The 144179-nt window shown below is 39.3% G+C and overlaps 1 protein-coding gene and 2 pseudogenes across 2 annotated transcripts; 2 read left to right on the forward strand and 1 right to left on the reverse strand.

Annotated features, from left to right (window-relative positions):
- Nucleotides 1-11049: 11049 nt before the first annotated feature.
- Nucleotides 11050-119046, reverse strand: EDA2R (ectodysplasin A2 receptor). 2 transcript variants are annotated; one of them, XM_055438004.2, is made up of 7 exons: nucleotides 118907-119046; nucleotides 99195-99291; nucleotides 30663-30841; nucleotides 30011-30096; nucleotides 26691-26855; nucleotides 23218-23623; nucleotides 11050-21940 (listed from the first exon to the last, which is right to left on the reverse strand). In XM_055438004.2, the coding sequence occupies exons 2-6, from the start codon at nucleotides 99279-99281 to the stop codon at nucleotides 23241-23243; spliced, it is 900 nt and encodes a 299-aa protein (XP_055293979.1). In that variant the 5' UTR covers nucleotides 99282-99291; nucleotides 118907-119046; the 3' UTR covers nucleotides 11050-21940; nucleotides 23218-23240. The 2 variants fall into 2 exon arrangements, with proteins under 2 accessions (XP_055293979.1, XP_055293978.1); XM_055438003.2 differs by having other exon boundaries at nucleotides 11050-23623.
- LOC129564241 (serine/arginine-rich splicing factor 10 pseudogene) lies at nucleotides 35290-35964 on the forward strand (annotated as a pseudogene).
- Nucleotides 119047-124831: 5785 nt separating the features above from the next.
- Nucleotides 124832-139079, forward strand: LOC129563909 (protein FAM110C pseudogene; annotated as a pseudogene).
- Nucleotides 139080-144179: the final 5100 nt, after the last annotated feature.

Below are 144179 nucleotides of genomic sequence, written 5' to 3' on the forward strand. Positions count from 1 at the left end.
TTTTCTAAATTCCATATATATGTGTTAGTATATCATATTGGTGTTTTTCTTTCTGGCTTACTTCACTCTGTATAATAGGCTCTAGTTTCATCCACCTCATTAGAACTGGTTCAATGCATTCTTTTTAATGACTGACTAATACTCCATTGTGTATATGTACCAAAGCTTTCTTATCCATTTTCCTGCAGATGGACATCTAGGTTGCTTCCATGTCCTGGCTACTATAAACAGTGCTGCAATGAACATTGGAGTACATGTGTCTCTTTCAATTCTGGTTTCCTCGGTGTGTATGCCCAGGAGTGCGATTGCTGGATCATATGGCAGTTCTATTTCCAGTTTTTTGAGGAATCTCCACACTGTTCTCCATAGTGGCTGTACTAGTTTGCATTCCCACCAACAGTGTCAGAGGGTTCCCTTCTCTCCACACCCTCTCCAGCATTTATTGCATGTAGACTTTTGGATAGCAGCCATTCTGACTGGTGTGAAATGCTATCTCATTGTGGTTTTGATTTACATTTCTCTGATTATGAGGGATGTTGAGCATTTTTTCATGTGTTTGTTAGCCATCTGTATATCTTCTTTGGAGAAATGTCTGTTTAGTTCTTTGGCCCATTTTTTGATTTTTCTGGAATTGAGCTGCAGGAGCTGCTTGTATATTTTGGAGATTAATCCTTTGTCAGTTGCTTCATTTGCTATTATTTTCTCCCATTCTGAAGGCTGTCTTTTCACCTTGATTAGAGTTTCCTTTGCTGTGCAGAAGCTTTTGATTTTAATTAGGTCCCATTTGTTTATTTTTGCTTCTATTTCCAATATTCTGGGAGGTGGGTCTTGGAGGATCCTGCTATGATTTATGTCGGAGAGTGTTTTGCCTATGTTCTCCTCTAGAAGTTTTATAGTTTCTGGCCTTACATTTAGCTCTCTAATCCATTTTGAATTTATTTTGGTGTATGGTATTAGGAAGTTTTCTAGTTTCATTCTTTTACAATCGGCTGACCAGTTTTCCAAGCACCACTTGTTAAAGAGACTGTCTTTTCTCCATTTTATATTCTTGCCTCCTTTCTCAAAGATAAGGTGTCCATAGGTGCGTGGATTTATCTCTGGGCTTTCTATTTTGTTCCATTGATCTATATTTCTGTCTTTATGCCAGTACCATACTGTCTTGATGACTGTGGCTTTGTAGTAGAGCCTGAAGTCCGGCTGGTTAATTCCCCCAGTTCCATTTTTCTTCCTCAAGATTGCTTTGGGTATTCGAGGTTTTTTGTATTTCCATACAAATTGTGAGATTATTTGTTTTAGTTCTGTGAAAAATATCGTTGGTAGCTTGATAGGGATTGCATTGAATGTATAAATTACTTTGGGTAGTATACTCATTTTCACAATATTTATTCTTCCAATCCACGAACACGGTATATTTCTCCATCTATTAGTGTCCTCTTTGATTACTTTCACTAGTGTTTTATAGTTTTCTATGTACAAGTCTTTTGTTTCCTTAGGTAGATATATTCCTAAGTATTTAATTCTTTTCGTTGCGACAGTGAATGAATAGTTTCCTTAATTTCTCTTTCTATTTTCTCATTATTAGTGTATAGGAATGCAAGTGATTTCTGTGTGTTGATGTTATATCCTGCAACTTTACTATATTCATTGATTAGCTCTAGTAGTTTTCTGGTAGCGTCTTTAGGGTTTTCTGTGTAGAGGATCATGTCATCAGCGAACAGTGAAAGTTTTACTTCTTCTTTTCCAATTTGTATTCCTTTTATGTCTTTTTCTGCTTTGATTTCTGTAGCCAAAACTTCAAGAACTATGTTGAATAGTAGTCGTGAGAGTGGGAACCCTTGTCTTGTTCCTGACTTTAGGGGAAATGCTTTCAGTTTTTCACTGTTGAGGATAATGTTTCCTGTGGGTTTGTCATATATAGCTTTTATTATGTTAAGATATGTCCCTTCTATTCCCACTTTCTGGAGGGTTTTTATCATAAATGGATGTTGAATTTTGTCGAAGGCTTTCTCTGCATCTATTGAGATAATCATATGATTTTTATTTTTCAGTTTGTTAATGTGGTGTATTACCATGATTGATTTGCGGATATTGAAGAATCCTTGCATTCCTGGGATAAAGCCCACTTGGTCATAATGTATGATCTTTTTAATGTGTTGTTGGATTCTGATTGCTAGAATTTTGTTAAGGATTTTTGCATCTATGTTCATCAGTGATATTGGCCTGTAGTTTTCTTTTTTTGTGGGGTCTTTACCAGGTTTTGGTATTAGTGTGATGGTGCCCTCATAGAATGAGTTTGGAAGTTTTCCTTCCTTAGCAATTTTCTGAAAGAGTTTGAGTAGAATAGGTGTTAGCTCTTCTCTACATTTTTGGTAGAATTCAGCTGTGAAGCCATCTGGACCTGGGCTTTTGTTTGCTGGAAGATTTCCGATTACAGTCTCTATTTCCGTGCTTGTGATGGGTCTGTTCAGATTTTCTATTTCTTCCTGGTTCAGTTTTGGAAAGTTGTACTTTTCTAGAAATTTGTCCATTTCTTCCAGGTTATTCATTTTATCGCCATATAATTGCTGATAGTATTCTCTAATAATCCTTTGCATTTCTGTGTTGCCAGTTGTGATCTCTCCATTTTCATTTCTAATTTTATTGATTTGGTTCTTCTCCCTTTGTTTCTTGATGAGTCTGGCTAGTCGTTTGTCAATTTTATTTACCTTCTCAAAGAATCAGCTTTTGGCTTTGTTGATTTTTTCTATGGTCTCTTTTGTTTCTTTTGCATTTATCTCTGCCCTAATTTTTACGATTTCTTTCCTTCTACTAACCCTGGGGTTCTGCATTTCTTCCTTTTCTAGTTTATTTAGATGTAACGTTAGGTTATTTAGTTGAATTTTTTCTTGTTTCTTGAGATGTGCCTGTATTGCTATGAACGTCCCCCTTAGCACTGCTTTTACAGTGTCCCAGAGGTTTTGGGTTGTTGTGTTTTCATTTTCATTCATTTCTATGCATACTTTGATTTCTCTTTTGATTTCTTCTATGATTTGTTCATTATCTAGGAGTGTGTTGTTCAGCCTCCATATATTGGAATTTTTTATGGTTTTTCTCCTGTAATTGAGATCTAATCTTACTGCATTGTGGTCAGAAAAGATGCTTGGAATGATTTCAATTTTTTTTGAATTTACCAAGGCTAGATTTATGGCCCAGGATGTGATCTGTCCTGAAAAATATTCCATGTTCGCTTGAGAAAAAGGTGAAATTCATTGTTTTGGGGTGAAATGTCCTATAGAGATCTATTAGGTCTACTGGTCTATTCTATCATTTAAAGTTTGTGTTTCCTTTTTAATTTTCTGTTTAGTTGATCTATCCATAGATGTAAGTGGTGTATTAAAATCTCCCACTATTATTGCATTGTTGTTAATTTCCCCTTACATACTTGTTAGTCATTGTTTTACATATTGCGGTGCTCCTATGTTGGGTGCATAAATATTTATAATTGTTATATCTTCTTCTTGGATTGATCCTTTGATCATTATGTAGTGTCCTTCTTTGTCTCTTTTCACAGCCTTTGTTTTAAAGTCTATTTTATCTGATATGAGTATTGCTACCCCTGCTTTCTTTTGGTCTCCATTTGCATGGAATTTTTTTTCTAGCCCTTCACTTTCAGTCTGTATGTGTCCCTCGTTTTGAGGTGTTTCTTTTGTAGACAACATATATGGGGTTCTTGTTTTTGTATCCATTCAGCCAGCCTTTGTCTTTTGGTTGGGGCATTCAACCCATTTACGTTTAAGGTAATTATTGATAAGTAGGATCCCGTTGCCATTTTCTTTATTGCTTTGGGTTCGAGTTTATACACCCTTTCTGTGTTTCCTGTCTAGAGAAGATCCTTTAGCATTTGTTGAAGAGCTGGTTTTGTGATGCTGAATTCTCTCAGCTTTTGCTTGTCTGTAAAGCCTTTGATTTCTCCTTTATATTTGAATGAGATCCTTGCTGGGTACAGAAATCTAGGCTGTAGGTTATTTTCTTTCATCACTTTAAGTATGTCTTGCCATTCCCTCCTGGCCTGAAGAGTTTCTGTTGAAAGATCAGCTGTTATCCTATGGGAATCCCCTTGTGTGTTACTTGCTTCTTTTCCATTGCTGCTTTTAATATTTGTTCTTTGTGTTTGATCTTTGTTAATTTGATTATTACGTGTCTTGGAGTATTTCCCCTTGGGTTTATCCTGTTGGGGACTCTCTGGGTTTCTTGGACTTAGGTGATTATTTCTTTCCCCATTTTAGGGAAGTTTTCAAATGTTATCTCCTCAAGTATTCTCTCATGGTCTTTCTTTTTGTCTTCTTCTTCTGGGACTCCTATGATTCGAATGTTGGAGCGTTTAACATTGTCCCAGAGGTCTCTAATATTGTCCTCCTTTCTTTTAATTCTTTTTTCCTCGTTGTTTCATTTATTTCTACAGTTCTATCTTCTAGCTCGCTTATCCTGTCTTCTGCCTCTGTTATTCTACTGTGTGTTCCCGCCAGAGTGTTTCTGATCTCATCTATTGCATTATTCATTGTATATTGACTCTTTTTTATTTCCTCTAAGTCCTTATTAAACCTTTCTTCCATCTTCTCAATCCTTCTCTCCAGGTGATTTATCTGTAACTCCATTTTGCTTTCAAGATTTTGAATCATTTTCACCATCTAAATTCTATATTCTTTATCAGGTAGACTCCCTATATCTTCCTCTTTTATTTGTGTTTGTGGGCATTTATCTTTTTCCTTTACTTGCTGGGTATTTCTCTGCCTCTTCATCTTGCTTATATTGCTTTCCTTGGCATGGCCTTTCCCTCTTCTGGCCATTTGTGAATTTCTCTTTATTATGTAGTTTCCTCGCTGTATTGGGGTTGGGCGGGTGACTTTTCAAGGTTCCCTGGTTAGGGAGGCTTGTGTTGGTGTCTGGTGGGTGGAGCTGTATTTCTTCTCTCTGGAGTGCAATGTAGTGTCCAGTAATGAGTTATGAGTTGTCAGTGGGTTTGGAGTGACTTTGGGCAGCCTGTATATTGAAACTCAGGGCTATTTTCCTGTGTTGCTGGAGAATTTGCGTGGTATGTCTTGCTCTGGAACTTGTTGACCCTTGGGTGGTGCTTGGTTTTAGTGTAGGCATGGAGGTGTTTGATGAGCTCCTATCGATTAATGTTCCCTGATGTCAGGAGTTCTCTGGTGTTCTCAGGATTCAGGCTTAAGCCTCTTGCCTCTGGTTTTTGGTCTTATTCTTGGAGTAGTCTCTAGACTTCTCTATCTGTGATTTCCAAGGTGGTTCCCTCTGTTTTAGCTTCTGTTTGCTGGTCTCTTCAGTGTCTAATTTCCGCCCTGATACTAGGGGGTGGGTGGACACTTTTTAAGGCTCAGTTGTCCAGTCTTGTTCTGGGAAGGGAGGAACGCTGCAGACAAATATCTCTGATGTCTGTGGGGAGTCCTCGCAGCGTCTCGGCCACACTGGGTTTGCCCCCGCTCACAGCGCGTGTGTTGTCCCAGTCTACACTGCACAGGCTCTAGGTTGCTCTACCAGGAAATGTCCGAGGCTGGCGCTGGGTTGTATGCACTTCCCAGGTCTGAGAGTCTCAAGTTCAATTTCTCGGGTACTCCACAAATGCGCAGACTTGGCTGGATCTGCGTTTTGTGCCTTCCCTGGTCCGAGCAGCTCAGGTGAGCAGGTTTTTGGCGAGCTCGGTCGCTGAGACTTATCGCCTCCACAGTCTCTGCCACTTGGTTTTCTGGGTGTACAACTGGCGCACCTTCTCAGGTGGATATCGACCAGCCCGAGCCCAAGAAGTCTTGATTAGCAACAAGCCTGCCTGCAGTTTGTATCGGATGTCTTTCTGGGACTGCGGTTGCCCCCTCCGGCTCTGGCTGACCTCCCTGCCTGTCTCGGCGGGGGATGGGGGATGGGCCGACTGCAGCCGGCTCACTCTGCTCAGCCCTTTGTTCTGTGAGTGGGGCTGGTGGAGTCTTAGGTTAGAGCTTTCCGCCTTTTCATGGGGAAGCTATCCCAGTCTGCTTTGCTATCTCCAGTTAATTCTCTCAGATTGTTCTTGCGGCATTCAAGCCCAGTCCTCTCTCTAAGCAGTTCAGCCAGCTCCTCCCTGCCCAGCCCCCGCTTGCTAATGGCCTATGCAGGCGTCTGTGCTGCTTCTCCGCTGGGAGATACCATTTGGCAGGTAATCTGTGGGTTTTAATTATTTCTTTCTTTTCCTCCCGGTTATGTGGCCCTCTGCGGCGAGTTGACTCACAGGAAAAGACTCTGATGCTGGGAAAGGTTGGGGGAGGGAGGAGAAGGGGACGACAGAGAATGAGATGGCTGGATGGCATCACCGACTCTGTGGACATGAGTTTGAGTGAGCTCCGGGAGTTGGTGATGGACAGGGAGGTCTGGCGTGCTGTGATTCATGGGGTCGCGGAGAGTCGGACACGACTGAGCGACTGAACTGAACTGAACTGAGGTTCCAAGGCTCGCCACAGACTAGCCTGTGAGAGTGTTTCCTGGTGTTTGGAAACTTCTCTCTTTTTAAAGGCTCCCTTCCTGGGACGGAGCTCCGTCCTTACCTCTTTTGTCTCTCTTTTTATCTTTTATGGTTTTTCCTACCTCCTTTCGAAGACAATGGGCTGCTTTTCTGGGTGCCTGATGTCCTCTGCCAGCATTCAGTAATTGTTTTGTGGACTTTACTCCTCGTTCAAATGTTCTTTTGATGAATTTGTGGGTGAGAGAGTGGTTTCGCCGTCCTATTCCTCCGCCATCTTGTTCCTTCTATCCTGTTTTGTTTTTTTAATACTGTATTGTTGAGAGTATAACCTCTACTCTAGATTTTTAATCTTTGCTTTTTGGTATTTGTTATCAATTTTGTACCCTTAAGAACCCAATCTTCAGTATCCATTTTTACTTGGGAGTGTGATTACTGGCTTGATTGCTCTCTCCCCCTTTTGACTCTCCTTTTTCTCCACCAGGTCACCTCTATCTCCTCCCTCCCCCTTCTCTTTTCTACCCAACTCTGTGAATCTCTTTGTGTGTTCCAGGCTGTGGAGAACACATAGGGAACTGATTACTGGCTGGATCTGTTGCTCTCCTTTTGATTCCCACTTTTCTCCTCCTGGTCACCTCTTGTCTCCTCCCTCCCTCTTCTCTTCTCTGTGTAACTCCATGAACATCTCTGAGGGGTCCAGACTGTGGAAAGCACATAGGGAACTGATTATTGGCTAGCTTCTCTCTCCCCTTTTGATTTCCCCTCATCTCCTCCGGGTCACATCTATCCCCCTCTTCCCTCTTTTCTTCTCCATGTAACTCTGTGAACCTCTCTGTGTGTCCCTGACTGTGGAGAAACTTTTCATCATTAACCGAATTGTATTATCATTGGTGCTGTACAGATGGAGAAGTCTTGATGCTACTGTAAGAATAAGACTGAAATCCAGAGGCAGGAGGCTTCAGTTCAAAATCTGTGAACACCAGAGAAGTCCAGAATCCAGGGATTATTAATGAACAAGATCTCATCCAAAAGCCTCCATACCTACAATGAATTCAAGCAACACCCAAGGACCAACAAGTTCCAGAGCAAGACATACCATGCAAATTCTCCAGCAACACAGGAGCTTCCTGAGCTTCAATATACAGGCTGCCCAAAGTCACGCCAAGCCCACTGACATCTCAAAACTCACTACTGGGCACTTCACTGCACTACAGAGAGAAGAAATCCAGCTCCACCCACCAGAACACTGACACAAGCTTCCCCAACCGGGAAACCTTGATAAGCCACCCGTCCAACTCCATCCACAGCGGGGAACCTCCACAATAAAGAGGAAGCACAAATTGCCAGAATATGGAAAGGCCACCCAGAACACAGCAATCTAAACAAGATGAAAAGGCAGAGAAATACTCAGCAGGTAGAGGAACAGGATAAATGCCCACTAAACCAAACCAAAGAGGAAGAGATAGAGAATCTACCTGAAAAAAAATCAGAATACTGATAGTGAAAATGATCCAGAATCTTGAAAACAAAATGGAGTTACAGATAAATAGCCTGGAGACAAGGATTGAGAAGATGCAAGCAATGTTTAACAAGGAACTAGAAGAAATAAAAAAGAGTCAATCAATAATGAATAATGAGATAAAAAACACTCTGGAGGGAACCAAGAGTAGAATGATGGAGGCAGAAGATAGGATAAGTGAGGTAGAAGATAGAATGATAGAAATAAGTGAAGCAGAGAAGAAAAAAGAAAAAAAGAATTAAAAGAAATGAGGACAACTTCAGAGACCTCTGGGACAATGTTAAACTCCCAAACGTTCGAATTATAGGAGATCCAGAAGAAGAAGACAAAAAGAAAGACCATGAGAAAATACTTGAGGAGATAATAATTGAAAACTTCCCTAAAATTGGGAAGGAAATAATCACCCAAGTCCAAGAAACCCATAGAGTCCCAAACAGGATAAACCCAAGGTGAAACACCCCAAGACACATATTAATCAAATTAAAAAATATCAAACACAAAGAACAAATATTAAAAGCAGCAAGGGAAAAACAACAAATAACACACAAGGGGATTCCCATAAGGATAACAGCTGATCTTTCTATAACAATAGATCTTTCAATAGAAAGATGGTGTGAGTGATCACACCATCATGATTATCTTGGTCGTGAAGATCTTTTTTGTACAGTTCTTCTGTGTATTCTTGCCCCCTTTTCTTAATATCTTCTGCTTCTGTTAGGTCTATACAATTTCTGTCCTTTATCGAGCTCATCTTTGCATGAAATGTTCCCTTGGTATCTCTAATTTTCTTGAAGAGATCTCTAGTCTTTCCTATTCTGTTGTTTTCCTCTATTTCTTTGCATTGATCGCTGAGGAAGGCTTTCTTATCTCTCTTTGCTATTCTTTGGAACTCTGCATTCAGATGCTTTTATCTTTCCTTTTCTCCGTTGGTTTTTGCTTCTCTTCTTTTCACAGCTATTTGTAAGCCCTCCCAGACAGCCATCTTGCTTTTTTGCATTTCTTTTCCATGGGGATGATCTTGGTCCCTGTCTCCTGTACAATGTCACGAACCTCTGTCCAGAGTTCATCAGACACTCTATCTATCAGATCTAGTCCCTTAAATCTATTTCTCACTTCCACTGTATAATCATAAGGGATTTGATTTAGGTCATATCTGAATGGTCTAGTGGTTTTCCCTACTTTCTTCAATTTAAGTCTGAATTTGCAATAAGGAGTTCATAATCTGAGCCACAGTCAGCTCCTGGTCTTGTTTTTGCTAACTGTATAGAGCTTCTCCATCTTTGACTGCAAACAATATAAACAATCTGATTTCGGTGTTGACCATCTGGTGATGTCCATGTGTAGAGTTTTCTCTTGTGTTGTTGGAAGAGGGTGTTTGCTATGACCAGTGTGTTCTCTTGGCAAAACTCTATTAGCCTTTGCCCTGCTTCATTTCGTGCTCCAAGGCCAAATTTGCCTGTTACTCCAGGTCTGCCTTTCTACTTTTGCATTCCCTATAATGAAAAGGATATCTTTTTTGGGTGTTAGTTCTAAAATGTCTTGTAGGTCTTCATTGAACTGTTCAACTTCTGCTTCTTTAGCATTATTGGTCGGTGCATATGAGCAATATTGCATAGGCACCTGGAATGTTAGGTCCATGAATCAAGGCAAATTGAAAGTGGTCAAACAGGAGATGGAAGAGTGAACGTCAACATTCTAGGGATCAGTGAACTAAAAGGGACTGGATTGGGTGAATTTAACTCAGATGACCATTATATCTTCTAAGGGCAGGAATCCCTTAGAAGAAATGGAGTAGTCATCGTAGTCAACAAAATAGTCCAAATGCAGTACTTGGATCCTCTACATAGAGAACCCTAAAGACATCACCAGAAAATGACTAGAGCTAATCAATATATATAGTAAAGTTGCAGGATATGAAGTTAACACACAGAAATCCATTGCATTCCTATACACTAACAATGAGAAAACAGAAAGAGAAATTAGTGAAACAATTCCATTCACCATCACAACGAAAATAATAAAATACTTAGGAATATATCTACCTAAGGAAACCAAAGACCTCTATATAAGAAAGCATAAAACACTGATGAAAGAAATCAAACAGGACACAAATAGATGGAGAAATATACCATGTTCATGGATTGGAAGAAACAATTTAGTGAAAATGAGTATACTACCCAAAGCAATCTATAGGTTCAATGCAATCTCTATCAAGCTACCAATGGCATTTTTCACAGAACTAGAACAAATAATTTTACAACTTGTATGGAAATACACAAAACCTCCAATAGCATAAGCAATCTAGAGAAAGAAGAATGGAACTGGAGGAATCAACCTGCCTGACTTCAGGCTATACTACAAAGCTACAGTCATCAAGACAGTATGGTATTGACACAAAGACAGAAATATAGATCAATAGAACAAAATAGAAAGCCCAGAGATCAATCCATGCGCCTATGGACACCTTATCTTTGACAAAGGAGGTAAGAATATACAATGGAGAAAAGACAATCTCTTTAACAATTGGTACTAGGAAAACTGGTCAACCACTCATAAAAGAATGAATCTAGAACACTTTCTCGGAGAAGACAATGGCAAGCCACTCCAGTACTCTTGCCTGGAAAATTCCATGGATGGAGGAGCCTGGTGGGATGCAGTCCATGGGGTCGCTAGGGGTCTGACATGACTTCACTTTCACTTTTCACTTTCATACATTGGAGAAGGAAATGGCAACCCACTCCAGTGTTCTTGCCTGGAAAAACCCAGGGATGGAGAGCCTGGTGGGCTGCCGTCTATGGGGTCACATAGAGTCGAATACGACTGAAGTGACTTAGCAGCAGCAGCAGCAGAACACTTTCTAACACTATACACAAAAATAAACTCAAAATGGATTAAGGTTTTAAACATAAGACCAGAAACTATAAAACTCCTAGAGGAAAACATAGGCAAAACACTCTCTGACATAAATCACAGCAGGATCCTCTATGAGTCACCTCCCAGAATATTGGAAATAAAAGCAAAAATAAACAAATAGGACCTAATTAAACTTAAAAGCTTTTGCACAACAAAGGAAGCTATAGGCAAGATGAAAAGACAGCCTTCAGAATGGGAGAAAATAATACCAAACGAAGCAGCTGACAAAGAATTAATCTCAAAAATATACAAGCATCTCCTGAAGCTTAATTCCAGAAAAATAAACGACCCAATAAAAAAATGGGCCAAAGAACTAAACAGACATTTCTCCAAAGAAGACATACAGATGGCTAACAAACATGAAAAGATGCTCAACATCACTCATAATCAGAGAATTGCAAATCAAAACCACAATGAGGTACCATTTCATGCAGTCAGAATGGCTGCTATCTAAAATCTACAAATAATAAATGCTGGAGAGGATGTGGAGAAAAGGGAGCCCTCTTACACTGTTGGTGGGAACCCAAACTAGTATAACCACTATGGAGAACAGTGTGGAGATTCCTCAAAAAGCTGGAAATAGAGCTGCCATACGACACAGCAATCACACTGCTGGGCATACACACCGAGGAAACCAGAACTGAAAGAGACACATGTACTCCAATGTTCATCGCAGCACTGTTTATAATAGCCAGGACATGGAAGCAACCTAGATGTCCATCAGCAGACGAATGCATAAGAAAGCCTTGGTACATGTACACAATGGAATATTACTCAGCCATTAAAAGAATACATTTGAATCAGTTCTAATGAGGTGGATGAAACTGGAGCGTAATATACAGAGTGAAGTAAGCCATAAAGAAAAACATAATATAGTATACAAACGCATATATATGGAATTTAGAAAGATGGTACCAATGATCCTACATGCGAGACAGCAAAAGAGACACAGAGGTATAGAACAGTCTTTTGGACTCTGTGGGAGAGTACAAAGGTGGGATGATTTGGGAGAATGGCATTGAAACATGTATACTATCATATGTGTAATGGATTGCCAGTTCAGGTTTGATGCATGGGTCAGGGTGCTCGGGGCTGGTGCACTGGGATGACCAAGAGGGATGGGATGGGGAGGGAGGTGGGAGGGGGTTTCAGGATGGGGAACACATGTACATCCATGGCTGATTCATGGCAATGTATGGTAAAACCACTACAATATTTCAAAATAATTAGCCTCCAATTAAGATGAATAAATTTATTAAAAAAAGAAGTAAAAGAAAGCAATTAGAGTGTACACTGCTAGCTCAGGGGAAGATCAAAACTCAAAATTTGAAGTATGGTTTCTATTGACTGTTTATCACTTTCACACCACCATAAACTCAAAAGTTGTAAGTTGAACAACTTACTTATCATAAATTGGGGACTGTCCCTTTCCTCATCCCCAGCCTCAGTCAACTTTAATCTAACTTCTGTCTCTATTAGCTTGCCTATATGGACATTTTATACAAATGGAATCATACAATATGCAGTCTCTTTTGTCTGGCTTTTTCACTTAGCTTGCTTTGAGGTTCATTTATGACATATTATGTGTTAGTTCAATCCTCTTTATTACTGAACATTACATTATATATATACTTGACAATTTGTTTATCCATTCATCAGTTGATAGACATTTAAGTTGTTTCTACTATTTGGATACTATAAATAATGTTTCTATGAATATTTGTGTAAAAGTTTTTTGTGCACATATATTTTTAATTATCTTGAGGTACATACATAGTGGAATTATTGGATCATATAGTAATTCTAACTTTAAATTTTAGAGGAATTTTTAGGCTGTTTTCAAAAGTTGGTGCACCATTTTGCAATCCCACTGACAATGTATGGACTTTCCTATTCTCCATATCTTTGCCAACGTGTGTTGTTAGCATATTAAATGTGGGAGAAACTTAGATTACTCTAGGTCTTGAATAAGATTATAGTAAAACACAGATTTGAAAGTTAAATAGTATCTCTTTAGGTGGTTCTTTAAATTCAATGAGATTGTAAACAGACTCTAAAATGGCCAGGTAGTACTTCCAAGAGATAATAATCTAGATAGTCTAAAGATAATATGCTTCTATGCTTTAAAAAATGCTATGATCAAAATGAAAAAACAAATAGACTCAGACATTTTTCAGACCTCACAAGACATGGAACCCTGTTTTAAGAAGTGTTAGTTTAGCACACAAAAAATTTTAGTAGATCTGTAGCCTATGAAAAAGACATGCCATAAGCAATTCAGAAATATTGATGGAAAACTTGGATTATAACCCAGATTTCTTGGGTGTCAACTCAGTGAATCTCACTACCCTTGGTGCTAGAACCACTGATAAGAATTATGTTTTATTGCTATACTCACTGAGCAAAGACACACCAGCCAAAGAAAGCACCTTAGTTATTTGAAAGTAGAGGAATAAACAAAGTTTTCGGATGCATTTTTTCTTTATTGGCTAATATGAAATATCTCTAGAGCATCAGAAATAAAACATTCTGTCAGTAGCTACCACATATATAAGGCTCAAGTTTCAACAAAATGTCTCCAAATAACCAATTTAGGATAATAAAAGTAATTGAAATTTACCTAAATTCAATTTAAAACACCAGAGACCTTGGTAGTGAGGTTTGCAGGGTTTTACATTCATAAGACATTATCTTCCCAGTGCAGTGGGGATTTGTTTCAGAGAGGGTGATACAGTATTGACACTCTTACTGAGCCTGAGTCTGAGAACTGTGAAGGAGAAAGTTGCTCTCCTAGGCTCCTCTCTGTCAAAATTCAAATCTAGGTATACAGAGAAGAAAATACTGAAGCAAAAAAGTAAACTCATCCCCAGCAAATAACTCCCCTCCCTTACAAACAAGAACAATTTTCTTTTGCTAGTTCAAATATAGACAACTCATTTATTATCTAGTCTTAGGGGCATGTTGAAAATGTTTCTGTCACGTGTCTTTTGTGCTTCCACTAAAAAATATTACCCAAATAGAAAAGATACATGAAAGCAAGGCATTCAAAGATAACTGTACTTTAAGAGCAATGAAATTTTAAAAGCACTCCCCAGGAACAAAAACTTGAGTGTGACATTTGCCATGGCGAAGAAGCAATTATGGAGAAGAAAATGACAACCCTCTCCAGTATCCTTGCCTGGAAAACTTCATGGACTGGACGGAGGAGCCTGGTGTGCTGCAGTCCATGGGGGTCTCAAGGAGTCAGACACGACTGAGTGACTTCACTATAAGCAGTAATTATAAAGAAGAAAAGCATCCTTCACCTCACCTCTACCCAAGATGTCTTAAAAAGCAAAGTAAAACATTTCCTTAGTTCAATTGCTAACTACAAATTTTTTAAATTAACTTATTTAATTGGAGGATAATTACTTTACAATATTGTGATGGTTTTTGCCATACATCAACATGAATCAGCCACAGGCATACATGTGTCCTCCTCATCCTGAACTCCTCTCCTAGAACTAAGGTGTTTCTGGGTATGACTTGGGATGATCACACAATGTTCATACCATAAGGACCTTGCTCCTGATTGGCATAACCATGTACTGAGGTAAGCTCGGCAACAAAGGCTGGTGTCTTAATTGCTACAGAAAAGGCCATTGCTAAGAAGTTATTCTGGGTTGTGTATTCTAGCCAGAAAGTTTCTTGTCTTGGATGGAGCTTACAATGAGCTTTGTAGTGATTGTGTTTAAGGATATACCATTGGGCAATTTTGCTACTTGGCTTCTGGTTTTTTTTCTGCAATGTTGCTCTCAATGTCACTATGGTAACTGTACCATGTTAAAGCAATTGTTAAAGTGAAATTGTTAGGAGTAAACAGTGGAGAAAGCCCTGGTCTGGGGATCAAGAGACTTAGGTTAGACTGACCTCTTGTCTGACAAGCGACATATCTAATATAAACTGCTTTTCTCTTCTTCAAAAGGAATATTGTAAAACCCTATTCAGGGGATTGTGAGGATAGAATGAGACCATAAATATAAAAGAGCTTTGTAAATTATAGTCTAGAGCAGGCACAGTGAAGACAGCTGGCTTTAATATTTTATCATTATATTATTGTTAATATAATTATAACACAATCACTACCTTTCCCATAGATGCAGCAATATTAGACTTGAACCATGGCAATGCAAATGGTGACTTTTGAACACCTAAGATCTCCTCAAGCTGAATCATCTTCAATTTGGATACTGGTTCTTGCCCTGCCAGAAGCTCCAGACATGGCTAATTAGAGTCAGTGAGATAAGAATAAACTGTCCCAGAAAGAAAATAACAGAGAACTTAAAAGTCAAGTCCTAAACCCTTGGCTCACACATATTTGCCAATACCTGTGTTAGGTCAGGCTGCTTGATGCAGGCTTGCAATTCAATTGCTTCTAATCCCCAGTGCAGTACAATGGGAACTTTTAATTTTTTCCTAGGTGCTTTTTAGCACCCTGACTAGTCGGTTGCCCTGGGAACCCTTAATCAGTGTTTGCAGATGAACTGTTCCCTATGATACATTTAATAAAACCTTGAAAGCAGAAGTCCTGTTGTAGAGAGCATTCATTTGCTAGTGCTAGGACCTATTGAAGTGCACATGCTGTTTTATATACTTAATTAACCACCAAGTAATTGTGGGACAAGAATTAGCTGTACAGGACTCAAAAAAAAAAAAAAAAAGAAAATAAAACAGATAATACAGAAGAATACAACCTCCAAGTTACTTATTACATCATGGTCATGAGATATATCAGTTCAGTTCAGTTGCTCAGTCATGTCCTACTCTTTGTGACCCCATGGACTTGCAGCACACCAGGCTTCCCTGTCTATTACAAACTCCCAGAGCTTGCTCAAACTCATGTCCATTGAGTTGGTGATGCCATCCAACCATCTTATCCTCTGTCATCCCCTTCTCCTCTCACCTTCAATCTTTCCCAGGATCAGGGTCTTTTTTAATGAGTCAGTTCTTCGCATCAGGTGGCCAAAGTATTGGAGCTTCAGCTTCAGCATCAGTCCTTCCAATGAATATTCAGGATTGATTTCCTTCATAATTGAATGGTTTGATGTCCTTGCTGCCCAAGGTACTTTCAAGAGTCTTCTCCAATACTGCAGTTCAAAAGGATAAATTCTTTGGTGCTCAGCTTACTTTATGGTCCAACTCTCACATCCATAGCTTTGACTATAAGGACCTTTGATGGCAAAGTAGTATCTCTGCTTTTTAATATGCTGTCTAAGTTGGTCATAGTTTTTATTCCAAGGAGCAAGCATCTCTTAATTTCATGGCTGCAGCACCAATCTGCAGTGATTTTTGGAGCCCAAGAAAATAAAGTCTGTCATTGTTTCCATTGTTTCCCCATCTATTTTCCATGAAGTGATGGAACCGGATGCCATGACCTTCATTTTTTGAATGTTGAGTTTTAAGTCAGCTTTTTCACTCTTTTCTTTCCCTTTCATCAAGAGGCTCTTCAGTTCCTCTTTGCTTTCTGCCATAAAGGTGGTGTCATCTGCATATCTGAGGTTATTGATATTTCTCCCATGAGATATATAGGGAGCAATTAAAGGAAAAGCATAATTCTGAAGGAATCAAACAGGAAGGAATGATGAGAAATCTGAGGTCCACCTGACACGTCAATAGGAAGAGGCAGTAGGTCTTCTTTCCTCTCCCCACTCAGCTATCCCTAAGTATGCTGGAGGTTAACTTTGGAGGTCTGCTAGGAGGTACTTTGGGGAAATCAGGCCCAAGAGGGAAGGTCACTTTGGCTCCTAAATGTTCTGTAAGGTTCCAAGAAGGCAAATTCCCACCCTGCTCCCTGTTGGAGGCAGGGAGTTATAGGACTTCAAATGAGGGTGAGGTCCAGGAAACTCACAGGGAAAATATTTGCCCCGCCCTATGTTGCAACACAGGACCATCACTGTTCAAACATGCATAAGATGGTCCAGCTCACCCAGGGAGTGTGGTGAGTCTAAAGTGACTTGGAAGAAGGGAGGAGAAAACTTGTAGGCCATAGGAGATAGGAGATATGTGGAGAGTAAAGCAAAAAAGAAAAGAAACCCTCTACATCCTGGATGTGGATAAAGCCATGTGCTGTTTTTCAGTGGAAGGCTATGCTGCTGCCTCCACAGCTTAGTTTATGGAGCCAGCTGCTTTTCCTGGTGGTGGAAATGAAATGCTTTACTCACTATCCAAAGTCTCTTCCCTATGGTCTTTAATGATCTTTTAAAGGTTATTTAGGCAATGTCAAATGGATAGAAATAACCAGTGCCCTCCGACACCTCTATCTGTCCTGCCATGGTGGTAGTGGTTTAGTCACTGAGTCATGTCTGACTCTTTGTGACCCCATGGACTGCAGCCCACCAGGCTCCTCTGTCCATGGGATTTCCCAGGCAAGAATACTGGAGTGCATTGCCATTTCCTTCTCCAGGGATCAACCCTGAGTCTCCTGAATTTTAGGTGAATTCTTTATGGATTGAACCACCAGGGAAGCCCTTCTGCCACAGTCAAGAGAAGTTCCTGCTTTATCTGACCTTCCCTGGGCTCTATTCTCAGCCATGGAATCCATACTTTGGTCTGGGGATGGGAATGTGGAGCAGGCTGCCTTTCTCAAATATGAATTGCTTTGAGTAAGTTACTATTCCTGTCTTGAACTCAGGTTCTTCATCTTTAAAACAGGTATAAAGTATGAAAGAACATTTTTTTTTTTACAATATAAAGCACTAAAGCATTATGATTGATAGATTTTTTCAAATATCTGCAATCTATCTGGGAGAGGCTTTTAAAAATGGGATATTTGCCCTCTCCCACCTCTAAATAAAGTTGAAGACTCAAGTCACTACCAAAACTAAGATAAAAGACTCTTAAATTGAACACAGGAGGGTAGGAAGGACAAGTAGGGTGTATGCTCCTACTGGTTTCAACCATTTCTCTCTTACCCCACCAGGGGAAAATGAGGTAAGATAGACAGATGGAGTCTTGCCTGACCTTACAGCTTTTCTCACTTTTCAATCTCTTGAGAGATAGTGCTGATGGAAAGTCTCTTACCTTTCCACTGGCAGAGACTATACATTCAGGCTGGATATAGGGTGGGAGTAGGGGAGCTGATGGGAAGCCAAGAGAATAGGCCTGGTATTGTGGGCAAGTATATTACCTTAATACATTCAGGCATAACGGCCTTATTTGGCCCCCCACCCATTTTCCTTCCCCAAAGAGTTGTTTTCTGGAACAGATATGCCAGAAAACCTGCTATTCCAAACACTTCTAGAAAATGAAAATTTCAAGATACTGGAGAGGTCTCTAGATTTAATAATTATGCTATACATCACTGAGTAACTTAAGGTCAGTCACCTTTCTCTCTGAGCCTCATTTTCATCATTTGCAAACTGGGGATGGTAATCCTGGCCTTCAGCTCAGTTCAGTTGCTCAGTCGTGTCCGACTCTTTGTGACCCTATGAACCACAGCACGCCAGGCCTCCCGGTCCATCACCATCTCCCAGAGATTACCCAAACTCATGTCCATTGAGTCGGTGATGCCATCCAACCATCTCACCCTCCGTCATCCCCTTCTTCTCCTGTCCTCAATCTTTCCCAGAATCAGGGTCTTTTAAAATGAGTCAACTCTTCGCATGAGGTGGCCAAAGTATTGCAGATTCAGTTTCAGCATCAGTCCTTCCAATGAATATTCAGTATTGATTTCCTATAGTATTGATTGGTTTGATCTCCTTGCTGTCCAGGGGATTCTCAAGAGTCATTTCCAATACCACAGTGCAGAAGCATCAAATCTTTGGAGCTCAGCTTTCTTTATGGTCCAACTCTCACATCCATACATGACTATGGAAAAACCATAGCTTTGACTAGATGGACCTTTGTTGGCAAAGTAATGTCTCTATTTTTTACTATGCTGTCTAATTGGTCATAGCTTTTCTTCCAAGGTGCAAACATCTTTTAATGTCATAGCTACAGTCATCATCTGCAGGGATTTTGGAGCCCTAAAAAATAAAATCTGTCACTGTTTCCATTGTTTCCCCATCTATTTGCATTGAAGTGCAAATGATCTTCATTTTTTGAATGTTGAGTTTTAAGCTAGCTTTTTCACTCTCCTTTTGTTTTCATCAAGAGGCTCTTCAGTTTCTCTTTGCTTTCTGCCATAAGGATGGTGTTAAAGTGCTGCACTCAATATGCCAGTAAATTTGGAAAACCCAGCAGTGGACACAGGACTGGAAAATGTCAGTTTTCAATCCAATCCCAAAAAAGGGCAGTGCCAAAGAATGTTCAAACTACTGCACAATTGCACTCATTTCACATCCTAACAAAGTCATGCTCAAAATTCTTTATGCTGGGCTTCAGCAATACGTGAACCGTGAACTTCCAGATGTTCAAGCTGGTTTTAGAAAAGGCAGAAGAACCAGAGATCACATTGCCAACATTTGTTAGACCACATTGCCAACATTTGTTGGATCACAGAAAAAGCAAGAGATTTCCAGAAAAACATCTACTTATGCTTCATTGACTACTCCAAAGCCTTTGTCTGTGTGAATCACAGGAAACTGTGGGAAATTCTTAAAGAGATGGGAATACCAGACCACATTACCTGCCTCCTAAGAAATTTGCATGCAGGTCAAGAAGCAACAGTTAGAACTGGGCATGGAACAATGGACTGGTTCCAAATTGGGAAAGGAGTACGTCAAAGCTGTATATTGTCACTCTACTTATTTAACTTATATGCAGAGTACATCATGAGAAATGCCAGTCTGGATGAAGCACAAACTGGAATCAAGATTGCTGGGCAAAATATCAATAACCTCAGATATGCAGATGACACCACCCTTATGGGAGTTGTTCCATATAAGTTTCTAACTGTTGCTTCTTAACTAGCATATAGGTTTCTCAGAGACAGGTAAGATCTCTCTAAGAGCTTTCCACAGTTTGTTATAATCCACACAGTCAGAGGCTTTAGTGTAGTAGATGAAACAGAGGCAGATGTTTTTCTGGAATTACCTTGCTTTCTCTATGATCCAGTGAATGTTGGCAATTTGGTCTCTTGTTCCTCTGCCTTTTCTAAACCCAGCTTGGACATCTGGAAATTCTTAGTTAATGTAATACTGAAGCCTAGCACGCAGGATTTTGAGCATAACCTTACTAGCATGGGAGATGAGTGCAACTGTCTGCTGGTTTTAACATTCTTTTGTACTGCCCTTCTTGGGAATTTGGGTGCGGAATGACCTTTTCCAGTCCTGTGGCCACCGCTGGGTTTTCTAAATTTGTTGACATATTGAGTGCAGCACTTTGATAGCATCATCTTTTAGGAATTTAAATAGCTCTGCTGGAATTCCATTACCTCCGCTAGCTTTACTGACAGCAGTGCTTACTAGGGCCCACTTAACTTCATACTCCATACTTCATACTGGCTCTGGGTGAGTGACCACAACATCGTGGTTATCCGGGTCGCTAAGATATATTTTGTATAGCTCTTTTCTGGGTATACTGGACTATATAGGCTGCTATTAACACCAAGCAAATAAAATAGTTGCTCTATTCATCTGGGCAATTTTTATTTCAAAATCTGACCTATGTGAGGGAGTGGATGTCAGCCTAATTAGCCTATTATGGACATAAGAGAGACTTAAAAACAATACATGGTGCCTACACCTGAGCCTCGATGTTCCAATCTACCCTGTGGCATCAGTCATGAAAGGAGAAGTTCTACTTTATTCTAAGAAGCGTGTGAAACTGGACATGAAGGCTTAGCAATTGATTGGTTTTTCTCTAAACTAAGAAAGCACCAATGTTTTCTGAGAGGCCCTAGGGTAGGCTTTAACAAAAACCTAAGATCTTAAGTGTCTTCCCGAGAGCTCAGGGACTTCACAGTCACCCTAAAGACCAATGCTCTGAGCTCTGAGTTTGGCCCTGGGGATGTATAGACTCAGCCTTGGCTTAAGAAGATCAGGCAGCATGAAGGGACAAAAGTGGCAAGAAAAGTAGAGAAATAAGATAAAAGGAACTTTAGGAAGTACCATTTTAAAGGTAAGAAAGAAACTGAGTTGGATCTCCACTAAAGAAGGTAAGAAACCTGTAACTGGAAAGGAAAACTCCAAGGGGCAAAGGGATTAGCTCTGTGATTGTCACAGCGACAGTAGTCTAAGAGATGTGTGTGGAATTGAGGTTTCACGCCTCTCCGAACATGTGTGTAGGGGTGTGTGTGTGTATGTGTGTGTACTGGGGAGGGGAGCAGTGTAGAGTAGCTGAAGAGGAAAAGTTTGATTTTGTCCCTAAAGTACAAGGGAAATGTATCAATAGGATACTGATAAAGGCTCCTCCTTTAGGTTCACCTGACAAAAAGGCAGGCAGTATGACTCTACCCCATTCATTGCCATCTATTCCCCTCCTGTCTATAATCAAGCTGAGCTAGGAACGTGTCTGGTAGTCCCATAACTGGGTAATCTGGCTTTCTAGGCTAGCTAGGAAAGAAAGCAAGAAATGCTGCTGGTCAGTCTTGGGAAAATGATGAAGAATAAATCCTTTGGTAGGATGAGATAGGATGTGCTCTGTCTGTAGAGTACAGGTTGTTGTAGATATCATATCCCATGCCCCTGCTGCTGTTGTGGCTTAAGAACAAGGCAGGAGAGTCCAGAGAGAATGACTGGGCTGCCAGGAGCCCAAGAGACCTAGGGAGGGAGTAGAGCAAGTTAGAAACCAATGGGGTAATCTCATTAGCTGCTTTCTCACTCCATCCCTCAAAAAATGGTTTAGGCCAGTGGTTAGGGTACAATAGCAGAAAAACGTCACCTGTTTGAGGTGATGACTTGACAATTCTGTCTTACTCTACATTGGTAAGACAATTTCACATGAAACTGGATTCAGTTTTAAGTACCCCATACTTTAAATGAAACAAAGTGTTACTTTCCAGACAGGAGAAGCTATCTTTAGACTTCTTCAGGGCTATCTTATGACACAGGAAGCAGATGAGGTCTGTGTGGCCCAAGGAGCAGAGCAGGACCCAGGGTTGGTTACTATAGAGAGAAAGAAAGTTTTTCTTTACATTGAGCTCAAATCCATCAGTCATAGCAACAATACACATTGATGCTTCCTGATATTGTAAGTATGTGAGCAACAATACACATTGAGCTTCCTGATATTGTAAGTATGTGAGCAAGGATGACACCAACACTTTGTGGGGATATTATAAAAGGGACTGAAGCATGGATTGAAGGACTTGGAAGGGAGGTTGGACTATATGACCTTGAAGATATCTAGACTGACCTTAGTAGCAGTCTTGACTTTCACCTACATAATGTTTACATTTTCTTAAATAAGATATAGGGAGGGGTAGTCAATGGGGAACCTGGACACTTTCATAGCTTAGGAGAAATATTGAAATGGGTGGTGAAAGTAGTTGGTTAATTGAAAAACAAGAGTCCACTCTCATGCTTCATACTGTCCCTTGTTACTTCCTTAGGCTTTTGAGAAAGTAACATTGGCCATGGAATAGCCACATTGATTGAATTGGACAAGCTCTGGATTGGAGCTTCAAAACCTGGGCTCTAGCTCAGTTCTGCCACTGAAATGCTCTGTGACTTTGAGTAAATCCTTTCTCCTCTCTGTGTCTCAGGTCTTGCCTCTATAAAATGAGGCTAACAAACCTTCAACTGCTTACCGCAAAGGAATGTTCTGAAGACCAGGTGACTGTAGTGTATATGTAGGGATATATAAATTGTGACTGGGAGCAAGGAAGGGAAAGAAAAACTAACATGGTTTAAATACCTCAAATGAATTAAACACTGTAAAAGGCACTTGCACATGCCATTTCTCACTCACCTCTCACACTATAAGGTGAATAGTTTTTCTTATTTTTTTAAAGATTAAGGACCTGAGACTCAGAGAGGTGAAGGAATTTATACAAGGTTCACAGAGCTATTAGGAAATGGAGGTAGATTTGAAATATAGGACTGCCAGATACTCAGGTTTTTGTGTTTTCCCACTGTACCTTGCTGCTTAAACACATGATGGGAGATAACTGAATATAACAATTAGACAGTGGGGCCCCAAGAAAGCTTGCAAAAGACCAGGATATATAAATTGTTATTATGTCAACCTGGCCATTTCCTTGACAAATATAGGCCCAGATCTGTGATGTATGACTGATTGGCTCAAAATAATTAGCATTACCATTGTTGTCCCTCCATCCACCAGTGTTCCTAGCTTGCTGTTCCTCTACCCCTAGCCCTACTGAACTCCAGGGGATAATTCCTCTAGGGATGGTCCCCAGTTTCTGGCCTTTCTGTCTTACCTTTCCAGTTCACATCAGTAGAGTTAAGGGCTGAGGACTTCAAAGAGCACAGTGAGCTCCGGCCTGTCTCCAGAGCTTTCAGCTTCATTTCCTGCTAAGGTCTCAGCTCCAGTATAGGAAGCAGAACTGGAAAACTTTCGCAGGTCCAGCTCTGTGCATTCAACAGGAGTGTGGACCCAGTGGGAGTGGCTCTCTGAGGCGCAGGAGGCCAAGGTAAAAGATTCTTGTATGGGGAAGCCATGAGTTGAGCTGCCATTGTCATCTAGTATGGAATTAAATGGCTGTGTCTCAAATATGCTTTCACTCAGTGGGGACTCAGGGCTTTCCTTCTGGCCAGGTGGTATGGGGAAGAGAGATTCCTCCTCTGCTGTCTCGCCAGCCTCATACTGAAGCGAACCTCCTGCAACTTGAAACAGAAAGCCACTGGGTCAGAGGAAGCCAAAAGTAGGGGCTCCTTTCAGTGGAGCAACTGGTCCTGAGCACAAAATCAGGAAATATCTGGGAACTAGTGCACTCCTTCCCATCCCTGGGAATCAGAGCACATAGAACCAGGCTGAGATGACACAGTTGAGAAACACATTTACATTGGGGTATAAGATTGGCTACCTGGTGGTAGATCAGGGAAAAAGAATCAATTTCTCCAGAGAAAGAGAATCCTTTGTGGGAAGCAGGAGTTTAACAATCTCCACTCTAGATCTGGGAATGAGCTTTATTTCCTGGTGCTATTCCTGTGTAAATGTTGTGTTATATGACAAAAGGCACTTTGCAGGTGTAATTAAGATTATGGACCTTAAACTAGGTAGATTATCCTGGATTACCCAAGTGGGTCCAATGTAATCACATGTGTCCTTATAAAGGGAATATGGAGTAAGAAGAGTCAGAGACAGTATCAAATATGTGAAATGAAAAGGACTTGACCACCATTGCTAGTTTCGAAAATGGGAAGGGGTCATAAGCCAAAGAGCAGGTGGTATATAGAAACTGGAACTGGCCCTCAGCAAGGAAATGGGACCTCAGCCCTATAATTGCAAGGAACTGAATTCTTCTATCTTTCTTAATGGTTCAGGAAGTAGATTATCTTCTGAAGCCTCCAGAAAGGGATATAACCTTGGCAACACCTTGATTTCAGCCTTGTTAGACTCTAAGTAGAGATCCAGCCAAGCTTACAAAACTTCTGATCTATGGAAATGGTAAGATAATAAATGAGTGTTATTTTAAGCTATTTACTTGCAATACTTTGGCCACCTCATGCAGAGTTGACTCATTGGAAAAGACCCTGATGCTGGGAGGGATTGGGGGCAGGAGGAGAAGGGGACAACAAAGGATGAGATAGCTGGATGGCATCACTGACTCGATGGACATGAGTTTGGGTAAATTCCGGGAGTTGGTGATGGACAGGGTGGCCTGGCATGTTGCAATTCATGGGGTCACAAAGAGTTGGACACGACTGAGTGACTGAACTGAAGTGAATTTATTATAGAAGTGATAGAAAATTAGTATGCCTTTCATGCATAAATCTGATTCAACATCAGGTTACAAACTAAGAGCCTATGTGATGTGTGTTTGTTTGATCCCTGCATTGTGGCTTTGGTTGCTTTTAATTACAACTCATTGCTGGAACTTAACACTATTTCATATAAAAATTTAGATTCTTGGCTTCTCTTGAAAATTCAGAAGGTTTTGAAACATTGAATTTTCCTACATTGTAATAAACAGCTAAAGCTGGGTGGTAGATTCCCTTTAGACCAGGGGAAGAACTATTCAGTTTGTCACAATTCCTGCTCCTCTCTATTGTACCTTATGTTGGATCCAATTCACATATTAATCTCACATATACAAGCCCAGTATGCATATAAGTCAGTGACTTCTGATAAACACCTTCCCCAAATAAGAAAATGTCTTACCCTATTTCCCCTATGGAGACCACGAGGGAGCTACCTGCCCTTGTATCCTCAGAGAAGGGTACTGCATTATTATTTTGAAGACAGAGGAGGCGGCGAGAAAGGTTACTTATTTCTCCTCTCCTAAGGCAGGGGGAGGGAAATAGCCAGTTCTCAAATGTTGCTTCATCTTCTTCCTTCTGGGCCCTGGAGCCAAAATGTTTCATTGCCCATGCCCAGGGATTGGTCAACTGCTCTTATCTGAGAAATTGGCCTCCAAGGTCAGAGACAAGATGGTTCACCCTGAGCCACAATGTTCTGGGAGACATCCGAGAGTAGAGGTGAGAGAAGCAGAGTTTTAGAAGGGTCATAAAGGGGTAAGAAGGAAATGGCAACCCACTCCAGTATTCTTTCTTGGAGAATCCCATGGACAGAGGAACCTGGCGGGCTACAGTCCATGGGGTCGTAAGAGTCAGACACGACTTAGCAACTAAACCACAAAGGGATAATAGTGTTCTCCTTGTGCCCTGCAACCCTTGGAATTCTAGATTTATCTCCACTTAAGTGGTAGAGTCAAATATATAGGCTAGGCTTTTAGAAAATCATATAGCAGGCCCTAGATCTGAACCTGTAAAAGGCAGGTCTATTTAAGTAGGATCGTTACACAGAGAGGTTGAAAAAAGTTGTGTTGCTTTGGAGCCAATATCCAGTAGACTGATGAGGAGTCCTAAGCATCTGTGTATCTATTAGAATGTATCGTCCCTTACTAAGTCAACTCCATTTACTAGCCTGGGTTCCTATTTTGGTGTTCTTGTTTAGCTCTCAGCTCCCTTGAGGGCACTGAAGGTACACCAAGCCTCATTACTCTTGATTAAAATTTTAACCCCTTGTTTGGTTTTGGCCAGCCACCATCCCACCTCACTGAAAACAGATCATGATGTTATTCCTGACTTTAAATCTCCTATGGGCTGGGCCAGACCTCTTTGGGTATCTTTACTGTCTGAGAAAAAATGTCTAATTTTGTCAATTCCTCTGGACGCTGGACTCAGTTACTCACATCTGGTATATCACTATACTGATAACCGTTGCCTGAGACCTCACTCACTTTAATTACAGTCATGTCTCATTCCAGCCAGCCTTCCTCCTTTCCTGACATGCTCCAGAATCTATACCTATTTGTAGAAATGACTAGCTAGAAAAGAACTTAGAAATTAACTCTATCATTTTAAAGGTTAAGGAGAAAGATTTAAATATTAAGGAGAAAGAAGCTGGATGACTTATCTGAAATTACACAGTGATTTAGAGGTAGATTTAGAACCTAGGTCTCCAGATGCCTTTCTCAAGGGTTTTCCCATAATGCTGTTGTCCTTTATGAACTCCCATACCTTAATGAACCAGGTCCCATAAACTCACAGGGTCACCCTCAATTATCTCTTAAGTCTTGTACCCATTGCTACCCCCAGATAGTCTACATTTGAGGCTTTTCATCACTGTAGAGAAAGTCCATTAACTCTCAATCCCAGAAAATTCCTCTATTTAGCTAGTCAGAAACTTGTTCCTGATTCATGTAATATGTGAAGCAGCTACCCTTACCACGCTGGCAATGTCTGTTGAAGAACTGCTTGCAGTAGAGGAAGAAGAGCCCCAGGAAGGCCAGGGTAAACACCACGAGCAGACTGCTCACCAGTGCAACAAGTGTGGCCTCCTGAGGGGTTACTGTAGGTACATCTGCCTTCACTAAGCTCAGCTGGAAGGCACCTGTGAGACAAGAAATTGGGGGAAGTCAGTCACTATAGGAGGTCAATAGCCATCCTGACATTGGGTCTGGACTTCCTCAAGCCAGCACCCTCTCCCTAGGGTTTTCCTCAATTAGGGCTGCTAAACTGGTTCTACTCCTTTGTAGAGCAAGGGAAAGTATACAGAACAAAGTAGAGGAACTTGAATCTATTGCTGATACGGTATAAATTAGTATAGCTACTTGAAGATTCACATATCCTATGGTCTTTCCACGTCACATCTAGTTATATAACCTAAAAAAATAGAAACAAACTAAAATGTTCATCAGGGCACAGGATAAATAAATCATGATATAATTCTATAATGTACTACCATTAGATAGCATATTAAAAAGCAGAGACATTACTTTGCCAACCAAGGTCCGTCTAGTCAAGGCTATGGTTTTTCCCGTGGTCATGTATGGATGTGAGAGTTGGACTGTGAAGAAAGCTGATCGCCAAAAAATTGATGCTTTTGAACTGTGGTGCTGGAGAAGACTCTTGAGAGTCCCTTGGACTGCAGGGAGATCCAACCAGTCCATTCTAGAGGAGATCAATCCTGGGTGTTCATTGGAAGGACTGATGCTAAAACTGAAATTCCAATACTTTGGCCACCTCATGCGACGAGTTGACTCACTGGAAAAGACTCTGATGCTGGGAAGGATTGGGGGCAGGAGGAGAAGGGGACGACAGAGAATGAGATGGCTGGATGGCATCACCAGCTCGATGGACATGAGTTTGTGTGAACTCCGGGAGTTGGTGATGGACAGGGAGGCCTGGCGTGCTGTGATTCATGGGGTCGTAAGAGTTGGACACGACTGAGCGACTGAACTGAACTGAATATTATATAGCATTTAAAATACAAGACCTATATGGTTCAATATAAATAATCCAGTGGGAAAAAGTAAATGGGAGAGTATATAGCTTGATGTCATTTATGAAAAATATTGCAAAATTTAAAAATCAGCATATATTGCCTATGAATATATATATATATTTACATGTATCAAAATATGGTTGGAGAGTATGGCAGAGTCATAATGCTCACCAGTTAGCCACATGCTTCTCTACATTTCCCATATATCTTTGTAGTAAGGCCATCAGAGTAATTCTGGCCAATGAACTGTGAGTGGGAGTAATATATGTTAACTTCAGACTGAAATAGTTAACAGCTAATATGTCTGTCTCCTCTCTCTCTTACCCTGTCCCACCAACCTGGAAGCCACATGATTTGATGCTATAGTCACAAGATGGAAGAAGACCTTTGCATAGCAAAAAGCAAACTTTTATTATATTAAACCACTGAGATTTGGGAGTTTGTTACTGTAGTATATCCTGCCAACAAGATATACACAATTTCATGTTACTGGTTGCCTTTGGGGAGGTAAAGAGAGAATGAAACTCAGAAATGACAGAAAAATGAGCTCCATTTAACCTGTGGAATCTTCGTTTTAAAAAATATCTGAAGCAAATATGTACGATTTTAAGATTTATCACAATAAACTGTGGAAAATTCTGAAAGAGATGGGAATACCAGACCACCTGACCTGCCTCTTGAGAAACCCGTATGCAGGTCAGGAAGCAACAGTTAGAACTGGACATGGAACAACAGACTGGTTCCAAATAGGAAAAGGAATATGTCAAGGCTGTATATTGTCACCCTGCCTATTTAACTTATATGCAGAGTACATTATGAGAAACGCTGGGCTGGATGAAGCACAAGTTGGAATCAAGATTGCCAGGAGAAATATCAATAACCTCAGGTATGAAGATGACACCACCCTTATGGCAGAAAGTGAAGCAGAACTACAGAGCCTCTTGATGAAAGTGAAAGAGGAGAGTGAAAAAGTTGGCTTAAAACTCAACATTCAGAAAACGAAGATCATGGCATCTGGTCCCATCACTTCATGGGAAATAGATGGGGAAACAGTGGAAACAGTGTCCGACTTTATTTTTCTGGGCTCCAAAATCACTGCAGATGGTGATTGCAGCCATGAAATTAAAAGACACTTACTCCTCGGAAGGAAAGTTATGACCAACCTAGAAAGCATATTAAAAAGCAGAGACATTACTTTGCCAACCAAGGTCTGTCTAGTCAAGTCTATGGTTTTTCCAGTGGTCATGTATGGGTGTGAGAGTTGGACTGTGAAGAAAGCTGATCACTGAAGAATTGATGGTTTTGAACTGTGGTGATGGAGAAGACTCTTGATAGTGCCTTGTACTGTGAGGAGATCCAACCAGTCCATCCTAAAGGAGATCAGTCCTCAGTATTCATTGGAAGGACTGATGTTGAAGCTGAAATTCCAATACTTTGGCCACATGATGCGAAGAGCTGACTCATTTGAAAAGACCCTGATGCTGGGAAAGATTGAGGGAAGGAGGAGTAGGGGTGGACAGAGGATGAGATGGTTGGATGGCATCACCGACTCGATGGACATGGGTTTGGGTGGACCCTGGGTGTTGGTGATGGACAAGGAGGCCTGGCACGCTGCGGTTCATGGGGTCACAAAGAGTCGGACATGACTGAGCGACTGAACTGAACTGAACTGATACTATATAACTGAATATTTTTATTTTTATATTTTTCTGGATTTAAAATATGTTTACATGTTTGAAATACTTCATGTTTTAAAAAGATATCACTCAAAAAATGTCAGTTGACATAGACAGTAGATAGACAAAAATGATAGACATATAAATGGATAGTGATATGGGTACAGACTAGATCCTAATACTTTAGCCTGTTACCAGTCCTAACCATTGTGGACTCCTATAAACTTCAAATAAATAATACACAAGTGTATAAATGTTATAATTTATAAAGTGCTTCTAACCTATTATTTCATTAGAAATAGACAAGGTATGAAGAACCTTCTTCCCACAAGGTATGAAGAACAACAATTTTCATGACTTAACATTTTTTTTTTTCAGATAAGGGAAATGAAGTTCGAGTTCCAACGATTTTTAGAAGGTTACACAGAAACTATATTGTGAAACTATTATTCAAACGTAACAGATTCCCTTGCCAATCTACCCTATAGGAAGGCGGAGGAGAGGGCAGGGGAAGACCTTACTACCCCATTTTGCTGTCATCCAGTGGATTGGGGAAGAAAGGGGAGAAGAGAACTGGATACACACACTGAACTTCAGAGGTGGGTGTCTGTTTTGTGCACGGGATACATTCTTGATCTTGTAGGCCCCCAATACGTGTCTTTTGGTAGAATCTGTGGTCAGAACAATAAGAAATAGCAAGGTGATTAAACAAGCAATGTACTTGGATTGGTCTGTCTTGAACCATAGGCAGCTACTAAGAGTCTCACCCTCTAGGAAGCCATCTCTCATTCTTACTCCTCTTGAGTTCTCTGCCTCTATGTCTTTTTCTGACTTAGAATTCCATACTCCTCATCTCTTCCCCCATTCACCAAACCCTATAGCCAAAAGAGGAACTTGTCTCACAAGAGAAGGAAACACTGCTTTGATACCAACTGCTTCCTAATTTCTTTTAGATCTACAGTGAGATTTACCTTGAAACTGGGTCTGAGCAAAGTATGCCAGCATGACAAAAAAAAAAAAAAAAGGCTGTTTACAACCCATCTATAACTGACTGTGTGCTAGGCACTTTATAGGAGGATCTTGAGAAGAAGATACTGTTTTGCCCTCATGGGAGCTTAACCTCATCATTATATGGACAGTTAGAATACTTCAACTAAGCTCTGAGAGGTAAGGGTCAGTGAGACCTCCAAGGGCTAGAGAAGGACAAGAAGAGCTTGACCTCATACAGAAGGCTCACCTGGGCAGACAGTTCCCACAGATGGCATTAGAGGTAGCTGTACAATTGGCCTTCTGGATACGATTGATGACAGCACAGGTGATGCAAGTCTGACATCTATGGTGTCCCCAGCTGCTTTTGTATCTGCGGGGAGGGCAGGCTGTGCAGTATGCATCTCCACCCTCTCCATAACCACAATCCTGTAGAGACATGTGAGTTAATAACATTACAGAAATTTTGAGAGAGGATTAGCTATGGGGCTAGTGGACACTGCATAGAGCAACATTTTACAAACTGCAAGTTGCAACGCATTACTGAATCATGACATCAATTTAAAAGGTTTCAAACAGTACTGAAAGTTGAAATAAGAGAAAATAATAACACCAAATAACAGAGTGAAGGGCATGTACTAAAGCTAGGTATTTATATCAATCATCAGAGGCAAGGTCAGTTCAGTACAGTTCACTTGCTCAATCATGTCCGACTCTTTGCGACCCCATGGACCGCAGCATGCCAGGTCTCCCTGTCCATCACTAACTCCCTGAGTTTACTCAAACTCATGTCCGTTGAGTCGGTGGTGCCATCCAATCATCTCATCCTCTGTCGTCCCCTTCTCCTTCTGCCTTCAATCTTTCCCAGCATCAGGGTCTTTTCAAATGAGTCAGCTCGTCGCATCCGGTGACCAGAGTATTGGAGTTTCAGCTTCAGCATCAGTCCTTCCAATGACTATTCAGGACTGATTTCATTTAGGATGGACTGGTTGGATCTCCTTGCAGTCCAACGGACTCTCAAGAGTCTTCTCTAACACCACAGTTCAAAAGCATCAATTCTTCTGCGCTCAGCTTTCTTTATAGTCCAACTCTCATATCCATACATGGCTATTGGAAAAACCATAGCTTTGACTAGATGGACCTTTGGTGGCAAAGAAATGTCTCTGCTTTTTAATATGCTGTCTAGGTTGGTCATAACTTTCCTTCCAAGGAGTAAGCGTCTTTTAATTTCATGGCTGTAATCAGCATCTGCAGTGACTTTGGGGCCCCAAAAGATAAAGTCTGTCACTGTTGTCACTGTTTCCACTGTTTCCCCATCTATTTCCCATGAAGTGATGGGACCAGATACCATGATCTTTGTTTTCTGAATGTTGAGCTTCAAGCCAACTTTTTCACTCTCCTCTTTCACTTTCATCAAGAGGCTCTTTAGTTCTTTGCTTTCTGCCATAAGGGTGGTGTCATCTTCATACCTGAGGTTATTGATATTTCTCCTGGCAATCTTGATTCCAGCTTGTGCTTCATCCAGCCCAGCGTTTCTCATGATGTACTCTGTATATCAGCTAAATAAGCAGGGTGATAATATACAGTCTTGACGTACTCCTTTCCTTATATGGAACCAGGCTGTTGCTCCAGGTCCCTTTCTAACTGTTGCCTCCTGATCTACATACAGGTTTCTCAAGAGGCAGGTCAGGTGGTCTGATATTTTTGTTGTGATCCACACAGTCAAAGGCTTTGGCATAGTCAATAAAGCAGAAATAGATGTTTTTCTGGAACTCTCTTGCTTTTTTGATGATCCAGTGGATGTTGGCAATTTGATCTCTCGTTCCTCTGCCTTTTCTAAAACCAGCTTGAACCTCTCAAGTTCACGGTTCACATATGGCTGAAGTCTGGCTTGGAGAATTTTGACCATCACTTTACTAGCGTGTGAGATGAGTGCAATTATGTGGTAGTTTGAACATTCTTTGGCATTGCCTTTCTTTGGGATTGGAATGAAACCCGACATTTTCCAGTCCTGTGGCCACTGCTGAGTTTTCCAGATTTGCTGGCACATTAAGTGCAGCACTTTCACAGCATCATCTTTTAGGATTTTAAATAGCTCAACTGAATTCCATCACTTCCACTAGTTTTGTTTGTAGTGATGCTTCCTAAGACCCACTTGTCTTTGCAGTCCAGGATGTCTGGCTCCAGGTGAGTGATCATGCTACTGTGATTATCTGGGTTGTGAAGATCTTTTTTTGTGTAGTTCTTCAATGTATCCTTGCCACCTCTTCTTAATAACTTCTGCTTCTGTTAGGTCTATACCATTTCTGTCCTTTATTGTGCCCATTTTTGCATAAAATGTTACCTTGGAATCTCTAATTTTCTTGAAGAGAATTCTAGTCTTTCCCATTCTATTGTTTTCCTCTATTTCTTTGCATTGATCACTGAGGAAGGCTTTCTTATCTCTCCTTGCTATTCTTTGAATCTCTGAATTCAAATGGTTGTATCTTTCATTTTCTCTCTTGCCTTTCACTTCTCTTTTCACAGATATTGGTAATGCCTCCTCAGATAACCATTTTACCTTTTTACATTTCTTATTTGGGGGATGGTCTTGATCCCTGACTCCTGTACAATGTCATGAACCTCTGTCCATAGTTCTTCAGTCACTGTGTCTATCAGATCTAATCCCTTCAATCTATTTCTCACTTCCACGGTATAATTGTAAGGGCTTTGATTTAGGTCATACCTGAATTGTCTAGTGGTTTTCCCTAATTTCTTCAATTTAAGTCTGAATTTGGCAATAAGGAGTTCATGATCTGAGCCACGGTCAGCTCCCAGTCTTGCTTTTGCTGACTGTATAGAGCTTCTCCATCTTTGGCTGCAAAGAATATAATCAATCTGATTTCGGTATTGACCATCTAGTGATGTCCATTTGTAGAGTCTTCCCTTGTGGGTAGGTAATGCTATGGTAAAAAGGCAAACTCCAAACTTCTGTGTCTCAAAAGAACAAAAATTTATTTATTTCTCATACTATTTGGCTAGCAGAGATTTCCTAGGGGCTCTGCCTTGACTACACAAGATGACAGAGGCTTCATCTTTATGGTGCTATGATTGAAGCATCAGAGAAAAGAAAATATTTTGAGCTTATCATTAGTAACTACAAAGTAAAATAAAATACAATTCTATGATGTGCCAGAGGTGGGGAGCTGGAAATATTTGACAATGAAGGTTAATTACTACCTATTCTCAGTATTATTTTATAGAACTTTTACAGATAAAATATGTAATCATATGTTAGGTTGTGGTAAAAATTTATTCCTTACATTTTATTGAAGTATATATAGTTGACACAACATTATATTAATTTCAGGGGTACAATAGTGATTCAATAATTTTTATAGCTTACACATCATACAAAGTTATTATATTAGTGACTATAATCTCTGTAAGCTAAGCCATGCCATGTGGGGCCACCCAAGATGGATGGGTCATGGTGGAGAGGTCTGACAGAATGTGGTCCACTGGAGAAGGGAATGGCAAACCACTTCAGTATACTTGCCTTGAGAACCCCATGAACAGTATCAAAAGGCAAAATGATAGGATACTGAATGAGGAATTCCCTAGGTCGGTAGGTGCCCAGTATGCTGCCGGAGATCAGTGGAGAAATAACTCTAGAAGGAATAAAGGGGTGGAGCCAAAGCAAAACAAATACCCAGTTGTGGATGTGACTGATGCTAGAAGCAAGGTCAGATGCTGTAAAGAGCAATATTGCATAGGAACCTGGAATGTTAGGTCCATGAATCAAGGCAAATTGGAAGTGGTCAAACAGGAGATGGCAAGAGTGAACGTTGACATTCTAGGAATCAGTGAACTAAAATGGACTGGAATCAGTGAATTTAACTCAGATGACTATTATATCTACTACTGTGGGCAGGAATCCCTTAGAAGAAATGGAGTAGCCATCATGGTCAACAAAAGAGTCTGAAATGCAGTACTTGGATGCAATCTTAAAAATGACAGAATGATTTCTGTTCATTTCCAAGGCAAACCATTCAATATTACAGTAATCCAAGTCTATGCCCCAACCAGTAATGCTGAAGAAGCCAAAGTTGAACAGTTCTATGAAGATCTACAAGACCTTTTAGAACTAACACCCAAGAAAGATGTCCTTTTCATTATAGGGGACTGGAATGCAAAAGTAGGAAGTCAAGAAACAGCTGGAGTAACAGGCAAATTTGGCCTTGGAGCACGGAATGAAGCAGGGCAAAGGCTAATAGAGTTTTGCCAAGAGAACGCACTGGTCATAGCAAACACCCTCTTCCAACAACACAAGAGAAGACTCTACACATGGACATCACCAGATGGTCAACACCGAAATCAGATTGATTATATTCTTTGCAGCCAAAGATGGAGAAGCTCTATACAGTTAGCAAAAACAAGACCAGGAGCTGACTGTGGCTCAGCTCATGAACTCCTTATTGCCAAATTCAGACTGAAATTGAAGAAAGGAGGGAAAACCACTAGACCATTCAGATATGACCTAAATCAAACCCCTTATGATTATACAGTGGAAGTTAGAAATAGATTTAAGGGTCTAGATCTGATCGATAGAGTGCCTGATGAACTCTGGACAGAGGTTCGTGACATTGTACAGGAGACAGGGACCAAGACTATCCCATGGAAAAGAAATGCAAAAAAGCAAAATGGCTGTCTGAGGAGGCCTTACAAATAGCTGTGAAAAGAAGAGAAGTGAAAAGTAAAGGAGGAAAGGAAAGATATAAGCATCTGAATGCAGAGTTCTAAAGAATAGCAAGAGCGTCTGAGGAGGATCCAGCGCTGAAGCTGCGGACAGTTTGCTGAGCCCGTTAGTGTTCCTGCGGAGACTTAACGCTAGCGTCATGTCCCGGTACCTGCGCCCCCTCAACACGTCTCTCTTCGTGAGGAACGTAGCAGACGACACCAGGTTTGAAGATTTACGTCGGGAATTTGGTCGTTATGGTCCTATAGTTGATGTGTATGTTCCACTTGATTTTTACACTCGCCGTCCAAGAGGATTTGCATATGTTCAATTTGAGGATGTTCGTGATGCTGAAGATGCTTTACATAATTTGGACAGAAAGTGGATTTGTGGACGCCAAATTGAAATACAGTCTGCACAGGGGATCGAAAGACTCCAAAACAGATGAAAGCCAAGGAGAGGAGGAATGTGTACAGTTCTTCACGCTATGATGATTATGACAGATACAGACGTTGTAGAAGCCGAAGTTATGACAGAAGAAGATCAAGAAGTCAGCCCTTCGATTACAACTATAGAAGATCTTATAGTCCTAGAAATAGACTGACTGGAAGACCACGGCATAGCAGAAGCCATTCCGACAATGATAGATTCAAACACTGAAATCGATCTTTTTCAAGATCTAAATCCAAATCAAGATCAAGGTCCAAGTCCCAGCCCAAGAAAGAAATGAAGGCTAAATCACGTTCTAGGTCTGCATCTCACACCAAAACTAGAGGCACCTCTAAAACAGATTCCAAAACACATTATAAGTCTGGCCCAAGATATGAAAAGGAATCAAGGAAAAAAGAACCACCTAGATCCAAATCTCAGTCAAGATCACAGTCTAGGTCTAGGTCAAAATCTAGGTCAAGGTCTTGGACTAGTCCTAAGTCCAGTGGCCACTTATAGTATAAACCATGATATTTTTAGGCATGTGTCATTCATTTACTCATAGTTCGGTTTACTTAAATTATCAGGAATACAATGTTGCAATGATGCTTAAAAACACTTGTCAGTTTTCCCTGTACCAGGCAATGGTTATAATTAAAATGATATGCTGTTGAGAAGCCACTCTTAAGAGTCCAGTTTGTTTAATGTTATGGGCAGCTACCAATTCGTGGTGTCTCTGTATATTTTTGTAAAGATTCTCATTTTTTATGCTTGAAGTATTGGTGAAAAGATGTTGGTTGACCATAATTTGCAACATTGTCTTATTAAAAATAAACTTTCATATTCATATTTGGTAGAACTGTTAACCTAGAAATGTAGCTTGCTAATACGATAGAATGATAAAAAAGTGGAGTTGCAGCCTCAGTACAACACTGACCTATTAGACACATTTAGGTTCAGGGTGGACCTTTTTGTCTTGTCAAGATGTCTAGGCCCGTGATGGTAATTTATGGCACAGTGTGGAATAGTCTTTTTGTTAACCCCCACTGTCTTGGGAAATGTCAACTGGGTTAAGTAGCATTTTCAGGCAGATTGTTTGATTGAAACAAGGAGCCTTCACTTTCCTGGTTTCTATGAAGATTTGGAACCATAAAAGCATCGGAAAAACACACCTTAAAATTTGGGCAGGTTGATGATGGCAGAAATAATTTTAAGGGGAAAAGAATGCTCTTATGTAGTTACTCTAAACTTTAAGGAGTGTTGTTAACCATAATATTGCATGGTTTTCTTAATGCTGTTAAAAGCAAGTAAAGTGTTTCAAAGGAGGTTTTGTTTGTGAGTGTGCGTAGTGTAAAAGGACTGAATTTTGATGCTTATAGCACTTGGTGTGTGCATTTGTATCAAAATATGCCCATCTCTTTATGAAGGAAGCTTGTTCTTCACACCTCAGTTTATTTAACGTGAGGCAAGTTAAAAAAAAAAAAAACACTCCCACTCTAAGTGATTCTCTGGTGCCATGAGATTTAAAATAACTTTGGAAAAAATTAATTTCAAGAAAGTCACATCTCTTGAGTTTTTGATTGATTATCAATGTAGTACCTGATAAAAATAAGAAAATAATACCCTACTCTTCATAAAAGTTTCTAAGATCTCTCTGTGAGATCATGTGGGGGCAATAAAAAGTGACTTGATACATCCAGTCTCATTTCAGAGTAAAAGCTAGCATCTTTAAAATTTTAGATTGCTTGCTTACAGGCATAAGTAAGAAATGTTGTGGGGAAACTATCCCTTTCAGAGGATTACTTTTTTCAGTTTTGGTTTTAGAGATCTAGGCCTTCTTGCCTGTAAAGAACAAAAGGTGGTTTTTAAATACGGTTTGTGGAATGTGTTTAAAGGATTGATTCTAAAACCTTTGTATATTTGATAGTATTTCTAACTCATTTCTTTACTGTTTGCAGTTAATGTTCATGTTCTGCTATGCAATCATTTATATGCACGTTTCTTTAATTTTTTTAGATTTTCCTGGATGTATAGTTTAAACAAAAAGTCTATTTAAAACTGTAGCAGTAGTTTGCAGTTCTAGCAAAGAGGAAAGTTGTGGGGTTAAACGTTGTATTTTCTTTCTTATAGAAGCTTCTAAAAAGGTATTTTTATATGTTCTTTTTAACAAATATTGTGTACAACCTTTAAAACATCAATGTTTGGATCAAAACAAGACCCAGCTAATTTTCTGCTTGCTGTAAATTAAGCAAACATGCTATAATAAAAACAAAATGAAGGAAAAAAACAACAACAACAAAGAATAGCAAGGAGAGATAAGAAAGCCTTCCTCAGTGATCAATGCAAAGAAATAGAGGAAAACAACAGAATAGGAAAGACAAGAGATCTTTTCAAGAAAATTAGAGATATCAAGGGAATATTTCATGCAAAGATGGGCTCGATAAAGGACAGAAATGGGATGGACCTAATAGAAGCAGAAGATATTAAGAAGAGGTGGCAAGAATACACAGAAGAACTGTACAAAAAAGATCTTCACGACAAAGATAATCACGATGGCGTGATCACTCACCTGGAACCAGACATCTTGGAATGTGAAGTCAAGTGGGCCTTAGAAAGCATCACGACGAACAAAGCTAGTGGAGGTGATGGAATTGCAGTTGAGCTATTTCAAATCCTGAAAGATGATGCTGTGAAAGTGCTGCACTCAATATGCCAGCAAATTTGGAAAACTCAGCAATGGCCACAGGACCGGAAAAGGTCAGTCTTCATTCCAATCCCAAAGAAAGGGAATGCCAAAGAATGCTCAAACTACCACACAATTGCACTCATCTCACACGCTAGTAAAGTCATGCTCAAAATTCTCCAAGCCAGGCTTCAGCAATATGTGAACCGTGAACTCCCAGATGTTCAAGCAGGTTTTGGAAAAGGCAGAGGCACCAGAGATCAAATTGCCAACATCTACTGGGTCATGGAGAAAGCAAGAGAGTTCCAGAAAAACATCTATTTCTGCTTCATTGATTATGCCAAAGCCTTTGACTGTGTGGATCACAATAGACTGTGGAACATTCTGAAAGAGATGGGAATACCAGACCACCTGACCTGCCTCTTGAGAAACCTGTATGCAGGTCAGGAAGCAACAGTCAGAACTGTACATGGAACAACAGACTGGTTCCAAATAGGAAAAGGAGTACGTCAAGGCTGTATATTGTCACCTAGCTTATTTAACTTATATGCAGAGTACATCATGAGGAATGCTGGGCTGCAAGAAGCACAAGCTGGAATCAAGATTGCCGGGAGAAATAACAATCACCTCAGATATGCAGATGACACTACCCTTATGACAGAAAATGAAGAGGAACTCAAAAGCCTCTTAAAAGTGAAAGAGGAGAGTGAAAAGGTTGGCTTGAAGCTCAACATTCAGAAAACGAAGATCATGGCATCTGGTCCCATCACTTCATGGGAAATAGATGGGGAAACAGTGGAAGCCGTGTCAGACTTTATTTTTTTGGGCTCCAAAATCACTGCGGATGCTGACTGCAGCCATGAAATTAAAAGATGCTTACTCCTTGGAAGGAAAGTTATGACCAGCCTAGATAGCATATTAAAAAACAGAGACATTACTTTGCCAACAAAGGTCCGTCTAGTCAAGGCTATGGTTTTTCCCGTGGTCATGTATGGATGTGAGAGTTGGACTGTGAAGACAGCTGATCGCTGAAGAATTGATGCTTTTGAACTGTGGTGCTGGAGAAGACTCTTGAGAGTCCCTTGGACTGCAAGGAGATCCAACCAGTCCATTCTAGAGGAGATCAATCCTGGGTGTTCATTGGAAGGACCGATGCTAAAGCTGAAACTGCAGTACTTTGGCCACCTCATGTGACGAGTTGACTCACTGGAAAAGACTCTGATGCTGGGAGCCATTTGGGGTAGGAGGAGACGGGGAAGACAGAGAATGAGGTGGCTGGATGGCATCACCGACTCGATGGACATGAGTTTGAGTGAACTCCGGGTGTTGGTGATGGACAGGGAGGCCTGGCGTGCTGTGGTTCATGGGGTCACTAAGAGTCGGACACGACTGAGTGACTGAACTGAACTGAATGTACATTATATCTCCGTGAGGCATTCATTTTTTAATAGGTAGTTTATATCTCTTAATTCCCTTCACCTATTTTTCCCCTACCCCTATCCTTGTCACCTCTGGTAAACAATAGTTTATTTTCTGTATCTGCGAGTCTATTTTTGTTTGGTTATACTTTTTTTATTTGTTTTTAGATCTTTTTGGATGTCACATGTAAGTGAAAACATACAGTATTTTTCTTCTCTGTGTGATTTCACCTATTACTCTACCTCTCTCCTCCCTTGAAACCACTAGCTTGTTCTCTACGTGTGTGATTCTGTCTCAGTTTTATTACAGCTATTTTTTGTTGTTTTGTTTTGTATTTTTAGATTCCACATATAAGTGAAAACATACAGCATCTGTCTTTCTCTCTGACTTATTTCACTTCACATTATACCATCTAGATGCATCCATGTTGTTGTAAATGACAAGGTTTCATTTTTATGGCTGAGTAACATTTCCTTGTATATATCTAGACTATATCTTCTTTATCCATTCATCTGTTGAAGGATACTTAGGTTGCTTCCTCATCTTGGCTATTATAAATAATGCTGCAATAAATGCTGGGGTGCATATATCTTTTGTTTTCATACCAGAAATGAATTAATGCTTTCATTTTCTGGATCAAATGGTAGTTTTCCATTGATGTATCAAGTGGTAGTTCTACTTTTAATTTTTTTGAGGAAACTTTATAGTGTTTTCTATAATGGTTGCACGAATTTACATTCCAACCAACAGTGCATGAGGGTTCTCTTTCTTTTCTACATCCTCTCCTACATTTGTTTTTTTTTTTTTGGTTTTAATTTTATTTATTTATTTATTTTTTTGCATTACAATAGTTTAATATGAACAATCAGAACTAATTAACAGTATAACAATATTTTACAACTGAAATAATTAAAATAAACTATAAAATTACTACATAAAACAGGTCTGATCTAGCTTATTTACTTTCTATAATCTCTTCAGTGCTGCAAAACCATTTATTTCTTTTTTTTTTTCATGTTTTAATAAACACTTCGTCTTTTTGTATTGCTTTTTTTTTATCACAATAATAGAAATATAACATCATATATCACTGTAAAACACATTTCCACATAAATGCTGATAAGCACAAAATATTTTTCATCATTTACATTTTAACTGTAATAATATATGGCAGAATTAAAGCTGCATCCATCATGTGTCTAACTCACCTTGCTGTAATGAATTTTTAAATGTAATGGTTTCTGTTGCAAAGTAAAATCGTACATAATGTCTAGTGACACAGTACGCTGGTGGATGGGTGGATTTGGAAAATGGAAATGCAACTTCATTTTTAATTAGATTTATAAACTTCACCACCTCTACCTCCAGCCAGCTTCCCAACCCTCCCTCCCACCACCATTATTTATTTATTTATTTATTTTTTTAAGATGAGGCTTTTAATTAATGTTTGACAGAGCTGATTCAGGTACTTCTTGTCTTTTTTATAATAGCCATTCTAACAGATATAAGATGGTATCTCATTGTGATTTTGATTTCCATTTTCCCTGATGATTAGTGATGTTGGACATCTTTTCACATGTCTATTGGCCATCTATATGTCTTCTTTAGAAAAATGTCTGTTCTGGTCCTCTGCCCATTTTTAATTGGATTATTTGTGTGACTTTTCTCTTTTTGTGGTTAATGTTATCAGTTCTTTGTATATTTTGGATATTAACCTCTTAATGTATATTTCTCTTGCAAATATATTCTCCTATCTAGTAGGTTGTCGTTTTGTTTTGTTGATGTCCTTTGCTATGCATATTACAAACAATATCACAGAAATACAAATAATCATGAATAACCATATGCCAACAAGTTGGACAACCTAGAAAAAGTAGATAAATTTCTAGGAGCATGCACTCTTCTAAGCCTGAATCTTACTCTTGTAAAAGCTAAAAAATTTTTGAATGAAGATGGTATAGAGGAGAGATGAGTGATCCAGCTGAATCTTGTCTCATGTCTGGTATTGATTCACTGTAACAATGTGACAGGCCAGCCCCTCTCCATTTCCAGGCATTAGAGTTCCCAACATCTGGAAATACTGAAATAGATGGTCTTTAAATATTCTTCAAGCTCTGACATTATAACCTAGGAACAAGGCTCCTGGGTCTTATGTCACAGCTCTTTGTCAAAGACACAACTCTATTTAACAAGGGATATTATGACTGAGTGACTGAACTGAACTGAACTGATTAGTTATTAGCTGTGAAAGAAGCTGGCTGGTTGTTTACTAAGGTCATTCTCTTTTTCTCCTCAGAATACCACTAGACAACATTTCCTAACTCCACTGCATTTCTGTAGGTCCATGTGCTTAATTTCTAACCAATGGAATACGGATGAAATGATGCATGTATCTCTCACGCCTGGCCAAACAAAAAACTCTTTTTTTTTCTTTATGCTTATTTTATAATCAGAATCTTTCTAATGTTCTTTATATTTTGATTTTCTGGTGCACAGGGACTTCCAGAGAGATGTTGGAATCAGTATATTAAAAATGACAAGGACATCAGGGAAATGGAGGAAACAGCAGCTCTAAGCTTTCATTCATTCACAGAAGTGTAGAAAGACAAACAGAAGCTGTCAGAATCAATGTTATTAGAACCCTGGAAAAGAGTCAAATGTTTACAGCAATGAAGTAAATGCTGAAATAAGAAAAAGACATTTTGAAAATGATAGGAAAACTTTATGCCATTTTTAGTTGCCTTTACTGCACCTTTCTCCCTAGCAACAGTCCTCAAGTGAAAGAAGTCTTAAAGTAGCAGCAGCCTATTTTCCTAGTGTGAAACCCTCACTGTTAGTTCCAGAGTGAATTAAACAAAAATTCTTAAAAAATTATTATGTATGTCTGTTTTAAACTATTATCTGAAGGACAGATACAAGGTTCTCTTCCCTGTTTCACTCAATTCAGAATTTAGCCTAGAAAATGGGTGGGTATTGGTTTAAAATATTTTCAAACAAAGTAATAAGCCAGAGATGCCTGGGGAAAGAAATTATGAGTGGGGACATATAATAGACTGCCTAAGAAAAAGCTGGAGAAGATTATTTGGGAAATTAGGACATTCAAAATCATCACTATATTTGGAGGGTTAGTTTAAAAAGGTACCAGCATGTCTATGGAAAGATACATGATTAGAAAAAAGTGGAAAAGACCCAAAGCTTACATGCAATACTGACCTACAGGCCAAGTGCTAGTTTGTTTAAGCATTGAAGGAGTGCTTCAGCACAGAGCCAATCTGCAAAGCCTGGCGAGATATGTGGGGGTTTTGGTTGTTATTGTTGTTGCTTGCTTTTAACTGCTGGCATTCAAGGAAATCCCTGTTAAAATATTAGCTGAATATGATCTAAATGAATACAAATTTCAGTGATCACATATAACAAGAAATACAGGTTTTGTGCAAATAGTTTTGTTACTGGGTAGGGAGAGGGTCCAAGAGGAAACTCCCTCATGGGCCTCCATTCTTGTTGAGGACACAAAGAAGAATAAGAGCTCTTACCTGTGGCGAAATCAAGTTTATTAAGGAAAGATCAGAAAGAACACCTCAAGGGAGAGGTAGGCCAAGCCAAGAGAGGTACTGGACCAGGAATGATGAAGTATTGGGGATTTTAATGGTAGGACATTTACACATTTATTTAGGTGGGCATGAACTGACAATTTTGATTGATAGTTGCAAGTTACATAAAACAGGTTCTATTGTGCATATCTCTCCCATAATTCAGTCTGTTGTAATAAGACGTATGTATGCCTTCAATGCAGGAGACCTGGGTTTGATCCCTGGGTTGGGAAGATCCCCTGGAGGATGGCATGGCAACCCACTCCAGTATTCTTGCCTGGCGAATCCCCGTGGACAGAGGTGTCTGGCGGGCTACAGTCCATAGGGTCACAAAGAGTCAAACGTGACTAAGCAACTAAACAGATGGCACATGTATGTATAGAGTATTTATGAACCCTTAATAGATTGCCAGGAGAAATATCAATAACCTCAGATATGCAGACGACACCACCCTTATTGCAGAAAGTGAAGAGGAACTAAAAAACCACTTGACTAAAGTGAAAGAGGAGAGTGAAAAAAGTTGGCTTAAAGCTCACCATTCAGAATACTAAGATCATGGCATCTGGTCCCACCACTTTATGGAAAATAGATGGGGAAACAGTGGCTGACTTTATTTTTCTGGGCTCCAAAATCACTGCAGATGCTGATTGCAGCCATGAAATTAAAAGATGCTTACTCCTTGGAAGGAAAGTTATGACCAACCTAGACAGCATATTAAAAAGCAGAGACATTACTTTGCCAACAAAGGTCCGTCTAGTCAAGGCTATGGTTTTTCCAGTGGTCATGTATGGATGTAAGAGTTGGACTATAAAGAAAGCTGAGCACAGAAGAATAGATGTTTTTGAACTGTGGTGTTGGAGAAGACTCTTGAGAGTCCCTTGGACTGCAAGGAGATCCAACCAGTCCATCTTAAAGGAGATCAGTCCTGGGTATTCATTGGAAGGACTGATGTTGAAGCTGAAAATCCAATACTTTGGCCACCTGATGCAAAGAGCTGACTCATTTGAAAAGACCTTGATGCTGGGAAAGATTGAGGGCAGGAGGAGAAGGGGACGACGGAGGAGATAGTTGGATGGCATCACTGACTCAATGGACATGGGTTTGGGTGGACTTCGGGAGTTGGTGATGGACAGGGAGGCCTGGTATAATAGTTGGACACAACTGAGCAACTGAATTGAACTTAACTGAATGGGTTCCCAGCTGCCTAAGGTCACAGCTGTGTATCAAGTGGGCATGTACCAGACCTGGAGAAGCCCTATGGTTAGTTTGTATCCACTGTGTGCCTAGGGAGCATACACTGGAGTTGGAAAGGTCTCCGTGGTTATTTTGTACCATATCTGTGAGTTCTCCTTGGCTGCATTGGGGCGTGTCTGGGGTAGGATTTAGAGATCAGTTTGCATCCTTTTCAGCTAGACCACCCCTCATTGCTCATGCCTATCTTCCTACCTAACAGTTTGGTTAAAACTCCTACACAAATGGACTACTATAGCCATCATCAAATAAAGTAACAACTGGAAACAGTTAACAATGGGGAAGGGGGAGAATCTGATTCCCAGATTTACCACATTATAATTAAAAACAGTGGCCAGTTTTTAAAAGTGACAACAAAAAACACAAGGCATAAAAAAAAAAAAAACAGGAATGTATGAACCATTTAAAGTAACAAATAAAGTTGACAGAAACTGTTCCTGAGGAAGTCCAGACATCAGACTTACTAGACAAAGACGGAAGATTACTTTCTTAAATGTGTTCAAAGAAAAACATGGAAAAACAGAGACAAAGAATTAAAGAATATAAGGAAATAAATGTATGAACAAAATGGGACTATCAATAAAGAAAAATTGCAAAAAGGAACAAAACAGAAATACTAGAATTGAAAAATAAAATAACTGAAATAAAAAATTCACTAGAAGATTTCAACAGCTGATCTGAGCAGGTTTAAGAAAAAATGAGCAAACCTGAAACCTGACAGTTGAAAGTATAAAGTCGGAGGAGCAGAAATTTAAAAATAATGAAAAAAGCAAAGAAAACCTGAGAGACACCATCAAGTGGGCCAATATACACATTATTGGAGACCCAGAAGTAAGAGAGAGAGAGAGAGAGAGAGAAGCAGAAAAAAAAATTGAATAAATAATGACTAAAATTTCTCAAGATTGAGAAAAGACATGAATAACACATTCGCCATGCTCAACAAACATCAAGCTGGAAAAACTCAAAAAGATTCATATTGAGACATAAACAGATGTAAATAGTCAAAGACAAAATGAAAATCTTGAAGCAGAAGGAGAGAAACAATTTGTCTAGTACAAGGGATCCTCAATAAATTCAAAGTTGATATCTTTTCAGAATCTGTGGAAACTTGAAGAAAATAAGATGACACACTTAAGTGTCCAAACTGTTAGTGTGTAGGAATGCATTCCTATACACTAAAAATGAGAAAACAGAAAGAGAAATTAAGGAAAGAATTCCATTCACCACTGCAAAAGAAAGAATAAAATACTTAGGAATAAATCAACCTAAAGAAACAAAAGACCGATGTATAGAAAACTATAAAACACTGATGAAAGAAATAAAAGATGACACAAATAGATGGAGAAATATACCATGTTCATGGATCAGAAGAATCAATATAGTGAAAATGAATATATTACCCAAAATAATCTATAGATTCAGTGCAATCCCTATCTAGCTACCAACGGTATTTTTCAGAGAACTAGAACAAATAATTTCACAATTTGTATGGGAATACAAAAACCTCGAATAGCCAAAGCAATCTTGAGAAAGAAGAATGGAACTGGAGGAATCGATCTGACTGACTTTAGACTATTCTACAAAGCTACAGTCATCAAGACAGTATGTTACTGACACAAAGCCAGGAATATACATCAATGGAACAAAATAGAAAGCCCAGAGATCAATCCATGTACCTATGGACACCTTAACTTTGACAAAAGAGGCAAAAATATACAATGGAGAAAAGACAATCTCTTTAACAAGTGGTGCTGGGAAAACCGGTCAGCCACTTGCAAAAGAATGAAACTAGAACACTTTCTAATACCATACACAAAAATAAACTCAAAATGGACTAAAGATCTAAATTTAAGACCAGAAACTATAACACTCCTAGAAGAAAACATAGGCAAAACACTCTCCGACATAAATCACAGCAGGATCCTCTATGACCCACCTCCCAGAATATTGGAAATAAAAGCAAAAATAAACAAATGGGACCTAATTAAACATAAAAGCTTTTGCACAATGAAGGAAACTATAAGCAATGTGAAAAGACAGCCTTCAGAATGGGAGAAAATAATAGCAAATGAAGCAAATGCCAAATAATTAGTCTTAAAAATATACAAGCAGCTTATGCAGCTCTATACCAGAAAAAAAAAAAACCCAATCAAAAAATGGGCTCAAGAACTAAACAGACATTTCTCCAAAAAGACATACAGATGGCTAAGAAACTCATGAAAAGATGCTCAACATCACTCATTATCAGAGAAATGCAAATCAAAACCACAATGAGGTACCATCTCACACGGGTCAGAATGGTTGTGATCAAAAAGTCTACAAACAATAAATACTGGAGAGGGTGTGGAGAAAAGGGAACCCTTTTACACTATTGGTGGGAATGCAAACTAGTACAGCCACTATGGAGAACAGTGTGGAGATTCCTTAAACCACTGGAAATAGAACTGCCATATGACCCAGAAATCCCACTGCTGGGCATACACACGAAGGAAACCAGAACTGAAAGTGGCACGTGTAACCCAATGTTCATCACAGCACTGTTTATGATAGCTAGGACATGGAAGCAACCTAGATGTCTATTGACAGATAAATGGATAAGAAAGCTGTGGTACATATACACAATGGAATATTACTGAGCTATTAAAAAGAATGCATTTGAATCAGTACTTATGAGGTGGCTGAAACTGGAACCTATTATGCAGAGTGAAGTAAGCCAGAAAGAAAAACACCAATACAGTATACTAACGCATATATATGGAATTTAGAAAGATGATAACAATGGCCCTTTATGTGAGACAGTGAAAGAGACACAGAGATAAAGAATAGACTTTTGGTCTCTATGGGAGAAGGCGAGGGTGGGATGATTTGAGAGAATAGCATTGAAGCATGTATATTACCATATGTGAAATAGATAGCCAGTCCAGGTTCAATGCATGATACTAGGCACTCAAGGCCGGTGCACTGGGATGACCCTGAGGGATGGGATGGGGAGGGAGGTGGGAGGGGGGTTCAGGATGGGGGACACATATACACCCATGGCTGAGGGGTTCAGGATGGGGGACACATATACACCCATGGCTGATTCATGTCAGTGTGTGGCAAAAACCACTAGAATATTGTAAAGTAATTAGCCTCCAGTTAAAATAAATAAATTAAAAAATAAATAAAAGAAATAAACTTTATACCAAGAAGTTTATACCCTGAAAAAAATCCTTCAAAAGTGAGGGAAAGGGGCTTCCCTGCCAGTCCAGTGGTTAAGACTTCGCCTTCCAATGCAGGGGGCGTGGGCTTGATCCCTGGTCAGGGAGCTAAGATCCCACATGCCACATAGCCAAAAAATCAAAACATAAAACGGAAGCAATATTGTAACAAATTGAATAAAGACTTTTTAAAAATGATCCACATTAAAAAAAAAAAGACTTTAAAAATATGAGTGAGAAATTAAAACATCCCTAGATAAAGAAAAGAGGCTAACAGTGTTTGATAATATTAGAGTAGGATTTTAATAAATGCTAAAGGTAATTCTTCACATTAAAATGAAAGGACAATTTTTCGTAACAGATAAAAGCAAAAGTAACAAAAATAGCACAAAAGAAGGTGATATCAAACTGTACAAGAGCAGTTTTTGCATGCTATTGAAGTTATCAATAAGTTGGTATCAATTCAAACTACATTGTTAAAATTTATTATGTAACATATGAAATAACTAATAAGGACCAACTGTATAGCACGGGTAACTCTATTCAATATTCTGTAATGGCCTATATAGGGAAATAATCTAACAAAAGGGGATATGCTGCTGCTGCTGCTAAGTCGCGCCAGTCGTGTCTGACTCTGTGAGACCCCATAGATGGCAGCCCAATAGGCTCCTCTGTCCATGGGGTTTTCCAGGCAAGAGTACTGGAGTGGGGTGCCATTGCCTTCTCTGCAACAAATCCTTAGAGAAGATAATAAAAAGGAAGCAGGGGAAACCTAAAAAACAAATCTAAAACAATTAACAAAATAGCATTAAGACATAAATATCAGTGATTACCTTAAGTGTAAATGGATTAAATGCTCCAACCAAAAGATACAGACTGGCTGAATAGATACAAAAACAAGATATATATATATATATCTTGCTGATATATATATATATATATATATATATATATATATATATATATGCTGTCTATAAGAGACACACTTCAAATCTAAGGACACACACAGACTGAATGTGAGGGGTTGAAAAAAGGTATTCTATGCAAATGGAAATCAAAAGAAAGCTGCAGTAGCAGCACTTATATGAGAAAAAAAAGGACTTTATTTTTTAATTTTTATAATGTCTTGGTTTCTGCCATACAACAATGCAAATCACGTGTAATTGTACATACATCCACTCCCTCTCTCCCTTCCCTCCTTTTCCCCATCCCAACCCTTGAAGTCGTCACAGAGCACCAGATTGGGTTCACCAGCTATCCATTTTAAACCTGATAGAGTATATATATTGATGCTACTTTCTCCATTCCTCCCACTTTCACCTTGCCCCACTGTATCCACAAGTTCATTTTCTACATCTGCCTTTCCATGCCTTCCCTGCAAATACGTTCATCAATACCATTTTCTCAGATTTCATATATTTGTGTTAATATACTATAGTTGTGTTTCTCTTTCTGATTCACTTCATTCTGTACAACATGTTCTGGATTCATCCACCTCACTAAAACTGACTCAAATTCATTCCTTTTGATGACTGAGTAATATTTCATTGCATATATGTACCACACTTTCCTTATCCATTCATCTGTCATTGGACATCTAGGTTGCTTCTATGCCCTGGCTACTGTAAATAATGTTGCTATGAACATTGGGGTGAAAAGTGAAAATGAAGTTACTCAGTCGTGTTCGAGTCCTGAGGTGTCTTTTTCAATTATGGCATTCTCAGAGTATATGCCCAGTATTGGGGTTGCTGGGTCATATGGTAGATTTATTCTTAGTTATTTATGGAATCTCCATATAGTTCTTCATAATGGCTGTATCAATTTACATTCCCACCAGCAGTGTAGGAGAGTCCCCTTTTCTCCACATCCTCCCCAGCATTTATTATTTGTAGATTTTTTTATGAGAGCCATTCTGACTGCTGTGAGGTACGGTGATAACTCATTGTAGTTTTGATTTGTATTTCTCTAATAATTAGAGTGCTGAGTACATTTTCATGTGTTTACTGCCCATCTGTATGTCTTCTTTTCAAAAATGTCTGTTTAGGTCTTTTACCAAATTTTTGATTGCCCTGTTTGTTTTCCTAACAAAGCTATATGAGCTGCTTATATGTTCTGGAGATTAATCCTTTCGTGGATCACAGCCTTATCATGGCAAAGGGGGTTGTGTAACACAATGAAGCTATACGCCATGCATTGAAGGGTCACCCAAGACAAATGGGTCATAGTGAGGAGTTCTGACAAAATGTGGCCCACTGAAAGAGGGAATGATAAACCATTACAATATTCTTGCCAGGAGAACCCCTTGAACAGTGTAAAAAGGCAAAAAGATATGACATCAGGAGGTGAGACTCCCAGGTGTCCAGTATGCTATAGGGTAAGAGCAGAGGGCTATTACTAATAGCTCCAGAAAAGAATGAAGTGGCTGGGGCAGAACATAAATGATGCTTAGTTGTGGATGTCTGGTGGTGAAAGTAAAATCTGATGCTGCAAATAGCAATATTTCATAGGAACCTGGAATGATAGGTTCATGAATTAAGGTAAATTGGATGTAGTCAAGCAGGTGATAGCAAGAGTGAACATTGACATCTTAGGAATAAGTGCATTAAAATGGACAGGAATGGGAAAATTTAATTCAGATGACCATAACATCTACTACTGTGGGCTAAAATTCCTTAGAAGAAATGGAGTGGCCCTCATAGTCAGCAAGAGCCCAAAATGTAGCAATTGGGTGCAGTCTCAAAAATGACAGAATGAACTTGGTTCATTTCCAAGGAGAACCATCCAGCATTACAGTTATTCAAGTCTATGCCACAAACAGTAATACCAAAGAAGCTAAAGTTGGCCAGTTCTATGAAGACCTACAACACTTTCAAGAACTAATGCCCAAAAAGATGTTTCTTTCATCATAGGGAATTACAAAGCAAACGTAGGCAGTCAAGAGATACCTGAAGTAACAGGCAAGTTGGCCTTAGATTTCAAAATGAAGCAGGGCAAAAGCTAACAGTTTTCTCAAGAGAACACACTGGTCATGGCAAACATCCTATTCCAACAACACAAGAGGTGATTCTACACATGGACATCACCAGATGGTCAATAAAATCAGATTAATTCTATTTGTTGCAGCTGAAGATGGAGAGCTATACAGTCAGGAAAAACATTACCTGGAGCTGACTGTTGCTAAGATCATGATTTTTTTATTGCAAAATTCAGGTTTAAATTGAAAAAAGTAGTGAAAAATCACGGGGCCATTCAGCTATGACCTAAATCAAATCCCTTATGATTATACAGTAGAGGTGAGGAATAGATTCAAGGGAATACCTGAAGAACTATGGATGGAGATTCATGACATTGAATAGGAGACAGTGAAAAAAAGAATCTCAAAGAAAAAGAAATGTAAAAAGGCAAAATTGTTGTCTGAAGAAGCTTTACAAACAGCTGAGGAGAGAAGAGAAACAAAAGTCAAGGGAAAAAGGGAAAGATACACCCAACTGAATGCAGAGTTTCACAGAATAGCACAGAAAGATAAGAAGACCTTCCTAAATGAACAATAGAAAGAAGAAAGGAAAACAATAGAAAGGGAAAGGCTAGAGATCTCTTCAAGTAAACTGGAGATGCCAAGGGAACATTTCATGCAAGGATTGGCATGATAAAGGACAGTAATGGTAAGGACCTAAGTGAAGCAGAAGAGATTAAGAAAAGGTGGCAAGAATATATAGAACTATACCAAAAAGGTAATAATGACACACATAATCACAATGATGTGATCACTCACTAAGAGCCAGACATCCTGGAGTGTGAAGTCAAGGGACAGTAGGAAGCATTACTACAAACAAAGCTAGTGGAGGTGATGGAATTCCAACAGAGCTATTTAAAATGCTAAAAAGTGACGCTGTTAAAGTGCTGCACTCAATAAGTTATAAAATGTGGAAAACTTGACACTGGCCACAGGACTGGAAAAGGTCAATTTTCATTCCAATCCCAAAGTAGGGAAATGCCAAAGAATGTTCAAACTATTGTACAATTGTATTCATTTCACATGCTAGGAAATTTATGTTCAAAATACTTCAAGTTAGGCTTCAGCAGTATGTGAACTGAGGACTTTCAGATGTACAAGCTGGCTTTAGAAAAGACATTGGAACCAGAAACCAAATTTCCAACATTCACTGGATCATAGAGAAAGCAAGAGAATTCCAGAAAAAACCGCCTAATTCTGATTCATTGACTATGTTAAATATTTGACTGTGTGGATCACAACAAGCTGTGGAAAATTCTTAAAGAGATGGGAATACCAGAGCACCTTATCTTCTACTGAGAAACCTGTATGCGGGTCAAGAAGTAACAAAACGAGACATGGAACAACTGATTGGTTCAAAATTGGGAAGGGAGAATGGCAATAGCTTATTTATTTTATATTCAGGGTACATCATATGAAATGCTTGGCTGGATGAATCACAAACAGGAATTAGGATTGCTGGGAGAAACATCAACAATCTCGGATATGCAGATAATACCACTCTAATGGTTGAAAGTGAAGATGAACAAAAGAACCTCTTGATGAGGGTGAAAGATGAGAGTGAAAAATCTGGCTTAAAATTCAACATTCCAAAAACTAAGATCATGGCATCTAGATCTATCACATCATGGCAAATAGAAGGGGAAAAAGTGGAAGCAGTGACAGATTTCATTTTCTTGGGCTCCAAAATGACTGAGGATGGTGACTCCAGCCATGAAATTAAAAGATGTCTGCTCCTCAGAAGGAAAGCTATGACAAACCTAGACAGTGAATTAAAAAGTAGACATCACCTTGCACAAAAAGGTCCATGTGGTCAAAGCTATTGTTTTCCCAGTAGTCATGTAGTAATGTGAAATTTGGACCATAAAGAAGGCTGAGCATGGAAGAATTGATGCTTTGGATTGTGGTGCTGGAAAAGACTCTAGAGAGATTGTTGGACTATGAGGAGATCAAACCAGTCAATTAGAAAGGAAATCAACCCTGAATATTCATTGGAAGGACTGATCCTGAAGCTGAAGCTGCAAAACTTTGACCAAATGATGCGAATAGCCAACTCATTGGAAAAGTCCTTGAGGCTGGGAAAGATTGGGGGCAAAACGAGAAGGTGGTAGTACAGGATGAGATGGTTAGATTGTATCACCATTTCAATGAACATGAATTTGAGCAAACCCTGGGAGATAGTAAAGGACAGGGGAGTATGGTGTGCTGAAGTACATGGGGTCACAAAGAGTCAGACATGACTCAGAGACTGAAAAACAACAAAAACAAATCGTTCGTTTCATTTGCAATAATGTTCTCCTATTCTGAGGATTGTCTTTTAATATTGTTTATTGTTTCCCTTTCTGTACAAAAGCGTTTCAAAAAATCAATATTGTGAAACTGACTATAATACCCAAAGCAATCTACTGATTCAATGCAATCTCTAGCAAATTACCAGTAGTATTTTTCACAGAACTAGAACAAAAAAAATCACAATTTGTTTGGAAACACAAAAGACCTTGAATATGCTAAGCAGTCCTTAGGAAGAGAAATGGAGCTGGAGGAATCAACTTTATTGTCTTCAGACTATACTACAAAACTATAGTCTTTAAGACAGTACTGTACTGGGACAAAAACAGAAATAAAGATCAATGGAACAAGATTGAATGCCCAGAGATAAACTCATGCACCTATGGGAACATTATCTTTGAGAAAGGAGGTAAGAATATACAATGTAGAAAATATAGCCTCTTCAATAAGTGGGGCTGGAAAAACTGGATAGCTACATGGAAAAGAGTGAACGTAGAACACTTCCTATCCCAATACATAAAAATAAACTCAAAATGGATAACTCATGTCCATTGAGTTGGTGATGCCATCCAACCATCTCATCCTCTGTTGTCCCCCTTCTACTCCTGCCTTTTATCTTTCCCAGCATCAGGGTCTTTTCCAATGAACTGGCTCTGCACATCAGGTGGCCAAAGTATTGGAGCTTCAGCCTCAGCATCAGTCCCTTCAATGAATATTCAGGACTGGTTTCCTTTAGGATTGATTGTTTTGATTTTTCTGCAGTCCAAGGGACTCTCCAGAGTCTTCTCCAACATCGCATGTCAAAAACATTGATTCTTCAGCACTCAGCCTTTATGGTCCAACTCTCACGTCTATACATGACTACCGGAAAAACCATAGCTTTGACTATATGGAGCTTTGTCGGCAAAGTAGTGTCTTTACTTTTTAATATACTGTCTAGGTTTGCTATAGCTTTTCTTCAAGGAGCAAGCATCCTTCAATTTCATGGCTGTAGTCATCATCTGCAGCGATTTTGGAGCGCAAGGAAATAAAAAAAAATTACCTCCTAGACTAACTGAACTAAAAGCAAAAATAAACAATTGGGTGTAATTAAACTTAAAATCTTTTGCAAAAATATATTTAAAATAAAGAGACAAACAAGGATACTATATAATAATCAAGTTATCAATCCAAAAAAAGATAACATTTGCAAATATATATGCATCCAACATAAGAGTACCCCAATATATAAGGTATACACTAACAGTTACAAAAGAAGAGCTAGGTAATATAATAACAGTGGGGACAGTAACACCCCAGTTACATCAATAAATATTCAGACAGAAAATTAATAAGGAAACACAGGCCTTAAATGACACATTAGACCAGATGGATTTACTATTTATACATCATTCCAACCAAAAGCATAAGAATACACATTCTGTTCAAGCACAGTTAGAATAATCTCAAGGGTATATTACATTCTGGGCCATAAAGAAAACCTTGATAAATTTCAGAAAATTGAAATCATATCAAGCATCTTTTCCAACAACAGTGCTATTAGATTGGAAATCAACTTTAAGAAAAAAAAATCGTAGAAAACACCCACAAACACATGGAGGCTAAATAACATGCAACTAAACAAACAAGATCACTGAAGAAATCAATGAGCAAATTAAAGTAAAAACCTAGAGACAAAAGAAAATGGAAACACAATAATCCAAAAATGATGGGACACAGCAAATGCAGTTCTAAGAGGCAAGTTTATTATAGCAATACATTATTACCTCAAGAAACAAGAAAAATCACAAATGCATAACCTAATCTTGTACATCGGAGAAGGCAATGGCACCCCACTCCAGTACTCTTGCCTGGAAAATCCCATGGACGGAGGAGCCTGGTAGGCTGCAGTCCATGGCATCGCTAAGAATCGGATACAACTGAGCGACTTCACTTTCACTTTTCACTTTCATGCACTGGAGAAGGAAATGGCAACCCACTCCAGTGTTCTTGCCTGGAGAATCCCAGGGATGGCGGAGCCTGGTGGCTGCCATCTACGGGGTCGCACAGAGTCGGACACGACTGAAGCGACTTAGCAGCAGCAGCAGCAGCAGCAGCAGCAACCTTATACAGAAAGCAACTAGAGAAAGAAGAACAAACAAAACACAAAGTTTCAGGAGGAAAGATGTCATAAAATTTAGAATAGTGGTAAATGAAAGGGACTTAAAAAAATAGAAACGGTCAATGAAGATTAAACCTGGTTATTTGAAGAGATAAGCAAAATTGATAAATCCTTACCTAGATTCATCAAAATAAAACGAGAGTGGGTCAAATCAATAAAATTAGAAATTAAAAAAGAGAAATCACAACTAACACCACAGAACTACAAAAGATAATGAGAAAACTACAATCAAATATATTCCCCCAAAGTGTACAACCTAGAATGGACAAATTCTTAGAAAGTTACAATCTCCCAAGACTAGGAAAATGCAGAAAACATGAAGAGACAGATCACAAGTACTGCAATTGAAACTGTGATTAAAAATACCAACAAACAAAAGTCAAGGACCAAGTAGCTTCATAGGTGAGTCAACATCATTCTTAGTACCTTCCCTCCTAAAACTCTTCTAAAAAAGTGCAGAGGTGGGAACAGTTAGGAGTTTATTTTGTGAGTTAATCATCACCCTGATACCATCAAATCAAAAGAATAAAATACCTAAGAATAAGGCTATCTAAGGAGACAAAAGACCACTACTCTGAAAACTAGGATGATAACAAAAGAAATGAAAGATGACTCAAACAAATGGAAAGACATACCAAGATTTTGGATTGGAAAAATTGTGCCAAAATGACTATACCCCACAAGGTAATCTACAGATTCAGTGCAACCCCTATCGATTTACTAATGGCATTTTTAAAAGATCTAGAACTAAAATTGTTAAAATCTGTATGGAAACACAAAGAGTGTATAGTCAAAAAATCTTGAGAAAGAAAACATGGCTGGAGGAATTAGGTTCCTTGAATTCAAACTATACTAAGAAGCTATAGTACTCAAAAACATATGGTATGGCACAAAGACAGATTTATAGAGCAATGGAACAGGGTATAAAGCTTAGAAATAAACCACCACATGTATGGTAAATTAATCTATGACAAAGGAGTAAAGAATATACAATGGAGAAAAGACAGTCTCTTCAATAAATGGTTCTAGGAAAACTGAACAGCTACATATAAAATAATGAAATTAGAACATTCTCAAACGAGAAAGAAAAATGGAACTGGAGGAATCGATCTGACTTTAGACTATTCTACAAAGTTACAGTCATCAAGACAGTATGTTACTGACACAAAGACAGGAATATACATCAATGGAACAAAGTAGAAAGCCCAGAGATCAATCCATGCACCTATGGACACCTTAACTTTGACAAAAGAGGCAAAAATATACAATGGAGAAAAGACAATCTCTTTAACAAGTGGTGCTTGGAAAACTGGTCAGCCACTTGCAAAAGAATGAAACTAGAACACTTTCTAATACCATACACAAAAATAAACTCAAAATGGATTAAAGATCTAAATTTAAGACCAGAAACTATAACACTCCTAGAAGAAAACATAGGCAAAACACTCTCCGATGTAAATCACAGCAGGATCCTCTATGACCCACCTCCCAGAATATTGGAAATAAAAGCAAAAATAAACAAATGGGACCTAATTAAACATAAAAGCTTGTGCACAGCAAAGGAAACTATAAGCAATGTGAAAAGACAGCCTTCAGAATGGGAGAAAATAATAGCAAATGAAACAACTGACAAAGAATTAATCTCCAAAATATACAAGCAGTTCATGCAGCTCTATACCAGAAAAAAAAGAACAACCCAATCAAAAAATGGGCACAAGAACTAAAAATACATTTCTCCAAAGAAGACATACGGATGGCTAACAAACACATGGAAAAATGCTCAACATCACTCATAATCAGAGAAATGCAAATCAAAACCACAATGAGGTACCATTTCACGCCAGTCAGAATGGCTGCTATCCAAAAGTCTACAAGCAATAAATGCTGGAGAAGATGTGGAGAAAACCCTCTTACACTGTTGGTGGGAATGCAAACTAGTACAGCCACTATGGAGAACAGTGTGGAGATTCCTTAAACAACTGGAAATAGAACTGCCATATGACCCAGTATGACCCTACTGCTGGACATAGACACCAAGGAGGTCAGAATTGAAAGAGACACGTGTACTCCAATGTTCATCTCAGCACTGTTTATAATAGCCTGGACATGGAAGCAACCTATATGTCCATTGGCAGATGAATGAATAAGAAAGCTGTGGTACATATACACAATGGAATATTACTCAGCCATTAAAAAGAATACATTTGAATCAGTTCTAATGAGGTGGATGAAACTGGGAGCCTATTATACAGAGTGAAGTAAGCCAGAAAGAAAAACACCATACAGTATACTAAGGCATATATATGGAATTTAGAAAGATGATAACGATGGCCCTATATGTGAGACAGAAAAAGAGACACAGATGTATAGAACAATCTTTTGGGCACTGTGGGAGAGGGCGAGGGTGGGATGATTTGGGAGAATGGCATTGAAACATGTATATTATCATATGTGAAAAGAATTGCCAGTCCAGGTTCGATGCATGATACAGGATGCTCAGGGCTGGTGTCCTGGGATGAATCAGAGGGATGGGATGGGGAGGGAGGTGGGAGGTGCGTTCAAGATGGGGAACACATGTACACCTGGGGCAGATTCGTGTCAATGTAAGGCAAAACCAATACAATAATGTAAAGTAATTAGCCTCCAAATAAAAAAAATAATTAAATAAATAAAAATCAACTTTCAAAAAAAAAAAGAAGATAGAATGGCAGAAATAAATGAAACAGGGAGGAAAAAAGAAAAACAAATTAAAAGAAATGAGGTCAATCTCAGAGACCTCTGGGACAATGTTAACTGACCCAACATCCAAATCATAGGAGTCCCAGAAGAAGAAGACAAGAAGAAAATAAATGAATATTAAAAAAATTAAAAAAATAAAGAAAGAAAAAATTTCAAATTTCCTATTAAAAAAAAGAAAATACTTGAGATAATAGTTGAAAATTTCCTTAAAATGGGGAAGGAAATAATCACCCAATCCAAGAATCCCAGAAAGTCCCAAACTGGATAAACCCAAGGGGAAATACCCCAAGACACATATTAATCAAATTAACAAAGATCAAACGCAAAGAAGTAATATTAAAAGCAGCAAGGGAAAAGGAACAAATAACACACAAGGGGATTCCTATATAGATAAAAGCTGATCTTTCAATGGAAACTCTTCAGGCCAGGAGGGAATGGCAGGACATAATTAAAGTGATGAAAGAAAATAACGTACAGCCCAGATTACTGTACCCAGCAAGGATCTCATTCAAATATGAAGGAGAAATCAAAAGCTTTACAGACAAGCAAAAGCTGAGAGAATTCAGCATCACCAAACCAGCTCTCCAAAAAATGCTAAAGGACCTTCTCTAGACAGGAAACACAGAAAGAGTGTATAAACTCAAACCCAAAACAATAAAAGGCAACGGTATCATACTTATCAATAATTACCTTAAATGTAAATGGGTTGAGTGCCCCAACCAAAAGACAAAGACTGGCTGAATGGATACAAAAACAAGACAGTTATGTATGTTGTCTACAAGAGACCCACCTCAAAACGAGGGACACAGACAGATTGAAAGTGAAAGGCTGGAAAAAGATATTCCACCCAAAAAGAGACCAAAAGAAAGCAGGAGTTCAGTTCAGTTCAGTTCAGTCGCTCAGTCGTGTCCAACTCTTTGCGACCCCATGAATCACAGCACGCCAGGCCTCCCTGTGCAACACCAACTCCCGGAGTTCACTCAAACTCATGTCCACCGAGTTGGTGATGCCATCCAGCCATCTCATTCTCTGTCGCCCCTTCTCCTCCGGCCCCAATCCATCCCAGCATCAGAGTCTTTTGCAGTGAGTCAACTCTTTGCATGAGGTGGCCAAAGTATTGGAGCTTCAGATTTAGCATCTGTCCTTCCAATGAACCCCCAGGATTGATCTCCTTTAGAATGAACTGGTTGGATCTCCTTGCAGTCCAAGGGACTCTCAAGAGTCTTCTTCAACACCACAGTTCAAAAGCATCAATTCTTCGGCGATCAGCTTTCTTCACAGTCCAACTCTCACATCCATTCATGACCACGGGAAAAACCACTGCCTTGACTAGACGGACCTTGGTTCGCAAAGTAATGTCTCTGCTTTTTAATATGCTATCTAGGTTGGTCATAATTTTCCTTCCAAGGAATAAGCGTCTTTTAATTTCATGGCTGCAATCAGCATCCACATGGTTTTGGAGCCCCCCAAAATAAAGCCTGACACTGTTTCCACTGTTTCCCCATCTATTTCCCATGAAGTGATGGGACCAGATGCAATGATCTTTGTTTTCTGAATGTTGAGCTTCAAGCCAACTTTTTCACTCTCCTCTTTCACTTTCATCAAGAGGCTTTTGAGTTCCTCTTCACTTTCTGCCATAAGGGTGGTGTCATCTGCATATCTGAGGTTATTGATATTTCTCCTGGCAATCTTGATTCCAGCTTGTGCTTCTTCCAGCCCAGAGTTCCTCATGATGTTCTCTGCATATATGTTATATAAGCAGGGTGACAATATACAACCTTGACGAACTCCTTTTCCTATTTGGAACCAGTCTGTTGTTCCATGTCCAGTTCTAACTATTGCTTCCTGACCTGCATATAGGTTTCTCAAGAGGCAGGTCAGGTGGTCTGGTATTCCCATCTCTTTCATAATTTTCCACAGTTTATTGTGATCCACACAGTCAAAGGCTTTGGCATAGTCAATGAAGCAGAAATAGATATTTTTCTGGAACTCTCTTGCTTTCTCCATGATCCAGCGGATGTGGGCAATTTGATCTCTGGTTCCTCTGCCTTTTCTAAAACCAACTTGCACATCTGGAAGTTCACGGTTCACGTATTGCTGAAGCCTGGCTTGGAGAAGTTTGAGCATGACTTTACTAGCATGTGAGATGAGTTCAATTGTGCAGTAGTTTGAGCATTCTTTGGCATTGCCTTTCTTTGGTATTGGAATGAAGACTGACCTTTTCCAGTCCTGTGGCCACTGCTGAGTTTCCCAAATTTGCTGGCATATTGAGTGCAGCGCTTTCACAGCATCATCTTCCAGGATTTGAAATAGCTTAACTGGAATTCTATCACCTCCACTAGCTTTGTTCTTTGTGATGTTTTCTAAGGCCCACTTGACTTCACATTCCAAGATGACTGGCTCTAGGTGAGTGATCACACCATCGTGATTATCTGGGTCGTGAAGATTTTTTTTTTGTACAGTTCTTCTGTGTATTCTTGCCAACTCTTCTTAATATCTTCTGCTTCTGTTAGGTCCACACAATTTCTGTCTTTTATCAAGCCCATCTTTGCATGAAATATTCCCTTGATATCTCTAATTTTCTTGAAGAGATCTCTTGTCTTTCCTATTCTGTTGTTTTCCTCTATTTCTTTGCATTGATCGCTGAGGAAGGCTTTCTTATCTCTCCTTGCTATTCGTTGGAACTCTGCATTCAGATGCTTATGTCTTTCCTTTACTCCTTCTCTTTTTGCTTCTCTTCTTTTCAGAGCTATTTGTAAGGCCTCCTCAGACAGCCATTTTGCTTTTTTGCATTTCTTTTCCATGAGGATGGTCTTGGCCCCTGTCTCCTGTACAATGTCATGAACCTCCGTCCATAGTTCCTCAGGCACTCTATCTATCAGATCTAGTCCCTTAAATCTATTTCTCACTTCCACTGTATAAACATAAGTGATTTGATTTAGGTCATATCTGAATGGTCTAGTAGTTTTCCCTACTTTCTTCAATTTAAGTCTGAATTTGGCAATAAGGAGTTCACAATCTGAGCCACAGTCTGCTCCTGGTCTTGTTTTTGCTAACTGTATAGAGCTTCTGAATCTTTGGCTGCAAAGAATCTAATCAATCTGATTTCGGTGTTGACCATCTGGTGATGTCCATGTGTAGAGTCTTGTCTTGTGTTGTTGAAAGAGGGTGTTTGCTATGATCTAGATCAAATAGACTTTAAAACAAAGGTTGTGAAAAGAGACAAAGAAGGACACTACATAATTATCAAAGGATCAATCCAAAAAGAAGATATAACAATTATAAATGTATGTGCATCCAACATAGGAGCACCGCAATATGTAAGACAAATGCTAACAAGTATGAAAGGGGAAATTAACAATAACACAATAATAGTGGGAGACTTTAATACCCCACTCACACCTATGGATAGATCAATTAAACAGAAAATTAACAAGGAAACACAAACACTAAATGATACAATAGACCAATTAGACCTAATAGATATGTATAGGACATTTCACTCCCAAACAATGAATTTTACCTTCTTCTCAAGTGCACAGGGAACCTTTTCCAGGATAGATCACATCCTGGGCCATAAATCTAGCCTTGGTAAATTCAGAAAAATTGAAATAATTCCAAGCATCTTTTCTGACCACAATGCAGTAAGATTAGATCTCAATTACAGGAGAAAAACTATTAAAAATTCCAAGATGCTGCTATTAACCACACCCAACATCCTGTTGGCTCCAGAGCTGGGATGTCTTTGGCCAAAGTACCAACAAAAGGGGAAGACAGCCGCATCTATCAGCAAAAGCTGCTTAAAGGTCTTCGGAGCATGGCCCTGCCCACTAGAGGGACAAGATCTAGCTTCACCTATCAGTTCAGTCCTTCCATCATGAAGCATGCACAAGCCTCTTAGATATCCTCATTCACCAGAGAGCAGATAGCAAAAGCAAGAAGAACTACAATCTTGCAGCTGGCAGAACAGAAACTGCAATCACAGAAAGTTAGACAAAATGATATGGCCGAGCAATACGTTCTAGATGAAGTAACTAGATAAACCCCAGAAGACCAGTGAAGTGAAAATAGATAACCTGCCAGAAAAAGAATTTATAAAAATGTTAGTAAAGATGATCCAAGACCTTGGAAAAAGGATGTAGGCAAGGATTGAGAAGATGCAAGAAATGTTTAAGAAAGATCTAGAAGAAGTAAAGAACAAACAGAGAAGAACAATAAAATAACTGAAATAGAAAATATACTAGAGGGAATCAATAGCAGAATAACTGAAGCAGAAGGTGGAAATCACTGCCATGGAAGAGAATAAAGAAAAAAGAATGAAAAAAATGTGGTCAGTTTAAGAGATCTCTGGGACAACATTAAACACACCAACATCCACATTATAAGGGTTTCAGAAGGAGAAGAGAAAAAGAGAATGGACCTAAGACAGTATTTTAAGAGATAATGTTAATAGCAGAAAGCTTCCCTAACATGGGAAAGGAAATAGTCACCCAAGTCCAGGAAGGGCAGAGAGTCCTAGGAAGGATAAACCCAACAAGGAACATACTGAGATACATAGTTATCAAATTATCAAATTGACAAAAATTAAAGATAAGAAAAAATATTAATAGCAACAATGTTAAAAAGGACAAATAACATAATTGGGAACTCTCACAAGGTTATCAGCTGATTTCTCAGCAAAAACTCTGCAGGCCAGAAGGGAGTGGCATGATACATTAAAGTGATGAAAGGAAGAACCTACAACCAAGAATACTCAGCACGGCTCTCATTCAGAATCAACGGAGAAATCAAAAGGTTTGTTGTTCAGTCACTCAGTTGTGTCCAACTCTTGCAACCCAATGGACTGTAGCACACCAGGCTTCCCTGTTCTTCACCATCTCCTGGAGCTTGCTCAAACTCATGTCCATTTAGTTGGTGATGCCATTCAACCATTTGTCCTCTCGTCCCCTTCTCCTCCTGCCTTCAGTCTTTTACAACATGAGGGTATTTTCCAATGAGTCAACTTTTTTCATCAGGTGGCCAAAGTATTAGAGCTTCAGCCTTAGCATCAGTCCCTCTAATCAATATTCAGGATTGATTTCCTTTAGGATTGACTGATTTGATCTCCTTGCAGTCTAAGGGACTCTCAAGAGTCTTGAGACTCAAGAGACTCAAAAGATTTACAGACAAGCAAAAACTAAGAGAATTCAGCATTGCCAGTTTAGCTTTGCAACCAATGCTAAAGGAACTTCTATGGGTGGAGAAAGGAAATGACATGTTAAAAACAAGAAAATTACAAATAGAAAAATGCACCAATTAAGAAAAAACATCCAATAAATGTAGCAACTCATCTGCACACAAATATGATATTAAAACCAGCAATTGTGAAGAGAGCACAAATGCAGGATATTGGAAATGCATTTGAAATCAAAAGACCAGCAACTTAAAACAATCTTCCATATACAGTCTGCTATATCAAAATTGCATGGTAATTGCAAACCAAAAAACTGCAATAGACATATACACAATAAAAGAGGGAAATAGACAGTAACACAGTAAGAGTAGGGTGTATTAACACCCAACAGACACATGTAGACTTATCGTCCAGAGAGAAAATCAATAGGATACACTGGCCCTAAATGACACATTGCACCAAATGAATATAATAGATACATATAGAACATTCCATCCAAAAGCAGCAGAATATGCATTCATTTCAAGTGCACATGGAACATTCTCCAGGGTTGATCACATGCTAGGCCAGTAAACAAGCCTTGGAAATTTAAGAAAATTAAAATCATATCAAGCATCATTTTCAACTATGAGAGTAGAAATCAACTGCAAGGAAAAAATTCCGCAAAAACCATAAACACATGGAGGCTAAACAAAATGCTACTATAAAACCAATGGGTCACTGAAGAAATCAGAGGAAATAAAAAATACTTGGAGACAAATATAAAAAACACGATCCAAAATCTAAAATTTATAGTGATAAAAGCTTGTTTCAGCAAGCAAGAAAAATCTCAAGTAAAGAATCTAATCTTATACTTAAAGGAAATAGAAAAAGAATAAACAAAACCCAATGTTAGTAGAAAAAAATCATAAAGATCAGAGCATAAATAGAACATGTAGAGACTAAAAAATAGACAAGATCAATTAAACTAAGATATAGTTATTTGAAAAGATAAATAAAATTGATAAGCCTTTAGCCAGACTCATCAAGAATAAAAGAGAATGGACCCAAATAAAAAAAAAATCAGAAGTGAAAAAGGAGAAGTTCCAACAGACACTATAGAAATATAAAGACTCATAAAAGACTACTATGAAGAACTATATTTCAGTAAAATGGGTGGCTTAGAATGGAAAAATTCTTGGAAATTTACAATTTCCCAAGAATGCATCAGAAAGAAATAGAAAATATGAGCAGATCACTTACCAGTAATGAAATTTAATCAAAAGTAAAAGGGAGTCCCTATAGATCCTTGGATCCCCAGTTTTGGAGAAATGGGAGGGAATTGGAAAGTCTGATTAGAGGGTTGAAGGCACCTAAATTGCTTAAGTTTGTGTAGGTTTTTTTGTTTTTTTGGTTGGTTGGTTTTTTTGCCAGTGTCTTGGCTCTTTGCAATAACAGCTGAAACTAAGAGGTTGTTTTGTTTAGGGACCTCCAGTTTTCAGAGTTGAAAATTAAGAATTTTAGCATTTTTCTCTCTGGTGACTAATCTAGGGTGCAGGCAAGCTGATTTGCCAAATTAACTAAATCCAGGGTGGACATAGTTTATCATTCCATCTGGGTCCTTTCAACTAAAAGAGAAATATCCTGTTTCAGGATCTTTAAACACAGAGTTAAAGGCTACCCAGTTGTATTTAACATCTGAAGGAAACCCAGAATTCCCTTTGAAAATAGTTTTAAGTAAACCTTGGTGACACAGATGGTAAAGAATCTGCCTGCAATGCGGGAGCCCCAGGTTTGATCCCTGGATTGGGAAAATCCCCTGGAGAAGGGAATCTTCTCCACTCCAGTATTCTTGCCTGGAGAATTTCATGAGCGGAGGAGCCTGGAGGGATACAGTCCATGAGGTCACAAAGAGTCAGGCATAAATGAGCAACTAACACACACTCAATTTATAATAGTCATTAATAGGTTCACTAGATTTTGTGTGTAAGCCTGAATTTGTTTCAATCAATAGGCTTAGGGAAAGCTATTGTAATTGCTCACTGGAGTTCTTCAGCAAATGTTTTAGCCTCTTGCCAAAATTTCAGTTCAGTTCAGTCACTCAGTCGTGTCCGACTCTTTGCGACCCCATGAATCACAGCATGCTAGGTCTCCCTGTCCATCACCAACTCCCAGAGTTCACTCAAACTCACGTCCATCGAGTCGTGACCACATTATTTGGGGAGATGGGGATGACATAGCTTTTGGAACCTTAAAGAAAAGCTTTATGATACTACCTGCACTTGGATACCCTGTCAGCTTCCCCTTTACTTCTTTGCAAGAAAGAATGGAATGCCCTTGGAATATTCATCCAAAAACAGGGACTGTCATTGGCTCCTACTGTATCATGGAAAACAGTTGGCCCCTGTGACATTGGATATCCCCCTTGCTTCACAACCATTCCTGCCATTGCCCTTCTAGTTAAATCTGCTGAAAAAATAATCGTGGTACTCCATGCATAGACACCCTCCTGAATTCTCACCACATTCAATACTTTTCAGTCAGTCACCTCACCTCTTATGAAATTAACTGCAAAAGGATTTGCAAAATCCTGCAAGTGAACTCTTCACTCAACTCTTTCACATTGTCATAACTCCAACCCTGCAATTTTTCTCTGCTTCTTCACTGACAAAACCCTTTAGGACTGCTTATCACTGACAGATCACTTTTTGACTCCTTGTATGACCAATCCTGGAGAAGGAAATGGTAACCCACTCCACTGTTCTTGCCTGGAGAATCCCAGGGATGGGGGAGCCTGGTGGGCTTCCGTCTGTGGGGTCACGTGGAGTCGGACACGACTGAAGCGACTTAGCAGTAGCAGCAGCATGACCAATCTAGATAGTACATTAAAAAGCAGAGACATTACTTTGCCAACCAAGGTCCATCTAGTCAAGGCTATGGTTTTTCCCGTGGTCATGTATGGATGTGAGAGTTGGACTATGAAGAACGCTGATCGCCGAAGAATTGATGCTTTTGAACTGTGGTGTTGGAGAAGACTTTTGAGAGTCCCTTGTACTGCAAGGAGATCCAACCAGTCCATTCTAGAGGAGATCAATCCTGGGTGTTCATTGGAGGGACTGATGCTAAAGCTGAAACTGCAATACTTTGGCCACCTCATGCGACGAGTTGACTCGCTGGAAAAGACTCTGATGCTGGGAAAGGTTTGGGGCAGGAGGAGATGGGGACGACAGAGAATGAGATGGCTGGATGGCATCACCGACTCTGTGGACATGATTTTGTGTGAACTCCGGGAGTTGGTGATGGACAAGGAGGCCTGGCGAGCTGTGATGCATGGGGTTGCAGAGAGTCGGACACGACTGAGCTACTGAACTGAACTGAACTGAATGATTTATAGGAGACTCCTCTATCCAGTGTACATTTTTCATGGTTTACTGATGGTTCCAATTTAAAAGACGAAAAAAGTCAACATCATGTTGAGCATGGTATTACAACTCCTCGTGAAGTTGTTGAGGCAGTAATTTTGCCTTTGGTGGCTACTTTAGCCCATTAGGCTGAATTTTACACTCTCCTTGGGCTTGTACTCAAGTCAAGGGCAAAACTGCAAATATTTATACTGCTAGCTGTTATGCCTTTGGGGTGGTGTGGAAACACTTGCTTGGAAGTATTTGTTTGGAAGGAAATATGCCTTGGCTATTATTACAATCCCTGGGCACCCTGAACTTGACTCCCTAGAGGCTTAAAGAAACCATCTAAGCAATATTTCCACCAAAACACTACTATCAAAGGAACTAATGACCTAACCTCTGTCATGGTCCAAAGGCATGTTCTCCGGGATGACAGTCTAGGAAAAAAATAACTAGAATTTCCCAACCACTGGCCTTCAAAAAGGAAAAAAAAATAAGGGCATCTAGTAACTGTTTGTTCAATAAAGACAGAACTCTGGTTTCAGCCAAATAATGTACTGGGATGAACCAGAGGGATGGGATGGGGCAGGAGGTGGGAGGGGGGTTCAAGATGGGGAACACATGTACACCCAGGGCAGATTCATGTCAATGTATGGCAAAAACAATACAATAATGTAAAGTAATTAGCCTCCAATTAAAATAAATAAATTAAAAAAAAATCAGCCCTAGCAGAAATTCTAAGATTCCCACTTCTTACCATTGTACATGCATTAAATCATCGGTCCACTGACAAAATAATAGCATTCCTGAAGCAATACTGTTGGGGAAATAATAATGCCACAAAAATTACCTGCCTTGCTTGACCCACCTGTTCAAAATATGCAATCCAGGAAAATCTGTTCACACTGTTCATGGACATTTTGAGTTGCTTAATGGGCCATTTGAGATTTGGTAAATGGACTTAACACAACCACCCTCATCTCATGTATATAAATGTTTTAGTCATGGTCTATTTGTTTTCTCACTGACTGAATCTTTCCCTTGTAGACAGGCCACTGCTTCTTCTGTGGATAAAATATTGTTAGTCAAGATTATCCCTACCTGGGGAACCCCTCTCACTTTTTAGTGGTCATAAAGCCCATCTTCCTGGTCAGATGTTTCAACAAATCTGTGTTACTTGGCCAGTTTTACACTTTCATGGTGCTTACCATGTTAAGTTCTCAGGGTTAGTCAAATGCTATTAAAACAAACTTATGGTTACAAAAGGAGAAAGGAAGGGATAAATTAGTGGGAATCTGGGATTAAAATATACACACTACTATATAAGAGTCAACACAGACCTACTGTATAGCACAGGGAAATATCTTGTATTTTTCAATACATATCAATAAATAAATCAATAAATATCAATATCTTGTAGTGACCTATAATGGAAGAGAATGGTGAAAAATAATATATGTGTATATTTAAAATTGAATCACTTTGATTGGCATCTGAGACTAATACAACATTGAAAATCAACTATATTTCAACACAATATTTTTTTTTAAAGATTCAATCGGCAAAATTGGTAGAGGTTCTCCAAGCATGAAGAATTGCCATTGATCTTTCTAAATCTCAGATCTACCCAACTTGGAACTCATAAACTCATCCTTTGAAATAGTCACAGGACACTCAAAACACTTGGTCCCCATCTCTTTTGATCTTGATAAAAGGAGACATACTTCAATATTATAAAGGCCTAATTGCTCCTATTAAAAATAATACAGCAATCTTTTTACAATGTTATTCTTAAGAATTACCTTGCAACCTGGAGATGTCATCTATTGGAAGAAAACACCTTCAAAAGAACCTTTTCAATCCCGCTGGAAGTCCCCTGTCAGGTACTGCTAACAAACCCCTGTGCTGCCAAAATCCAGGGAATTCACATGCCACAACAAAAGAAAGCATCAAACCCTGTTTGGACCTGCACATCATCTGGTAAACTGAAGGTAAGAATTTCCCAGAATTGAAGCAGACGACACCTGATGAGACAGCTACCCCAAGATGCCTGGACTAAGCCTATTAGAAGATTTAGAATTCACATAAGTCTCCTTCTTTCATCTGGAATACTAACCGATTCTGGATTGTTATCCAAATCCATGACCTCAAAATTTGCAACCTAAAGGCTGTATTACTGATAAAACGTTGGTTACAAATAGTCATTTTGAGATAACAATATTGTTTAAAGTTGCCAAATGTTCATCAGCTATTGCTTCATATTTATTCCTGGACTGTGTCTTCCCAAAGTGCTTGTTTAATTCAGCGTTGAATGTGCTCTTGCAGTATTCACTATTCTAAGATACAGACTTTAGATTGAAAACATCTGCAAATCTCCCTCCTACTCCTCCTTGTTAATTGAACGTGACCTCAATAGGTTTCCAATCTGTGTACTTTTCCTCTAATATGGGACATGACATCCAGAAAAGGTCCTTCCTGATATCAAGGGACAAAATGTCACTGAATCCAGCAAAACAAACAAACAAACAAAAAAACTGACTCCTGATTAGTGATGCTTTCAGAGAAATTTCTCTTTTTAAAATAACTTTTGGAGTATAGTTGATTTACAGTGTTGGGTTAGTTTCAGATGTATAAAAAGGTGATTTAGTTATACATATATTAATTTTCAGATTCTTTACCCATATAGGTTACTAAAAGTTACTGAGTAGAGTTCTCTGTATTATATAGTGGGTCTTTGTTACTTACCTATTTTATATGTAGCAGTGTGTGTATGTTAAATCCCAAGCTCCTAATTTATCCCTTCTCCACATGTTTCCCCTTTGGCAGCCATAAATTTGTTTTTGAAATCTGTGAGTCTGTTTCTCTTTTATACATAAGTTCATTTGTATCATATTAAAATTAGATTCCACATATGAGTGATATAATATGATATTTGTCTTTCTCTGTCTGTCTTACATTTCATTCTTTTTATGGCTAAGTAATATCCCTCTAGTAAAGTCATGCTCAAAATTCTCCAAGCCAGGCTTCAGCAATATGTGAACCGTGAACTCCCAGATGTTCAAGCAGGGTTTAGAAAAGGCAGAGGCACCAGAGATCAAATTGCCAACATCCACTGGATCATGGAGAAAGCAAGAGAGTTCCAGAAACACATCTATTTCTGCTTCATTGACTATGCCAAAGCCTTTGACTGTGTGGATCACAATAAACTGTGGAAAATTCTGAAAGAGATAGGAATACCAGACCACCTGACCTGCCTCTTGAGAAACCTGTATGCTGGTCAGGAAGCAACAGTCAGAACTGGACATGGAACAACAGAGTGGTTCCAAATAGGAAAAGGAGTACGTCAAGGCTGTATATTGTCACCTTGCTTATTTAACTTATATGCAGAGTACATCATGAGGAACGCTGGGCTGGAAGAAGCACAAGCTGGAATCAAGATTGCTGGGAGAAATATCAATAACCTCAGATAGGCAGATGACACCACCCTTATGGCAGAAAGTGAAGAGGAACTCAAAAACCTCTTGATGACAGTGAAAGAGGAGAGAGAAAAAGTTGGCTTGAAGCTCAACATTCAGAAAACAAAGATCATGGCATCTGGTCCCATCACTTCATGGGAAATAGATGGAAAAACAGTGGAAACAGTGTCAGACTATTTTTTTGGGCTCCAAAATCACTGCAGATGCTGATTGCAGCCATGAAATTAAAAGACACTTACTCATTGGAAGGAAAGTTATGACAAACATAGATAGCATATTAAAAAGCAGAGACATTTCTTTGCCAACCAAGGTCTGTCTAGTCAAGGCTATGGTTTTTCCCGTGGTCATGTATGGATGTGAGAGTTGGACTGGGAAGAAAGCTGATCGCCGAAGAATTGATGCTTTTGAACTGTGGTGCTGGAGAAGACTCTTGAGAGTCCCTTATACTGCAAGGAGATCCAACCAGTCCATTCTAGAGGAGATCAATCCTGGGTGTTCATTGGAAGGACTGATGCTGAAGCTGAAACTGCAATACTTTGGCCACCTCATGCGACGAGTTGACTCACTGGAAAAGACTCTGATGCTGGGAAAGGTTGGGGGCGGGAGGAGAAGGGGACGACAGAGAATGAGATGACTGGATGGCATCACCGACTCTGTGGACATGAGTTTGTGTGAACTCCGGGAGTTGATGATGGACAGGGAGGCCTGACATGCTGTGATTCATGGGGTCGCAGAAAGTCGGACACGACTGAGCGACTGAACTGAACTGAACTGAATATCCCACTGTATATATGCACCGCATCTGCTTTATCCATTATTCTATTGATGAACATTTAGGCTGATTTTGTTTCAGCTATTGCAAATAGTGCTGCAGTGAACACTGGGGTACATGTATCTTTTTGAAGTATTGCTTTTTCCAGATTATATACCTAGGAGTGGGATTGCTGGATCATATGGTAGGTCTATCTTTAGTATTTTAAAAAACTTCACACTGTTAGCCATAGTGGCTGTAACAATTTACATACCACCAACAGTGCAGGAGGGTTCCCTTTTCTCCACACAATCTCCAGCATTTATTGTTTGTAGACATTTTGATGATGATCATTCTGACCAGTTTTTGGTGATACCTCATTGTAATTTTAATTTGAATTTCCCTGAAAATTAGTAATGTTAAGCACCTTTTGAAATTTCTTAATCAAAAGGAGAAAGTGAAAATTAGTAAGCAGAAATCTCATTTAAAGTAGAGTTGGGAGGCCAGAAAGGAGAGCTCTTACGCCCTACTGTTCAATGTGAATTGCAGACCCAACGGGAAGAGATATATGTTTGCAATTTAAATAGGAAAATGTTAATACTTTGTTAACTAGAAGGAAGAAGAAATAATTTCACTTTGCCTGACATCAGCCTAGCTAATGGGAGACTGTCACAACTCAGGCAATGAAAAGTGACTACATTTTGAACTTCCAGTTTTCTCCAATGGAAATTTTGTTTATATCAGCCCCTCCCAACTGACCTTTCTCCTCTATGAAAGAATATTACTTTCTTTTATTCTCCAGGCTTGCCTGTGGTTGACCCACCATAGCATGCATATCTGAATTGATTTTTTTTTTTTTTACTATTCCTAAATAAACCAACTTTTCTTGTAAAAATAACAGGCTGTTTGTTTTGTTTCCGGTTAACAGACTTTAGCTAATGCCTTATAGACTAACTTGGAAAATTCCATTTCACCAAATCCAGCTCCCTGCTGGATACCATGAATCTTATAGGCTCCATGGAGGGAACATCTGTTATCAGTGCTCGCCATTTTATTTACAATCTGGAATTAAGGGGAAGGCAAGGGGCTTCTTATTAATAGAAATTCTGTTACCTTATATGAAGCGTTGGAATAGTGATGGATGTCACATCTGTTTGACAGGGTGAACTAAGGGTCAAAGTAATACAAAATACATTCAATGATATAATGCCCTGTTTCCAGGGTCAAGAAGAATGAGCTTTAACTCCCATCTATACCAATGACCAAGTCATGTAACAACAACAAAATCTCTGGGCCTGAATGGTCTTGTCAACTAAATCAGAGGTAATGCTACCTACCTCATAAGTTTATTAAGATTAAATAAGTTGAGCAAATAAAGAATGAAAGCAGCTCAAATCACTGAGTAAAAGTTTGCCTTTTTAGTTTGTCATGTCGAATAACTGGATAGCCACATGATAAAATTTGATCCATATTTCACACTATATACTAGAATAAATTCCAAATGGATCAATGGTGCACTGGGATGAACCAGAGGGATGGGATGGGGAGGGAGGTGGGAGGGGAGTTCAAGATGGGGAAAACATGTACACCCAGGGCAGATTCATGTCAATGTATGGCAAAACCAATACAATAATGTAAAGTAATTAGCCTCCAATTAAATAAATTAAAAATATATATAAGAATGAAAACTTGCAAGTATTGAAACACAGTATGAATTCCTTACTTTTTAAATTTATTTTTTATTGAAGGATAACTGCTTTACAGAACTTTGTTGTTCTGTATCAAACCTCAACATGAATCAGCCATAGGTATAAATATATCCCCATCCTTTTGAACCTCCCTCTCATCTCCCATCCCATCCCACCCCTCTAGGTTGATAAAGAGCCCCTGTTTGATTTTCCTGAGCCATATAGCAAATTCTCATTGACTATGTATTTTACACGACTGAGCGACTGAACTGAACTGAACTGAACTGGAAGGTAAGTTTCTACGTTACTTTTTCCATACATCTCACCCACTCCTTCCCTCTTTAATCTAGGAACAGAGTAATATTTCTTAACTATAGTTCAAAGTCCAGAAGCAATAATGGAAAGAGAGAAAAATTCAATTTACCTACATAAAATTTTAAAATGCTTTTCAGGACAAAAGATTCATAACCAAATTTTAAAAAGTGAAAAACTAGGAAAATATTACATAATTATTCTTATATTTAAATTACATTAAATATATTTAATTAATATAAATATATTACATAACATAAAGCTTACATAACAGACTAAATATTAATATCCTTCATATGTGTGCTTAGTTGCTCAGTCTTGTCCAACTCTTTGTGACCCCATGGACTATAGCAAGCCAATATTTCCTGTCCATCACCAAATCCTGGAGCTTGCTCAAACTCATGTCCAATGAGTCGGTGATGCCATCCAACCATCTAATCCTTTGTTGTACATTTTTGCTCTTGCCTTCAATCTTTTCCAGCCTCAGGGTCTTTTCCAGTGAGTTTGTTCTTTGAATCAGGTGGCCAAAGTACTGGAGCTTCGGTTTCAGCATCATTCCTTCCAATGAATATTCAGGACTGATTTACTTTAGGATGAACTGGTTGGATCTTCTTGCAGTCCAAGGGACTCTCAAGAGTATTATCCAACACCAAAGTTCAAAAGCATCAATTCCTTGGCGCTCAGCTTTGTTTATGGTCCAACTCTCACATCCATACATGACTACTAGAAAAACCATAGCTTTGACTAGATGGATCTTTGTTGGCAAAGGAATGTCTCTACTTTTTAATATGCTGTCTAGGTTGGTCATAGCTTTTCTTCAAAGGAGCAAGCATCTTTTAATTTCATTGCTGCAATCATCATCTGCAGTGATTTTGGACCCCAAGATAATAAAGTCTCTCACAGTTTCCACTTTTTTCTCATCTATTTGCCATGCAGTGATGGAACCAGATGCCACGATCTTCGTTTTTTGAATGCTGAGTTTTAAGCCAGCTTTTTCACTCTCCTCTTTCACTTTCATCAAGAGGCTCTTCAGTTCCTCTTCGCTTTCTCCCATAAAGGTGGTGTCATCTGCATATCTGAGGTTATTGATATTTCTCCTAGAAATCTTGATTCCAGTTTGTGCTTCATCAAGCCCAGCATTTGGCATGATGTAATGTGCATAGAAGTTAAATACACAGGGTGACAATATACAGCCTTGAGGTACTCCTTTCCCAATTTGGAAATAGTTTGTTGCTCCATGTCCAGTTCTAACTGTTGCTTCTTGACATGCATACAGAATTCTCAGGAAGCAGGTAAGGTGGTATAGTATTCCCATCTCTTGAAGAATTTTCCACAGTTTGTTGTGATCCAAAGTCAAATCTTTAGTTCAGTCAATAAAGCAGAAGTAGATGTTTTTCTGGAATTCTCCTGTTTTTTCAATGATCTAATCGATGTTGGCAATGTGATCTCTGGTTCCTCTGCCTTTTCTAAATCCAGCTTGAACATCTGGCAGTTCTCGGTTTACATACTGTTGAAGCCTCACTTGGGGAATTTTGAGCATTACTTTACTAGCATGTGAGATTAATGCAATTGTGTGGTAGTTTGAACATTCCTTAGCATTGTCTTTCTTTGGGATTGGAATGAAAAACAACATTTTCCCAGTCCTGTGGCCACTGCTGAATTTTCAAATTTGCTGGCAAATTGACTGCAACACTTTAACAGCATCTTCTTTTAGGATTTGAAATAGCTCCACTGGAATTCCATCACCTTCACTAGCTTTGTTCATAATAATGCTTCCTAAGGTTCACTTGACTTCACACTCCAGGATATCTGGCTCTAGATGAGTGATCACACCATCGTGGTTATCTGGGTCATTAAGATCTTTTCTGGATAGTTCTTCTGCGTATTATTACCACTTCTTCTTAATATCTTCTACTTCTGTCAGGTCCATACCATTTCTGTCCTTTATTGTGGTCATCTTTGCATGAATGGTCCCTTTGTATCTGTGATTTTCTTAGAGAGACCTCTAGTCTTGCCCATTCTATTCTTTACCTCTATTTCTTTGCATTGATCACTGAGAAACACATTCTTGTCTCTCCTTGCTATTGTTTGGTACTCTGCTTTCAGATGGGTATATCTTTCCTTTTCTCTTCTGCCTTTAGCTTCTCTTCTTTTCTCAGATTTTGTGGGGCCTCCTCAGACAACCATTTTGCCTTTCTGAATTTCTTTTTCTTGGGAATGGTCTTGATCACTGCCTCCTGTACAATGTCATGAATTTCCATCCACAGTTCTTCAGGCAATCTGGCTACCAAATCTACTCCCTTGAATCTATTTGTCACTTCCACTGTATAATCGTAAGGGATTTGATTTAGGTCATACCTGAATATTTTCAAGCTGGATTTAGAAAAAAAAAAGGCAGAGGAACCAGAGATCAAATTGCCAACATTCTCTGGATCATCAAAAAAGCAAGAGTTCCAGAAAAAAATCTACTTCTGCTTTATTGACTATGCCAAAGGCTTTAACTGTGTGGATCTCAACAAACTGTGGAAAATTCTTCAAGAGATGGGGATACCAGAACGCCTTACCTGCCTCCTGAGAAATCTGTATTCAGGTCAAGAAGCAACAGTTAGAACTGGGCATGGAACAACAGTTCCAAATCGGGAAAGGAGCATGTTAAGGCTGTATATTGTCACCCTGCTTATTTAACTTATATGCAGAGTACACCATGTGAAATGCCGGGTTCGATGAAGCATAAGCTGGAATCACGATTTCTGGGAGGAATATCAATAACCTCAGATATGCAGATGACACCACCCTTATGGCGGAAAGTGAAGAAGACCTAAACAGCCTCCTGATGAAAGTGAAAAAAGGAGAGTGAAAAAGTTGGCCTAAAACTCAACATTCAGAAAACTAAGATCATGGCATCTGGTCCCATCACTTCATTGCAAATAGATGGGGAAACCATGGAAACAGTGAGAGACTTTATTTTTTCAGGTTCCAAAATCACTGCAGATGGTGAGCGAAGCCATGAAATTAAAAGATACTTGCTCCTTGGAAGGAAAGTTATGACCAACCTAGACAGCATATTAAAAAGCAGAGACATTACTTTGCCAACAAAGGTCCATCTAAGTCAAAGTTATGTTTTTTCCAGTAGTCATGTATTGATGCGGAGAAGGCAATGGCAAGCCACTCCAGTACTCTTGCCTAGAAAATCCCATGGATGGAGGAGCCTGGTAGGCTGCAGTCCATGGGGTCGCTACGAGTCAGACATGACTGAGCGACTTCACTTTCCCTTTTCACTTTCACACATTGGAGAAGGAAATGGCAACCCACTACATTGTTCTTGCCTGGAGAATCCCAGGGACGGGGGAGCCTGGTGGGCTGCCGTCTATGGGGTCACACAGAGTCGGACACGACTGAAGTGACTTAGCAGCAGCATGTATTGATGTGAGAGTTGGACTATAAAGAAAGGTGAGCACCTAAGAACTGATGCTTTTGGACTGTGTTGTTGGAGAAGATGCTTGACAGTCCATTGGACTGCAAGGAAATCCATAGTGATTTTCCTTACTTTGTTCAATTTAAGTCTGAATTTGGCAATAAGGAGGTCATGATCTAAGCCACATTCACCTCCCCGTCTTGCCTTTGCTGACTGTGTAGAGCTTCTCCATCTTTGGTTGCAAAGAATATAATTATTCTGATTTCAGTATTGACCATCTGGTGATATCCATGTGTAGAGTCATCTCTTGTGTTGTTGGAAGAGGGTGTTTGCTATGACCAGTGCATTCTCTTTGCAAAACTCTGTTAGCCTTTGCGCTGCTTCATTCTGTACTCCAAGGCCAAACTTGCCTGTTACTCCAGGTATCTGTTGACTTCCTACTTTTGCATTCCAGTCCATTATGATGAAAAGGACTGATTTTTGGGTGTTAGTTCTAGAAGGTATTGTAGGTTTCCATAGAACCGTTCAGTTTCAGTTTCTTCAGTATTACTGGTCAGAGCATAGGCCCAGATAACTGTGATATTGAATGGTTTGCCTTGGAAACGAACAGAGTTCATTCTGTCATTTTTGCGGCTGCACACAAGTCCTGCATTTTGAACTCTTTTGTTGACTATGAGGGCTACTCCATTTATTCTAAGGCATTCTTGCCCACAGTAGTAGATATAATGGTCATCGGAATTAAATTCTCCCGTTCCATTCCATTTTAGTTCACTGATTCCTAAAATGTCAGTGTTCACTCTTGCCATCTCCTGTTTGACCACTTCCAATTTACCTTGATTCATGGACCTACCATTCCATGTTCCTATGCAATGCTGTTCTTTACAGCATTGAACTTTACTTCCATCACCAGTCACATCCACAATTGGGCATTGTTTTCACTTTGGCTCTGTCTCTTCATTCTTTCTGGAGCTATTTCTCTACTCTTCTCTGTAGCATATTGGGCACCTAGTGATCTGGGGAATTCATCTTTCAGTGCCATATCTTTTTGCCTTTTCATACTGTTCATGGGGTTCTCAAGGCAGGAATACATAAGTGGTTTGCCAGTCCCTTCACCAGTGGATCATGTTTTATCAGAACTCTCCCGCCATAGCCCATCCATCTTGGGTGGCCCTACACAGCATGGCTCATAGTTTCATTGAGTTAGACAAGGCTGTGGTCCTTGTGATCAGTTTGGTTAGTTTTGTCTGATTGTAGTTTTCATTCTGTCTGCCTGGTGATGCATAAAGAAAAGAGGCTTATGGGACTTTTATGATGGGAGAGACCAACTGTGGGGGAAAACTGGGTCTTGTTCTGATGGTTGGGGCCATGCTCAGGAAATCTTTAATCAAATGTTCTATTGATGGGCGGGGCTGTGTTTCCTCTGTGTTGTTTGGCCTGAGGTCAAACTATGGTAGGGTTATTGAAGGTAATGGAACCTTCTTTTAAAAAGTCTGTTTTCCCAGTCCTGTGGAAGTTCTATAAACAAATCCTATTTGCCTTCAAAGTCACATTCCCTGGGGGTTCTCAGTCCCTCTCCCAGATTCCCAGGTTGGGAAATCTGTTGTGGGTCTTAAAACTTTCTTAAAAGTGCAAGAATTTCTTTGGTATAATTTTAAATATGTATGTATATGTATATAGATACACTGATATATATATTATATATATATAATATTAGCTCAGTTCAGTTCAGTTGCTCAGTCATGTCCGACTCCCTGCGACCCCATGAATCGCAGCCTGCCAGGCCTCCCTGTCCATCAACTCCCGGAGTCCACCCAAACCCACGTCACACATTTAGAAACCTATTTCACAGATACAATGACATTTGTAAAGAAAGGAAAGATGGTTCATGTGTGAGGTTACTCGTTATAATAATATTTGTAACAGAAAAAAAAAATCCATCAGGAGGAGACTTGTTGAATAAATTATGGAAGATAAACAATAGAGTATCTTGCAGGTATAGAAAGGAATGAGGATAATCTATATAGAGTGTAATGGAAGGATCTCCTAGACATATTGTCAAATGAAAAAGAAAATCAAAGTAGAGAAAAGCAAGCTGCCATTTATCTAAATATGAAAGAGTAAGGTTGGTCCAAGAACACACACATACATATCTGCTTATATTACAAAAAGAAAAAATAGAAGCATAAACCATAAAACAAAAATTAAAACAATAATGGGGAGGAGGGGACATACCTAAAAGAAGAAGGAAGGAATAAGTTGGACGGGACAAGGATAGAACTGAGAATTTGGGAATATGCTTTGTTTTATAGATTAGGCTTTGAAAGAATGCAAATAACTTACATAATGATACAACAAGATTAAATTGAAAATAAACCAATTCTTTAAAATGTAAATGAAACAAATCAACCTAAAATGAAAGAGAGAGAGAGAGGAAGAAGAAAAAGAAGAAATTGAAGAAGAAGAAAGGTGAGAGGAGGGGGAGAAGAAAGGGAAAGGGCAGAGAAGAGGAAGGCAGAGGAAGGAGGATGTGTGCGCGCATAATCCTGTCATCATGCCTGGAACATAGTAAGTCTTTAATATACATTAGGTATTGTTCTTATTGGAGGCATTTCTTTATCATGATCACTGGAATAAAAAGACTTGGACCTCACTCCTCCCTTGTTCACTTGCTAGCCAAGGGAATGATGAGTTCTAGCTAGCTAGTATTTATTGGGAATCAACCATGTGTCAGTCATGCCTCTTTATTTTATTCATAAATTCAAAAAATATTTAATGAGCAACTACTCTGTGTAATGATGCTATTCTAGATGTTGTGACTAAATTGAATCAATCAGACAAATTCCTGTATAACAATCCCAAGTTGTACACTCTCATCTATGTTTCACAAATAAGCAGGCTTGAGGTACAGTGGTGTATCACAACAAGTGACCCATCCTGGGAAAACTCTTCCATAATCAGAGATACTAGGCCGCAGTGGGTGCAACATGGTCAGTTGTTCAGTCATGTCCAACTCTTAGTGGCCCCATGGACTGTAGCCTGCCAGGCTCCTCTGTCAATGGGATTTCCCAGGCAAGAATACTGGAGTGGGTTGCCATTTCCTTCTCCAGGGCATCTTCCCAACCCAGGGATAAAACCTGCCTCTCCTGCATTGGCAGGTGAATTCTTTACCACTAGTTCCACCTGGGATGCAAGGGGGATTCCAAAGCAACATGTGTCCAGTCCAAAAAGATTCTCTGTCCTGTGAGTCTGAAACTTCTCCCTGACCTAGAGACAGGTGGCAATAGTGTATTGGTGCAATGTGATGGTATCCTACCACAAAAAGTGCACTGGCCTGGGAAGTGTCCTTTCCTTTCTTCCACAACTCAGAGACTTCTTTCCTCTAATCTAGATGCATCAGAGACCTGGCTCAATCCCTCACATCCCCTAAGCAGGATCAGCTGAGAGTATTGAGAGCCAGAGAAGAACTAGATAAATCACACAGACCAAAATCACAACCACAAAGACCTTGAACTTTAAATTGTTAGAACCAGACTCACAAAAGTTGACTAGGATCTGTGTGATAAACACAAACAGGTGACTGTCTGCTAAAATAAAAGATTTAAATAGAACCCTGAATCTCCTAATATTATTGAAAAAGTGTCCAAAATGTGAAAGAAAAATCTCCTGTCGAAACAAGAACCAGGGAAATGCAACATGAGTAAGAAATGGCAATTAACTGACACCAGTACTTATACCAGTACTTGTAAGAAACAGATGTTGGAATAACCTGACAAGGATTTTAAGGCAGGCATCAACAAGCAATCACAAATTTTATTGAGACAAGAAAAATTAGAAAATCACAGCAAAGAAATAGGAATTATAAAAATATGTAATTTTACACAGAAATTATAAAAATAAAAACAGAAATAAATCTCACTATATGAACTCAATAGTAGTGAGGAGATGACAGGTAATTGAATCACTGAACTTGAGAACAGAAAAACAGAATGTATGCAATCATGGACCTGTGGGACAACAATGAAAGATCAAACAATTATATTATCAGAGTTTCATGAAAATAAAAGTAAAATATGTGTCTGAAAATATTTTCAAAGAAATAAATGTTAATACTTCACAAATTTGGCAAAACAGCTACTGATTCAAGAGGATGAGAAATTCCTAAACAGAGTAAGTTTAGAGAAATGCTAACCAAAACATGTAATGAAATTTTTAAAAACTAAAGACTAAGAAAAAATCTTAGAAGTAGTTAGAAATAAATGACACCAACTAAAGACAATACCAATAGAAATGACAGGGGTTTTCTACTTGAAGTTATGCAGCTGGAAGGAAGAGGTCAATGTTTTTCAAGTGCTAAAAAAAAAAAAAAAAACTGTCGTAAGTGCAAATTCTATATTCAGTGAAAGTATCCTTCAGGAATCAAGAGGAAATAAAGATATTCTGAGGCAAAGGAAAACTAAAAGAATGTGTTGCTAGTAGATCTATTCTTAAAGAATGGATAAATGGAGTTCTTCAAACAAATAAAAATTCAAACAGAAAATAAATGATTAAATTATAGAAGAAGAAATTCTGGAGCATCAAGAAGAAAAAAAGAACATTGAAAGAGCAAAAATATGGGTATATACAATCAACTGTCCTCATGAGTTTTATAAATTGTATTTATTGATTAAAAGAGAAATCTTAAAATTATCTGGTACTCATAGCAATGATATTTGTAAGTAAGAAAGTAAAGGAACCTAAGTAGAATTAATGTTTCCATACTGTACTCAAAAAATGATAAAATATTCATACCAGTGGAGAGTGTTAATTCACATGTGTATAACACAGTAAATCCACTCTAAGTCCACTATATACAAATGAGTTCCATTCTGAGAGCATGTTCATTAAGTCCAATTTGTTTGTAAGTCCAACAAAGTTAGCACAGGTACCCAGTTGGCTATACAGTACTGTACTCTCATAGGTTTATAATACTTTTCACACAAATAATACATAAAAACAAAAAAATAAAGAAAACATTTTAAATCTTACTGTATAGCACCTTGAAAAGTACAGTAGTACAGTACAACAGCTGACACAAAGGGGTTGGCATCTATTGAATGGGCAAGACTTAATCACTGGAGAGGAAGAGGAGGTGGGAGATGGTAGAGATAAAGGATTGTCAGCAATAGGAGATGGAGAGCAAGCTGCAATTTCACTCACATCTGACACTGATGGAACACATACTTGCATCTTTGAAAATTCACAACTTGAAGGTTCATATGTAGGGGACTTAGCACACCCAGAATGATGTCGAGGAAAGCTATACAAAATTATTACAAATAAATCAAGTTGGGATCCTAAAAATTTGTTCAAGTAATCTACAGGGAGGCAAGGAATGACACATGGAAGAACAAGAAACAGAAAAAAAAATGGATAAAATGGCAGACTTAGGGTCTAACATATCAACAGTTACTGTAAATATAAAAAAATTTAGTACACCAATTAAGAGCTGAGATTGGCACAGTGTATAAAATAAACACTATCAAATTGCCCTCAGTAAGAATTCCAGGGATGGCTTCAAGATGGTGGAGGAATAGAATGGGGAGAGCACCTTCTCACCTACCAAAGATCACCTCTCCCACATCAAAAGATCATCTCCATGTCCAAAAATTCCATCAAACTACTTCTGAACACTGGCAGAGGATCCCAGATGTCCAGAATGGTAAAACAATCTCCTCAGAAAGAGGGGTTATGTCTTCTGTGCTGTGTAGCCTGAGAAGTATTAATGCTACTGTAAGAGGTTGGGCCTGAACCCCAGAGGCAGTAGACTCAACTCCAGTTCTTTGAACCATCAGAGAACTCCCAAAGCCATGGAACATTAATAGATGAGAGCCCACCAAAAGGCCTCCATACCTACACTGAGACCAAACTCCACCAAGAGCCAGCAAGCTCCCAGTGCAGCATACCCCATGCCAATCCTCCAGCAAAACAGGAACACAATCCTGAATATTAGCAGACAGGGTGCCCAAAGCCATAGCAAACCCAAAGACACCCCAAAACTCACTAGTGGATACTGCAAAGCCCTCCAGAGAAAAGAGATCCACTTTTATCCAACAGAACACCGGCACAAGTTCCCCCACCCATGAAACTTTCACAAGGCTCTGGTCCAACCCCACCCATGGGCAGCAGACTCCATAATTAAGAGGAACTACCACCGTCCAGCCTGCAGAAAGGAGACCCTAAACACAGCAAACTAAACAAAATGAAAAGACAGAGAAATACACAGCAGATGAAGGAACATGGTAAAAACTCAAAAGATCAAACAAATGAGGAGGAGATAAGGAATTTATCTGAAAAATAATTCAGAATAATGATAGGAAAGATGATCCAAAATCTTGGCAAGAAAATAGAGGCATGGATAAATAGATTGGATGCATGGATTGAGAAGATACAAGAAATGTTTAACAAAGACCTAGAAGAATTAACGAATAAAGAGTCAACAATGCAATAACTAAGTTTAAAAATATGGTGGAGGGAACCAACAGTAGAGTAACTGAGGCAGAAGAATGGATAAGAGAACTGGAAGACAGAATGGTGCAAATAAATGAAGCAGAGAGGAATAAAGAAAAAAGAATAAAAAGAAATGAAGATAGCATAAGAGACCACTGAAACACCATTAAGTACCTCAACTTTTGAATCAAAGGTGTCCCAGAAGAAGAAGATAAAAGGAACGGGCATGAGAAAATATATGAGATTATAGCTGAAAACTTCCCTAAAATAGGGAAGAAAATAACCATCCCAAAAGCCCAGAGAGTCCCAGGCAGGATAAGCTCAAGGAGAAACATGTCAAGGCACATATTAATCAAACTAACAAAAATTAAACACAAATATTAAAAGCAGTGAGGGTGAATGGAATTGTTACCTTAATTCCTCTTTCTATTTTCTCATTATTAGTGTATAGGAATGCAAGGGATTTCTGTGTGTTGATTTTGTATCCTGCAACTTTACTATATTAATTTATTAGCTCTAGTAATTTTCTGGTAGAGTCTTTAGGGTTTTCTGTGTAGAGGATCATGTCATCTGCAAACAGTGAGAGTTTTACTTCTTCTTTTCCAATTTGGATTCCTTTTATGTCTTTTTCTGTTCTGATTGCTGTGGCCAAAACTTCCAAAACTATGTTGAATAGTAGTGGTGAGAGTGGGCACCCTTGTCTTGTTCCTGACTTTAGGGGAAAAACTTTCAACTTTTCATCATTGAGGATAATCTTTCCTGTGGGTTTGTCATATATAGCTTTTATTAGGTTGAGGAATGTTCCTTCTATTCCCGCCTTCTGGAGGGTTTTTATCATAAATGGATGTTGAATTTTGTCAAGGCTTTCTCTGCATCTCTTGAGATAATCATATGGTTTTTATTTTTCATTTTGTTAATGTGGTGTATTACACTGATTTGTGGATATTGAAGAATCCTTGCATCCTTGGGATAAAGCCCACTTGGTCATGATGTATGATCTTTTTAATGTGTTGTTGGATTCTGATTGCTAGAATTTTGTTAAGGATTTTTGCATCTATGTTCATCAGTGATATTGGCCTGTAGTTTTCTTTTATTGTGCCATCTTTGTCAGGTTTTGGTATGAGGGTGATGGTGGCCTCATAGAATGAGTTTGGAAGTTTACCTTCTTCTGCAATTTTCTGGAAGAGTTTGAATAGGATAGGTGTTAGCTCTTCTCTAAATTTTTGGTAGAATTCAGCTGTGAAGCCGTCTGGACCTGGGCTTTTGTTTGCTGGAAGATTTCTGATTACAGCTTTGATTTCCGTGCTTGTGATGGGTCTGTTAAGATTTTCTATTTCTTCCTGGTTCAGTTTTGGAAAGTTGTACTTTTCTAAGAATTTGTCCATTTCTTCCAAGTTGTCCATTTTATTGGCATATAATTGCTGATAGTAGTCTCTTATGATCCTTTGTATTTCTGTGTTGTCTGTTGTGATCTCTCCATTTTCATTTCTAATTTTATTGATTTGGTTTTTCTCCCTTTGTTTCTTGATGAGTCTGGCTAGTGGTTTGTCAATTTTATTTACCCTCTCAAAGAACCAGGTTTTGGTTTTGTTGATTTTTTTCTATGGTCTCTTTTGTTTCTTTTGCATTTATTTCTGCCCTAATTTTTAAAATTTCTTTCCTTAGCCAGAAAGAAAAACACTAATACAGTATACTAACGCATATATATGGAATTTAGAAAAATGAAAATGATAACCCTGTATACGAGACAGCAAAAGAGACACAGATGTATAGAGCAGTCTTTTGGACTCTTTGGGAGAGGGCGAGGGTGGGATGATTTGGGAGAATGGCATTGAAACATGTATATTATCATATGCGAAACGAATCACCAGTCCAGGTTCGATGCATGATACAGGATGCTCGGGGCTGGTGTACTGGGATGAACGAGAGGGATGGGATGGGGAGGGAGGTGGGAGGGGGGTTCAAGATGTGGAACACATGTACACCCAGGGCAGATTCATGTCAATGTATGACAAAACCAATACAATAATGTAAAGTAATTAGCCTCCAATTAAAATAAATAAATTAAAAAAAAATAAAAGCAGTGAGGGAACAGCAACAAATAACACACACGTGGATCCCCATAAGGTGAATTACTGAATTTCAACACAAACTCTGCAAACCAGGAAGGAATGGCAGGAATACTTAAAGTGATGAAAGGGAAAAATCTACAGCCAGGATTACTCTATTCAGCAAGGATCTCATTCAGATGTCAAGGAGAAATAAAAAGCTTTACATACAAGCAAAAGCTAAGAGAATTCAGCACCACCAAACCAGTGCTTCAACAAATGATAAAGGAACTTCTCTAGATAGAAAACACAGAAAAGGCCTATAAAAACAAATCCAAAACAAAAAACAAAAAATAAACACAACATTAAACTCAAAACAATAAAATAAATGGCAATGGGGTCATACTTATCAATAACTACCTTAAATGTAAATGGGCTAAATGCTCCACGAAAGACATAGATTGGCCATATGGATACAAAAACAAGACTCCCATATATGGTGTCTACAAGAGATTCACCTCAAACCTAGGGACACATATAGACTGAAAGTGAGGGGCTGGACAAAGATATTCTATACAAAAAGAGATCAAAAGGAAGCAGATACTCATATCAGATAATACTCATATCAGATAACATAGACTTTAAAATAAAGACCGTTTTAAGAGATAAAGAGGGACACTACATAATGATCAAGATATCAATCCAAGAAGAAGACAATTATATATGCACCCAGTGTAGGGGTACTTCAATCCACAAGGCAAATGATAGCAACTATTAAAGGGGAAATTGACAGCAACACAGTAATAATGGAGGCCTTTAATACATATTCCATCCACACCAATGGACAGATCATCTAGAAAGAAACTTAATAAGGAAATACAAGTTTTAAATGACACATTGGAGCAGTTGGACCTAACATATCTACAGGGCATTTAATCCAAAACTAATAGATTTCACTTTTTTTCTCAAGTGCACATGGAACATTCTTCAGGATAGATCACATCCTGGACCACAAATCAAGCCCTGTTAATTAAAAAAAAAACTGAAATAATTTCAAACGTCTTTCCTTATCATTATGCACTAAGATTAGATATCAACTACAGGAAAAAAAACACTATAAAAAACACAAACACATGGAATATAAACAACACAGTTCTGAATAACCAACAGATCACTGAAGATATGAGAAAGTAAATCAAAATATGCATAGAAACAAGTGAAAATGAAAGCATGACTACTCAAAACCTACAAGATGCAGTAAAAGCAGTGCTAACAAGGAAGTTCTTAGAAATACAAGCTTACGTCAAGAAACAAGAGATACATCAAATAAACAACCTAACATTACACCTAAAGCAACTAGAAAAAGAAAAACAAAAAAACCCCAAAATTACTAGAACGAAAGAAATCAGAAAGATCAGAGCAGAAATAACTGAGAAAGAAATGAAGGTGGCTATAGCAAAGATCAACAAAACTAAAAGCTGGTTCTTTAAGAAGATAAACAAAATGGGCAAACCATTAGCCAAACTCATGAAGAAAAAACAGGGAGAAGACTCAAATCAATAAAATTAAAAATGAAAACAGAGAAGTTACAACAAACAAATCAAAAACACAAAGGATCATAAAAGACTGCTACAAGCAATTATATGCCAATAAAATGGACAACTTGGAAGAAATGGTCAAATTCTTAGAAAAATACAGCCCTCCAAAACTGAACCAGGAAGAAATAGAAAATATGAACAGACCAATCACAAATATGGAACTCAAAACTGTAAACAAAAATCATCCTAACAAAGAAAAGCCCAGGACCAGATGGCTTCACAGTTAATTTCTACAAAAAATTTAGAGAAGAGCTAACACTTATACTACTCAAACTCTTCCAGAAAATTTCAGGGTAAGGAAAACTGCCAAACTCATTCTATGAGGCCATGATCACCCTGATACCAAAACCAGACAAAGATGACACACAAGCAAAAAAATATTACAGGTTAACATCACTGTTGAACGTAGATGAAAAAATCATCAACTAAATTCTAGCATACAGAATTCAACAACATATTATAAAGATCATACATCATGATCAGGTGGGCTTTACTGCAGGGATGTATGGATTCTTCTATGTATGCAAATCAAACACTGTGATATGACATGCTAACAAACTGAAAGATAAAAACCAGATGATCATCTCAGTAGATGCAAAGGAAGTCTTTGACAAAATTCAATGAATTGCCAGTTCAGGGTCGATGCATGTTACAGGATGCTTGGGACTGGTATGTGGGGATGACCCAGAGGGAGGATGAGGGGAGGAGGGAGGTGGGAGGGGGGTTCGGGAGGGGGAACTCATGTACACCCGGGGCGGATTCATGTCAATGTATGGCAAAACCAACCAATATAATATTGTAAAATAATTAGCCTCCAATAAAAATTTAAAAATAAGTTATTCCAAAAAAAAGAAAAAAAAATCAACACCCATTATGATAAAAAATCTCCAGAAAGTAGGCACAGAAGAAACATACTTCAACATAATAGAGACCATATATAACAAACCCATAGCAAACATTATCCTCAAAGGTGAAAAACTGAAAGCATTTCCTCTAAAATCAAGATGAGGGAGCCTCTCTCACCAAGAGTATTCAACATAGTTTTGGAAGCCATAGCCACAGCAGTCAGAGAATTAATGAAATTAAAGGAATTCAGATTGGAAAAGAAGCAAAACTTTCACTGTTTGAAGATTACATGACTCTACATAGAAAACCTTAAAGACACCACCAGACAATTAGTAGAGCTAATCAATGAACACAGTAAAGTCATCAGTTCAGTTCAGTCGCTCAGTCGTGTCCAACTCTTTGCGACCCCATGAATCACAGCACGCCAGGCCTCCCTGTCCATCACCAACTCCCACAGTTCACTCAGACTCATGTCCATCGAGTCGGTGATGCCATCCAGCCATCTCATTCTCTGTCGTCCCCTTCTCCTCCCGCTCCCAATCCCTCCCAGCATCAGAGTCTTTTCCAGTGAGTCAACTCGTCGCATGAGGTGGCCAAAGTATTGCAGTTTCAGCTTTAGCATCAGTCCTTCCAGTGAACACCCAGGACTGATCTCCTTTAGAATGGACTGTTTGGATCTCCTTGCAGTCCAAGGGACTCTCAAGAGTCTTCTCCAGCACCACAGTTCAAAAGCATCAATTCTTCGGTGATCAGCTTTCTTCACAGTCCAAGTCATAGGATATAAAATTAATATACAGAAATCCCTTGCATTCCCATACACTAACAATGAAAAACCAGAAAGAGAAATTAAGGAAACAATCTCATTCACCATTACAACAAAATAAATAAAATACTTAGGAATAAATTTACCTAAAGAGAACACCTATATGCAGAAAATTATAAGACACTGATAAAAGAAATCAAAGATGACACAAACAAATAGAGAGATACATCATGTTCTTGGACTGGAAGAATCAATATAATGAAAATGACTATACTACCCAAAGCAATCTATAGACTCAATGCAACCCCTATCAAACTATGAACACATACACTCACAGAACTAGAACAAATAATTTCACAATTTATATGGAAACACAAAACACCTTGAATAGCCAAAGAAATTTGAGAAAGAAGAATCGAGCTGGATGAATCAACCTTCCTGAACTCAGACTATACTACAAAGCTACAATCATCAAGATAGTATAGTACTGGCAAAAACCCCCAGAAATATGCACCAATGGAACAAGATAGAAAACCTGAAAATAAATCCATACACCTATGGACACCTTATCTTTGACAAACGAGGCAAAAAAAAAAAAAAAAACCCCACTGAAGAAAATAGTGTCTTCAACAAGTGTTGCTGGGAAAACTGGTCAACTATGTGTAAAGGAATGAAATTAGAACATTTCCTAATACCATACACAAAAATAAACTCAAAATGGATTAAAGATCTAAATGTAAGACCAGAAACTATAAAACTCCTAGAGGAAAACAGGCAGAACACTCTCTGACATAAATCAACACACAAACCTATATGACCCACCTCTTAGAGTAATGGAAATAAAAACAAAAATAAACAAATGGGACCTAATTAAAAGCTTTTGCAAAATGAATGAAACTGTAAGTACAGTGAAAAGACAACCCTCAGAATGGGAGAAAATAATAGCAAATGAAACAAGTGACAAAGAGTTAATCTCCAAAATGTACAAACAGCTCATGTACCTCAAAACCAGAAAACAAACAATCCAATGAAAAAGAGGGCGGAGGATCTAAATGGACATGTCTCCAAAGAAGACATACACATGAAAAGATGCTCAACAGCACTCATTATTAGAGAAATGCAAATCAAAACTACAAAGAGTTATCATTTCCCAAATGCCAACAGAGGTTCCTACAGTCAAACTATGTTTTTTTTAGTAGTCATGTATGTATGTGAGAACTGGACCATAAAGAAAGTTGAGCACTGAAAAATTGATGCTTTCAAACTGTGGGGCTTGAAAAGACTCTTGAAAGACACTTGGACAGCAAGGAGATCAAACCAGTCAAACCTAAAGGAAATCAACCCAGAATATTCATTGGAAGGCGTGATGATAAAGCTGAAGCTCCAAAATTTTGGCCACCTGATGTGAAGAGCTGACTCATTGGAAAAGACCCTGATGCTAGAGGGCAGGAGGAAAAGGGGGTGACAGAGAATGAGATGGTTGGATAGCACCACCAACTCAATGGACTTGAGTTTGAGCATAGTTTGGGAGTTGAAGGACAGGGAAGCCCAGCATGCTGCAATTCATGGGATCACAGAGTCAGACATGACTTAACAACAAAACACAACATCATCTCATACTGGGCAGAATGTCACCATCAGAAAGTCTACAAACAATGCTGAGAGCGTGTGGAGAAAAGGGAACCCTCTTACACTGTAGGTGGCAATGAAAATTGATACAACCACTATGGAGTACAGTATGGAGATTCCTTGAAAAACTAGGAATAAAACTAGCATGTGCTCCAGCAATCCCAGTACTGGGCATATACCCTGAGGAAACCATAACTGAAAAAGACACATGTACCCCAATGTTCACTGCTGCACTATTTACAATTGCTAGGATATGGAAGCAACCTAGATGTCCATTGTCAGATGAATGGATAAGGAAGTTATGGTGCATATACACAACGGACTATTACTCAATTATAAAAAAGAACACATTTGAGTCAGTTCCAATGAGGTGGATGAACATAGAGACTATTATACAGAGTGAAGTAAGGCAGAAAGAGAAAGACAAATATATATTAATGCACATATATGAACTCTTGAAAGACGGTACTGACAATGCTATGTGTAGGGCAACAAAGTAGACACAGACATAAAGATGAGACTTTTGGACACAATGGGAGGCGAGGTGGGATGATTTGAGAAAATAGCACTGAAATATACACATTACCAAATGTGAAATAGATAGCCAGGGGGAGTTTCATCTATGATGCAGGGAATCCAAAGCTGGTGCTCTGTAATAACCTGAAGGGGGGCGGGTAGGGAAGCAGTTGGAAGGGGGGTTCAGGAGGGCAACAATACACATATGCCTATGGCCAATCACTCCTTGGAAGGAGAGTTATGACCAGCCTAGATAGCATATTAAAAAGCAGAGACATTACTTTGCCAAACAAGGTCCGTCTAGTCAAGGCTATGGTTTTTCCCGTGGTCATGTATGGATGTGAGAGTTGGACTGTGAAGAAAGCTGATCGCCGAAGAATTGATGCTTTTGAACTGTGGTGCTGGAGAAGACTCTTGAGAGTCCCTTGGACTGCAAGGAGATCCAACCAGTCCATTCTAGAGGAGATCAATCCTGAGTGTTCATTGGAAGAAGTGATGCTAAAGCTGAAACTGCAATACTTTGGCCACCTCATGCGACGAGTTGACTCACTGGAAAAGAGTCTGATGCTAGGAGGGATTGGGGGTGGGAGGAGACGGGGACAACAGAGAATGAGATGGCTGGTTGGCATCACAGACTCGATGGACATGAGTTTGAGTGAACTCCGGGAGTTGGTGATGGACAGGGAGGCCTGACGTGCTGTAGTTCATGGGGCCGCAAAGAGTCGGACACGACTGAGCGACTGAACTGCACTGAACTGATGACCAATTCATGTTGATGTATGACAGAGGCCACTACAACATTGTAAATTAATTATCCTACAATTAAAATTAATTAATTAATTTTAAAAAGAATTTCTTAAATAGAAGTTTCATTTCTTAAGAAATTAAAAAGAAAGTATCATGAAAAATTTATATTGAAAATTTTGTTTCCTAATGGGGAAACAAAGAAAACGTGTTCATATGATCATGTTCCCCCAAATTCTTTTCCTGCTAACTAGTTTTATAACAAGAAAAACATTGATTTTCTTAATTCATTTTACCAAGCTAGCACAGTTCTGATATAAATTTTGATGCTGATAGCACCAAGGGGTTCCCTGGTGCCTCGGACTATAAAGAATCTGCCTGTAATGCAGGAATCCTGGGTTCGATCCCTGGGTTGGGAAGATCCCCTGGAGAAGGGACTAGCTAAGCACTCCAGTATTCTTACCTGGAGAATTCCATGGACAGTGGAGCCTGGCAGGCTACCATCCATGGGGTCGCAAAGAGTCATACATGACTGAGCAACTAACACTTTTACTTCATTTTTAGCATAGTTCTGATATCAGTTTTGATGCTGATAGTGTAGTTTTCATACTTATTTATACATAAGAGTATTTATTTATTATATTTTTAACTTATAAAACATAAGAGGGCATTAACTCAAAATCACAATAAAAAATGCCTTATCCTGGGGATGGAAGATATTTTAATTTTGGAATTTATTAATATAGGTTATCAAATTAATATATCAATGATACATTCATTAAATAGTCAAGAGATAATGACGAAATGAAATAAAATTAAAAACCATTTCTGATTTTTTAAAATATTATATATTATATAAAAGATTTTAAAAATATTCCATATTCTGCTATATGTATTTCTAGTCAGGTGGCCTACATGAGTGAAGAATGAATGATAAACAGTGATTAGAACAGGAAAACAAAAATTCAGAAACAGTTCACAACACTGCAAATAAACAAACACCAAAAGGTGATGTTTTCCCCTATCAAATAAAAACAAAGAAAAAAACAAACTCCTCACATGTTAGTAATTTAATGTGACAAAGGAAGACATAAAATAGATGACAGACACATACATTACTTGGTTAGGTTTCTGGGATATAAGAACTCCATGTACTATTGAAAATAATTGTAATTATAGTGGAAATTAGTAAAATAAAGAAAAAAAAACAAGTGCTCTCTGCTAATATATTACAGGAATCTTAAAACTGAATGCATTATTTAGCTTGATCATTTTACCTCTAAAAATGTCCTGCTGGAAGAGTATTGCTCTTCTCTAAAGATTTATTTACAGTGATGTTTACAGTTTATCCTGGAGAAGAAAATGGCAACCCAATCTAGTATTCTTACTTGGAGACTTCCATGGACAGAGGAGCTTGGTGGGTTACAGTCCATGGGGTCACAGAGTTGTACACGACCGAGTGACTAACACTTTACAGTTCATATGAGTGAACTTAAAAAGTAAATAAAATAAATTATAAAAATAAGATTGTGTCAGATGCTGTTAGCTTCTTATCCAAAATTCATTGCTCATTTTCTTCCTTATTAACATAACATTGATTTCATTCTGGGTGGCAAAGTGACCAGTCTGAAGAACTGATTCTTAATTGGTCTTATTCTGTTATGGCAATCTCATTTTTGTTTGCCAAGAACTCATGTCCTAGCATCTGTTGCAATTTTGAGATACTTATAATGCCCAACTCTGTTTAATCCAATACAAAAGATTCAAAAGGAAATCTGTTGGGGAGCTTCTAGGAAAATGTGTGTGTGTGCTAAGTAGCTTCAGTTGTGTCCAACTTTTGCAATCCGATGGACTATAGCCCACCAGGCTCCTCTCTGTCCATGGAGTTCTCCAGGTAAGAATACTGGAGGGGGTTGCCATGCCCTTCTCCAGGGGATCTTCTCAACCCAGGGATCAAACCCGTGTCTCTTCTGTCTCCTGCATTAGGCAGGCAGGTTCTTTACCACTAGTGCCACCTTCTCCCCTAACAATATTAGGCTGCTTTTTTCCCTGCCCCTTCTTCCTAACTTTGACTATGATGTAAGGAGGTAATGCTTTCAGTTATGGTAACCAAAAGACCAAAAGCATGTGGGAAAAATAGCAAGGTGCCCAGGATGTTGACAACATTCTGCCCAACCAACACCAAGGTTTCTTGCTTTCAGATTTCATTACATAAATAAGCGTGTTTATGGCTCAAGTCTTCTCTTGTGTTGTTGAAAGAGGGTGTTTGCTATGACCAGTGCATTCTCTTGACAAAACTCTATTAGCCTTTGCCCTGCTTCATTCCGTGCTCCAAGGCCAAATTTGCCTGTTACTCCAGGTGTTTCTTGACTTCCTACTTTTGCATTCCAGTCCCCTATAATGAAAAGGACTTCTTTTTTGGGTGTTAGTTCTAAAAGGTCTTGTAGGTCTTCATAGAACCGATTAACTTTGGCTTCTTCAGCATTACTGGTTGGGGCATAGGCCTGGATTACTGTAATATTGAATGGTTTGCCTTGGAAACGAACAGAAATCATTCTGTCATTTTTAAGATTGCATCCAAGTACTGCATTTCGGACCCTTTTGTTGACCATCATGGCTACTCCATTTCTTCTAAGGGATTCCTGCCCACAGTAGTAGATATAATGATTGCTGGGAGAAATATCAGTAACCTCAGATATGCAGATGACACTACCCTTATGGCAGAAAGTGAAGAGGAACTCAAAAGCCTCTTGATGAAAGTGAAAGAGGAGAGTGAAAAGGTTGGCTTGAAGCTCAGCATTCAGAAAACAAAGATCATGGCATCTGGTCCCATCACTTCATGGGAAATAGATGGAAAAACAGTGGAAACAGTGTCAGACTTTATTTTTTTGGGCTCCAAAATCACTGCAGATGCTGATTGCAGCCATGAAATTAAAAGACGTTTACTCCTTGGAAGGAAAGTTATGACCAACCTTGATAGTATGTTAAAAAGCAGAGTCATTACTTTGCCAAACAAGATCCGTCTAGTCAAGGCAATGGTTTTTCCCGTGGTCATGTATGGATGTGAGAGTTGGACTGTGAAGAAAGCTGATCGCCGAAGAATTGATGCTTTTGAACTGTGGTGTTGGAGAAGACTCTTGAGAGTCCCTTATACTGCAAGGAGATCCAACCAGTACATTCTAGAGGAGATCAATCCTGGATGTTCATTGGAGGGACTGATGCTAAAGCTGAAGCTGCAATACTTTGGCCACCTCATGCGACGAGTTGACTCACTGGAAAAGACACTGATGCTGGGAAAAGTTGGGGGTGGGAGGAGAAGGGGATGACGGAGGATGAGATGGCTGGATGGCATCACCGACTCGATGGACATGAGTTTGAGTGAACTCTGGGAGTTGGTGATGGACAGGGAGGCCTGGCGTGCTGTGATTCATGGGGTCGCGGAGAGTCGGACACGACTGAGCAACTGAACTGAACTGAACTGATGGCTCAAGTCAGTGTTAAGTTTTATGTTATTTTTAACTTCAGTTCAGTTCAGTCGCTCAGTCGTGTCCGACTCTTTGTGACCCCATGAATCTCAGCACACCAGGCCTCCCTGTCCATCACCAACTCCTGGAGTTCACTCAACCTCATGTCCATCGAGTCGTCCTCTGTCTTCCCAGTCTCCTCCTGCCCCCAATCCTCCCAGCATCAGAGTCTTTTCCAATGAGTCAACTCTACGCATGAGGTGGCCAAAGTATTGGAGTTTCAGCTTTAGCATCAGTCCTTCCAATGAACACCCAGGACTGATCTCCTTTAGGATGGACTGGTTGGATCTCCTTGCAGTCCAAGGGACTCTCAAGAGTCTTCTCCAGCACCACAGTTCAAAAGCATCAATTCTTCAGCGTTCAGCTTTCTTCACAGTCCAACTCTCACATCCATACATGACCACTGGAATATCCTAACTGAATAAAAGATTAATTTGCCCACAGCAAAACTGGGACTCAAATTCATGTGTATCTGCCTCATGTTTATTTTTGCTGAACCATTGTGACTTTAAGCAAGACACATATCCTCTCTGAGTCTTAGTTTCATCATCTAAAATTGGGTTTATAATACCTTCTTGATGGGAATGACAGCCAAATGAGATAATGCACATGAAAGCTCTTTACAAAGCACAGAGTGCTACACGAGCACAAGCTATTTATATGTAAAGTTGTTGCAAGAACACAGTATTGCAGTTAATTAATTTTTTTCTGAGCTTTATAGTAGTGCTAAAACAAATTACAACCAAAGAGATGCTTAGACAAATATACATTTCATCATGGGCTACTTTTTGAGAGTTTGGTAACAAATAACAGTTTGACAGAAAGACCTGTTTTTTTTTCCTCTTGGAGAAGTTCAGGTTTGTAAATATGGGTGACTTTAAAGGTAATGGCCATGTACATGGCAGGAATACACTTAATACCTTGTTCTTATAAAAGTGCTGAGACTTCTGATCATGAAGATCAATGTGATATTTACAATAGATTTTGTCAAGCCAAGCAGCTGATTCCATTGGGTCCATCCTAATGTCCAGCATGACCAAACTCTTGGTGATCATTCCTTGGTCTTGGGATCCCTTATAAACCATGTGGGTACCCAACTGTGCTATAGAATGTTATGTGTAGAGGATTTAGAATTAGTGCTTGTTTCTTGATATCCCTGGGCCTCAGTCTCTATTTGCAAAATAGGTAGAAAAGAGGCAGGCTAAATAATTACTACATTTTGTTTCAGTCAGGGGATCATGTCATTCTGCAACCTGTGAAGTGAAGTGATAGTTGCTCAGTTGTGTTCTACTCTTTGTGACTCTTGGACTATAGTCTGCCAGGCTCCTTGTCCACGAAATTCTCCAGGCAAGATTACTAGAGTGGGTTTCCATTTCCTTCTCCATGGGATCTTCCTGATCCAAGGATCAAACCTTGGCCTCCTGCATTGCAGGCAGATTATATACCGTCTGAGCTACCAGGGAAGCCCAAACCTAAAATTCTCCGAAGGATTCCTGGTGCACTTAAAAAAAAATTTTTTTTCTCATCATAAACTTGAAGAGTCCCCATGATTTGGCCAATCTCTCTCTCTGAGACCTCATTATGTACTACTCTGTCTCTCACCCAACAATCATCAGCTATACTTACATTCCTCGTCTTCCTTGAACATTCCTAGTTTACTCTCACCTTGGAACTCTGCACTAGTTCGGCATTCCTGTACCACATGATAGGAGCTAACCAGTCACTCTGTATAATATCACTGTAATTTAATTCTTGTCATACTTCCATATCTATATATGTATCGTGTTCACTGTTTCACTAATTGACCTATGACTGATTCATGTTGAGGTGTGACAGAAAACAGCAAAATTATGTAAAGCAATTATCCTTCAATGAAAAATAAATAAATTTAGAACAAAAAGATAAGGTTATTGAAGGCAAAAAAAATTCGTCAGTTTTGTCACATCCACAGTGCCAGTTTGTAGGTGTTTAAACCATCCCCAAGAAAAAGAAATGCGAACAGGCAAAATGGTTGTCTGAGGAGGCCTTACAAACACGGAGAAAAGAAGAGAATCACAAAGCAAAGAAGAAAGAGAAAAATATACCCAACTGAATGCAGAGTTTCAGAGAATGGCAAGGAGAGATAAGAAAGACTTCTTAAGTGAACAATGCAAAGAAATAGAGAAAACAATAGAATGGAAAGACTAGAGATCTCTTCAAGAAAATTAGAGATACCAAGGGAATATTTAATGCAAGTGTTAGTCACTCAGTCATGTCTGACTCTTTGTGACCCCATGGACTATAGCCTACCAGGTTCTTCTGTCCATGAGATTATCCAGTCAAGAATACTGCAGTGGGTTACCATTCCCTTCTCCAAAGATGGGCACAATAAAGGACAGAAATGGTATGGACCTAAGAGCAGCAGAAGAGATTAAAGAGGTGGCAAGAAAACACAGAACTATACAAAAAAGGTCTTAATGACATGGATAACTGCAATGGTGGGACCACTCACCTATAGCCAGAGATCTTAGAGTATGAAGTCAAGTAGGTCTTAGGAAGCATTAGTAGAAACAAATCTAGTGGAGGTAATGGAATTCCAGTGGAGCTATTTCAAATCCTAAGATGATGCTGTTAAAGTGTTGTACTCAATATGCCAGCAACTTGGGAAAATCCAGCACTGGCCACTGGACTGGAAAAGGTCAGTTTTCATTTCAATCTACCATTTCATTCAAACTACCACCCAATTGCACTCCTTTCACATGCTAGCATGGTAATGCTCAAAATAATTCAAGCTAGGCCCCAACAGTACATCAACCGAGATTTTCCAAATGTACAAGATGGATTTAGAAAAGGCAGAGGAACCAGAGACCAAATTGCCAACATCTGTTGGATCATAGAAAAAGCAAGGGAATCTAGAAAAACACCTAATTCTGCTTCATTGACTATACTAAAGCCTTCGACTGTGTGGATCACAACAAACCGTGGAAAATTCTTAGAGATGACAGTACCACACCACCTTACCTGCCTCCTGAGAAACCAAAAAGCAACAGACCAAAAAGCAACAGCTAGAACTGGACGTGGAACAATGAACTGGTTCCAAATAGGGAAAGGACTATGTCAAGGCTGTATATTGTCACCCAGCTTGTTTAAATTATATACAGTCAGTTCAGTTCAGTCAGTCAGTCATGCCCAACTCTTTGCAACCTCATGGACTACAGCATGCCAGGGTTCCCTGTCCATCACCAACTCCCGGAGCTTGCTCAAACTCATGTCCATTGAGTCAGTGATGCCATGAAACCATCTCATCCTCTGTTGTCCCTTCCCCTCCTGCCTTCAATCTTTCTCAGCATCACAGTCTTTGCCAATGAGTCAGTCCTTCCCATTAGGTGGCCAAAGTACATCATGTGTACAGATATACAGAGTACATCATGTGAAATATTGGGTTGGATGAAGCTCAGGTTGGAATCAAGATTACCAAGAGAAATACCAATAACTTCAGATATGCACATGACACAACCCTAATGGCAGAAAGAAGAGAGGAACTAAAGAGCCTCTTGATGAAGGTGAAAGAGGACAGTGAAAACGCTGGCTTAAAACTCGACATTCACAAAACTAAGATCATACCATCCAGTCCCATTACTTCATGTCAAATAGACGTGGAAACAATGAAAACAGTGACATACTTTATTTTCTTTGGTTCTAAAATCACTGTTGACAGTGACTGCAGAAATTAAAAGACGTTTGCTCCTTGGAAGAAAAGCTATGACAAACCTAGCCAGCATATTAAAAAGCAGAGACACCACTTTGCTGACTAGGTTCATATAGTCAAAGCTATGGTTTTTTCCAGTAGTCATGTATGGATGTGAGAGTTGGACCATAAAGAAGCCTGAGCACTGAAGACTTGATGCTTCTTCACTGTGGTGTTGGCAAAGACTCATGGGAGTCCCTTGGACAGCAAGGAGAACAAACCAGTCAACCTTAAAGGAAATCAACTCTGAATATTCACTGGAAGGACTGATGCTGAAGCTCCAATACTTTGGCCACCTGATGTGAAGAGCTGACTCATTGCAAAAGACCTTGATGTTGGGGAAGATTGAGGGTAGGAGGAGAATGGAGTGACAGAGGATGAGATGTTTGGATGGCATCATCGACTCAATGGATATGAGTTTGAGCAAACTCAGGAGATAGTGATGGATAGGGATAGGGAAGCCTGGTGTGCTGTAGTCCAAAGAGTAGGACATGACCTAGCGACTGAATAACAATGAACAAAACCAGTAAGTGATTGCTGAATTAATAGACAACTGCAGAAAATATGTGAGTGTGAAAAAATCTGCTGGCTGTCTGCTCCCAACCTTTGTGCCCCCAACTGCAGTCTCAATTTAATACCACCCTCAGTTTCTGGGACCAACAGGGACCTGAAGCAGAAACAATTAAGCAGCTCTACAAGTCAGGGTTGACTATAAAATTCCTGCTTTGTGGGTTGTTTTGTTACCAATTGGGATTCTAGACCCTTCTTAGTTCCCCATCAATGAATCCTCTCTTGCAGTTTCCTCAGTGACCCAGTTCCTCTATAAAGAGACCACATTTCAGCCTACTCAGTTCTCCTATCTTTTCCATTCCCAAGACTTGATAGCTGGCTCCTGAACCCCAAACGAGTGGATCTTGCTTTAGTTGACATATGTCCCTAATACTTAACAGCCTTCCTAAGCCTCTGCATTATATATCTCCTCTTGAGATACTCCATTATCTCATGGAATCCTCCCCTGCCTCTGATGCTGCCAAGTTGAATTCTTAATGGAACTGTGACTGCTATTGTCATAATATTTAGATTTCATATGTTTTATTTGCTAAACCTATTAGCCACGGATGGGGTCGACTCTCCTAATCTTGGACTTTCTTGGTTGCCAGTCTGTTTTTCTGGGATGTAACAGAAATAAGTATCCTGACCGGGCATACTTACCTTGGAGAGCTCTTGTCCGGGTCCACACAGTTGGCAAGTGACACACCGTCCCCATTGGTCCCAGTACTCATTTTCTTGGCAGTCCATGGTAGGAAGGCTATGGGCACAGAATACAATTATGGAACAAATGGAAAAGGATCTCAAGGCAAATAGTGGCTTCCATCTCAATTGGTTTATGCATCTCTTAGTCTTGTCTCTGGACCTGGGTTAGAAGGTTTGAGGAAGCCAACTCAAAACAGCTAATGCCTATACGGCACTAACCATGTGCCAAGAAGTCTTAAATGGTTTACATGTAATAATTCAAACTTTAAAACAACCATATCATGAATTATTATTAGCCTAATTTTGAATGTGTGAAAAATTAGGCATAAAGGCCAAGGAATTCACCAATGTCCATACAGTTACTGGCTGTAACACTCGCTGAACTGCAAAGAAAATGATAAGACAAGGAACTGCTATCTGCCTAGGAACTAGAGTATAGCCACAATCTCTCACATGTTGAAAGCACTTTCATACTCACTATATTTGATCCACACATCATACATGTTGTAAACAATAGAGATTATTATCCTTTTGTGGATGAGAAAACTGAAACATGGTTCTCTTTTGCCAAAACTGTCTCAAGTACCTTTGAGGACAACTAGCTGTCATTGCTTCTGTCCTTGGAAGCGTGGCAGGGGAGAATGATCCAGCATGAAGAAATGTCCTGGTACATTAAAGTGCAGAGAGAAGGAAACACTACTCAGATAACAGTTCTCAAAATACAGATGGTATAGGGCACTAGCACTAGCATTGGTCAAAGAGTTGGGAGATATGGGTTCTATCCTGAATACAGGTTTGCTTCGGACTCATAAGCTTCCTCAAGACATGCGACTTTCAGTGTTGAAACTAGGACAGTCTCAGGTTAACTGGGATTGTTGGTCAACTTACTTGGCTCTTCTTTCAATCTATGATTCTGTATGAGTCACTTTATTTTTTCTGGCTTCAGTTACTTAATCTGAAGAAAGGGGTCAATATGTTCCTTACCTACCTTATATAGTCCTTGGAATGATTAAATGAACTAAGGTCCATCAAAGCATTCTGAAGGATTTGAGAAGTTATATAAAATAAGACAGAGTTGAGTATAGAGACAGGTAGTTTTATACAAAGATGAATTTTAATGTAAGTAACTAATACATTGTTCAAAGAGAAAGGTGGGGTGAGATTCTTTTGTTCACTCCTTAATGGTGAACTTCAGGTGGTTTCTCAAAGTATATAAAATCCTAAATGTGTACTTCCAGTCAAAAGAGAGGAGAGTGTATATGCATACCCTGTGCTAGATACCATCATTCCTCCCTTCAAAAGTCCCCAGTAGCAATGGAGTAAGTTTTCAATCTTGCTTGAATGTACCTTTTCCCATGATCAACTGGGCCATTCTTTCCCATTTCTTCATTCAGAAGAAAGTAGGCTACAAAACCCATTTTTTACATAAGCTTAAGATGCCCCCGTCTATGTTGTTTTGATTATTGACCCATAGCGTCAGCCTCAGTAGGCACACTCCCCTCCCTAACCCACATCGTGTCATTAAGAAGAAGAACTATCAGTGGTCTTCTTAATGACATGAATGAATTAAGTGTCATTATTCATGAATGAATTAATGAATTAAGTGTCAAGGGCATAGGGCCAGAATACTGGTCTGGGCAACTCCCCTGTATCTTGCCCACAAAAACAGAAAATCATTGGCAGGAGCCAAAGAGCAGTCATGCCCTTAAGATAAGCTCCCAATATAGGCATCTGAAATCTCCATAGCATCTGTTTCTGCCCTTTGGGTATCTGAGACACTCTATTATATTTGGTATCCAGAGCCCCTTCCATCTAATAAATGTCATGTGGCATCAACCTTAACATGTCCCTCTAACCTTGGCTTTGAGACCTATAAGTAGGCAAGTTAGGTGTATGGCCAAATCCCCATATTAGGATCCAGGGAATGAACATAGGACTTTTTTTCCCTTCTATTTTGTCAAACTGTTTATCCTAAGCAAGCAAATTAAACTGTCTTTCACAATAAGTTTAACAAATTACCTTTTGTAAAGAAAAGAAAACCACAATGACTATGATCTGTTATGAAGAAGTCATGGCTATGAGTCAAATTGTCTAATAATGGTTAAATTATTACCAAGGGACAAACTCAGGCCTTATGTCAAGTTCTTCCCTGTGGTCAGCAGTGTCCTGTTGTAGATGTACTGCCTTTTTATTTTAAGAGAAGGTGAGAGAGAATAATTAAGTTTTGAGAAAATCAGAGCTACTCTGAGGTACCCTATAACTGTAGCTAGACACTCTTCCAAAGTATCCCAGAAGATACGTCTGAATCCTCCAAACTGCTGTATAAGTCAGCAACATAGATGGAACTATAAAATTTCGACATATGTATGAATGCATGCTAAGTCACTTCAGTCGTCACTGACTCTTTGCAACCTCATGGACTATAGACCACAGGGCTCCTCTGTCTCTGGCATTCTCCAGACAAAAATACTGGAGTGGGTTGCTGTGCCCTCCTTCAGGGGATCGTCACGAACTAGGAATATAACCTGCATCTCCTGTGTCTCCTGCACTGCAGGCAGATTCTTTACCATTGAGCCACCAGGGAATATCTCATACAAATGCTTCCAGATAAAGATACAAAACTTTCTCATTACCTCAGCAGGGACTCTTTCATCCCCCTTCCCAGTCAATGCCATTTCCTTCTCTGAAGTAAGTTTTATTCTGACTTCTATCACCATTATTAGTTTAACCTGTCCTTGAATGTCATATCAATTTGATTCATATGAGAGCCCTCTTTTGTTTCTGGCTTTCTTTGCTCAATACATCTGTGAGATTTACCCATGACATTGTGTATAGCAACATTTATTCCTTACCATTGCTGTGTAGTATCCCATTGTTTGGATATGCCACAATTTATTTTGTGCGTGTGTTGTTTGTTTGTTTTTTGGTTGATGCGCATTGGGCTGTTTCTAATTTGTGGCCATTTAGAATAAAGTTGCTACACCATGGTCAAATTATTTTCAAAGAGAGTGCCAAGACAATTCAATGGGAAAGGAATAAACTTTTCAAAAAAACGTATTGTGACAATGGCACAGTCACATGAAAAAGAATCAAATTGGACCCTTATCTACACCATATATAAAATTAACTTAAAATGGACCGAACCTCTAAATGAAAGATTTAAACCTATAAAACACTTAAAGGAGTTTTTATAAGAAAAGAAAAATGTTTATAATTAATTTTTTTTCTTATAGGAAAATATATGTATAAATCTTTGTGACCTTTGATTAGGCAATGATTTCTTAGATCATAGCACCAGAAGTAACACAACAAAACAAAAAAAAATACATAAATTTTACTTAACTAAAATTTAAAGCTTTTGTGCTTCAAGGACGCTATCAAGAAAATAAAAAGACAACCCACATAACAGGAAAAAAAAAAACCCTGTAAGTTATAGAGAACTGACAAGCTATATGTAGGGCTTCCCTGGTGACTCAGGCATCAAAATATCTGCCTTCAATGTAGGAGACCCAGGTTCGATCCCTGTGTTGGGAAGATCCCTTGGAGAATGGAATGGCAACCCACTTTAGTATTCTTGCCTGGAGAATTCCATGGACAGAGCTTGCAGGCTACAATCCACGGGGTCGCAAAGAGTCGGACACGACTGAGTGACTAAGCATGAACACACAAACTATATATCAATGTATGTGTGTATATACATATATATAATGAATATGTATAATGTATATATTGTAATATAATATATATATTATATAATGTATATATTATACACATATATACACATATATACAGACACACACATATATATACAGACACACACATATATAATGGGCTTCCCAGGTGGCACTAGTGGTAAAGGAAGGGAAAGGGAAGTCGCTCAGTAGTATCCAACTCTTTGTGACCCCATGGACTGTAGCCTACCAGGCTCCTCCAGCCATGGGATTCTCCAAGCAAGAATACTGGAGTGGGTTGCCATTCCCTTCTCCAGGGGATATTCTTGACCCAGGGATCAAACCCAGGTCTCCTGCACTGCAGGCAGATGCTTTATCCTCTGAGCTACCAGGGAAGCAGTGGTAAAGAACCTGCCTGTCAATGCAGGACACATAGGAGAAGGAGGTTCGATCTCTGGGTCGGGAAGATCCCCTGGAGGAGGGCATGGCAACACACTCCAGTATTATTACCTGGAGAATCCCATGGACAGAGGACCCTGGCAGACCATAGAGTCCATAGAGTTGCACAGAGTCGGACATGACTGAAATGACTTAGCACACACGCATGCATACATATACAATAAGGAAATCTTATGACTCAACAATAAAAGGACAAATAATATAATTAAATATTTGAATATACATTGCTCAAGGAACATATTAAAATGGCCAATAAGGACAAAAAAAAAAGATTCTTTAACATCATTATCAATTAGGGGAAGGCCGATCAAAATCACCATGAATACTATTTCATACCCACTGTGTGGATCACAATAAACTGTTGAAAATTCTGAAAGAGATGGGAATACCAGACCACCTGACCTGCCTCTTGAGAAACCTGTATGCAGGTCAGGAAGCAACAGTCAGAACTGTACATGGAACAACAGACTTGTTCCAAATAGGAAAAGGAGTACGTCAAGGCTGTATATTGTCACCTTGCTTATTTAACTTATATGCAGAGTACATCATGAGGAATGCTGGGCTTGAAGAAGAACATACCCTTATGGCAGAAAGTGAAGAGGAACTAAAATGCCTCTTGATGAAAGTGAAAGAGGAGAGTGAAAAGGTTGGCTTGAAGCTCAACATTCAGAAAACAAAGATCATGGCATCTGGTCCCATCACTTCATGGGAAATAGATGGAAAAACAGTGGAAACAGTGTCAGACTTTATTTTTTGGGGCTCCAAAATCACTGCAGATGCTGATTGCAGCCATGAAATTAAAAGACGCTTACTCCTTGGAAGGAAAGTTATGACCAACCTAGATAGCATATTAAAAAGCAGAGACATTACTTTGCCCACCAAGGTCCGTCTAGTCAAGGCTATGGTTTTTCCCGTGGTCATGTATGGATGTGAGAGTTGGACTGTGAAGAAGGCTGATCGCCGAAGAGTTGATGCTTTTGAACTGTGGTGCTGGAGAAGACTATTGAGAGTCCTTTGTATTGCAAGAAGATCCAACCAGTCCATTCTAAAGGAGATCAATCCTGGGTGTTCATTGGAAGGGCTGATGCTGAAGCTGAAACTCCAGTATTTTTGCCACCTCATGCGACGAGTTGACTCACTGGAAAAGACTCTGATACTGGGAGGGATTGGGGGCAGGAGGAGAAGGGGACGACAGAGAATGAGATGGCTGGATAGCATCACCGACTCTATGGACATGAGTTTGAGTGAACTCCGGGAGTTGGTGATAGACAGGGAGGCCTGGCATGCTGTGATTCATGGGGTCACAAAAAGTCGGACACGACTGAGCGACTGAACTGAACTGAAAGTGGCCAAAATAAAAAAAAATGCGGGGTGATTAACTGTTGTGGAGGATGTGGATAAATTTCAACTTCATATATTGCTGGTAAATGTAAAGTGGTGTACTCTCTTTGAAAAATGGTTTTGCAGTTCCAGAAAACATTAAACATAAAGTTACCATGTGATCCAGCAATTCCTATCTTTGTTATATAACCAAAATAATTGAAAAAATATATTCACACAAAAATCTGGACATAAGTGTTCTTAGCAGCACTATTCATAATAGCCAAAATTGTAGAAACAACTCAAATATAAATCAACTGATAAGTGGATAAACAAAGTGTAGATTATCAATACAATTAAATATTATTTAGCCAGAAAAAGGAGTGAAATACTCAATAAGGACTACAACATGGATGGACCTTGAAAACATAATGCTAAGTGAAAGAAGCCACATAAAAGGAAAAATAAGTGATTCCATTTATATGAAATATCCAGAATAGACAATTCATAGAGGCAGAAAGTAGGCTAGTAGCTGCCAGGGACTGAGGGAAGGAGAGAATGTGAAATAACTACTTATGGGTACTATCTGGAACTAGATAGTAGTGATGGTTGTGTGATTTGGTGAATATGTTAAAAAAAAAACAGTGAACTGTACACTTTAGAAAAGTGAAATTTATGATATGAGAATTATATTTCATAAAAAAACCTAGTTCTTCAGCGTTTCCTTTAATACCTTGAACTACCCTATATCACTCTATTAGACAATGCTTGTTATTCCTCAAATTAAAATTTTAAAAAGGTATTATGAATATTCTTATATATGCCTCCAAATGATTTTTAATGAAAATTTATCTATTAAGTGCTGTTTGGGTTATTGATTGGGTTTAACCAGAGGGGCTGACAAGTGGCAAGATGACTAGATTATCTCCTTATTTTTGTGTCTCTATCATGTGACTGTTCACCCTGCCTGTCTGTCCTCTTGTCCTGATCTTATCCCCTTTGAAAAAAAATAACCTAGAAAAATAAGAATGCAAGTTGACAGGGAAAAGGATAAGCAATGAGGCTGACATTAATAGTAATTCCCACATGAGCGCATGGGGCCCTGAAAAATTGATGTTGCCAAGTTTCTGCTGATATTAGGTATTTAAACTACTGCCAGTGCAGCTGCCTCTGGCGACAGCTTGTGACTGCTGTTCTTCTCAACTTGCACATGCCTGTGGGATGAAACGTGTTTTCTCTATCTAGGATGGGTGGGCAAAACAGGATGACAGGTCTAAATTAAGAACTCAGGACTGCATGGAAGATATTTGCCTTGACTGGGCAGTGCAGGAGATGTGAGATTAAAGAGGATGAGGAAGACAGCAGGTGGTCCATGCCCTGCCCATTCCTCTCCTTGTGAGCCTACCAAGTCACCCACATGCAGGGGACTGGCAAAAATCAAAGTAGTTGCTCAGCGTGGGTTTGAGAACAGTAATTTATTTGAAAATCAAGCTCCTAATCTGTGCAACGCCTTCATCATTTCCAGATGTTTGGCCTGTAATCCAGATGTTGTTTTATCACTTGGCGCTGGTTCTCAGCCTTCTCTTTCTTGGCATGGCTAAGGGCCACTTCTATTCCAGCTTTCTCTTGCCCATAATCTGCTTCCAAACTATCAAACCCCTTATCTTCTTTCTGCCTACATATTTGTGAATTCTGCATTCCTCAGAATGGTGAGTGGTCCCAGGTCTAGCTCTGCTATCAAAAGTGTATTCCTCCCCACTGCTGGACTCAAGGTCCCCAATAATACCATGAGAATTTGGTCAAATCTTTGACTATTGGTTCTCATCTAGTGAATTTTGGGAACTCCAAAACACACGTATATTTGGTTCGCATTCCTGAGATTCTGATGTATTTGGAATTTTTAAAAATTCAGGAGGTGATTCTCATGTACAGCCAACTTTGAAAGTCATTGTTTGTTTTTTTCTGTTTTGGTTCCTCAACTCAGCTTATGGGATATGAGTTCTCAAACCAGGGATCAAACCCAGGCCCCCAGCAGTGGAAGTTCAGAGTCCTAACCACTGGGTAGTCAAGTAATTCCCTGAAAATCATTGTTTTAAGGCTCTTTTTGGCTCTTGTACATTTTGCCTGAATATTAGGTGCAGTCAGAAAAACGACTTTATGTTCCCTCACATTTAGAGGGAACTTCATGAGGGAGTAACTTGGGGCTTACTCATTTATTTATGGAAAGAATGAGTGATAGTGTGACATTGGCTGAGGGTGGAATGATTCTTTTAAAACATGTTAAATCATGTCACATCTAACCTCAAAATGCATTGATGGCTCTCCCTACTCAATAAAACTAAAGTCCTCATAATGGCCAATGAGGCTTTAGGTGATCTTCCTACCTCCCCATCACCTCTTTGATCCCATAATCTACTATTCTTCCTATTATTCTCTTAACTCAAACCATGCCAACCTCCTTGCTTTTCTTGTAACTTACCTGAAAATGCTCCCACCTTAAGGCTTTGCACACTCACTGTTCCCTTAGTCAGGCATGTGTTCCCCTAGATGTCTACATGGCTACTTTCCTCACCTTTTTCAGTTCTTTGATCTTATAATATCTTCTTAGTGAGGCTTTTCTAACCACCCTCTTAAAACTTCAACTTTCCACCATATTCCTTATGTCCTTCTCCTGTTTCATTCTTCTCAATTGCACTTATGACCATCTGACACATTTTATATCTTAATTATTTACTTCTTTATTGCTTGTTTCTAACCCAACTAAAATGTAAGCACCATGAGATCATGGTCGTTATGTTTAGTACTTCATCCCCCATGCCTAGAACATGCCTGGCATAGAGTAGGGACTAAATAAATATTTGTTGGACGAGTGAATGGTAAACATTTACAAAAAATGGTAACAATCTTCTGGCCTATTGAAAGGTTTCACAATTGGAAAGGGTTTCATACCAGTTAGCTCAATAGTTTCTTCCAATAACTTTGAGAATAAGCCACGGATTATTATCACCAACTAATGAATTTTTAAAACAGAGGCTTAAAGAGAAAAAAATACCTCAAATACACTGAAGAACCATACAAAAAAGATCTTCATGACCCAGATAACCACGATGGTGTGATCACTCACCTAGAGCCAGACATCCTGGAATTCGAAGTCAAGTGGGCCTTAGGAAGTATCACTATGAACAAAGCTAGTGTAGGTGATAGAATTCCAGGTGAGCTATTTCAAATCCTAAAAGATGATGCTGTGAAAATTCTGCACTCAGTATGCCAGCAAATTTGGAAAACTCAGCAGTGGCCACAGGACTGGAAAAGGTCAGTTTTCATTCCAAACCCAAAGACGGGCAATGCCAAAGAATGTTCAAACTACCACACAATTGTACTCATCTCACACGCTAGCAAAGTAATGCTCAAAATTCTCCAAGGCAGGCTTGTAGAGTATGTGAACTGTGAATTTCCAGATGTTCAAGCTGGATTTAGAAAAGGCAGAGGAACCAGGGATCAAATTGCCAACAAATCACTGGCAATTTTTGATCCATCAAATTGTTGGATCATCAAAAAAGCAAGAGAGTTCCAGAAAAAAATCTACTTCTGCTTTATTGACTACACCAAAGCCTTTGATTGTGTGGATCATAAGAAACTGGAAAATTCCTAAAGAGATGGGAGTACCAGACCACCTTACCTGCCTCCTGAGAAATCTGTTTGCAGGTCAAGAAGTAACCGTTAGAACTGGACATGGAACAACAGACTGGTTCCAAATCAGGAAAGGAGTATGTCAAGGCTGTATATTGTCACCCTGCTTATTTAAGTTATATGCATTATTTAACTTATAAGGAGAGTATATGATGCAAAATGCTGGGCTGGAAGAAGTACAAGCTGGAATCAAGATTGCTGGGAGAAATATAAATAATCTCAGATATGCAGATGACACCACCCTTATGGCAGAAAGTGAAGAAGAACTAAAGAGCCTCTTGATGAAAGTGAAAGAGGAGAGTGAAAAAGTTGGTTTAGAACTCAGCATTCAGAAAACTAAGATCATGGCATTCAGTCCCATCACTTCATGACAAGTAGATTGGAAACAATGGAAACAGTGAAAGACTTTATTTTGAGGGGATCAAAAATCACTGGAGATGGTGAGTGCAGCCATGAAATTAAAAGACACTTGCTCCTTGGAAGAAAAGTTATGACCAACCTAGACAGCATATTAAAAAGCAGAGACATTACTTTGCCAACAAATTCTGTCTAGTCAAAGCTATGGTTTTTCCAGTAGTCATGTATGGATGTGACTATAAGAAAGCTGAACACTGAAGAACAGATGCTTTTGAATTGTGGTGTTGGAGAAGACTCTTGAGAGTCCCTTGGACTGCAAGGAGGTCAAACGAGTCAATCCTAAAGGAAATCAGTCCTGAATATTCATTGGAAGGACTGATGCTGAATCTGAAACTCCAATACTTTGGCCACCTGATGGGAAGAACTGACTCATTGGAAAAGATGCTGGGAAAGATTGAAGGCGGGAGGAGAAGCGGACGACAGAGGATGAGATGACTGGATGGCGTCACTGACTCAATGGACATGAGTTTGAGCAAGCTCTGGGAGTTGGTGATGGACAGGGAAGCTTGTCCTGCTGCAGTCCTTGGGGTTGCAAAGAGTCGGACATGACTGAGCAACTGAACTGAACTGAACTGAAATTTATTTAACTAGCATTAAACAAAGCTAGGACTCACAGGTAATTTAAGACTTATGATTACGGCATGCTTTCCAAGGTAGTATTGAATTCTAAAATAGGGAATGGAGGTCCTCCCAGGCTGTCACTTAAATTTACTATTTCCTCAGTAATCTTATAGGGACAAAAATATTTTCTGAACATTCATCTGTTCTTTATTTGTTTGTTTGTCATTTTTTCCCTTACTTCACATAGCTTATAAAAGAAAATATCCCTTTTTATCCTATCCCAATGTGAAAGATGATCTGCTTAAAAGTTACCATCATAAAGACTAGCTAGAGAGGTTTTCTGCTCAAGTCCTAGGAGATAAGGGCCAGGATAAGGATGGTAGCAACAGGAGCAGAAGGGAAAAGATGATGGGAGATACAGATCTTACAAGGAAAGTCCATAGGACCCTACAATTACATGGATGTGAGAACTGAGAGAAAGACATAAGTCAGAGAAGATTCTAAAGGTTTCTTCCTGGGAAGCCAGGATAACCTCGGGACCACAAAGAACATGAAAAGGGAGTTCCTTTTTAGTTAAAAAAAAAAAGACAACATACTTAGTTTTAAATTGCTTTAAGTTTGGAAAGTTGGAGTGAACAAAGGAACATGTCAGTGGTGGTGCCCAACAGGCAATTAAAATATCTAGAACATAGGTTAAGGCTAGAAATAAGTCAAATGCATAAAAATACCAGTTCAGTTCATGGATGCACGTCAGAATTATCTGGGGTACTTTAAAACATAGGGCTTCCCTGTTGGCTCAGGCGGTAAAGAGTCTGCCTGCAATGCAGGAGACCTAGGTTTGATCCCTGGGTCAGGAAGATTCCCTGGAGAAGGGAATGGCTATCCACTCTAGTGTTCTTACCTGGAGAATTCCATGGACAGAGGAGCCTGGCAGACAACAGTCCATGGGTCACAGAGTCAGACACAACTGAGCAACTAACACTTTCACTTTTAAAACATACTTAAACCTTAGCTCAATTAAATAAAAAACACAAAGTTTTGGAAGGTTAAGCAACATTGGCCTAAGTAAATCACGACAGAGGCTTGATAAGCTAAGAAAAATGTTAAGAATGAAACACTAATGGACATCCATATTTGAAGCTGGAAGAAGAAGAATAGCCAGCAGCAACCAAGAAGGGGAATCCAGGAAAGAAAGAATAGAACCTGGATGGGATAGTACAGGACAAAGTTTAAGAAGTAAAAGATAAGCAATAGCATCAGCTGTTGGTACAGGTAGGTGAAGGAGCATCAGGACTGGAATTGCATTATCTTGTTGGTATGTGACAAAAGTAAATTGTCTTTTAATATTTAAATATATCACAATATGTGCATGGAATAAAAATAATTCAGAGACCACAGGTGGTTGCTACAGCTTTCATCAAGCCTCTCTTTTCATTTACAAAGTGGTTGAAGTATTTCAACTGTTAGTGATAGCAACGTTTGATCCAGTACTGTTGATTAGTATATCAACAGAGGAGAATAAAGAGAGCTAGCAAAGTTAAGGAGAAGGCAATGGCACCCCACTCCAGTACTCTTGCCTGGAAAATCCCATGGACGGAGGAGCCTGGTAGGCTGCAGTCCATGGGGGTCGCGAAGAGTCGGACACGACTGAGCGACTTCACTTTCACTTTTCACTTTCACGCATTGCAGAAGGAAATGGCAACCCACTCCAGTGTTCTTGCCTGGAGAATCGCAGGGATGGGGGAGCCTGGTGGGCTGCCATCTATGGGGTCACACAGAGTTGGACATGACTGAAGTGACTTAGCAGCAGCAGCAGCAGCAGCAAAGTTAAAGATGTCACATCTATTTACCTTGTTTTTTATTCCAGTGTACAGAGCAACAGATAATGACTCAGCAAGAATAAAGATGGTGGGGTAGAAAAATAAAAGAAAATTTTATTAAAAACAATTGTCACTATACAGATAGAATTAATATCCAGTGGGGTGATTCTAATTCAGCCAAAAGCAAATGTTAACCATGTGAATTAAAATCTTTCTCCTTCAAAACATGTGAAAACACACACATCCACAATAAAAAAGCACAAATCTAAAAAAGACAAATATAACTTAAAAGACTCTAAATTGAGGGAGTTCAGCTCAGTTCAGTTCAGTTCAGTCGCTCAGTCGTGTCTGACAGCGACCCCATGAATCACAGCATGCCAGGCCTCCCTGTCCATCACCAACTCCCGGAGTACACTCAAACTCATGTCCACAGAGTCGGTGATGCCATCCAGCCATCTCATTCTCGGTCGTCCCCTTCTCCTCCCGCCCCCAACCTTTCCCAGCATCAGAGTCTTTTCCAGTGAGTCAACTCGTCACATGAGGTGGCCAAAGTATTGCAGTTTCAGCTTTAGCATCACTCCTTCCAATGAACACTCAGGATTGATCTCCTCTAGAATGGACTGGTTGGATCTCCTTGCAGTCCAAGGGATTTTCAAGAGTCTTCTCCAACACCACAGTTCAAAAGCATCGATTCTTCGGCGATCAGCCTTCTTCACAGTCCAACTCTCACATCCATACTGGACCACGGGTAAAACCATAGCCTTGACTAGACGGACCTTGGTTGGCAAAGTAATGTCTCTGCTTTTTAATATACTATCAAGGTTGGTCATAACTTTCCTTCCAATGAGTAAATGTCTTTTAATTTCATGGCTGCAATCACCATCTGCAGTGATTTTGGAGCCCAAAAATATAAAGTCTGACACTGTTTCCACTGTTTTTCCATCTATTTCCCATGAAGTGATGGGACCAGATGCCATGATCTTTGTTTTCTGAATGTTGAGCTTCAAGCCAACCTTTTCACTCTCCTCTTTCACTTTCATCAAGAGGCATTTTAGTTCCTCTTCACTTTCTGCCATAAGGGTAGTGTCATCTGCATATCTGAGGTTATTGATATTTCTCCCAGCAATCTTGAATTGAGGGAGGGGGAATGCTAAAAAGTATATAAATATATGGTTAGTGTCTGGAAACTGCTGATAAAATTGTTAAAGGGAGTGGGGAAAGAACAGTGTAGCTAAGAATATGGTGATATAATTAAGACCAGCCATCTTTGGGCTGATTATGAAAACATATCCAGTTCAGTTCAGTCATGTCTGACTCTTTGCAACCCCATGAACCACAGCATGCCAGGCCTCCCTGTCCATCACCAAGTCCTGGAGTTTACCCAAACTCATGTCCAATGAGTTGGTGATGCTATCCAACCATCTCACCCTCTGTGGTCCCCTTCTCTTCCTGCCCTCAATCTTTCCCAGCATATTAGCAAAACATTAATGATCACTAACATTTTCCCCAAGTATAAGCAAGGGTACAAAAACTACCCTGGATGATGTTCAAGGGATAAATGAGATAATGTATGTGAAAGTGCTCTGGAAACTCTAAATTGTGCTACACATATGAGGGGTTGCTATGAGTGTTGTTTCTATTCCACCCAGAGTTTGGAAGCAAAGGGCATTGAAGAGAGGCCACAGGCCAGACAAACAACCAAAACCCCAAACTACTGCTTTTGCTCCCCAGTGTCCTTAGCCAAAGTGAGTCACATTCATGTACTGACCAACACAAGATATCAGGAAATTATGGTATCATTAAAAGCTACTTACATCACCAGCAGTAGGCTTCCCAGGTGGTGCTAGTGATAAAACAAACAAACAAAAAACCCACCTGCCAATGCAGGAGACTTAAGAGACATGGGTCAGGAAGATCCCCTGGAGGAGGGCGTGGCAACCCACTCCAGTATTCCTACCTGGAGAATCTCCATGGACAGAGAAGCCTAGCAGGCTACAGTCCATAGGATCGCAAAGAATCTGACACAACTGAATTGACTGAGCATGCGCACACACCACCAGCAGTACTAGGTGACTTCCCAAGGAGGATATACTCTTGTCTGAGTTCTCCCAGCTGAAAACTGGATTTGTGGTATGATTTTTTTACAGGGTTAGGAACTCGATAAAACTCATTCAAGTGCTCTCACTTCTGAGTTTTATTAATGTTCTTTGGTCTTGTCCCATATTCTCTCCACCCTGTCCAATTTACCAGATTATCTGGAATAGCTGTTTCTCTTTGAAGATGTCAATAAGAACAGTGCTTTTTCTCACAAAGCAATCTAAATTCTACCATATGCATTATCTCTTCCTCACAGGCCAGAAATATCCTAAGGAAACAGACATACAAACTGATAAGCATTTGCAAGCACAGCTCAGTGCTACTTATCCTCACAATATGAATGGGAGAATCAGTCCATAGAGTGAAGCCTGTCTGTACAGGATGAGATATTGATGCCAAAATATTGTTTGACTTTTATTTTTTAGGCTGCCTAAGGAAAAGATAGGTAGTGGGATAGTGGGGAAAAGGTGAAACTGATATAACAAGAAGTTCATGATCTCATATGTAAATGGGCATCCTATATCTTAAAGTTAGATGGAAATTCAAAAGTCATCTTATTCCCAAATGTCTGTTGCCCAATAAAGAAATGCCATCCATATCTACTTGAACTCTTTTAGTAATAGGCAGGCACCTCAGTTCATTATCTTTTTTTTTTTCCCATCTTTGGTAACTGGCTAAAACTTCAAACCATCAAATAATTGAAAACATTGTCATGGGATCTCAAAAGGATTCTTTAAGACAACCTAACCTCATTCCCTTAATGATCCAGATGGGGAGACTGAGGCTCCTCTAGAAAGTATAGAATTTCTTCTCATTTACATAGCCAGTCAGTGGCAGAGCCAGGACTAGAATTCAAAGCTTCCAAATTTAGAACCTAGTGTCAAAATTAAAACAAAACAAGACAAAACAAAACTGACCTTGGAGTAAGAAAAATCTGGTTTCCAGTTTTTGCTCAGACACTTATTAACTCGATGATTTCTAGCAAGTTTCATTTTCTTTGGGCCTATTTGGCCACCTGTACAATTAAGACCAGAAGACCTGGGCCTTCCCTAGGGGTAAGTAGTCAGTGGGATTATGGATTTGAAAGTACATGGCACATAGTGGGAATTTAAGAAATAAATTACAAAGGAACTTGTCACATTCATCCATCATGTTCCTTTTAGTGTTTCCCGTCACTTTGAAGGTACCACCACCACTCCAACTTATATAGCTAGAATCTCAGTCTTATTTGACTTGACAGCATGCTATAAGAGAAAAGGTAGAAGAGTTTTTGACCTGGGAATGAAAGATGAATGAGAATCTGGTCTTTGGTTTTCAGATCTTTGAGGAACTATCCTGAAGAGACTGAGCAGACTTCTCTAAGTGGCCCCAGAGAGAATGACTAGAACCTCTGGAAGCCACAGGAAGACTGAGTTTAGCTTAACAAAAGGAAGAACTTTTGCAGAGTCAAGGCTTTCTGTGAAGGGAATGGACTCTCTCAGAGATTAGTAAATATATTCCCTCTGAAAGTATTCAGGCAGATACAAGCAAAGATCTTATAAGGTGTAGTTAATTGGAGTGAAAGAAAATTATGGTTCATAAAAACCTACTATGCATAAGATATCATGCTAGACATTTTACAAGGATTACTTCTTTTAATCCTTTCAACAAACCTATGATATGGATACTATTCTCACTCTAAACAGTTTTGGAGAAATTAATATTTCTCAGTGGGTTTGCTACCTGTATAATAAGTGTGTAGTGGAAAACAGTCTGATGCTGGGAGGGATTGGGGGTGGGAGGAGACTGGGACTACAGAGAATGAGATGGCTGGATGGCATCACCGACTCGATGGACATGAGTTTGAGTGAACTCCAGGAGTTGGTGATGGACAGGGAGGCCTGGCGTGCTATGATTCATGGGGTCGCAAAGAGTCGGACATGACTGAGCGACTGAACTGAACTGAACTGAATAGGAACAATGCTTTGCTGTATCAAACTGGTTGGCATTTAATGCAGTAGTACTTCATTCCTTGTGTACAAAAATCACACTCCCAGGACCTATTTCTAAATGTCCTATGAGTACTCTTTTGATCCTAGTTGGAAATAAGGAATAATTGATATGCTTAGGATCACAAACAGCAGGTAAGTAGTAGACACAGAACTTTAATAAGCTGTGTCTAACTCAGAAAGTGGATACCCTTTCTATTTGTACCATCCACAAAAATGGACGGAATTAGTGGAATATACAACCTTTTAAAGTCTAAACCAAAGCTTGGACAGCTCCCATTGGAAAATCTGAGATAGTGATATTATTAAGTTATAACTATTCTTCCTTGATTCTATTATAAGCATAACCCAAAGTAAGAATCCACAAGTGCATATGGATATAATTATGTAAATACAAAAAATAAATACATAGGGAGAAGGGAAAGTGCTTCCTTATGGTAGGATGTTGACTAATGAAGGGACAATAGGATTAGACAACACTATTTGGAGCTACCATAGTAACAATCCTGTCAGGAAGAATCATTAATGTATGCTACAACGGGAGGTGAAAATTTAATGAGAAACAGGATTTGTAGATGGTCTCAAGTTCTTTCCCCACAGGATACTACAAAAGGGAAAACCATAACTTCACAGTGGAGAAACCTGGCCACCATCTTAACCAAGTGGTCAAAGTTAATGTGACTAGTAACAAGACAAACTGACCACAGGCGGCTCTGATAGGATTGCAACACAAGGACTCAACACGCCCGAAATGCAGAGCCCGAATTTCATTGCGAGGAAATCAGACGGAGAGACGGTTTACAAAACATCTGGCCTGCACCCTCCAAAAGTATCTACAGCATGAACAGCAAAGAAAGACTAAGCAATGGTTCCTTATTCAAGGGGACTAAAGAGGCGAGACAACTGAACGCAATATGAGTTCTGGATTGAATCCCTGACCAAGAAAACACATATTTTCCTCCTTTCCTTATAAAGGACATTAGTCATGCCACAGCACGGATGAGCCTTGAGGACATTATGCTTAATGAAATAATCCAACCAAAAAATGACAAATATTGTGTGATTTCACTTTAATGAAGTATTTACTTAGAAGAGTCAGATTCATAGAGGCAGCATAGACAGTGGTTACCAGGGGTGGCGGGAGAGTGTGTGTGTGTGGGTGGAGCAGGGATGGGGAGTCATGGATCAATCAGCAGAGAGTTTCAATTTAGGATGACAAGCAAGTACTAGAAATGGATTGGTGGTGTTGTTCTTTCGTGTCTGACTCTTTGCAACCCCATGGACTGCAGCACGTCAGGATTCCCTGTCCATCACCAACTCCCAAAGTTTGCTCAGATTCACATCCATCGAGTTGGTGATGCCATCGAACCATCTCATCCTCTGTTGCCCCCTTCTCCTCCTGCCCTCAATCTTTCCCAGCATCAGAGTCTTTTCTACTGAGTCAGCTCTTCAGATCAGGTGACCACAGTATTGGACACCTGAGAAGTATCTAACGTTGCAGCGTCTCAGTATTGGGTACAGTGAGAAGACGGCAGTCTATGAAACAGAAAGGAGGTTCACCAGCTCCTTGGTCAGTGACTTCCAGCTTCTAGATCTGTGAGAAGCAGATTTCTGTTTCTAGCCACCCAGCCAGTCTGTGGTATTTTTATTTTTATTGCAGCATTCCAAACAGACTAAGACAGTGGTGATGGTTGCATAACATAAGAAATGTACTTAATGCCACAAACTGTACACTTAAAAATAGCTAAAATGGTAAATGTAATATATTTTTACCATAATAAAAATAATTTTAAAAAATGAGAAAAAAAATAAATAAAGTCTAAACCAATCCCAAAAGATATTAATCTTCTCATTCTTATTTTTTCAATCTCATGTAATTTGTCAACTTCCAAATTCTGCAGATTCATCTTCTGTGATGCCTTGTTAAATTCATTGCCTCCTTTCCATTCCCATAGTCACCACCTCCAGGGTCTCATTCCCTCTCTGCATCTGGTTTATCTACCTCTCATGTATTCCTATTCCAATTACGGTAACTCATGTTTACCAGATTCTTCTTCCTGAAACACAGATTTGTCTTTTTCCTTTAGCTCAGAAACTTTCAATGATATTCCAAAGTCTGATGAATTAAAGAGAAAATCTAGCATTCAAAAGTCTTCCATGGTTTGTCATCAATCTACCATGGCAACTTTAACTTCCATTTTCCACCTAATTGTACTCTAAAATCCAGTTCAGCTGGCATTCTTTTCGCAAGCCCAGAGCTTCCTTGACTCCAAACAGTTGTTCTTGTTTTTTTCTCTGCTTGGACTGCCGTCTCTCCTGTTTTCACCTGTTGAAATCCTATCTGTGTTTCATGGCTCATCATAAATAATAATAATAGTTAACATTTTAAAGTGCTTATTTTGGTCCAGCCACTGTGCTAAGTGTGTGCAATTATTTCACACGGATTATCTAATTTAATCCTCACAGAAAATAAAGTAAGGTCTATTATTATCTCTGGCTTAGCCTAGATTAAAACAGAATTCAGAGAGGGTATAGTAATTATGCTTGATCAATGTCACACAAGTTAATAAATGGTAGGGATGGGATTTGAGTTCAAGTAGTCTGGCTTTGCAGCTCTAAAAGGTGCTAAGATGTCAAAAAAAAAAAAAATCCCAAAACCCTTTCTGATTTTCTCTGGCACAACTAGATGTGATCCTTATCTGACAATATCAAAACATTTTGACAGGATCTTTAAAGCTTATCTTATTTAGTTGCTCTTATACCCATGACGAGGTGCCAGTGGGCACAGACTATGTCTTAGGCATATGTCTGCCTCATACAGTGTGACACAGAGTAGGTGCTCAGTGAGTCTGTTATGTTGAATTGGAGGTATGCTGGGGTGAAGGAAGGGACAGAAGAATTGTGTAGGGGAAGATACCTCATACTCTCCTGCCTTAGCCACCCTGCATGGTGTGATATTGGTCAAAGCTGCCAACATCTGTCTAAATCTGTCTAAATCAGTCTCTGCTTCCCCAGCCTAGCTTCCTGGCGGGTCTTTTCTTGTTCCCCAGTACTCACAGCTGCCTCAGCCTTGGCCAATGTTTGAGATAAGGCAGGATCAAAATATCACTGCCCTGGGCTCAGTTTCCAGGAATGAAGGATCAAGTGAAACCCAGCCGTGTGGGTGAGGGTGAAAACTGAAAGTCCCCAAATAGAGCCTACAAGCTCTTTACACAAGCCCCGACTTGCCCAGGGGCCATGTGGGTAGGCCAGCAGCTCAACTTCCTTCGGGATTCTTTACAAATATGATCTGACTCCTCCCTCCCTTCCCTAAGCTCCTAGACTCCTTCTCTTCCTAATCTCCCAAGCTCAGATAAGGCGGTTGAATGGTCCAGGCGTGTTTCCAAAGGACATAGGGGTGCAGTAAAAGCCTACCCAGGGCAACTGGCTCACCAACGTCATCAGTGTATTAGTGCAGGTCCCTGGCATCTTACACAGCACTTTCTGGATACAGATGGGTGGGTAGACAGACAGCCACAGGACACCTTCCCAGCCGTTCTGACTTTGTAGCACCTTAGCAGGATCATCCTAACATGATCCTGAACTCCCATATCTATGCTCCACAAATCTCAAGCACCTTGCGACGCCAGAGAGTGTTCCACACTTACCTTGTAAATGAATGGATGGATGGATCTTGCTCCAGCAACAGAATTCTTGGACTAATGTACCTCAGCGCAGGCCAGATATCCCACCAACCCCCCACTTCTCAGCCCCCAGCCTCCACACCACACACTCAGTAGATGAAATCCATTACAGTCAAAGCTCTGCTCTGACTCATTTCACATGTGCAGCAACAACAGCCAGAACCTATTCTCTTTCCTTTCATGCTACTGCCTACTTCCCCGCCCCCATGAAGCAGCTATTGGATCACTGAAGTGTCTAGGCGTGGCTACACAAAGAAGTTTCACCCCTGACAGGGAAAGTATAGGAGGAGTTGGGGAAGGGTGGGTGAGTAGCGAAAAAGCCCAGCCTTTGGCAGGAACTGGAAAGCTCCAGGGACTAAAGCAGGGAGAAAGGGAATAGAAGCAGGAGAGGTTGTGGAGCTGGTTAAGATCTGTGGTTTCTTGGGAGGACTTGAATCTTTGTGGCAGAGTGTCACTTCTGTATATAAGCCTCACTCATTCAAGTCGTCCCTTTGTCCACTGCGTTATGCTTATTTCCTTACTGTCACTGGATTGTAATCTGTACTAATTTAATTGATAAATTTGCTTGGTTGTTTAATGTCTGTCCTTTCCCTTCCACTAATCGGTAAGCATTATGAACTAACACTCAACAGCAACACTTATGCAACACTTGATATCTTCCAGACACTCTTCTTAATATTTTACATATATTAACTAATTTAATCCTAATAACTACCCTAGTTTGATTCACAATTTAGAGATAAGAAAACTGAGGCATAACCTGATTGCCCAAAGTCAAACAGCTAATAAGTGACAGAGCTGGGAAGGAGACTGGTATATAGAAGAAGGAATAAATAAATTAACTAGAGAACCAGGGGTAAAGGACAAAATGGAAGAGGTCAGAAAGACTTTGAATATGTTGAAATTGAGTAGCCACAGAGCCCCACAGGATGAAGAAATGTGAGCTGACAGCAAGAGGACCCTTTAGCCTGGGGGCACTCTCCCATGGACACAGCCTTGCTGTCTTTTATTTTTCAAACACAAGTCCTTTCCAGCTAAGATGGGAACATTCTTCAAGGTCAGAGTTAGGGAACTTTCAACAACCCTAGCCTCAAGAGCTCAAGATCTTCCCTTCCCCTATTCCCTATAAACCATGCCTCATTTTTTGGTACTTTTTTTTTTTAATAAAAATTATTGGAGTATTGTTGATTTACAATGTTGTGTTAGTTTCTGCTGTACAGCAAAGTGAATCAGTTATACATATATATGTATCCATTCTTTTTTAGTCTTTTCCCATGTAGGCCATTACAGAGTACTGAATAGTGTTCCCTGTGGATCTCTAATAAGTAGGTCCTTATTAGTTATCTATTTTATATGTAATAGTGTATATATGTCAATCTCAATCACCCAATTTATCCCTCCCCCCTCTTACACTCTGATAGCCATAAATTTGTTTTCTACATATGTAATTTTATTTCTGTTTTGTAGATAAATTAGTTTGTTCCCATTTTTAGATTCTACATATAAGTAATATCATATGATATTTGTCTTTCTCTCTCTCTGACTTGACTTCACTCAGTAGAACCAAGATTTATTTTAAAACTACTGCCTCACTGGTATCTTTATGATTCACCTTCCCTCTTGTGCCTAACCTTTCTACCCACAAAACATACCCTTCTTCCCCCTGCAAAATAAAATCTTCTACCACGCTGCCTCCTCCTCAAATAACAGCCTCATCTCTCTTTCTTTCTCAAATTTCTGACTAAAGTAGTCTTCACTCACTCTTTCCATGTCTTCACTTTCTATTAGCTTCCCAGTTTATTGTAAGCTGGCTTCTAGCCCAATGTTCTTTCCCTGAGGTCACAAATGACCTTTATACTTCCACATTTTAGAGAACATTTTCATTCATTTTCTTATTTATTTTCAGTTTTTTTTTTCTTCAGTATCAGCCACCCTTTTCTTTGGGAAACATTATTTCTTGTGTTGGGAAACATGGTCATCTCGTGGTTTTCCTCTATTTCTCTAACCCTTCTCAGATTATGTCACTGGATATTCTACAGTGATATAATATTGGTGATGCTGGGACTCTCACAACACGTTAAACATACAATCTCATTTATCCCACAGAACAATTCTTTGAAGTATTATTTTCCTTATTTTATACATGTGGCAACTCAAGATCAGACAAATTAACTGAATAGTCCAAGGGCACACAGCAAGTACAAGCTTAATCCAGAATTATAACAAGAACGTGACTCTAAGCTTGCTACATCATGCTGTCTTGCTCCAACGAGTAAGGACAGGGCACAATAGAATGTCTTTGGAGTCTAAATTGGGATTCCAGAACTGCCACTTAAAATTTGCATGCTGTGTCATCTTAGGCAATTACTTTAATCTTTCAGAGATTCTGTTTCCCTATCTATAAAATATGGAAAGAAACAAGGTCAGAAGATTTGAGAATATTTATAGACTTTCTAATACAGTTCCAGACACAGGAATTCAATAACTGAGACCTGTAAGAATGACAGTGATAACTATTATGTCTATAATTATTAATCTTTTCCCTCTAATTTTTCTACCTTTTATTATTATTTTAACCTTTTTAGTCTACTTTCTTGTTACTAGTTTCTAATTTTATTGGTTTTTTCCTGATTCAATCCTCCTCTGAGAGAATGTAATTTTGACTGAGGCAATTAGTCAAATCCCTGTGTTTTCCCTACATACTACCTTCTCAGGCAAAGACTGGAAGTTCAGCACACAGTGACCAGAAGGCTGTATAACTCTGACTATTTTACACATGTATTTGCTGATAATATTACTTTAAAACAACAGGTAGCATAGTCCTCTAGAATTCTTTACACATTTTTTTCTTTTAATCCTTATAACTATGGGAAGGTGCCATTATTATTATGATGCCAATTTACTAACTGGAACCTGGAAAAGCAAATGGCAACCCACTCCAGTATCCTTGCCTGGAAAATCTCATGGATAGAGGAGCCTGGTGGGCTATAGTCCATGAGGTCACAAAAGATTCGGGTAAAATTTGGCAACTAAACAACAACAACACTAATTGGAAAGGGCGGAAATGCCATTTCTTGCATGTGTACTATATGCAAGCACTGAGACAGGTAATTTATATGGTATCTCACTAACCCTTCTAGAGCACATCCAAGATATAAGGATTATTAGCTCTATCTTAAAAATGAAAAAAATTAAATGGAATATATAAAACATTAAGTGACATCCAAATGAGCACAGAATTGCTATACAGAGGTGTTGAGATTTGAACTCTTTTTACTATACCATGCTACTTCTCACCTACCGACAGCCGTATGGGGATAGAAAAGTGTCACTGGGAATGGAAAAAAAAAAAAAGATTTAGATACTTCATTCTAAAGCTCTGCTTATAGGATGAGGGCCATAGTAATTTGAAGCAACATTTCTGCCAAATATTAGGATTGTTTAGCTCAGTTCAGTTTCAAAATGAATCAACAGCATGATATGCTTGGCACATAAATAAACACATAAATAAATGCATAAATAGGAGAAAGAATAAAAGCTATTGTGACAACACTAAGGGATACACAATCATAAAAGATTAAAAATCATATAAGGGATTTATCTAGTATCCGGAGAGCAGGTTCTAAAATTCTTATTTTTAGCATTGCTACACCCCACACCCCACTATGTTTGGTTTGAAAAGACTCAAGAAGACTTGGTCACTTTCTGCAAATATCTGAAGGGAAAGTCTGTCACAGGGTAGAAGGTTTAGATGAGGTTTGTATCTTAAGGGGGCAAAGTGAGGACATATGGGTAGAAGGCACAGGAAGACAGGTTTATACTCAGTATAAAGTATGGTTTTCTAATAACCACAATGAAGGGTCAAGTCAATCTCCAGGGCTCTAGATAACAGTCTCTCCCATTTATCTTCACTAATATAATGTTCACAATTTTCCACAGTTTTTTGTGATCCACACAGTCAAAGGTTTTGGCATAGTCAATGAAGCAGAAATAGATGTTTTTCTGGAACTCTCTTGCTTTCTCCATGATCCAGAGGATGTTGGCAATTTGATCTCTGGTGCCGCTGCCTTTTCTAAAACCTGCTTGAACATCTGGGAGTTCACGGTTCACATATTGCTGAAGCCTGGCTTGGAGAATTTTGAGCATGACTTTACTAGCATGTGAGATGAGTGCAATTGTGCGGTAGTTTGAGCATTCTTTGGCATTGCCTTTCTTTGGGATTGGAATGAAGACTGACCTTTTCCAGTGCTGTGGCCACTGCTGAGTTTTCCACATTTGCTGGCATATTGAGTGAAGCACTTTCACAGCATCATCTTTCAAGATTTGAAATAGCTCAACTGGAATTCTATCACCTCCACTAGCTTTGTTCGTAGTGATGCTTCCTAAGGCCCACTTGACTTCACATTCCAAGATGTCTGGCTCTAGGTCAGTGATCATGTTATCGTGACTATCTTGGTCATGAAGATCTTTTTTGTACAGTTCTTCTGTGTATTCTTGCCACCTCTTCTTAATATCTTCTGCTTCTGTTAGGTCCATCCCATTTCTGTCCTTTATCAAGCCCATCTTTGCATGAAATGTTCCCTTGGAATCTCTAATTTTCTTGAAGAGATCTCTTGTTTTTCCTATTCTGTTGTTTTCCTCTATTTCTTTGCATTGATCATTGAGGAAGGCTTTCTTATCTCTCCTTGCAACAAAGGTCCGTCTAGTCAAGGCTATGGTTTTTCCCATGGTCATGTATAGATGTGAGAGTTGGACTGTGAAGAAAGCTGATCGCCGAAGAATTGATGCTTTCGAACTGTGGTGTTGGAGAAGACTCTTGAGAGTCCCTTGTACTGCAAGGAGATCAAACCAGTTCATTCGAAAGGAGATCAGTCCTGCGTGTTCGTTGGAAGGACTGATGCTAAAGCTGAAACTCCAATACTTTGGCCACCTCATGCGACGAGTTGACTCACTGGAAAAGACTCTGATGCTGGGAAAGGTTGGGGGCGGGAGGAGAAGGGGACGACAGAGAATGAGATGCCTGGATGGCATCACCGACTTTGTGGACATGAGTTTGAGTGTACTCCGGGAGTTGGTGATGGACAGGGAGGCCTGGCATGCTGCGATTCATGGGATCACGGAGAGTCAGACACGACTGAGCGACTGAACTGAACTGAATATAAAGTTACCAGCCTGGAGCTGGGCAGCTATGGTTATTTTCTTTAGTGTCTGCCTCCTGTGTGGATTTGGAGCAATTCCACCAGGGGAGAGTTTAGACTCAAGATTGCCCTCCATCCAACCACCTCTCAAGACTTTCCCTAGCAGGATCTTGTGAACTTTGGCTGTGTTTACACTCAGTGAGGTTCAAGTTGGCCTCTTATGAGAAAGGTCAAAGCTAACCAGGACATCTGGAAGAGGAAGTGGATACAAGCTTAGCTATAGAATCTATAGGCAGTGTTAATACTAAGCCTCAGGGAGTAGGTCTCTCCAGAAATATCCCTAGAAACCAGTCAGCACCTAGGAGTGAGATGAAGGTAGTTTGAGGGCCTGGACTTAGAGATAGGGGTAGGGCAAAGAGAAGAAGTTGCCAGAAAAAATAAATATTCTTAAGTTCTCCATATTGCTCCTAAGCTACTATCAGGCCCTGTTCTAAGTGCTTTATGTGTCTTAACTAATTTATAAGAGCCGTATGAGATAGGTACCATGATTATCATCCTTATTTTTCAGATGAGAAACCAAAATATAGAGAGGCCAAGGAGCTTGTTCATGGTAATACAGCCAGAAAACAGCAATGGATTCAAGAACTCTCACTCAGGTCTCTGGCAGCAGAATCATTACATGGAAATTATTTTTTGTGTGTTTGTGTTCTTTTTTTTTAAATGGAAATTCTCTAGCCCCAACCCAGATCTAATGAATCAGAAATTTCCAGGGATAGGCCCAGAAATCTGTGTTTTAACAAGCCCTCGAAGGTAATTCTGATGCCCACTAAAGTCTGAACACACTGTTTTAATGCACTAAATGAAATAACTTCTCTCCTTCCCAATTAGAAGCTCTTCCCATCTTCCCTGCACAACTATTCTGAATTTCTACAGTTTCCCTAAAGTCCCTACTTTGACATCTTGTTATTAGTCCATAAAAATGAACCCCTACCCTTATCATCAAGAAAACAGATGATATTAGTCCACCCTGGCTTTTAATCTTGGTGGAGAGGAGAGAGAATGAGCCTCTCCTCTCTCTCCTGTCCCCTATGCATCCTGCTTTTTTAACCTTTTTTCCACAGGAATTTTATTGTTCACCTTTCCTCTTGTGGCCAGTCACTCTACCCACAAACTTGTTTGAATTCCTCCCATTGGTGAGGGGTGGTGGTGGCACGGAATCCTTTCTCTTGACATCTTCGTGATTTACTATGCCTCTGGGTTTATTTCAAGAGACTTCAAGATTCTCCAGCAATAACCCCATGCTTACTTTCACTCAACCACTTCCCTCAACTTCCCTTTAATAACCTTTATCTCCCTAATCCCGAGCCCTCCACCTATGGAGAAGTAGTCTCACTAAGCTCAGAGGTTCCCTCACCTGATCCACCTAGAAATCAATCTTCAGCCCCAGAACATCATTAGTTATCATGTCACCCCCTGCTTGGGAGACTCTACACTTAAGAAATGAGAAGATTCCACACACTTCCTCTATCACTCAGTTCAGTTCAGTCGTTCAGTCATGTCCGACTCTTTGTGACCCCATGAACCGCAGCACACCAGGCCTCCCTGTCCATCACCAACTCCTAGAGTCCACCCAAACCCATGTCCATTGTGTCAGTGATGCCATTCAACCATCCCATCCTCTGTTGTCCCCTTCTCCTCCTGCCCTCAATCTTTCCCAGCATCAGGGTCTTTTCAAATGAGTCAACTCTCCGGATCAGGTGGCCAAAGTATTGGAGTTTCAGCTTCAACATCAGTCCCTCCAATGAACACCCAGGACTGATCTCCTTTAGGATGGACTGGCTGGATCTCCTTGCAGTCCCAGAAACCTACATGACAGCCTCCCACTGCATATGGCATAAAATTTGAGTCTTTTAATGTATAATGTTGGTTTGGACTTGGATGAAACTGTTAAGAAATAGTTGGATTTTGTATTTACTTTAAAGGTAAGATTTAGATTATTTTCTATTGAAGTGGGTATGGGAAGTGTGTAAAAAAAAGTAGAACTTGATGGATTCCTAGGTTCTAGGCTGAACAACTGGATGCATGATGACAACATTTATTTAGTTGAAGAGACTGGCAGAGAAGCAGTTTTATGGAGGTAGAGAATCAAATGTGTGGTTTTGGGCATATTAAATATATATTTTTTCAAAATAGTGACAATTGCAATTGATAATTTTGCCTTTTTAAAATTAATTTTAATGGAGTATAGTTGATATACAATGTTGCATTAGTTTCTGCTGTACAGCAAAGTGAATCAGCTATGTATATATATAATGTATATATGTATGTGTATATATATATATCCACTGTTTTAAAAATTCTTTTCCCATATAGGATATTACAGAGTATTGAGTCGAGTTCTCTGTACTATTCAGTAGGTTCTTATTAGTTATCTACTATATATATAGTAGTGTACATATGTCAATCACAGTCTCCCAGTTTATCCCTTCCCCTGCCAACCTAATTAACCCCTGGTAACCATAAGTTCATTTCTAAATCTGTAACTCTATTTTGATTTTGTAGATAAGTTCATTTGCTCCCTTTGTTTAGATTCCACATATAAGCAATATCATATGATATTTGTCTGTCTGAGTATGTCACTCAGTATGACAATCTCTAGGTTCATCCATGTAACTGTAAACAATGTTATTTCATTTTTTTGAATCACTGATATTACAACATCTTCTTTTATCCATTCCTCTGTTGATGTACATTTAGATTGCTTCCATGTGCTGGCATGTAAATAGTGCTGCAATGAACTTTCAGGAACTTGCATATATATTTTTGAATTATGGTTTTCTCCAGATATATGCCCAGGAGTGGGATTACCATAGAATACGGTAGTTCTATTTTTTAAGGTACCTCCATACTGTTACCCATAGTGGCTGTACCAGTTTACATTCCCACCAACAGTGTAGGAAGGTTCCCTTTATTTCACACTCACTCTAGCATTTGTAGAGTTTTTGATAATGGGCATTCTGACTGGTGTGAGGTGATACCTTAATGAGGTATTGATTTGCATTTCTCTAACAATTAGTGATGTTGAGCTTTTTTTCATGTACTTTTTAGCCATCTGCATGTCTTCCTTGGAGAAATGGATCCTTTGTTCATTTTTTGACTGAGTTGTTTGTTTTTATAGATACTGAGTTTCATAAGCTGTCTCTATATTTTGGAGGTTAATCCCTTGTTGGTTGCTTCATTTGTAATATTTTCTCCCATTCTGAGGGTTGTTTATTGTTTTGTTTATGGTCGCCTTTGCTGTGCAAAAGCTTTTAAGTTTAATTATATTCCATTTGTTTATTTTTATTTTTTATTTTCATTACTCTAGGAGACAGATCAAAAAAGATCTTGCTGCAATTCATGTCAAAGAGTGTTCTGCCTATATTTTTCCTTAAGAGTTTTATAGTGTCAGATCTTATATTTAGGTTTTTAATCCATGTTGAGTTTATTTTGTGTTTGGTGTTAGAGACTGTTCTATTTTCATTCCTTTACAAATAGCTATCCAGTATTCTCAGCACCACTTATTGAAGAGATTGTCTTTTTTCCACTGTATATTGATGCTGCCTTTGTCAAAGATTAGGTGACCATTGGTGCATGGGATTACTTCTCAGCTTTCTATCCTGTTCCATTGATCAATATTTCGGTTTTTGTGTCAGTGCCATACTGTTTTGATTACTGTAGCTTTGTAGTATAGTTTGAAGTCAGGGAGTCTGAGTCCTTCAGCTCCATTTTTCTTTCTCAAGATTGTTTTGGCTATTTGAGGTCTTTCGTGTTTCCATACAAATTGTCAAATATTTTATTCCAATTCTGTGGAAAATGTCACTGGTAATTTGATAAGGATTGCATTGAATCTGTGGATTGCTTTGGGTAGAATAGATATTTTTACAATATTGAGTCTTCCAATCTGAGAATATAGTATATCTGTCCATTTTTGTTGCAGTGGTAAATGGAGTTATTTCCTTAATTTCTCTTTCATTGTTAGTGCATTAGAATGCAAGAGATCTCTGTGTATTAATTTTGTATTGTGAAACTTTACTGAATTCATTGATGAGCTCTAGTAATTTTCTACATGCAATTTTAGGGTTTTCTATATATAGTATCATGCTATTTCCAAACAGCGACAGTTTTACTTCTATTTTCCAACTTGGATTCCTTCTATTTATTTTTCCTCTCTGATTGCCTTGGCTAAGACTGTGATTCATGGGGTCGCGGAGAGTCGGACATGACTGAGCGACTGAACTGAACTGAACTGAAGACTTCCAAACTATGTTGCAAAATAATGTTAAGAGTGGACATCCTTGTCTTGTTCCTGATCTTACAGGAAATGCTTTGATTTTTTTTCACCATTCAGAATTATGTTTGCTGTGGGTTTGTCATATATGGCTTTTATCATAATGAGGTATGTCCCCTCTATGCCCACTTTCTGGAGAGTTTCTATTGTAAGTAAATATTGAATTTTGTCAAAAGATTTTTCTACATCTTCTGAGATGATCATATGGTTTTTATTCTTAATTTGTTAATGTGGTGTACCATATTGATTTATTTGCATATATTGAAGAATCCTTGCATCCTTAGGAAAACCCCACATGATCATGGTGTATGATCTTTTAAATGTGTTTTTGGATTGGTTTGCTAATATCTTTTTCTGAATTATTGTGTCTATGTTTATCAATGATACTGGCCTGAAATTTTCTTTTTTGTGTGTGAGATCTTTGACTGGTTTTGATATCAGGGTGAGGGTGGTCTCAAAGAATGATTTTGGAAATGTTTCTTCTTCTGAAATTTTTGGAAGAGTTTCAGAAGTTATATGTTAACTCTTTTTTTTTCTTTATTTTTTATTTATTTATTTTTTAAATGAGGCTTTTAATTAATGTTTGACAGAGCTGATTCAAGTTGAACAGACTAAATTTCTTTAAACAAACTTACTTATACTCCAGAGTCCTTTATTTATACATTGAAGGTATTTGATTTTCTTGTAACTAGCACTTCAAATGCAACAAGCATTTGAAGCAACAAGCATTTGACCCAACAAGTAAAACTTTCTACAGTGCATAACTTTTATAAATAAAATACATTAAATGTACAGTGAATAAGTTCTCTGAAATATTTCAATATTTCTGCAGGTTTAGTAACATCGTAAAATACATTTCAACTAAAATTCACAAATCTAAAAACCTGTTAGGCATTTTTAGGCGTTTTAAGTTGGAAATGAAGACCAATGTTACATCGTAATATGCCAATTACAAATAGTACTTCAAATAGCAAATACTACAGTTTGTCCCAAACTTTAAAAACTATTCATGAACTCAACACTGAACTATTGATGGCTATGAGAATTGTTTCCTAGCCTTTTTGAAAATTTCAACCCATTTACGTTTAAGGTAATTATTGATAAGTATGATCCCGTAGCCATTTTCTTTATTACTTTGGGTTCAAGTTTATACACTCTTTCTGTGTTTCCTGTCTATAGAAGATCCTTTAGCATTTGTTGGAGAGCTGGTTTGGTGATGCTGAATTCCCTCAGCTTTTGCTTGTCTGTAAAGCTTTTGATTTCTCCTTCATATTTGAATGAGATCCTTGCTGGGTATAGTAATCTGGGCTGTAGGGTATTTTCTTTCATCACTTTAAGTATGTCTTGCCACTCCCTTCTGGCCTGAAGAGTTTCTGTTGAAAGATCAGCTGTTATCCTTATGGGAATCCCCTTATGTGTTATTTGCTGCTTTTCCCTTGCTGCTTTTAATATTTGTTCTTTGTGTTTGATCTTTGTTAATTTGATTAATATGTGTCTTGGAGTATTTCGCCTTGGGTTTATCCTGTTGGGGACTCTCTGGGTTTCTTGGACTTGGGTGATTATTTCTTTCCCCATTTTAGGGAAGTTTTCAACTATTATCTCCTCAAGTATTCTCTCATGGTCTTTCTTTTTGTCTTCTTCTTCTGGGACTCCTATGATTCGAATGTTGGAGCATTTAACATTGTCCCAGAGGTCTCTAATATTGTCCTCATTTCTTTTAATTCATTTTTCTTTTTTCCTCTCTGTTTCATTTATTTCTACAATTCTATCTTCTAGTTCGCTTATCCTGTTTTCTGCCTCTGTTATTCTACTGTTTGTTCCCTCCAGAGTGTTTCTGATCTCATCTATTTCATTATTCATTGTATATTGACTCTTTTTTATTTCTTCTAAGTCCTTATTAAATCTTTCTTCCATCTTCTCAATCCTTTTCTCCAGGTGATTTATCTGTAACTCCATTTTGCTTTCAAGATTTTGAATCATTTTCACCATCAAAATTCGAAATTCTTTACCAGGTAAATTCCCTATATCTTCTTCTTTTCTTTGTGTTGGTGGGCAATTATCTTGTTCCTTTACTTGCTGGGTATTTCTCTGCCTCTTCATCTTGCTTATATTGCTTTGCTTGGGGTGGCCTTTCCCTCTTCTTGCAGTTTGTGGAGTTCTCTTTATTATGTAGTTTCTTCGCTGTGTGTGGGGTTGGACAGGTGATTGTCCGGGTTCCCTGGTTATGGAAGCATGTGTTGGTGTTCTGGTGGGTGGAACTGGATTTCCTCTCTCTCCTTTAGAAGACAATGGGCTGCTTTTCTGGGAGCCTGATGTCCTCTGCAAGTATTCAGAAGTTGTTTTGTGGACTTTACTCTGCGTTCAAATGTTCTTTTGATGAATTTGTGGGGGAGAAAGTGGTCTCGCCATCTTATCCCTCTGCCATCTTGTTCCTTCCTCCTCCCCAGAACACTGGATTCTTATATTCCACTTGGTCGTGGAGTATCTCTTCCCAGCTGCTCCAGCAAGGCGCAGCCGCTGTACCTTACCTTGGACGAGGGGTATCTCCTCAAGGCCGCCCCTCCTGCTTTGAATGTGGATCAGCTTCTCTCGGCCCTCCGGTGCCCAAGAAGCCACCGCCTCCTGAACGTGGTACAGCTCCTCTCGGCCACCGCAGTAACCCCAGGCGCGGGGTAGCTCATCTCAGCCACGATTCTGCACGTGGTCGGTTGCGCCAGAGCCGGGCGTCTCTCGCGTCTGCGCCGCCGGAGCCGGGCGTCTCTCGCGTCTGCGCCTGCGCCGCCAGAGCTGGGCGTCTATATGTTAACTCTTCTCTAAATATTTGATAGAAAATTCTTGGGAAGCCATCACATTTTCTATGATATTGAGCTGTTTAAGCTGCTTGTATATTTTGGAGACTAATCCTCTGTCAGTTGTTCCATTTGCAATTCTTTTCTCTATGATATTGAGCGTCTGCACCACCCCCATGCCCAAGGTCAGGGCAGTGGCTGAGAGGACTTGTCCCACGTCCAAGAGGTGGTGGCTGTGCAGGTACAGGAGGGCCGAGAGGAGCTACTCCACATTCAAGGTCAGGAGGGGCGGCCTTGAGGAGATACCCCTCGTCTTAGGTAAAGTACAGTGGCTGCACTTTCCTGGAGCAGCTGTGAAGAGATACTCCACGACCAAGGTAAGTGAAACCCAAATAAGACGGTAGGTATTGGGAGGGGGCATTAGAGGGCAGACACACTGAAATCATAATCACAAAAAACTAGTTGATCTGATCATATGGACCACAGCCCTGTCTAACTCAATGAAACCATGTCTAACTCAATGAAAGCCATGCAGTGTGGGGCCACCCAAGACAGACGGGTCATGGTGGAGAGGTCTGACAGAATGTGGTCCACTGGAGAAGGGAATGGCAAACTACTTCAGTATACTTGCCTTGAGAACCCCATGAACAGTATCAAAAGGCAAAATGATAGGATACTGAATGAGGAATTCCCTACGTCGGTAGTTGCCCAGTATGCTACTGGAGATCAGTGGAGAAATAACTCCAGAAAGAATGAAGGGATGGAGCCAAAGCAAAACAAATACCCAGTTGTGGATGTGACTGATGATAGAGGTAAGGTCTGATGCTGTAAAGAGCAATATTGCATAGGAACCTGGAATGTTAGGTCCATGAATCAAGGCAAATTGGAAGTGGTCAAACAGGAGATGGCAAGAGTGAACGTCGACATTCTAGGAATCAGTGAACAAAAATGGACTGGAATGGGTGAATTTAATTCAGATGACTTATATCTACTACTGTGGGCAGGAATCCCTTAGAAGAAATGGAGTAGCCATCATGGTCAACAAAAGAGTCCGAAATGCAGTACTTGGATGCAATCTCAGAAACGACAGAATGATGTCTGTTAATTTCCAAGGCAAACCATTGAATATTACAGTAATCCAAGTCTATGCCCCAACCAGTAATGCTGAAGAAGCCAAAGTTGAACAGTTCTATGAAGACCTACAAGACCTTTTAGAACTAACACCCAAGAAAGATGTCCTTTTCATTATAGGGGACTGCAATGCAAAAGTAGGAAGTCAAGAAACAGCTGGAGTAACAGGCAAATTTGGCCTTGGAGCACGGAATGAAGCAGGGCAAAGGCTAATAGAGTTTTGCCAAGAGAACACGCTGGTCATAGCAAACACCTTCTTCCAACAACACAAGAGAAGACTCTACACATGGACATCACCAGATGGTCAACACCGAAATCAGACTGATTATATTCTTTGCAGCCAAAGATGGAGAAGATCTATAGAGTTAGCAAAAACAAGACCAGGAGCTGACTGTGGCTCAGATCATGAACACCTTATTGCCAAATTCAGACTTAAATTGAAGAAAGTAGGGAAAACCACTAGACCATTCAGATATGACCTAAATCAAATCCCTTATGATTATACAGTGGAAGTAGGAAATAGATTTAAGGGTCTAGATCTGATCGATAGAGTGCCTGATGAACTCTGGACGGAGGTTCGTGACATTGTACAGGAGACAGGGACCAAGACCATCCCCATGGAAAAGAAATGCAAAAAAGCAAAATGGCTGTCTGAGGAGGCCTTACAAATAGCTGTGAAAATTAGAGAAGCAAAAAGCAAAGGAGAAAAGGAAAAATATAAGCATCTGAATGCAGAGTTCCAAAGAATAGCAAGGAGAGGTAAGAAAGCCTTCCTCAGCGATCAATGCAAAGAAATAGAGGAAAACAACAGAATAGGAAAGACAGATCTCTTCAGGAAAATTAGAGATATCAAGGGAATATTTCATGCAAAGATGGGCTCGATAAAAGACAGAAATGTTATGGACCTAACAGAAGCAGAAGATATTAAGAAGAGGTGGGAAGAATACACAGAAGAACTGTACAAAAAAGATCTTCACGACGAAGATAATCACGATGACGTGATCACTCACCTGGAACCAGACATCTTGGAATGTGAAGTCAAGTGGGCCTTAGAGAGCATCACGATGAACAAAGCTAGTGGAGGTGATGGCATTCCAATTGAGCTATTTCAAATCCTGAAAGATGATGCTGTGAAAGTGCTGCACTCAATATGCCAGCGAATGTGGAAAACTCAGCAGTGGCCACAGGACTGGAAAAGTGGCCACAGTCTTCATTCTAATCCCAAAGAAAGGCAATGCCAAAGAATGCTCAAACTACCGCACAATTGCACTCATCTCACACACTAGTAAAGTCATGCTCAAAATTCTCCAAGCCAAGCTTCAGCAATATGTGAACCGTGAACTCCCAGATGTTCAAGCAGGTTTTAGAAAAGGCAGAGGCACCAGAGATCAAATAGCCAACATCCGCTGGATCATGGAGAAAGCAAGAGAGTTCCAGAAAAATATTTATTTCTGCTTCATTGACTATGCCAAAGTCTTTGACTGTGTGGATCACAATAAACTGTGGAACATTCTGAAAGAGATGGGAATCCCAGACCACCTGACCTGCCTCTTGAGAAACCTGTATGCAGGTCAGGAAGCAACAGTTAGAACTGGACATGGAAGAACAGACTGTTTCCAAATAGGAAAAGGAGTACGTCAAGGTTATATATTGTCACCCTGCTTATTTAATTTATATGCAGAGTACATCATGAGGAACGCTGGGCTGGAAGAAGCACAAGCTGGAATCAAGATTGCCCGGAGAAATATCAATAACCTCAGATATGCAGATGATACCACCCTTATGGCAGAAAGTGAAGAGGAACTCAAAAGCCTCTTGATGAAAGTGAAAGAGGAGAGTGAAAAGGTTGGCTTGAAGCTCAACATTCAGAAAACGAAGATCATGGCATCTGGTCCCATCACTTCATGGGAAATAGATGGGGAAACTGGAAACAGTGTCAGACTTTATTTTGGGGGGCTCCAAAATTACTGCGGATGCTGATTGCAGCCATGAAATTAAAAGACGTTTACTCCTTGGAAGGAAAGTTATGGTCAGCCTAGATAGCATATTAAAAAGCAGAGACATTACTTTGCCAACCAAGTTCCGTGTAGTCAAGGCTATGGTTTTTCCCGTGGTAATGTATGAATGTGAGAGTTGGACTGTGAAGAAGGCTGATCGCCGAAGAATTGATGCATTTAAACTGTGGTGCTGGAGAAGATTCTTGAGAGTCCCTTGGACTGCAAGGAGATCCAGCCAGTCCATTCTAAAGGAGATCAATCCTGGGTGTTCACTGGAAGGACTGATGCTAAAGCTGAAACTCCAATACTTTGGCCACCTCATGCAATGAGTTGACTCACTGTAAAAGAGTCTGATGCTAGGAGGGATTTGGGGTAGGAGGAGACGGGGATGACAGAGAATGAGATGGCTGGATGGCATCACTGACTCAATGGACATGAGTTTGAGTGAACTCCGGGAGTTGGTGATGGACAGTGGTTCATGGTGTCGCAAAGAGTCGGACACGACTAAGCGAGTGAATTGAACTGAACTGAACTGATGATATTGAGCTGTATGAGCTGTTTGTATATTTTGGAGACTTATCCTGTCAATTGTTTCATTTGCAATCATTTTCTCCCATTATGAGGGTTGTCTTTTTATCCTCCTTAATGTTTCGTTTGCTGCACAAAAGCTTTTAAGTTTAAATAGGTCCCACGTGTTTACTTTTGTTTTCATTATTCTAGGAGGTGGGTCAAAAAGTATCATGCTGCAATTAATGTTCAAGCCTGTTCTTCCTCTCTTTTCCTCTAAAATCTTTATAATTGCAACCTTTATATTTAATTCTTTACTCCATTTTGAGTTTACTTTTGTGTATGGTGTTAGGAAGTGTTTTAGTTTCTTTTTTTTTTTACATGTAGTTGCTCAGTTTTCCGGCATCACATATTGGAAAGGCTGTCTTCTCTCCATTGTATATTCTTGCCTTCTTTATCAAAGATAAGGTGCTCATAAATGAATAGGTTTGCTTAGGCTTTCTAGCAGCTCAATACCAGAAAAAAGGAGATAACCAGATGACCAATAAACACAGGAAAATATGCTCAAAATCACTAATTATTAGAGAAATTAAAATCAGGACTACAATGAGATATGACCTCACACCCATCAAAATGGCCACCATCAAAAAATCTACGAACAATAAATGGTGGAGAGGATATAGAGAAAAGGAATTCCTCTTACATTGTTGGTGAGAATGTAAGCTGATATGGCCACTATGGAACCTCCTTTAAAAACTACGAATAAAACTACCATATGACCCAACAATCCCACTACTGGGCATATAATCTGAGAAAACCATAATTGAAAAAGACACATGTAACCCCAATGTTCATAGCATCATTGTTTACAATAGCTAGGACATGGAAGTAACCTAGATGTCTATTGATAGATGAATGAAAAAAGAAGTTGTGGAACATATATACAATGGAATATTAGCCATAAAAAACACATCTGAGTCAGTTGTAGTAAGGTGGATGATCCTAGAGCTTGTTATACAGAATGAAGCAAGTCAGAAAGAGAAAAACAAATATTGTATATTAACACATATATATGGAATCTAGAAAAAATGGTATTGATGAATCTATTTGCAGGGAAGGAATGGAGATGCAGATGTAGAGAACAGGCTTGTGAACAGAGTGAGGAAAGGAGATTGTGGGGGTGAATGGAGAAAGTAGCATCAACATATGTACACTATCATGTGTAAAATAGATAGCTGGTAGGAAATTGCTATATAACACAGAGATCCCAGCATCTGTGATGCCTAGAGGGATGGGATGGGAGGGGAGGGATGTTCAAGAGGGAGGCGATATATGTACAGTTATGGCTGATTCATTGTGTTGTATGGCAGAAATCAACACAACATTGTAAAAAGTAACTTAAAAAAAAATAAAAGAACTAAAGATATATAAATCACAGTTTCAATTTCAGTAATTGTGATTGTTCTGTTCATATTTTCTATTTCTTCTTGGGTCAATTTTGGGAGATTATACCTAAGAATTTTTCTATTTCTTCTAGGTTGCCCATTTTTATTAGTATATAGTTGCTTATAGTAGTCTCTTATGATCCTTTGTATGTTTATGGTGTCAGTTGTAACTTCTTTTAATTTCTAATTTTATTGAATTGAGTCCTCTCAATTTTTTCTTTGATGAGTCTGGCTAACAATTTATCAGTTTTGTTTATTATTTCAGAAAAACAGCTCTTAGTTTCATTGATGTTTGCTATTGTTTTCTTCATCTCTATTTCATTTATTTCTGCTCTGATCTTTAAAATTTCTTTCCTTCTACTAATTTCAAGTGTTGTTTGTTTTTCTTTCTACAGTTGATTTAAGTGTAAGGTTAGGTTGTTTACTTGAGCCTTTTCTCATTTTCTGAGGTGAGATTTTATTGCTATAAACTTCCCTTTCAGAACTCCTTTTTGTGTCCCACATGTTTTCAAGCATCATGTTTTCATTGACATTTTTCTCTAGGTATTGTTTGATTTCTGCTTTGATTTCTTCAGTGACCTACTGGTTGTTTAGTAACATGTTCTCTAGCCTCCATGTGTGTGATTTTTTTTTACAGTTTTTCCCCTGCAGCTGATTTCTAACGTCATAGCATAGTGATTGGATAAATTGCTTGATGTGATTTCAATTTTATTAAATTTACTAAGGCTTGATTTTTGGCTTAAGGTATGATGTATTCTGAAGAATGTATCACGTGCACTTAAGAAGAAGGTGTATTATGCTGCTTTCAAATGGAATGTCCTATAGGCTGATCTATTAGCCTAAAGTGTCTTACCTTCTAAGTCCATTTCTTTATTGCATCCTCAAATATTAGTCCTTATATTCCCTTAATTCATCACTGCCATCAAGTAAGAAATCTTGCTTGATTCCTCTCCTCTGGAGGGAGAAGACCATACAAAGCAAAATAGAGCTACATATATTCCAAAGTTTTAATTCTTTATAGACAATGATGGTGGTAAAACTGAATCAGTTGTTATTTTTATAGTTACTTGTATTACAGAGACAGGTTTATAAAACTGCTTATTCTTGCAGATAAAAAGATTAATGATAATTAGTAGAGGAAGGATACTTTGAACACCAGGTGGTACAATTGTTACATCATAGTGTTATCTTTCCTTGTGGACACTTGTTATTTTTGCATTCTGTTTTGAATTCCTGTAGTTCTGTAAAAGTTATTTAGGATAAAATTAGGCCAGAGGATATTTCTGAATTGATAAAAGGTTATTATATTGGAGTGAAGAAAACAGTCAAAAGGCTCTAGACTTTTATTGAAATAGGGGCTAGTAGAACATTTCAACTTTGTTTGCAGACATGTATTTTTTTTTTTTTTTTACAAAAGTGAATTTGGATGCCAGAAGCAATCATGCCCCTGCATGATTTCTTGAGGTGGTGGGGGATACTGCTCCTTCACACCTCATCAGTCAATGCAGGTGTGAGTGAAGTATAGCTTTAATGGTGACAATGAGATAGATATGGTGTCTTATGTTACTCATACTAAAATAGCAGATAACATCATGAATACTTCCTGAAAGCACACAAATGGAACCTTCCTATAATACTATTTCCAATTTGTAAAGCACTTTGCATTTATCAAAGCACTTGCATTAAATCACCTACTCTTGTGGGGTATGCATTGTAAACATTGTACAGATGAAAACTGAAGTTTAGAGAGGAGCATGGGACTAATCAAGGATCATATGGCCAAGCAGTTGAGCTGGGAAAAAAATAGAACACTTTTGACTTCCAATTTAGTGGTCTTTTCTTTATACTACTTTTCATCTGATATTGGTAACAATTTTTTAAAAGAAGAAATCGTCACTTTGTAGGCAACTGTTTTGGCTGTTGATTTACTCATTAAGTTTCACAAAAAGCAGTCATGTTACCTTGTCCTGGAGTGGACACTTAACCACACCTTCCTCATTTCACTGCTAGAGAAGAAAGCAAAATATAAAAAAGGAAACAAGTACTATACTTCAGACTTATTATCTGATAGGTGCTGTGACACATACACAATTATATGTACATCTTTGGCTCTGTCTCACATAATTCACTAGTATTCTTATAGATGGTCTTCTGTTTATTATGAAAATAAAATTACACCATGTATTTCAACACAGTAAAGCCAATAAATTTAAAATGATTCTCATGAAAAACATTCAAATAGAAAGAGGCTGGCGGCTGACAGTGCCAAGCACGTGAGGGGCCCACTGGGGACAGGCCCAGGCCAGGCTTGCCAGTGCAGCAGCCCTGAGACGATGGAAGAGCAGGTGCGCGAACCCAGGCCTGTGGCACCCAGGGCTTTAGCTCGGAAGCCGCTGAGACCGGACTCGCTGGTCATCTACTGTGAGAAATAGGAGTTCGCCCAAGGGTGGGTCGGGAGCCGATGACCCCAGGGGAAGTCTGATAAAGAAGCTCTTCCAGTTTCCTAGCAAGGACAAGACGTTGGAGCCTCCTGGCACCACTTGGGTGGAAAAGGAGATGGGGCCCAGGCCCAGGAGGCTGCTGGGACTGAGCCTGGACCCTCCAAGACCCCAGTGCCCACCCGGTCTGTCGGGGCGCCCTCCAAGGTTCCGGCTCTGCCCCAGGGCAAGAAGCTGCTCTGGGCCAGGGGCCAGGGGCTGCAATGCTATAGTTGGACTTCAGCTCACGTTACTCCGTGTACTTGGCCAAATTTGACACTTTCTTCCAGTAGTCCGGCCTGGATGCCAATGTGGTGGACTGAGGAAGCAAGCCAATGATAGGGACTCCTTGAGGTATATTTGGATGATTGGGACTCCAGGTCCATCCTCACTGCCAGGTTTTGTGCAGTCCCCAAGTATGCATATGATTGTTCTTTTCCCGGTAATAAAATATACTGTTGAAGAAGCTTGTCATTTCAGAAAGTTTGAAAAGCTGTGGAGAAGGTGGGAACACAGAACTTGGAAATTAGCTGAGTTTTAACTATTATGACACAGCTGAAGCTCTGGAAGATATTTTCTCATGTTAGGTGGATCTATCTTTGCTTCCAGAGGGCAGCAGAAGAAGGAAAAGCTGCTTGGAAATATTTTCAATGGCATCATTTTGAGTGACTTGCTGACAAAGAGGTACCATGGTACATTTTAATGATATCTTAATTAATTTTGGAAAGAAAAAAGGCAAAGAGCATGAATATCAAACACAATGCCATGGTGTTTACTGCTTTCAATCATATTGGACAGATTCAGTTCAGTTCAGTTCAGTTCAGTCGCTCAGTTGTGTCTGACTCTTTGCGACCCCATGAATCACAGCACGCCAGGCCTCCCTGTCCATCACCAACTCCCGGAGTTCACTCAAACTCATGTCCATTGAGTCGGTGATGCCATCCAGCCATCTCATTCTCTGTTGTCCCCTTCTCCTCCGGCCCCCAATCCTTCCCAGCATCAGAGTCTTTTCCAGTGAGTCAACTCATCGCATGAGGTGGCCAAAGTATTGCAGTTTCAGCTTTAGCATCAGTCCTTCCAATGCATACCCAGGATTGATCTCCTTTAGAATGGACTGGTTGGATCTCCTTGCAGTTCAAGGGACTCTCAAGAGTCTTCTCCAGCACCACAGTTCAAATGCATCAATTCTTCGGCGATCAGCTTTCTTCACAGTCCAACTCTCACATCCATACATGATCACGGGAAAAACCATAGCCTTGACTAGACGGACCTTGGTTGGCAAAGTAATGTCTCTGCTTTTTAATATACTATCAAGGTTGGTCATAACTTTCCTTCCAAGGATTAAGAGTCTTTTAATTTCATGGCTGCAATCAGCATCTGCAGTGATTTTGGAGCCCCCCAAAATAAAGTTTGACACTGTTTTCACTGTTTTCCCCTCCATTTCCCATGAAGTGATGGGACCAGATGCCATGATCTTTGTTTTCTGAATGTTGAGCTTCAAGCCAACTCTTTCACTCTCCTCTTTCACTTTCATCAAGAGGCTTTTGAGTTCCTCTTCACTTTCTGCCATAAGGGTGGTGTCATCTGCATATCTGAGGTTATTGATATTTCTCCCAGCAATCTTGATTCCAGCTTGTGCTTCTTCCAGCTCAGCGTTCCTCATGATGTAGTCTGCATGTAAGTTAAATAAGCAGGGTGACAGATTGGCACCATTTAAATCAAAGTTCTGTGATCATAAGATCTTAAGAAAATCACACAAATACTGTGGGTAGGAAAGAACAACACATACTCACACTTACACATTCACACACATACCTCCCTTTCTAAGCACCACTGCACCATAAACTACAGTGAATTCCCAGCTGTGCAAATGATCACCTTATGAAGTGAATCAGAAAGCACTTTTAAAACCATTTGAGAGCTGTAAGGTCTCTCTATGAATGCCACTCCTGTTGGGTTGTAGACACGCAGTGCTAACATTAAAAGATAAAGAGTTGAAATACTGCTAGGAAACCTTTTCGTGTACCTGGACAGTTTCTTTCGAGTTGGCAGAAGAATACTGGCGCTTCCTTCCTTCAAATCCGTATCAGTGGTCCTCTTCTGTAGCACTGTGTAGAACATGCCTCCATGGTTCTCTTGTCTCCCATTTCCGAAAAGGATAAAAAACCCTCTATTTAGACAGAACATGGACTCATGACATGTGAAATGCCCTAAAATTTGGTCTAATTCTCACCCCCATCTATCATGTAATCATTCCTAATTTGGCAGCAGTTCACTCTCTCTGAATACGGTGTTTGAGACAATTGGCAGCCCCTGGGTGGCTGGGAGACTGTAGAATCAGAGTGTCGGTAAGGAGTTACTGTGACCCTAAATCTGTCCCAGCTCATGACACTCAGAGTAAATTGATTTCAGATTCAGAACCTTCTGAGAGAAATTTTGTATTCATGAAAAGAACCCAAAGAATTTTTCACCCAGTCAAATCTTACAATGTTTTATCAAAATATGTCTGCTGCTGCTGCTAAGCCACTTCAGTCATGTCTGACTCTGTGTGACCCCATAGGTGGCCTCCTATCAGGCTCCCCCGTCCCTGGGATTCTCCAGGCAAGAATACTGGAGTGTGTTGCCATTTCCTTCTCCAATGTATGAAAGTGAACAGTGAAAGCGAAGTCACTCAGTCGTGTCCGACTCTTAGCAACCTTATGGACTGCAGCCTACCAGGCTCCTCCATCCATGGGATTTTCCAGGCAAGAGTACTGGAGTGGGGTGCCATTGCCTTCTCCCAAAATATGTCTAAGAATATAATTATTAGAACAGGGAGGGAAGAGAAATAGCTTTCTCATGAGTGAAATATTTTATAAACCAATTTTGATATATTCATTTAATACTATATTCTATTTCTGTAACTTTTACTATGAGAATAGGTCCTAGAGTTAAATATTTATTTTTGCGTAATTATTGGTCTTCAAATAGTTTTCCTACACTTCATATGGTTTTAGTTTTTATCAGTATAATTTTAAGTCATTCTGTCCTTGGTTATCTATTTGTACGTTGTTTAATTGAATTTTCAATTTGACTCTCAGCAGTATGTTCAGTACTCTGTAATGTGCTTGGTACTGTAGGGATTTGTTTGTAAAGAAGTCATGGATGTGCATTTGGGGAGGGTACCTCTCTCCATGTAGACTCTGTAAAGACAAAGATTCCCTGCTCTAAGAAATTTTCCTTTTTTTCTTTTTAACTGCTGCTATTTTGCTATTTACTGGATTATACTTAATTTAAAAAATAACGTCAAAGATGAGAGTTTTCTTTAAAGGATCTTTTTGTATTTGCAGCTCCCCTGTTTGCAGGTTCCATTAATTTTATATGTGAATGTTTTAAGTGAAATTGTTATGTGCCTTTCTACTGTCAGAATAGGATAAACTATATCCTAGAGCAGCCATGAAATTAAAAGACGCTTACTCCTTGGAAGGAAAGTTATGACCAACCTTGATAATATATTAAAAAGCAGAGACATTACTTTGCCAACAAAGGTCCGTCTAGTCAAGGCTATGGTTTTTCCCGTGGGCATGTATGGATGTGAGAGTTGGACTGTGAAGAAAGCTGATCGCCGAAGAATTGATGCTTTTGAACTGTGGTGTTGGAGAAGACTCTTGAGAGTCCCTTGTATCGCAAGGAGATCCAACCAGTCCATTCTAAGGGAGCTCGATCCTGGGTGTTCATTGGAAGGACTGATGCTAAAGCTGAAACTCCAATACTTTGGCCACCTCATGCAACGAGTTGACTCACTGGAAAAGAGTCTGATGCTAGGAGGGATTGGGGGTGGGAGGAGAAGGGGACGACCGAGAATGAGATGGCTGGATGGCATCACCGACTCGATGGACATGAGTTTGAGTGAACTCTGGGAGTTGGTGATGGACAGGGAGGCCTGGCGTGCTGTGATTCATGGGGTCGCGGAGAGTCGGACATGACTGAGCGACTGAACTGAACTGAACTGAACTGAGATCAGATTTATCTGAGATTGAAATAATGTGAACTCTGCCTTCCATGTGGGCTTCCCTGGTGACTCAGTAGTGAAGAATTTGCCTGCAGTTCAGGAGATGCAGGAGACGCGGGTTCGATCCCTGGATATGGAAGATCCCCTGGAGGAAGGCATGGCAACGCACTCCAGTACTCTTGCCTAGAGAATCCCATGAACAGAGAAACCTGGCAGGCTGCAGTCCATAGGGTTTCACAGAATCGGATGTGACTGAAGTGACTAAGCAGCTACCACCCATGCAATAGACAAAAAGCAGAAAAACAAATTGGTTACTGTTTAAAAGCACTGAGATCTTCCAGAATCATTTGCATATCAGTGAAGGTGACTCCAGGAAGTAGATGTCAGAGGTGGGTGTGAGGCAGGAACAGGTTGTCCCAGGCCCCAGAAGGATCAGGTTAACACTCCCTCTTGTCTGTCTGGATTCATGCCTCAGCTCAGGGCTTGAGTGTGTGGTTGGAGACAGGAAGTCCTTTTCTAAGTCTGAATTAACCCAATTCACTGAGTGGCTCTGAGAAAATCAAACTTTGTAGCTCAGTCTGAATAAAAAAAGTTTATAATTGCTTTTCACAAGAATGAACAATAGTTATTACTGAAACATAGTTTCGTTTGTTCAGGAAGGAATAGCATATGAGATAATATGATGAAGCACAATGGAGAGGAAAACTTATTGGAAAATTATTGATAAAACCTGGAAAATAGCTTGACAGTATCTAATTCTTTAATATAGGGGTACAGATCACCAGTGCCTCAGACTGAAAGGTAGTTATGTGATGGAAAGGTAGCTATATAACTGAAAAGTTTCCTCAATATGCATATAGTTTTTAAACTTCTGGTCACTGACACTGGAACAAAAAGAAGGCTTTATCAAGCATTGCCCTTTTCAGTGGATTAATGGTGCAGTGCTGTAGTTATAGTTGGTGATGCCATAAAATATCAGGTCCAGACAATCGCTATGGCAGTCTAAATAGAGTTATTTTTTAAACACTACTTGCAACATGAATGCAATATTGTATATTCTGTATCAAAGAAAAATATTTTTATAATTTTTAATATAACTGTGAATTTGTACAATATGAAAAAATTGAAGCAAGAGTATGGTTATTATAACTACTTATCTTTTTCTCCCTTCCTCCTAAATATCATCACAGCAGATTATCAGTCAAAATGAAAAGTACATTCTAAAACCTGAACTAGGAGAATCATGTGACATCTAAAATCTCCAGTTCTCTCTGGAGATGGAATACAATAAAATCAGTTTGAATATTTAAAAAAAATTAAAATACAGCTTAGCTTAAATCTTTCAAATAACTTACTAGGATATTTCTCTTTCTGGACATACAGAAGCAGTGTATTACTACTTGGTTAAGACTCTTAAGCCCATCGGAAATCT

The sequence above is a fragment of the Moschus berezovskii genome, chromosome X, assembly GCF_049115385.1.
Source record: "Moschus berezovskii isolate FMDL1 chromosome X, NW_MosBer_1.0, whole genome shotgun sequence".
NCBI classification, from domain to species: Eukaryota; Metazoa; Chordata; class Mammalia; order Artiodactyla; family Moschidae; genus Moschus; species Moschus berezovskii.

Bases quoted from the DNA above. Each gene is read 5' to 3' on its own strand.
- EDA2R (XM_055438004.2), bottom strand. From the start codon at position 99,281: ATGGACTGCCAAGAAAATGAGTACTGGGACCAATGGGGACGGTGTGTC. The intron at 30,842-99,194 runs GTAAGTATGCCC...ATGTCTCTACAG, and splicing joins CCGGACAAGAGCTCTCCAAG to GATTGTGGTTATGGAGAGGG. The intron at 26,856-30,010 runs GTGTGTATCCAG...CTTGTCTCACAG, and splicing joins ACCCACCTCTGAAGTTCAGT to GTGCCTTCCAGCTGAGCTTA.